This window comes from Falco rusticolus, chromosome 6, assembly GCF_015220075.1.
Source record: "Falco rusticolus isolate bFalRus1 chromosome 6, bFalRus1.pri, whole genome shotgun sequence".
Classification (NCBI taxonomy): Eukaryota; Metazoa; Chordata; class Aves; order Falconiformes; family Falconidae; genus Falco; species Falco rusticolus.
In genome coordinates, this window is record NC_051192.1 from 30,902,597 (window position 1) to 31,046,775 (window position 144,179).

The 144,179-nt window shown below is 37.1% G+C and overlaps 1 protein-coding gene across 2 annotated transcripts; it reads right to left on the reverse strand.

The window, feature by feature from the left end:
- Positions 1-26,964: 26,964 nt before the first annotated feature.
- On the reverse strand, positions 26,965-111,222 carry TBC1D32 (TBC1 domain family member 32). Of its 2 annotated transcripts, none has more exons than XM_037392409.1 (34): positions 111,150-111,222; positions 108,692-108,846; positions 104,489-104,650; positions 101,492-101,669; positions 100,777-100,848; positions 99,466-99,591; positions 98,497-98,575; positions 98,252-98,352; positions 98,103-98,164; positions 97,440-97,584; positions 96,652-96,711; positions 95,122-95,221; positions 94,715-94,852; positions 93,403-93,495; positions 93,011-93,153; positions 90,419-90,546; positions 89,065-89,266; positions 86,039-86,121; positions 83,467-83,605; positions 82,696-82,783; positions 81,070-81,188; positions 80,310-80,426; positions 76,855-76,943; positions 64,627-64,749; positions 63,267-63,375; positions 62,332-62,425; positions 56,453-56,578; positions 46,518-46,601; positions 37,383-37,452; positions 36,459-36,574; positions 35,366-35,520; positions 33,520-33,660; positions 31,463-31,651; positions 26,965-28,187 (listed from the first exon to the last, which is right to left on the reverse strand). In XM_037392409.1, exons 2-34 carry the CDS (start codon positions 108,844-108,846, stop codon positions 28,068-28,070), a joined length of 3,906 nt encoding a protein of 1,301 aa, XP_037248306.1. In that variant the 5' UTR covers positions 111,150-111,222; the 3' UTR covers positions 26,965-28,067. The 2 variants fall into 2 exon arrangements, with proteins under 2 accessions (XP_037248306.1, XP_037248307.1); XM_037392410.1 differs by lacking the exon at positions 111,150-111,222 and adding an exon at positions 110,740-110,968.
- Between the last annotated feature and the right edge of the window lie 32,957 nt (positions 111,223-144,179).

The window sequence follows — 144,179 nt, forward strand, 5'->3', positions numbered from 1 at the left end:
GCTTTCTAATACCTCATTTTTCTCTAGAAACAATACCTTTGCAGTTATCTGAAAGGCCTTTACATTAATTTAGACTCGTAACTCTCTTACAAAACAGAAAAGTATTAGCCTTCTGTCATGGATAGGACAAATGGGATACAATGTGTTTTAGGTAACTTCTATCAGGTCATCATGGAGTCACTGAGAAGATGCCATGATGCAAGATTTCTGAATGTATTCTTTTCTCTTCATCTATTGTTCCTATTCTCACATAGAGACCATATTGCCCCCAGGAGCATGGAGACAGATAAATCAGTAGGAAGCTTTGTTTTCTAAGTGGCAAGTAAAATTTTGGAAGATATGTATTAAAATGGGGATTTTGTGTCGCTGTGAAGGATGTAAGGAGGAAGATGATATTTCTGCTCTTTAGAGCAACCAAACAAAATATTTGGCACAGCAGGAATCTTATGACTAATTAAAATCTGTGATCATTCATGTAAGACAGCTTTCTTTTCAAGAAAGAAAATTTGCCAAGGCCAACAGCATCCTAGCTTGTGTCTGAAGAACTGTGGCCAGCAGGACTAAGGAATGATTGTCCCCTTATACTTGGCACCGGTGAGGCTGCACCTTGAATACTGTGTTCAGTTTCGGGCCCCTCACTGCAAGATGGATGCAGAGGTGCTGGAGCTTTTCCAGAGAAGGGCAAAGAAGCTGGGGAAGGGTCTGGAGCACAAGTGTTATGAGGAGCAGCTGAGGGAACTGGGGTTGTTTAGCCTGCAAGAGACTCGGAAGAACTTACTGCTCTCTATAACTACCTGGAAGGAGGCTGTAAGCAGGTGGGGGTCTGTCTCTTCTCCCAGATAACAAGTGACAGGACACTAGGGAAGGTTTAGTTTGTGTATTAGAAAAAATTTCTTCACAGAAAGGGTGGTCAAGCATTGGAACAGGCTGCCCAGGGAGGTGGTGGAATCACCATCCCTGGGTGGTTTAAAAAATGTATAGGTGTGGGGCTTAGTGGCATGGTTTAGTGATAGACTTGGCAGTCCTGGGTTAATAGTTGGGCTTGATGATCTCAAAGGTCTTTTCCAGCCTAAATGATTCTGTGATTCTATGAAAATAATAAAAGAATAGAAGAGTAAAAGACCAAACTTAGCAGCGTAGTCTGACCTTTCTGATACATGAGTAGGAACAAGAATAAGATATGCATAAAATGAGTGCTCTTCTCATGGAGAATTCCTGTTCGTGTTTGGGTTAAAAAAAGGGTTGCAGTGTGGGCACTTATTTCAAATTTATGCTATTACATTTAACAGTTACATGTTGAAGCTTTTTTCTTGCAAGTTCATGTATCTATAAATAAATTAAAAAACAAACAAACAAACAAACAGGTTACACCTGCAAAATGCACCTGGGGATGAGAATGAGTGATGGCAGATTATCATTTCACTGCAAACTAGTGGTTCCCTCCTGTGCTAGAACAGGTATGATCCATGGATGCAAGAGCAAGAATCTATCAATGAATATAGTGAGATGTCCACAACTAAGCACACTGAAAACTTGGAAAGGGTTTAATAAAAAAATCAGGCAGTTTTAGTTCTTGAAGAAATTAAAAAAAAAAAAAAAAGGAAGAAAAGGAAAAAAAACCAGCAATAACAAAAAAACCACTGGAGAATCCACCTTAGTGAGAGATCTAAGAAACCCAGTCAACTTTGTGCTTAGTTTAAAGTAACTTAAAATGTGAATTGATTACAGTACAGAAGTGCCTAGCTATTGGGATGTCTGAAAGTGAGGATCTTATTAAAGTAGCAGAAAAATGCAAACCACTAAAGACTGGGTTCAACCAGATATGTTTCCATAACAAGGAACATAACTGCTATTTTCACTTTCCTTAAAGATGGCAATTAAATATGGCCATCAAGCAGCATGACAATCCTTTAATATTTTAACCTTTTGTCAGGATTTAGATATAGATCAAATGGAAATTATTGGTTGGGTGAGGTGTGTCCTATGTTATGGAGGATGTCAGTACTTGATCATAAATTATTTGTTTGGCCTGAAGACTTTTAACTTTTCTGTAAAAGCCGGGGGGGGGGGGGGGGGGGGGGGGGCGGGGGGGGGGAGGGTATTAGTGATTAAATTCATATTTCCAAGGGAAACAGTTTTCCCCTTTAATCCTCAGTTTACCTACAGCTATGTTTGTTTACAGCATTTATATTTTCCTTTTTGGAATGCTCCCAACTGAACACTTACATCCTAATTCCCTCAAAATTACCTGGCTACCTCATCAGCACTGAAGGTAGAAGTGTATTCTGTGTATCACTAGATGGATCTAGGATGGAACGGGGATCAAGTTGCATGGCTCTTTGACTATGCAGAAGTTAGGTTTTTGGGGCAGACATGAAGAAAGGCCCCCACAGAGCAGTAACAAGACAAACAGCTGCCTGAATCTCCAGAACCAGTGTATTTTCCCTGACCAAATGTTTGCAGTCAGATATGTGGTGTCACATCTACAACTTTGATCTTGGGTAGCAGTAAGCAGATCTTTTCTTACTGTGCATATTAACTTTTTTAGCCAAACGTGGAAGAAAATATATCATAGTCCAGCTCTTTAATATCACTATGGAACAGAATAAGAACATTGTGGATGTTGGGACTGTGTAATCACTGTGCAGAACAATCCAAGCAATTATAGCACAGGAGCTGCTGTCCTTTTATTCTACATTTCATCCATACAGATGCACACACACAGATACAGATACGGATCTGTTTGTCAGTGACTAAACAGGACAAGACCGTATGCTTTGATTGATGTATTTATTATTCAACTTTGACAATAAAAATGGAGACCAGGTAACTGCAGACAGAAAGGTTTCTGTGGGTTTGCGTCATACCCAGTATCTAGGGGTTTGTCTTATCAAGGACATTGCCACTTTTCTATATGCAGCCAGTATGCGTCTGTCCATCAGTGGAGTCAATGGGGGCCTGGCAGTTCACAGATTAAGTGACAGCCAAAAGACGTGGTCTCTGTTATCATTTAATTTAGTTCCTTCCTGATTGATGAGATTTGGACAGTTTTGTTTTCATTCCAAGATGAAAATCTTTTAATGGCACTTCAAATAGAAGAAATCTACTCACTTTGTTTCTGACAGAAAACCCAGCAGGGAAGAGTAATTTTTGAAGTGGTAAGAGCAAAACAAACTGTGCCATTTTAACTCACCCTAGTAAGATTAATTTCTTGCAGATCAACGCATTATATATCCAGAGGCAGAGTATTGTTTCCGAAGGAAACCAGAATCAATGAGTAAGTCAGCTTCACTTCTTTACAATGGTAGCAACATTTGGGTTTATAGTGCCCTCATTAGCTAAATCAGAAATGCCACTTAAGTCTAAAGTTATAACAACTATCCTTTAAAAACAGGAGGAAATCACTTGCTGTTATAATGAAATATCATTTGCCGCATGGGCTGTGATTTCTAGGTGTGGCCTGAAACAATCTCCATAGAGGTTAAAATCTCCTGTATTTACTGAGTGTAAAGGAATTAGAGGCCAAATGCACTACATCTTTTCATCTGAATTCAATTTGTGATTCTAGAATGGAGACTAAGCTTTTACTAAGAAAGCTTGCAGTGAGGCTGAGAACAGACGAGATAAACTCTTTGCTCTTTTTGCTACTCATTTCTAGGACTGAAATATGAAGTCTGAACTTTTGCAAAGGTTCAGAACTGCACTTTAGGACTTCTTGAATAGCCTATTCTTCTTAATGGGCTTTAAAAAATCCTGTTCTGAGTATTTTTCAAATTGTAGCCTATTTCAGCTTTTATCTAGCACTTCTCCCTTTACTTCACATTAACTCTCATTGTGATAGCCAAAGACTGTCTGCATTATATATCTGTGTTTCAGGGGAAAGCAGATGGAATTTTGGTTTTGCTTTGTTTTTCACCTAAAGCTTCATATCTCTCATTAGAATACCAAGGCACTTGCTTCTGTATGTTCACTCTGCTTACTGCTAAAAAAAGCATTCAAGTTTAACCCTCATTGCAGTCCTAGGAGCAGATTCTGATATGGGTTAATTTTTGTAGTTAGAAATTTTCATAAAGCACTGATTACTTTATGTCAACAGAGCATTTTCTCTGCTCAGATTTAATGTTCCATCCATCTTGCTGAGAGTTTTGTCATCCCTTCTTGAAGGAAAAATGTAGTAACAGGAATGAGACAATATCCTCCATAACTGTAAATCATTGTAGGATTGATTTTAGAGGGAGGAGGAGATGTGGAGACAAAGATATAATGGTTTATAAGAGCTGAGATATCTGGCCATGGTAGGCAGACGATATAGGAATACATTACAGGGCATTACCGTATATTCTTTCTTTCAGAAAAAAACTTTTTCTCATGAAGATGGCATTTACATGAGTTGGTAATGTGCCCAGCCTGCATGTACTGCAATGGGTGAGGAAACTGAGGAGGAACTGCACTTAGCCCTACCTGCCACCTCTATCCTGCTTACAAATTTAGCGCTGTGAGGACAGTGAGAGTTCAGTGCACTAGAAAATGTCAGTCAGCTCAATTAAAGTCAGGAAAAGGTGATTTCTCATCAAAGTGTGCTAGCCTGAACAGAAAGGCATCAGTATTCATTGTGAGCTAACAGGTTAAAAAGATAGAGTATAACCACCAATGCCAGGAGGCAGCATAGGCAAATCATTCCTTGTCTGCTGCTGTAGAAGAGAAATTACATTGTCCCAAAAGGCTATATTGAAATAGAACTTGGTATCTGTGCTTTGTGCTTTTTGAAAAGTTGTGATAGTTGGAGACTGCTGAACCAAAAGTTTCTTTTTGTTTCTTTTTTTTTTTTTTTTAATATCTATCTGAGGAAGTGGGAGAAGTTTTAGTACCGCAATATTTGCTAACAGGAGTTGTTGAAGGTGTCAGCATACTGTAATGCCTAGAGCAGGAAGCAACAACTTAAACAGCCACAGGGAAGGCTTTTAAATGGGCTCCAGGATTCCCAATAGACTGCTTTGATGATTGTTCTTGATTTTACTGCAGTTAAAGAAAGAAGAGAATGAAAGGAAATATATCCCCAGTGAAGGTCTTTCTGAGTTGACTTTATAAATGTCTCACTCTCCAGTCTCTGCTGAATGAACAGTGAGGGGATCAACACTGTCAGCTGTGATGCATGCAGAAATCAATACTAAAATGTGAAAGAGAAACAGTTTTCTATAGTTTAGTTGAGAATCATGAAAAGCACAAAATTATGTGAGGCGTGTAGAAATCTGCTTAGTTTCTTGGAACGAGAAGCATAGACTGGGAGCCTATTTCATTAGGTTCATTTCTACCTCTGACTAGCTTTTAAGAGTACAACAACATAGTATTCAAAACCCACAGTCACCTCATAATGCTGTGCTACTATGGAATGTCACTTTTACATAGGCAATGTAAACTGAGCCAAGTATTGCTCACAGGCAAAAGTCAGGAAAGGTCTCAGCTATGTAATTTGGATCCTGAAATGGTGATTCATAAAGATTTTTAAATGTCTGGGAGTCTTTCTAGGTTTGCATAGAATCCGGTCTTATAATGAGATAAACATGGAGTGGTAATTTAGCTTCAATTTTATTAGAAAAATAAATCAGAAATTACTTTAAAATAATGTAAAAAGTCATGGTTTCTTACTCTTTCTAAGATGCTAAAAATGTATAGATTTTCACTTTAAACTTGTTAATATTGAGGAGTAGGGGGATTTTTAAAATCTTTGAGATTGCATCCATGTATTGTAAAGGTTTCCACATGCACTGATGATGTTCAGAATCATAACTTTTATGTACACAAATGTAATCTTTCTATCTATTTGGTAAAGACCAGTTTGATTCTGCATGAGGATAAGGAGGGTTGATCTAATGAGAGTCAGTAATATTCACAGCAAATAACTGACAACTTGTAAATGAAAGCTCCCTGAAGAGTGGTATCAGTTCTTACAGGGACCAGGAAAACAATATGAACAGTTCCTCATTTTCCTCATCTGCTTTTTTAGCTGTTTGTGTTAGTTTTGCAATACTAAATCAATTCATTAGTAGTGACAGTCTGTAAGAAGAGTTTCATTGCCTATCAGTCATGCACTAAAAAAAAATATTGTTCAAGACCATGGTAAAATGGACATATTCTATTTTACTCCTATCTCAAAGGCTGAGCTTCTGATGATGACTGTTACTTTGTTAAAGGGGATTGTTTCAGATATTTCTGAGAACACAGAGGATCATCCTATGTACCTCGCAGAGACTAAGGCACCAAGTCACTATTACTTGAAGAATGATCAATTCTTGTAAACAACAAAAATGAAATGTCAGTTTTCCCTGACATACAGCACATCCAACATTGATTTATTGCTCATGAAGTCCCTCTTGTTTCTCCCTGCTGCTATTAGATTCCCAGGCATCCTCACAGAAAAGTGAACCATTTTACTCCAGACCATGGTGTGCAGTAAAGTCAGGTAGGATGACATTAAAAAGCCTGGGATGAACTAACCATCTGGGACCTTCAAAAATCCAACCCTTGGCAGAACTGACCTTGGTCTGGGTACAGGTATGGCATGCTAATATTTGATTCAGAGCATAGGACTGAATTAGAGATAATCATCGCAGGCAACATTGTAAGGCAGAGAGAACAAACAACATTTAAATAAAGTGAAAGAAATTCATGCTAAATAAGGAAAGACTGAATGACTAGCTCTTCCTTTTATTATTTGGTAATGAAAAATTTGAGTTTGTTACTGACCTATTGCTAAAGCCAGTACCATTAAAGTGGAACTGGAATGTTAATAACCTAAGTATTTCTTTCTGATGATTTAGGCTTAATGCACCTTTAATTAAATTCGTTGAAACAAGTGCTTTGCTTTTCTTGGAAAGGTGAAAAAATGTTGATAATGATCCATTGCTAATTTAGGGATTGCATTTTTGTAACAATCAATGCAATTAGTGAAGGTTGCTTGTGAAGGTTGCTTGGGTAGTCTGAAGCTTTGAAATGTTTTCTGTAATCTTTTTACATGTGTAACTCTTAGCAGGCTACTAAAATACGATGGTGATAACAGTAAGATAGTTATCCTTTTTTGTTAATTTTCTAAGTGCTTTCCCTACCGCAAGTTCTGCCAGGAGTATTTAAAGGGGGCGGGGGAAGGGGAAGAGTTGACAAAGGGAAACCAAAAGCATCTTTATTCTTTCCACTTTATAGCTCAGCATGTGAATGATGTGCCACTAAATCTTGCCTTTTACATACATATAAAGGTGGAAAAATAAAAAGTGAATTATCAGTGCTGTTGAAGTTGATGGGAAAACTACCGTGACTTTCTCAGAGGCCAGTGTGAACCCAGAATGAACTCTAAATGAAAGTTCAGTTCTGGCAGTAGATGCTGAAAGCACGGCTGGCTGCCTGATATACCTCAGCATCTCACTAGCACCTATTCACTTGCCTGTAACTTGCAATCATGCTTAGATAACAACGGTCTAGGGTAATGAGCTTAGGTAGGATCTGCTCCAGAGGTGGTATATGCCCTTTATTTGCTACTTCCATGAGGAAGCAGAATAAAAGAGGGAGGAATTGAAATTTTCTTTTGAATTTCTTTTTTCTAAGGGGGAAGAAGGTGTATAGTGCTTAATGGGTGATGGTAGACTCCTTATGAGATCTAACAGAAGAGTCTGTTTCTATTCAAGAATATAATTGGGAAGTTCTTCTATTGCTCTGGTATCTGTGGGAGAAAAGAAAAAAAATGCTATGAATATTGCTAACACAAAGGACTTATAATTGAAGTCCCCCCCATGCTGGCATGTAGTGCAGTTTGCTGCTACTCAGTGTTACATACCTGACACGATGCACCAGCAGGGAATGAATCCTCCTGAATCATAATCACTGGACTATGGCAATGGATGGCGGCAAGAGAGGAAGTCTGGAGAAAAGGAAGACTTTCCCCTGGTAGAAGGATAACATTAGAGATCATTTAGTAAATCTTGCACACACAAATCCATAGGCCCCAATGAGATTCACCCCTGAGTGCTAAGGGAGCTGGCAGATGTCAATGCTAAGGCACTCTCCATCATCTTTCAAAAGTCATGGAAAACGGAAGAGGTGTTTGAGGACTGGAGGGAAGCCAATGTCACTCCAGTCTTCAAAAGGACAAGAAGCAGGACCCAGGAAACTACAGGCCAGTCAGTCTCACCTTCATCCCCAGAAAAGGTGATGAAACAGTTCATCCTGGAGGTCATCTCTAAGTATGTAGAGGAAAAGGTTTCTGGGAATAGACAACATGGATTCACCAAGGGGAAATCATGTTTGACCAACCTGATAGCCTGATGGAATGACTGGCTGGATAGATGAGGGGGGAGTGGTGGATGTTGTCTACCTTAACCTCAGCAAGGCTTTTGATACTGTCTCCTATAACATCCTCATAGCTAATGTGGGTTAGATGAGGGGAGAGTGAGATGGGTTGAGAACTGGCTGAATGGCAGAGCTCAGGGGGCTGTGATCAATGATGCAGAGTCCAGCTGGAGTCCTGTAGCTAGTGGTGTTCCCAGGGGTCAGCACTGGTTCCAGTCCTGCTTTTTTTATTCATCCATGACCTGGATGAAGGGACAGGGTGTACTCTCAGCAAGGTTGCTGATAACACAAAACTGGGAGGAGTGGCTGACACCCCAGAAGGCTGCGCTGCCATTCAGTGAGACCTGGACAGGCTGGAGAGCTGGGCAGAGAGGAACCTCATGAAGTTCAACAAATGCAAGTGTAGGGTCCTGCACCTGGGGAAGAATAACCCCACACACCAGTACAGGCTGGGGCTGACCTACTGGAAGGCAGCTCTGTGGAGAAGGACCTGGGAGTCCTAGTGGACAGCAAGTTACCCTTGAGCCAGCAGTGTGCCCGCATGGCCAAGAAGGACAATGGGATCCTGGGGTGCATTAAGAGGACCATGGCCAGCAGGCCAAGGGGGATTTTTCTCCCCCTCTCCTCTGCCCTGGTGAGGCCACATCTGGAGTACTGTGTCCAGTCCTAGGCTCCCCAGTTCAAGAGAGAGTCTACCCTCAAATAAGAGGGTCCAGCAGAGGTCTATGAAGATGGTGAGAGGACTTCCCTATGAGGAAAGGCTGAGAGAGCTAGGCCTGTTTAGCCTGGGGAAGCCTGGAAGGGGATCTTATCAATGTCTACAAATATCTTAAGGGTAAGTGTCAAGAAGATGGTGTTGGGCTCTTTTCAGTAGTGCCCAGCGACAGGACAAGGGGCATTGGGCACAAACTGCAGCACAGGAAGCTCCACCTGAATAGGACAAAAACCTCCTTTACTCTGAGGGTGGCAAAGCCCTGGCACAGGCTGCCCAGAGAGGTGGTGGATTTTCCCTCTTTGGAGACATTCAAAACCCACCTGGACGTGATCCTGTGCAACCTGCTGCAGGTTAACCTGCTTTAGCAGGGGGTTGGACTAGATGATCTCCAGAGGTGCCTTCCAACCCTGACTATTCTGTAACTCTTAGATTCTGTAATGACGTCCCTGGGTCTGTGTTTCTAGACTGCATTAAAGTCTGTTGTGGTGTACCCAGTACTGCTTGACTTAAGACAGAAGAGTTTTTACCTCTAAGATACCTTTGAAACAGAAGAATTGGTATCCAATGAGATACCATTTGTAAGATACTTCTGTTTTTTTCCAGACAAGTGTGGTGGGTTGGCTTTGACTGGAAATAGGTGCTCCCTAAAGATGCTTTATCACTCCCCCTCCTCAACTGGACAGTGAAGAGAAAATATAACGAAAGGCTTATGGGTCAAAATCAGGACAGGGGGAGATCACCAATTACCATCATAGGCAAAACAGATTCAACTTGGGTAAACTAGTTTCATTTATTACCAAGTAAATCAGAGTAGGTTAATAAGAAATAAAACCAAATCTTAAAACCTTCCCCCCACCCCTCCCTTTTTCCCAGGTTTAGTTTGCTTCTAATTTTCTGTACCTCCTCCCCTCAAGCAGCATACTGGGGAGGGGAATGAAGGTTGCCATCAGTTCATTGCATGTTATCTCTGCTGCTCCTTCTTCCACAGAGGGAGGACTCCTCACACTCTTCTGCTCCAGCGTGAGTTCCCTCCCATGGGATACAGTCCTCCACAAGCTTCTCCAACATGAGTTCTTCTTATGGGCTACAGTTCTTCATGAACTGCTCCAGATTGGATCCCTTCCACAGCATGCAGTCCTTCAGGCACAGACTGCTCCATTGCGGGTCCCCTGTGGGGTCACAAGTCCTGCCAGCAAACCTGCTCCGGTGTGGGTTTCCCACAGGATCCACAGCCTCCTTGGGGCATCCACCTGTCTTGGCATGGGGTCCTCCACAGGCTGCAGGTGGGTACCTGCTCCACTGTTAACCTTCATGGGCTGCGGGGGGACAGCCTGCCTCACCATGGGCTTCACCATGGGCTGCAGGGGAGTCTCTGCTCTGGCTTCTAGAGCACCTCCTCCTTTTCCTTTTTCACTGACCTTGGTGTCTGCAGAGTTGTTGCTCTCACATATTCTTACTTATCTCTCTGGCTGTAGTTGTGCAGGTGTTTTTTCCCGTCTTTATATACATTATCCCAGCAGTGCTACCACCACTGCTGATGAGCACCTTGACCAGTGGTGGGTCTGTCTTGGAGATGGCTGGTGTTGGCTCCATCGGACACAGGGAAAGCTTCTAGCAGCTCCTCACAGAAGCAACACCTTTAGCACACTCATACCTCCCCACCCCACCCCCAACCCCTCAACTCACCACCCTTCCAAGCTACCAAAACCTTGCCATGCAAAACCAATACAACCACATATTAGTGCCAACCAACCTCAGTGACAGGGTGGACCCACCTCTGAAATACCTGCTTGGATAAGATTAAACTTTGTTGCTTGCTGGGTGTTTTGTGAAACAGAAATATCAATGGCACATCTGCTATTAAGGTACTTTTTGGTCGGGGAAATCAAATGTTTCTGAATATCGTTAACAGCTCATGGGCTGGTAAAGTTTTTAGCTTTGGGAATATACATTCTTCCATGACAATATAAATGATAGTAAATACATGCTTAGTACTGATAGATGTTACAGTGAACTATTAATTTGTTTTTAAAAATGCATAAAGGAAAGCAACATCCAGAATGTGTGAAGAAACCATGTTAGTTCCCATTTACAGCCATGCATGGTGAGGAGAGGGCTTGGGCTGGAGGCAAAAGCACACTTAAATGTGTACTACTGATGTAACAACAAACATTGCTATCCAAAAAATCCCGAGCCTAGTTTTACTTGTTCAAACAGCGTAGTACACATATATGGATGGGTGTTTCAGGAAGAGAAGAATGTTATAACCCAAAAAGAACCAAATTCAAACACATACTAATAAAGTTGACATAGATATTTATAATGAGTAGTCAAGGAAATATTATGTATATAGATTCTTTTAATGAATCACTGCTATACAGAATGAATTTTCAGCTGCCCTGTAACAAGTGTATGTACCAGTCATCAATAATGTGTGTTGAAGTTGTCAGAAACCACCTCAGAAGAAACATAATTTAGAATCATTAAGGATGTCAAATAACCCTGGGGTGATAACAAAAGCCTTGAAAGTATAGGCACAGAACCACAAAGAGGCCCTCAGACTATAAACACAGATGACTACTTATTGATCAGCCTGGATGCAACCTGGAGAGAAACTGGTTTTAGATCATAACTTATTGTTTGGCTTACCTGTGCTGATTGAAGGCACTAGTGAGGCCAAGGTCTGTATCCTGAAGTGTTGAAAACAAGAATCTCCAGCTGGAAGAAACTGTATATTGTGGAAAATGGTGAGGCAAAACAGCACATTTCTGTTAAATCTTTTGCCAAGCACTGTATGCAATGTTCAGGTAGTTTAATCGTGAATAGAATTGTCTATCAGCCTGTGAATATTGTCTATGACTCATTATATAGGTGAAGGTCTCTTTAGCTTGTTTTTGCAAGTCTGCAAGACAAATCGCTGGGTTCACTGTTACCATACTTCAGAAATGAACATGCAGAAATGATCAGTCTGATATACTCTACTGTACTAATACACACACAAGTATCATCACCAAAGAAAAATCTGTCTGGGTATTTTTTTAAGGTTTGGTTGATTACATTTTGACCAATTAACTAGGTTATATGCTTTTGAGGACTGGGTATTAAATCTGAGTGCAACTGAACTTCGAGAAGGGCTTCAGGGTGCAAAATTTCAGTCTGTATGCACTGTCATAAGCATTCTTTTTTTCTACATTTGGAAATAATACCCTCTTAATATAGCCACTATGGCAAATCCTGACAGTTCAGCTGATCAAATATTACAATTTGGTTTTATCCTGTCAAGTTGGATAGAAAAGATGAGATTTTCCACAGCTGAATTCTTAAATTGTTGTAAGCTGAACATGGCTATAGCTTGCCCATTGATGGTGCCACAAAAATGGTGGAAGTTGCATCACACCATTCATCAGTATCCTGGGAAAGAAACCATTTGAAGAGATGGGAACGAGGTAGATGACGTCCATTTTTAAAAAACAGTTACATCATTTACTCCAGTGTTACAAAAATGGGGAACATATGAGAAATCATTGTTCATTTTCCTGGATGGAAGAAAAGCAAAGAAGCTGTAACAATTAAAGACAAACTTAGTATTTGATTTCCTCCTAACTTACAGGGAAACGGTGATTAGCAATATTGGGAAAAAACCACATTATAGTGGGTTGACCTTGGCCAGCTGCCAGACACTCCGCCAGCTGCTTTTTCACTTCCCCTCCTCAACAGGGCAGGGGGGAGAAAACGCAATGAAAAAGCTCATGAGTGGAGATAAAGGCAGGGAGAACACTCACCAATTACTGCCATGGGCAAAGCAGACTTGACTTGAGGAAAATTATTTTAATTTATTGCCAGTTAAAAACAGAGTAGGATGGTGAGAAACTAAAACACAACTAAAACACGTTTCCCTCTGCCCCCCTTCTTCCCCAGCTCAACTTCACACCTTCATTACTGGCTCCTCTGTCTCCTCACACCATGAGTGATGAGTTTTAACTCACTTCTCACTGCTGGGCAGTGTTTTGCCCTTCCTTACACCCTTCCAGAGACGCCACCATCTTGTCTGAGGGACTCAGCCATGCCCGGCGGGGCCGTTGGAGCTGGCTGGAACTGGCTGTGCCCAGCACAGGGTGGCCCCAGCCGCCCCTCACAGAGGCTGCCCTGCAGGCCCCAGTCAGTATCTATGCACCTGCCACAGGTACACACACAAAGGGGATGTTGGAAGGAACAAAAAAAAATGAAAACAAGGACTTTTAGCACATGCTGTAGAAGAGGGGAGGAAAAAGCAGGCAGAAAGGGGCTGGAAGGGGCAGCCAAAATGTTCTCATGGCTTTGTTCTTGGTGTGGTTTCCATGGCAGGCTGCTGGAGTGCCTTCCCTGCTGCTTTCCAATTTTTAAAATACTAGCTTTGAATGCAAAATGCTGAGTTCAGTTTTGGAAAAGGTTCAGAAAGACATTTTATAAAAAAAAAAAAAAGGACTTTCATGTTTCAAATGATCTGCTGGAAGCTCAGCAGGGTTGAAACCACACTGGAAGCGGCATATGCCGTCATGGTGACCTTTGCGAACGGGGCCTCACAGAGCCTGCAGCCCTGCGCGCTCCCGCCTGGCTCCAGCGGGTTAGGCAGAAAAAGAATGAGTAAAAATGCTACTCAAATAAGTGCTTATCTAAGCGCTAATATAATTTTAAGTGGGTCATTAGTTATAAAGCTTACGTCAGAGAACTCCGGCCTGTAATGTATTAATAATCTCTACCACTTTAAAGTACAGGTATTCATGAACCTGCTGCTCCCCTGGCATTACGGGCAAATTGCACTTGAGGGAAATTGAAGCGATACAAACAAGGATCAGTGTCGTGCACAAGCAGTATGGAAAAAGAGGTAAAGTTGGAAAAGCAATCACAGCAAACGCAGGAAGAGTACTATCAGTGGCCTTAGGTAGTGAAAAAACCAGGTCCTTAGAGTTTCTTTAGAAATGTTATACATGTAATGGTAGTAGATGGTATAAATTTCTTTTTTTGACTTCTTTTGTGCATGCAGGCAAGCTGAGATTACACCTAAGAGTTAGGTATTATATGGTACAGATTTGAATTATGGAAGAGCCAGGTGTAAATTTTAGAGTTTTAGTAAATCTAAAAGGGTTGGATTTGGTTTGGAGATCTTCCTGTCTGAAATTTTACAGGCTGAAGTGTCTACAGGGTTAGATCAGAGATCAGGAGTGATTTTTACAATATCAAAGGCAAATTAACAAAAGATTCATAGGTGGCTGGTATTGTGGGAAATGGCATGTATTTTAATATCATCACAATCATAAAATATAAATATCTTTCTCCTATTGACACTAGACCGAGGTGCAGAACAAACTTGAAGTCGTATCAAAAGAGATTGAGAAAAAAATCACTATCACCATTTTTATTTATTCTTGATGGTTTAAGGGCCTTTTTGTTTATTTGTTTTCTTTCATTCCTTCTTTCTCTAATTAACTTTTGGTGTTTACTAGGAAATTTGAGAAACCAAGACAATTTATAATTAATTCCTCTTAAATTCCTTTTTTGCAAACATCTCATCTATATCAGGTTCTAAGACTGGTGTTTTGTTTTCAGTCTCATATACAGCAAGGAAAACGTTCCCTAACACATTGGGGCATGGGATTAATCCTTACTTTTCTGTGGGTGAGGTGGGTTAATTTTTTTCCAAGTCTGAAATCTTTCTTTTTGATGAATAGCTTATGCTGCTTAAGAGCTTTTGTACCTTTCATCTCTAGACCAGGTGGAATGCTGCATTGTTGCATTTCAGAACAGATTTTCTCTGACAGTGTCCCCTATTCACAAAGAAATAAATGGATATTGCAGAATCACAGCAAGGCAGAGTGGGGAGATAGGGTTAGTCACAATTTGAAAATAGAAAGAAATCAGTCTCCTGAATGAATGTTTTCCTACTGTATGTGACTAATTAAAATCCATTACTGCTTTCTGCTTTGGAAAAAGCAGTTGAGATAGATTCTTGGTAGCTTGTGGATCAAGCCTGAAGAAGATCGTATTGAAAAGCATTGAACTATGTGCAGCTAGATACTGAACAGTAATGTAACAAAATATGTATCAGGACTGAGTATGAATGATCAAAAGATCATATTTTAAAGAAAATGAGAAAATTCTTAGGAGATGTACCCATAGTTGGCAGTGGAACATCTATACATTGGTTTTAAAGCCTTAGACCCTTCTAAAAATGTGAAAAAACATCTTTAGAAGGTTCTAAGTACATATGGGACTTTGGATGCATATACAAAGAATTGGATGCGAAGTATTAAGTGCCCCAAACTTTGAAACAAGTATGTTTCTTTAAGCTAGTTTCCAGCATTTGTTATCTGTTGTAGTGCTGTTGGAATACTTTTATCTAAACAAATGCATAGAGCTGGGACTTCCAGTTGATTTTTTTTAATTGCTTTTTGATTAAAACCCCTGGAACTATTTAAGCACTTCAATATAATAAGATGTTTAGAGCTTGCAGTTTCTCAGTGAGATTGGAACAGGCTAGGCTGACATGGAGATGTGCAATTATGTGCTAACTCAAAGTGATCACTTGCCTGGAAGTTGTATGGACGTTAAGATGGGCACATGTGCATTCATGTCTCTAAAAGGCTTCCCAACCTGGACTGGGCTGTGCCTTACTAGCTTACAGCCTGGGCAAATTGTCTGGTGTTACGAGTACTTTCTTCTGTGCTCTGATAAGGTTACCAGCAACTTCCAGAGCAGCCAGGTTCGGAGGGTGGGAAAAGCTGATCTCAGGTAAGGCAAGCAGGGCTTTTTAAATACCTGCCATGGGTTTATGGAAAATTCTTCACTGCAAGATGTTTCAAAAGAGCTGCCTGAGGCCAATACACTGGCCATTTTAACAAAAAGGTTCTGTTGAGGAATTGTCAGCCGCGTAAACTTTGGACAGCATTACAGACAGCATTACACAGAAAACACCATTCTACAGTAGGGTGAGAGCTCTGTTGCTTTCATATACTTCTTGGGGCTGATTTTTGTTACAAGCAGATGATCCTTTCTTATCCATTGGAACTGCATTTTTAAATTCAGATGGTCTCTGTTGTGCTCTGATTATTTTATGAAGGGCCTTCTTTCCAACTCCATGCTGGCATACTAATTTGATAGTTATTTCTTTTCTAATTTCTTAGTCTCAAACCTAATGTTTACACTCCTTCTAATGGTTTTTTATTATTACATTTACTGTTTTAAATTCTGGTTTCTCTCTGTACCTTAAGTAGCTTGCTGCCAGTGGAGCATCTTTGCCACACCACTGTGCACACAGTGTTCACTGTCTGCATTTGCATAATGAGCTAATCTTTGTTGGCTGGTTACTTTGTGGAAAAAATTGAACATTTACCTGTACTAATTGCAATCTATCAAACTGCACAGTCACCTCACAAATGAGCACAGTATGTTTGCTGAAAGTACTGCTGAATTTTATAAGCTTTCACTCTCCATACTGACACCTGACTAGAAACTTTACCTAACATTCAGCTCTGTCAGAAGAAGCCTGGGATCTTACAGGTCTGTTGCTCTGGAATTAATAAAAGCAAGAGATTTTAAAACAAAAAAAACAAAACAACCACCAAAAAAAAACCACCCCAAACCCACCTGTTCTTTGTTAAAGGTAATGATGTGTCTTAATATAATGCTAGTTTGAGGTAAACAGAGAAAAGTAGGTACTTTCCCAAGCTACTGTTTTAAATTGACTGCCTTGCCTTATTGTTCACTGAGTTTATACTCCTAAGATTTTCTTTGCAAGTAGAACACATAAACCATTAATATCTTTAGACAGATTAAATAACTCTACAGATAAATATTTAATTTAACCATCACATCTAGCCTAATTCCTCAATCTACCTTTTTGCAGCAAAAAATTAGCAAGTCTTAGCATGGTTTTCAGTAGTTACACATGAAACTTTTACAGGTGAATTTACAAATAGCTTAATTAATCTCAGTGGAATTATCACTGGGATTAAATAAAGATGTGTCAACATTGGCCTCTCATGTGGCAGAGTGGCATGTTTTTCAAAAGTGATAAAGTGCATCTAGGTCCCTTAGCCTTTGTGAGCAGCACATTTTTTGTGAGTTTGACTTTTTTATAAACATAAACCACAAGAATGTTACTGTAATTCAAGGAATTCTTCACACCTGTCCTGAAATGTTTGAAATTGCAATAGAAACTGCTAGTACAATATTAAGGGCTAAGAAGGAGGCTCTTTCCTGAAGATCTTGCAGGAGCTAAGGTGGGGATGGACCAAGTATTATTCCTCATGTTGTACAGTTGTTTATCTGCAGCATGGAAAATGTGTGACTTGCATACCATTGCCCATGACAAAGGATGCAGAGTCAGGAAACTAATGTGACTCTATCTTGTGTGTCTTCTGACAAAAGACCTTTGAAGACATATATGTGGGCTTTCCCGTATTGCTCATACTTTTAAGTAAATAACACTCAGAGACTGTATTTAGAGCATCTACTTCAGCACAAGCTTCCAGAAAGATTTCTGTTAGGATCTATGACAACTTTTAAACAGTAGCAGGCTGAGCAATGCCTTGTGCAAGGAACCTGTGGCTGCAGTCAGGGAAACTGGAGAAAGGCTAAATCTGGCTGATCCACAACACACATGGTCAGAACCCAAAACCATCATGAGTTGACTGTATTGTCATTAACCTGGAACTTGCAAGTAATACTTCAAGCATCCCTTTACAGTTACTGGTTTAAGTGCACCCTTCCATTTGAAGATCACAAGCCCTTTAAAATGAATTCCTGAACTTACACTATTGCAGTCATTGTATAATTTTGCTATATTTAAAAAAAAAAACAACCTGTAAGTGGTGGGTATACAAGGACCTTAGGGATAGATGCTGGCAACTGTGGTAGATACCAGAGGAAAAGGACAGTTCAATCAGCAAGCTGAGGTAAAAGCTATGTGCCAAAGAAAAATTACTGTGGGTCTCAGCCGGGATTTACCCAAAGGAAAACATTTGCTATGCTGTTGGTGCCAAGCTTGTTTTCTTGGTTAGAATAGGAGAGAACATTTGGCTTTTTCTAGTTTATTGCCCATTCGTATCTTCTGAAAGGCTCATTTGGAAGACCAGGTTCTGACATTTATCTTCTCTGCTCTTTAAAGTCAAGTCAAACTGGCTGCTTATAATCCAGACCATGCTATACCATAGAGTATGATAACATATTTCTTTAAATCTTTCAAGCTTCTTCTTCAGTAGCTGAAATTTATAGTAAGAATACGTTCATGTGGGGGGGAAAACAAACTATTCTTACATTGGAGTTTTGACAGTTTCATCTTCTCTGCTGTAACAAATGACAGTTTAACTGTTTGTGACGCAAGCGGAGGAGAGATTTTTCCATCTGTGCACTATTACTCACATTACAGGTTCAGCTTGCAACCCTGATGGGGCTTCCACTACCCATCCAAGCATCCAGAAAACAACCTGCACAAAATAAGATGTCCTTCTGCCGTTCTAATTGTACAAACCAGCTAGTGGAAGGATCTGGTAAGAATCAGAGTGGTGCAAGCAGTGGGAGTATTTAACATAGGGGCGAGGATTATAGAAGACAGCAGGTTATTAGGTTGTTTTAGCTGCATGTAAGAGAATGTCCTGGGAGTTCTTTATTACACTCTCCAAGGAGTATTCTATTTTAAATAATTCCTTGTTATTTTGGGGGACAGTTCTGAGAGAGGGGGGCTATTTTCATGGGAGACTCTTAAGAGAGTTTCCCTCTCTGAAAAGAATCACTGTGCTTTTGGAAAATATTTTGGAACTCTGGAAGTTCCAGAAAGCATTTGGAAATGCTTTTGGAACTGATGTCAAATTTTGTCTGCAGCAAACAATTCCATTATTATTCATAATAGAGAAAGAGCTGGCAGCTTGCAGGTGGAAGATCATACCTTTTTCCTCAGTATAGCATGTTAGTATTGTGTGATGCTGTCAATAGCTGTTGAAACTGGCCTCACAATGAAAAGCAGCTGGCACTAAGAATAGCCATAGCACTAGTCTGCAGGAGCATACAGAATAAACCCAGAACAGTGGTTGTTGAGCATTGCATTGAGATTCTCCACTTCTGCAGTTCAGGCTGCTTTGGAAGCTTCAAGCCTACTGTATGTTGAAGGTGAAGTCAAATATTTTGGGATGTAAAATTAGTTTCTCTAAGGGAGAAAGCTATTTGGCTCCAAATGATTTGGCTGAAATTGATTAAATTTACTTTTCATGGGAGTCTGAAAGGGTTGGGGTATCTAGAGGCCAATCGTTTTCTCCTCACCTCCAAGCTCTGTACAAAATTAATTTCCTACAGATCTGAATGACTCCAAAGTGATTTAGACAGATGGTGCTAACTGGCTTCGTGGTCTATAATTTCCCTCAGAAGAAATTCCTTTGCCAAAACTGTATTTGTTCCAAACCTTGGTTTCATATTTTCTAGCAGGAGGCCTTTCTTTTGTTGATTCAGAGCTGGAGAAAAATAACATTATAACTAAACACCATCTTGAATCAAAATCGGGAATAAGTTCTTTTGGACCTGAAAGCTTTACTTAGAAAGTCCATGACACAAATTGTGGACAGTATATGGCATTGTTCACAACAATACTTGCAATTGAAAAAATACTTGCAATTTGCTTCTAAGTGAAAATTGTGCTGCAGGAGGTAAGTCTTGATAACTCCAAAAATGTACCTTATCTAACCATCAACCCATGACTCAATTTTTTTTAAAATGTTGCGTCCATTTTAAAAGCAGCTAATTCCCACATAATGGATGAATTTTATTCCATGACAGGCTTTGACTTAGGGTACAGGAAATACCAAGAGCAAATGAAATCCTTTGAGAGACTAAACATTGATTTCTTTCAAATGGTTAATTTCCCTTAGGGTTTTTATTTGTGTTGTGTTGTTTCTTTAAAAACTACCACAAAAAAGCCTGCTCTCACCATTCATCATTCTAAGTGAATTTCATGTGTTCTCCTTGTCTTATTCTATTTCTGAGCAGGAACAGACCTGATGAAATATAGTCAAGTGTCAATTCCCAATTTAACCCCATCTAAACTAATTTTTCAAACCATGTTGATACCTCCCTATACCTCACTGCATTTGTATGTTAAGCTTTAAGACTTTTTTTTTTTCTTTTTTGTTTTTTTGTGATTAAACGGAATCAAACAGCTTTATGCTCTGGAGCTTTGAGGTTTTTTTAATTTGCTGGCAGTTTGGTATCAGAGGAAAGGAACAGGGAATGTGTTTTTTACAAATATTCTGCTGAGTATACAAAACTTTGAACCAGTTCTTGTTAGGTGAAGTAATAAAGCTGGTACGTCATTCCTGATCTGAAATTAAAAGGTACATTCTGAACAAAAGTGAAATCTGAAAGGACATGGTCTGTGTATCTGGAAATAGCATTTTAAATGATCGGAAACCAGGCAGAATACTTTGAAGTAGAAGTCATACCTCTGTCTACTTACATGTGATCAGTTAGTAAACAAAATGCCAGAAGAGGCGTCATGAATACACTCCACTGATTTGCCAGAACAGTACAAACACTGCAGCTCTCCAAATGACTTCCTTACAGGAAATAAATGCTAGTTACTTTTTGTCACATAACTATAATGTAATGATTCAAATATTTTTTTATTTTCTATCTGCTCAAACTAATAAAAATTGTGTCTTCAGTTTTAGTCCTATGTGATATATAGGTATATATTATAATTTGAAAGGGAAAATGTGTGCTGTCATTACCATCTATTCTTAAATTCTTATATACATTTTTTCCTGTTCTACCTCAGATTTGTCCATCTCTAAGGCCTTGTGCTGTTTTAGGGGGGATTTTTTTGTTACAATTTGCCTAGAAAGCATCAGAGAACTGGGGAAGATCATATCCCATTGATACTAATGAGATTTATTTTTTGTTAGATATATTTTAAGGACAGAAAGGTCAGATATCACAATTAAATCACTGTGTAGCTTGGGCTGTGGAACTTGGAATAGATTGCATGTTTTAGAATGGCATGTGTTCTACGATAGCTTGTATCTCAAAAAATAGATCATGACTAAAAATATCGATCTGATGATTTTTTATCTTAAAAGTAACTTTGTTCTACTGGATAATTATCTTCACTGTGACAACCTCTTCCGTCTGTTTCCATAGCTCCTCATGCCTAGATCTCACACACTCTTGTTGGCAATGTGCTTTTCTTGTTTGTGGGGTGGGGGCTGGGGAAAGACATTTGGCTAAGTTAAGAAGACGTTACCCGAAATCTATGCTCCATATAGACCATCACAGACAGTGAGAGAATAATCTAATACTCTAGCCTAACAGTCTTCTCTTGAATGGACTAATTACACTATGCCTCATAGGTCCTTAACTGTGTGACAATTATTTAGTATGACACTTACTGTAGCTTTTATCACAGCCTTCTAATTTTTGCACGATTCCTGGAAGTGCTGGGAATGGAATAGGATGTTATTTCTTTAATAGTCCCTGATGCTGCAAACAGAGGAAAATAGTATTTTCATTTACAAATTAGGATTTCTTTCTTAGCCACAACTCATAAATGTCTCTGTTGCAAAATGTCATGGTTTAACTCTATCCCTGACGAAACCAAAACACAACAGTCCTTGCCCTGGTGTGGGTAAGTGATGAACCTGCTCATTTCCTTAGGAAATGCAACCTGAAGTAATTGCTTTCAGTGGCTGGTTTTCAGTAACGCTGCCCAATAATGTACCTCTTTTCTCAAATGTTGAGACAGACTGCCAGTTTCCTTCTCTGGAAACCTGCTGCTGTAACTCACTAGTGAGGGACCTGCTGTATCCTGAAACTCCACTGGTGCTGACTCCATTCCTCTTGCCAAATCTCTTGCCATCCTTGAAGCATTATCCCTGTATCAAACAAAAATGCAAATGATCGAACCGAGTACATGTTCACTGGACAAGCAATAGAGGATGATTCCCATGCTGGAGGTGATGAAATGCAAAGAGGCTGGCAACGAAGCATTGTGTCACTACTGTGCATTATATGACACAACAACTTTGCCTATAGTCTCATATTTTCTAACTTCCTTCTGAATGTCAATTCACCAGTGCTGCTGCTTTCATTCTGTATTGTGATCCCTTGTCATTCAAGACACCATGTCAGCCTGTTTACTGGGATCTTTTAATGTTACTCAAACTTAGGTCCCTTTGAAATCTGTGGAATACTGCTACGGATTAGCTAGCAGTTACTTTGAGAAAACACAAAAAAAAAAAAGTTTAAAGAAGCTGAGACTGTTTACCTGTTGACCTAGTGATTGTTTGAGCTGGACATCTTAGAACAGTGGAAAACAGAGTTTAAAGTGTAACTATTTAACTTTGATCTAATTTTTCCTACTGGATCTAAAAGTTGGGGTTTTTTAACTTTTTAGTTGCTTCCACTGCCAGGATTTCTCTTGTTGCATGAACACTATATGGTAATGAAGAATCTGTTTCCACTTGCAGAACTGTCATTTTTTACAAAGCAAGTAAGCGCTACTTGTATTTTTTTAGACAGGTACCCAAAGTTTCCAGAAGTAAAATAACTTGGCTAAAGGCAACACGGCAGACATGAACAGGTGACAAATATTTTTGTGTATTACTCATTTTATCCCCAAAGGCTGAGTCATGCTGCATAGGCTGCTGAAGGAGATGGCCTGGAAACTGCATGTCTTTTAGGGATAACACAGACATTTCTATCCAGCATGGCATCCCAGCTGATGCTTAGGAGGGTGTGACAGCAGAGGCAGCAGTGCTTAGCTTCCTCCAGTAGGAGACTGGGTCAGGACTGCTGACAGCTTATGTGGGCAGTTATGTCGTCCTACAACTGGCTTCTCAGTTTTTCCAAACTGGGGTTTTATATAGTGGTTTGGGTTTGGTTTGGATGCTTTTGCCCCACTTTGACCCATGTTTAATTAAAATCATGTTTAGTTACACATTTTAGGTACAAGCAAGGAAGCACTTCTTACCCTTTAGTGCTTGGGCTGTCACTGGGGATTGGGAAGAATGAGACAGCTGAAAATAAGAGAGATAAAGACTGAGGGAGGTAAATACAATCAAGGTGGAAAGCAGGGAAAAGAAGCTGGAAGAGGCAACCATAAAAATACAAATACATTTAGAAATAGAAAATGTCTACATCTCAGTAGACTTTAGTTCCCTGAAAAAAAATGGGGACCTGTGCGAAGGAAGAAATTTACCTATAAGCCAGCAAAGCCAGATGAGGGAGTTTTCAAACTAGAGATAATACAGCATGTGGGTAGGTCTTCAGGTATCTGTTGCTAAAATGGTCATTTGTTTTCAGAATGGCTTTGATCCAAAGACCCCACTGTTTTCCCTGACTACCATCCCTTTAAGTTCTGTTTCAGTCTACTTGTAGCTTGTCATAAGGCACAATGGAAAATTATATTATTATCAGGTATCAAGATTTAGCATTTGCATAGCATTTTCACGCAGTAAATGTTTTACAAATATTATTAATTAATCATCTCAGCACCTACATGGACTGTATAAAATTGTAACTGTTTTGCAGATGGGGAAACTGCAGCTGATTGAATTGCTGGAGGCAATGCAAAAAGTGCTTTTGTCAGTAGCAGCAGTTTGCTTTGTGTTTGTACTTACCTTCCCGATTATTGCATGCTGCACCTCTTTGCACTGATTTGATGCAGTATTGATGAAAGTTGTTGATATTAAGGGTCAGCTCTGCAGTCCCTCTCTCTTCTTTGTTGGGGGATAAGGAATACAAAGTGGCAGCTATTTAGATGGCAAGAGTCCCTCAAATGTCTAGCACAAGAGCTAATTTTCCTGACAAATATCTGCTGCTGATACAGGAACTGACAACTTCCTAATTGGTAGCCTAATCAGCCACAGCCTCTTTAAAATGTTATAGAATTTCTAGAAACACATATATATTAGTGTTCTAGTGTTATTATCTGGATGTTTGTAATTTGGTTTCTTTGAAATATATGCCAAAAAAATACTTTTTAAAAAAGAGACTGTTATTAAAAAAACAGGTTTTATGGGAGTCTTGAGATTCTTTGGCCGTGTTGTCAGGCAAATACTTGGTTCCATCAGCTGTCATAATTTTTTCCTCATACTTGTCAGCCTCTTTTATTAAGTAGGTGAGCAAACGCAGTTCATGGAAGTCTAAAAATATTTAATTTTTTTTTTCTAGACAGGAAAAAAACTAAATACATGAATTTATGAAATGCATAGTCAGGAAAACAGAAATTAGTGGCAAAACCTCCATCAGTGTTCACTCCTAGATTGTACATAATTACAGAAATACAGAAATTTTACTGTGGGTTCTAATGTATTTTATAATTTGAATTTGTGTATGCGCTCACACATTCATTTTATCTAGTGAATTTGTTTTTCAAGAACTTTACGGTAACCTTTAGTCTGTCTCACAGGAATGTGGCAATGATACTGGATAAATCTAAATTCAACATTCGTGGTTTCTGTTGGACTTCTAAAACTTTTATTATATCACAAATTCTAATAAAAAACATTTTGAGATTCCAGACATTCTGTAAAAAAAAAAAAAAAAGTTATTGCAGGTGTTGATAAAACATAATATTTTCCCTGCTTCTTTAACCAAACCAAGAACTACCTAATGCTTAACTTCCACTACCTAACATTATCTAGTAACGCTGCCTACATAACCAGGATGCATTTGGGGAAATTATGCTGCTTAGTTACTAAACTAACTACGGCAGGGACTTGACCAATTGTGCTGGCTACTTACAATTCACAGTATAAAGACTTCTTATAAGAGTACAGATGATAAGTAACTTTTTGCTGGAGAAACTGAATCTTGTTTTAATTGATAAAGATCAATGTCATTGGAAACACCAAGGTACTAAGGGTCTGATATTACAAGATACAAGGCAGTTTACCAACTTTCTATGCAATTTAATTACCAAGACCAAAAATCTCTTTAAAGGTAACTGCAGGAATAGGGTATTTCACTCTAAACTGAACTAGTGCAACTATTACTTTGGCTAAAACAAAACTGAAATCCTAAGAAAGGACAGATCTCCCAATAAAAAGATACACTCAGTATTTGCCTTTTAAAAACTGTGGGCAGTTTAAGGAGGAAGCACAAATTTCAAGGAACTTCATAATTATTGCTTCAAATTTACTCAGGGAAAATAAGTATCTCAGTGTTAGAATAGGTTTATAGTCCAAGACTAAGCCAAAAATAATCTTGTTTTCGAAAAGTTGTTTAGAAAACTTGATACTGATACCAGAGTACTTGATACTTGACACTAGAGAATCTTCTATACTCTCAAAGTAATAAACTAGTATTTGCTGTTTTCTGTGTAGCAGAACTTTTACTTCATCCAGTTGCAAAGCCTATTTAGACGCCATCACTGAGCATGCCAGTAGTGAGTGACACAGGATCTTAACACCTTAAATGAAAGTTAAGGCAGTTTTGTGGTAAGACTTCATAAATCCAAGTGCTGGATCAAGGCTTGGCTAGATAACAGCATGGTTGTGTTGTCTGAGTTTTTGAAAGTGTTTTTTTCAAAGAACATGGTTTGAAAATATGCATTAATAAAGGGCATGAGTAGGGAACAGAATGTCTGGAGATGAACCCTTCTAAGTAAAATCTGCACTAAAGCTATTACTTCCTTTCTTCCATTGTCAATTTTCACCTAAGAGTTGCTTACTGACTTCTGAAAACGGTCTGCTTCCCACCTCCTAAGACAGCAAGATGAAATGACAGTCACTGCCTGAGCTAGTAAGACAGCTCACAACACATGAGTAGGATTCCTTGGTGAGTTTCTTCATAGCACCCAAACAGACCTATGCGTCAGTTTTAGAACCTATCCAGAGGTCTCTGAGGCCTTTTAATGTAAATACTTTATCATGCACCATAAAATTCTTAATAATCTATAAATGACATCTGCGAAATAATTACAAAAAGACAAACCCAGCTTTCAGACCAAAGTCAGAGATCACCAGTCAAAAATACCTGTATGGATGAATATTAGAAAACAGTACTGTTACTCTGAGGGGAAGGCTGTGGGCCAGCAGGCAACAAATGCCAGTTCTGCACAGAAGAAAAAGCAGGCAAGTGTGTTTTACTTCATGGATGAATGCTACTGCTCTGAAATGCTCCCAAAAGTTTTGCTTCAAGCCAGTCTCTAAACCCTGTAGGCTGAGCTAATCCCACTGTCTGAACTCTTTCAACCTTCCCAATACTCAGTGAACTTGGGCATCCCATGAGACAGCTTCAAATCACAGAGATCTATGGTGAGGTAGTGTATAAGAAACACTGTAATGTGTCTTGTAGCAGAGAACATAAAAACAGGGATAGAATAGAGATTGTGAGAAATGGAAATTAGTGCATCTACTGAGAAAATACCTTTAAGCAAAGATGAAAAGCCCTGAATAGAAGAGGCCAACAAAATACAGAAATGAGGGGAGAAAAAAAATCTTGCAAAATGAAAAGAACAAGCAATCTACAAATACGGGGGTGGGGGTGTGTTGTGTGAGTGGTAAGAGTGAGGGAGGCTGGAGAAGCAGCTTTGCTGGTGATGGGTAGAATGCACCAGACAAACCACACTTCTCCTTTTTCGTTTCAAAACATCTGTTACAAATTTGAGAATAAATTTTAATAACTTTCTAATTTTAGATTTTATTTCCATTTTATTTCTGCAGTTAGCCTGAAATGTCTAAGTAGACATCTTAAATATCTGAATGTCTACTTTTCATCTAGCCTCACGCAGGCATTGTAAAGATTACTTTTCTACTGGATTCTTTTTTTTTTTTTCCAATTTTGATGCAGATCTGATTGTATGAAAAATATTAACTGGCCACAGGACAATATGTTGTATTCATCCATTTACATACTTCGATTACTTGCAAATATTGAAGGAGACCTCCTACTTGACAATAACTATTATTTTATTAGCCATAATTTTGATCAAATACAAAGGCATTTATTAATTCTTGACAAACCAACTCTATTATTCATTTTAGGAATATGCCATCTAAACGACATTTATTGACCCAACATCATGCCTAGTGCTTTGAAATTTGGATTTAAAAAAACAACTATTAATTGGTGCACAAATATGTATTTATTTCTTAACAGAGAACAGTGATATAATAGAATATGGAAAAGAAAGCTGCTAGAATGTTTCCTCTGCTGTCCACTGACTGTTACCTAAAATCTATCCTTAAAGCAAATGGGATGCAGCACTCCTCAATAAAACCATGTTTCTTCTGAAATTAGGAATTTTAATCAACAACGTTGAAATTTTAGCTACACTGCACTGGTGTTAGAAAATATTTAGCAGCTTTCATTCTTGCTTTTCATTGATGATAAAAAGCAAGCACAGATGAAGCTGCTTCTTAGTTTCCTGCCTGAATGAAACCAGAATCTTTAAAAGCAATGATTTTCCAGAAATACAAAGAGCAGACGAAGAATGTATGTTACAAATGCATGTTTTATGACATGAAATTATTTACTTTATTAAAAAAAAAAAAGGGGGGACAGGAATATCATTCTTTTCATTGCATGTATTGGAACACCCCATTTTCTGAACCTTATCCACAAACTCAGAACAGCTGTGTATAGGGAATTTGTTTTTGATTTGTTGACTTTTCATGCACATTTTCTAAGAAAAATCACTTTGTCAGGCCCTATCAAAATACAAAAGTTTTAGGACTGTGCTACAAGATGACAATAATGCAACGAATTGCAAACAGGTTCAAGGCTTTATGAGGAAGACACTTCGGTACCCTACCAGTGAGTTCTGAAGCTGCCTTCTGTTAACTGAAAATGTGGCTGCACATACAGTCTGTCTGGAAAAATGTGGTATTTTAGGTCATGAAAATTAGATTAAGACCTTTTCCAAAAACTGGATTCTGATTTACAATATGTACAGCCTGACTTATCTTAGGTGAGTTTAATTTACCAATCAATCAGCATCCTTTTAAAGGATCTATCCACAACTGGAAATTAAAGTGCTTGTTTGCTTCATCTATGGATTCTGCACTCTGATGTTCCTCATGTCTTTCAGCAACATAGGTCTGTAGATTGCCTCCAAGCTTTCCATGTATTCTAAGTAATCACTCACTCGAAATCCATGGAGTGCTTCTTCCTGCAGAAATACACACAGAAAACATTTATTAGGTAGGAAAAAAAAGATGCACAACTTCAATTTAATGAACTCCAAGCTTCTAAAGATAGCTCATTTTGTTTTGCTTGTCACAGCCTGGGTGTTTAGAACACACACATTTTATTATCTTTCATTTAGAAATAAAGAATTGGTAATATCTGCTTCCAGACAGTTCTTTCTAATTACAGTCTTCGTAACAAATAGTTCTTTTCAGGTGGACATTGTTCATCTCATTTTTGGAGAACATGCCATATGAAGATTTTTAAGGAAAACAAAGTAAGCTATAAGAAGGCAAAGCCAGGTACTAAAATACTCCTCAAAAAAAAGACTTCTACACCAGCACATGACATGCTAGATGTTTATTAATATGGCTTTTATATCCAACTAGATTCTCAATAAAACCAGGAGAGTAACAGTAGATACTTATTTTTAAAATCAGCAATAAAGAAAGGTCTTTATGAAGTGATTAAATAAAAACATAATAAACGCTTCTGCATGACCACAATTAATTCTTACTAATTCCAAAACACAGAAGTAAAAGAAGGTGCCCTCAGGAAAAAGAAATGAACAGGCCATGTTCCTTCTCGTGGCTACCATATTAGAGGGAACGGGAGGATGCATGGCAGAGAGCAGGATCCTGAAGAACAGTGTAGATAAAATGGGTGAATTTGTTGCTGCTTTGAACTGGAACAACTTGCATGCGCACCATCTACTAAGCCGTATTACCACTGTTGGCAGCATGTGCTGCAAAAAGCTCTCTGGAGCCAGACAGTCCTTGTGGACATATGTTGTATCTGCTGGTGTACTGACTGTGCACCTTGGCTAAGCAAAATTCTCCTGAGATCATCTATTCAGGCTTGGAAGGCACTTTGGCACCTGAACAGGAATTTAAGATGGTCTTTATATTTCTTCTTCCCTACTCACAAGTGAAAGCAAAGGCACGATTTTACCTTCCAAGTCGCTCTTCATGCACTGCGAGAAAGTTAACTACAGCACAACAGAAAACTGACTCCAATAAAGAACTGCAGTAGGTATTTAACTCTTTATTTTAAGCAGTCAAATCCTATATTGATTAAATATGCACATGTATTAAAGCATTGGTCAGCAACTTAGTTGTCAGTAATATGGCCTATACTCACAGAAAATAAAGTGAGGAGTAGCTAAATTACTCATAAGAGACTGACATACTGGCCTGCATGTGCTATTACCAGTCACAAACCCTGTAGCCTCAGTTTCTCTATTTTATCCAAATGAAACCGACAAAACCAAGATAGTCAAGATGATGAGGTGGCAGTTTACAGTATTCTTACTTCACATATGGAAATAGTAAAGCTATGCATCTTTATCCTTTGATGAAGAGATTAATAAAATACCAAGCAATAAATTTAAAGTTTAGTTAATGCTGAAACTTCAAGACACCTTGAAGGGATCATGTTAGTAACCCACCTCAACCAACAGAAACACTCAGAAAAAGGAAAAAAAATTTCATGGGTAACTTGTTTCTTCTACTTCCCTCTTGGCACAGAGGAAAGGCTAATTATAGAGTAATAGAAGATGATCTTTTTCACAGGTGGTCACCTGGTTTTTATCACTAGAAGGACGTAATGAAAGGCTGAACGTTTTACATATTTTAAGTGCTAGGCATAATGTCATCTGAATTGATAGCAAAGTTTTCTCCAATTTCTTCTTCAGCATGCAAATGAAAGTATATTTATATTTTAAGAAGAAAATATTTGCTTTAAATTTAATAGCTAGCTGGAACTATTTATTAGATAATACCAACAAAGGTGTATTGCTGTCAAATCATCTTTTCATTACCGATATAAAGCATGGTAGAAACTTGAAAACAGAAAGTACTATCGGTTCTTGGAAGGAAAATAGGCAGGCGGGACTTGTTTGTACAGCAAATGACCACTGCTAGTATGAAGCTCAAGATGTGACATTGCATTAAAAAAGAAATATAAAATGAATATTCAAAGTTGTAGGTGTGTTGGGTTTTTTCTTAATTGGATTATGTTCTCAGACTAGTTTACACTTCCACTTTTAAGATCATTGCTCCACTACAGTAATCCAAATCTGTGAATATTGTGCTGAGAAATAGGCTAAAAATTGAAATTGAATGTGATTATTTCAATGAAAGGGCAGCTGACTTATGCCTTTGCAAGTATTAAATACAAGTAACCTCACAAGAAGCCCATAATATATCTGAAATCAAATTAATAGAATGACAGAATCTTTTTTTCTTTAGATTAATTAAGATTTATCAAAAGCAAGAGTACAGTTTAAATATGCTATTAACTCCTCCTTTTCCTGCAGTAGTCACTCAATGAATTGTAAATACTCTGGCAGTGCATTAACACACACAATTTCTCATTAATTTAACAGTACCGTGTCAAATCTTTGGCCTGTTTATACTGTAGGTGACAACATACAAATTTTCTCTTCTAAAATTTACATAAACTATCCCAATAATGCCATCAGGATTAAGTTGTTTTTAAGCCGCATTGACCAAGACCAGGTCAAACAAAACAATTCACCCATTAGAGAGTGTACCAAACATTTTCAAGGAAAACAACTGAGCTGACATATTCTTATTTAAGAATATGTAAGTTGGATGCAAACTAGTCTAGAAAACTATTGTTGTTAGGACAGACTAAGATGAAGATTAAAAAAAAAAGTCTTGCAAAAGACTTTTGACTGGAGAAAAAAAAAAGAGCAGATAAAAAAGCAAGAATGTCTCTGGGAACAAGGGTCAAATATTTTATCTATTCATAACTGCATTTATAGCTAAGCAGTACTCTGCAAAAAGAATCTGATAACCAAATGTAATTTATAATATGGCAAAGAATATCCAGTTTTGAGGCTGGTTGTATAGCAATTGGCACCTGTTCAAATTCACAGCTCACTGAGCTTTGTGGCACATCCCTTCAAGCTTTAGTAGGAGACCACCGCATAAACCCACCTTTCTGGAGAACGTTTAGTTTAATGACATTGAGGCCATGTAGAGAGAACTGAATCAAATGCCCTCATGACTTCATGTGGCTATTTACTTGCTTACAAATGGAACTGATCGGGACAAAATGCAGGACAACTATACCCCACTTTCCTGCCAGAAGTAAAGTGTTATTTCACTCACTTAAAAAAAAAAAAATAAAAGGTCAATGTTAGTAACAGTTTCAGAGTCAGTAACACATATTTTCAGTATAGACAGCTTTGCTTCCCTTCAGCAATTGAAAAATTAAGAAAGAAATCCTTACTTTAAGAAAAACCTGGAGATCTTGGGCTTCAGTGTGCTTCAGGATGTCTTGCTGTAGGTGTCTGAAGACAGAAACACACATATATACTTGATAATCAGGACCAAGGAAAATACATACAGCAATGTAGTGACAGATCTCACTCCAGTCCATGTAATTCCAGAAACACTGAGTTATCCATTGCAGACAAATCTAGATGAGAATGAAATTAATATATAATTAAATTGCTGCAGACATTCAGTCATAACTGATCAGATTTATCTCTTTTCTATACTACAGACCCTTTGTCCTGTAACATTACACTATTTATGAAAATAAAAGGGATAAAGTACAAAAGCCAAGAAACATAATTTTTTATATCACAGCCTATGAACACACTTCCAGAGGGTTCTGCTAACGTAACACCCTGCATCTGTATATCTTGCTTATCTGAGTATATTCCAGCAACTCCTGAGTTTGAAACATAAAGTCTAGTGAAAGCAAAGGTGATTTTTTACAAGGTTTTTTTTATGTGGCCTGAAGTGTAATGAGGGTGAAGGTGTGTTTAATGTGGATTTTCCTTTAAATTGAAGTAGTTCTTTGCCTTATAAATGAATGTTAGGCCCATCCCTAGGACATGTTTATTTAATGAAGTGGGTATGGAACACACTTAGCGAATCCTTTTTCCAGCTCTAAATCACAACGTATTAAGATGTGTACAGCACATTTCATTTAGTTCTAGGCCACAAATCTTCTGCTAATCAGTCCTCAAAGTGTTTAAAAATATGCAGCAGCAGAAGCACCAAGATTCTAATTAGATGACAGCAGCCATACTCTGGCATTAAATCTGTTTTCATGTATTTATTGATGCACACAAGCACTTAAATACATCAGAGTTGTTTTCACAGTTCAGAGCTTGTTTGTTTTTAATCCTGCAGCAGAACTGCAAAATCACATAGAAAATACAGTGGCACCCACCAGTGGCATTTCAGTAAGATGGTAAATAAATAAAAAAAAAATAATTCCCAAAGAAAAAACCTTGTCAGCAGCTTAGAACAATTAGTCTACTATTAATTGAGTACAAACAATTTAAAAAAGCACACAATGTTTTTAAAAAATTAAGTTTAAAAAACTTACATAAGAATAGTTGAAGGAGTGACTTTCCCCGTGTGTTTTTCCAGCCCAAAATAGGAAACTTATCATAAGCACCTCATTCCTATGCTGAGATAAAGTCCCTCATCTGCCAATCTTTTCTCCTCAAAGGCCAAATACCAAGCTGACTATTTTAAGCAGTATCTGTACCATACTGGCATCTGCCCCCATTAAGAAGCGTCTTAAGCTGCAAATCTTTTGGCAACAGGGAATTTTGAAGGCACAAGATGAAACATATTTTTCTTGCCTTGGAACACCAATAAACTTTCTTATTGTGGTGACAGATCCTTGCATTGGCAATCAAACTCATTATTGCATGAAGCTGTTTACATTTCATCATGACTGTAGTCTACAAGTAATGCTCTATACGTAGCATTCCAGGTTACCAAAGAATTGTAGTAAGTAGGTATAAATGGAAGCTAACATCATGGATAAATATTCTTCTTTAGTAACATCTCTTTAATATAGAATAATAGTGTGTTACCCAATTGTAATAGTTATGGTAGCTCAAACAAAATTAATTTTGCTCTAATACCACCTGAACTGCTTCCTATTATATGCCTATCCTAAACTACTCATTTCCCTCCTATGGAAAGTTTAGAAAATCATTCCAGGAAATAAGATATTCTATTTATTTTAATGATAAATCTGATGGTTTAGATGATGTAGTAGGTTTTTATCAAGTTTTTTGCCCAGATATGTAATGGAAGCTCATCAGCTGCAGTACACTGTCATTATTCTACCAAAGTCAGTTCCTTTCTGTTTTCAGGCATTCTAAGTCATTACGTATTCAGTATAGCTCTTACCCCCAGATCCATAGCCACCACTCAAGTGCAGTATAGAAAAACCACAGTAGTTCCCGAACATCCTTGATTTTGTGGATTTGAGTCAAAAAGTTGATGATACTTTGATATGCTTTCATTACTTACCTGGGACGGAGTGAAACCAGACATGTGGAACGCTGAAAAGACAAGTGGCAATTCGGCTTTCAGCAACATTTCAATGTGGTGAGCACTGCAAAAATAGACTGGATGGATGCCAGATTCCACTGTGGTAATAGGCAGGTGCATCTGATTAACAACAACAACATCATCAACAAAATTGAGGAAAAAAGATTACAGACTACAAAAAGGTGTTATTTTAAAATACCTTGCTGAGAACAATACATAAAAATACATAAGTTCACTTGTAAGTCATCCCAGCTATTTTAAGAGACAGGAAATAGAACAAACAAAAAAGCTGGCACTACCATCAGGAAAAATATGTAGTTAAACTAAAGAAAATTAAAAGTTAGAAACTGTTATTAAATATATCCTGACTATTCCTTTGCATTAGCAATCTAGCTCTTTGTTGCATGCAAGCTCTAATTGCCAAAGCAGAGATGGAGAAACTGATGTTATGTTTTAAACAAAAGAACAGAAAGAAAAAAAAGACTACTTTCTGTTGGATTTTTTTTTCTCTCCCATTTACTGGCAGATACAGTGGAACTTCTATGGTGTTTGAAGTTGGTTTCTGTGTGCATGTTCTTTTGCAGTATGTGTGGCTGGTATGAGTGAAATTCTATTTTGTGCAGCAAAAGAAACAGAGGTTTTATCAGTATGGAAAGCTCTGAACACCAGTGCATGGTTTCTAGGTAGTGGAATCCTTGGCTTAGTGCTAGGTCAAGGTACATCCTTTGGAATCTTCCTCCTTCCTGAGGTAGGCAGCATCACAATCTAATGGCTGGATAATCCCTCATTCATGTTTTGACATTTTATTTTAGTTTACATTAAGGTAGTTATACAATAGGTTAATACTGAATTTTCTCGTTGTGTTTTCAAGATATATTATGAAAAATAATTCTTTTAAGTACTGAGAATGAACATTAGCACTGCAGCAACCTGCCTGCAGTGCTGGCTAGTTATTGTATGCAAGACGACACTGAAGTTCTGAGCACTGACAGTGTTCAGCACCACTATACTCATACAATGGAGCAAAATTTCATAGTGCTGGAACAACCTCAGGGTGAGACACTGCTGTGAGCGTACAAATACAGTCACTTCTGGTGACAAGACAGACTAATTCATATTAATACAGAAGCCTGCATGCAGAAGAGGTACAGAATCTAACCCGTGCTTCTTATTCCCCAGTTTTCTCATAAAGACTACAGTTATTTCATAGTTTATGTTCAAAACGTTCAAGACAATGTGACAATGTATAAAGTCAAACTGGAAGTTTTAAATAGTTAGAATAACCTCTAATGAAAGATGGAAATGATGTTTGCTACACTACAAACTTGATCCAAAATACTAATAATTTTAAGTTGTCAAGCATTCAGTATTTGGGCAGTAATAATTTTTAAAATTTACTAAATATATTCTAGTGTATTTAGTACATTTTAAACCTGATAAGTTTTACTAAAAAATAATCAAAAGGATGGACTTGCACACTGTAATAATAAAAAGAAGGTCATTCAACATTCAACAGTATTGCAGCCTTCAACACAGAATTTAATGCCATGAATAAAGTTTATTTTACTGCGAGCTTTAAAATTCAATAACACTGCCTTTACTATCAGTCCACCTGTTATTTCACTACTTTCAAATAGCCATTTACACAAATGTCAAATCTATATTTTTTCCAGGAGACTTTTTTGGTGTCACATATTCAGTTAGAGGGCTGTAATAAAAACTTAATGCACTAAAAAAATCCACCCAAAACTGAGAGAATTAACAAAGTCTTCTTTAGAAACTTCTAGAGTTGCTTTTCAGAAAGAAACAGCTTTTCAGTTCTTACAGATACATGCAGTCTTGGCAGCCAGAGAAATGCTGAAACAAGAAGATGTGAAAATTGCTGAAGAAACTTCAGTGTCTTTTCCCCATCCCCTGACATTATGAGGAACACAGAAGATGCAAACCAGTCGTATCCAGCATAGCGCTCCTGCAAGCAGCCTGTGGAGAAGGTTAAGGAACTCAGGCAGAGATCTCTGCTTCACCGTCCTGCAGGAACTCCAGCCCTCCTCCTCCCCAGGCCCTCGCACACAGAGGCAAAAGCTGGTTTGTTGGAGGTGGGACAAGGGGAATGCAGCTGCACAGAATGCAGCTTTTTGAGGCACTGCTGCCTCTCAAACTGAATTAAGAGAAACGATTTAAGCTACATTTTTTCCAGTCCATAAGTAGTCAAGCCCAATCAACAAAAGCAAACAAAACCCAAGTAAATGCAATAAACCCTGCACCAAAACAAATGTGCTTATAGTACAAGAAAGGAAAACAGTGGAGGAAGAGAACAGGAGTTGTGAAGATTATGGGGGGGGGAAAAAACAAAGTAAAAGAAAAGCTTTAAAGCAGAGATTAAACATATTCTGACTAATATAGCTGAAGTGTATTTTAATAGTGATACGTTAAGTCCAATACCTGAAGAATATAGCAAAGCTTGTTGGAAAGGGGTATCTGTTTTTTTAAAAATAAGTTCCACAGTAGATCTAAAAGAGTCAGAAGTCAAAACATTCCTATTGATCAGATTACAGCCACACATTACATGGGCTATATCATTAACTGTTTGTATTGTTGGAGTATCACAAATACTCATTAATGCTCAAAAGTGCATTGCCGCAGACTCTATTACACACAGATAGATGCGAACCTACTCTAAAATGGTTTATTACAAAATTAATGAAACACAATATAAACAAAGTATGGGAACAAAAGGGTGAAGATTTTCTTGACTACATTGGGTGTACAGTTTAACTTAATAAAAAAGTGCTGTCTTATTTTTTGTTTTTATTTCAGTACATATTACGCATCTACACCACCATCAAAAGCCCGCAGCAAGAGGTCAAATTCCACTGCCATTTTTAGGCAATATAATTTATGCCATCAAGAAAGGATACAAAGTGAGGATATCACAGTCCTTTGCTGCTGTTTCAGAAATTTCTCACAATTCATTAACACGAAGTACAGCCCATTTTCAGCATGTTCTTTTAGCAAGTTTAGGTATTTTCCATATCTAGCACAAAAAAATTAAATCCAAAACTATGGTTAAATATTTTGGGTTTAATTCTTAAAAAGCAAGAACTCACTTTTAACAGGCCTGTGAAAGTTAAGTTGTCATGGTGTTGTTCATCACAAACACTATATTGTAGATATACACATAAACGGTTTACTAAACGCTGTTATGCTTTAACCTAGGAAGGATACTCACCAAACATCTGCTACTCAGTATTACAATTCCTCATCTAAATTCCTTTTACTTCAGTGTTAGAGACTGTGGTGGGAAGGAGCAAGTACTCTAACACACATGACTCATTTTCTTCACATACATTACTCAATTCCATCTAAGTATATTGTATGTGTAATTATTAACATTAGAGTTCAAATATTAATGCTGAAGATAACAATCTGTGGAAGTACAGGCATTAGCTTTTTCCTCATCACGGCTCCGCAAATTATAAGCCAAATAAACTGTTTAAATGGCAGATAACTAAGCCTAGCTAAACAGAACCATTTAGAGAAGTAATATGAGGAAAAAAGACACATAACTCAGGATAATGTAACTTTATGGTAAACATTACTAACAAGTTGCAATTAGCCTTTACAACAATAAAGGATAATAATTAAATTATCTTTACAGATTATATAGGTTATGCACTAATGCCTTTTACATTTTCAAAGTTAGAACTCATTTTCTTAAAGATGATTTTTAGATTTAAACAGTATAAAGCACTGAGCTGATGGATTAAGTATCATTAAAGTCATCCCATGAAAATCAAACAAATCGCAGAAATACACTAGGGAAATACTTTAATACCAGGTACCTGACTGTCATTTCAACACCAAGCTGCTGCACAGATGAAAGGCTTTCTTTCTTCACAGCAGCATCCACGGCTAAAACAAAACAAAAAATGTAATAAGGTATTACGATAAAAAATATTTTACCTGAATACTAATGTAAAGCTTCTTTCATGTATGAACACCAATTCTGAACAACTGTTTCTTATTTGAAATGAGTTTAGTAGTGTTGGCAAAGGATGTATCAAGAACCTGCATTCTTCATATACTTTTTTTTTTATTAAAATCACCTTTATAAGGAAATCTTCACTGTTAGTATGGTTATCGTTATCTTTACAGCACGATGTAAACAAACAACATCTTTTTCAGTCTCATTTCTTAGTAGAGCTTTATCCTTTCTGGACAAGGAATCAGACGAAGAAGCATTTTCTCATCTACTTTCTTCCATTCCAGTGGTCTTAAAAGTCTCCAAGCTAGAAAACCAACTTTATTAACAAAATTTCTATTTTGATACGAATCACAGAAAACTGTATAACTGATGGATTTTTAAAAATCCTGTGTTTCTATGCATTGTTCTTTAAAACAGTAATATACATTTTATTTTCTGCATTTGTTTAAATTAGAAATCCGTTAGACAAAATAATAAATTATGTATTAAAGCAATCTCTGTTGTAATATTTCCTCAAAATTTTAAATTCTAAATACAATTAAAAATAGGCATTGTTTCTCTCATGTACATATACCATCTAAGATAACTATACCTCAACAAAAAACTACAGTCCAATAACGAGTTACAAAGCTGAGGGCTTAAACCTTTAATATGCTTCTTTCAGACTGATACTTAAAAACAAAAAAGAAATTAAACAAATAAATAATTTTAAAAAACCCAAACCCTAACAACTGACTTATTTTGGTAAAAATGTAAAGAACATGGTAACAGAAATTAAAATACATTAATGTGATAAATGCAGAAATCTAAGCAGATCACACAGCAACTTGCTATGCATTTTTTCTATATCCACCTCAGACAGAGAAATCAAACTGAAAGATTCCCTGGCTACCAATTCAAGTAAACCCTCTACATTCCTGGTAAACAAACTAGGCTGTTAAAGTTAAAAAAAAAAAAAAAAAAAAAGCAGCAATCTGCTCAGGTTGACATGAGGTTGGCTGAAATTTTCAAGAAGAAAACAATACAGTGAAATTACACTTGACAATGAAGCAATACAATTCAGCAGAGGAAATACGGTAAGACAAAACCCACACTGTATTATAACTTTAATAGAGGACAATGATCTAAGTGTAGTGTCCTGAGAAATTAACTCTGTACTTTTGACAAATACATTTATACGTAAGAAAAATCAACTGGTCTTTCAGCAAAATGAATTTATTCAATAATCTGATGAGACTCAAGTAGCAAACCCACATCAGAGAGGTTTTTCTTACCCAAAAAACAGAAGTTCAAATATCTTTTGCATAGCACAGCCGCAACACAGTATTTGGAAGAATACATATAAAATCACAGGGCATTTGAGATGAACCAACCATGGAGATGAACGAAACAGTTCATATATTTTTACGGCTCCTGTTCCAAGTTACCTGTTTACTCAGGCTGCAATTACCACACTAGAGCCAACTACTTTTCAGGTTCCTGTGTGCAACTGTGAAGGCAAGAGGCGTATGTATGTCCTAGAAACCACGGGGAACTGGAATGTGTTGGTTATGACTAAAGGCTAATTCAGTCCTAACATGACCGTATTCAATGGCAGGAGAGAGGCAAGCAGTATAACACCCTCTAAGCCAGAAAGAAGCCCTGTCTCCGTTTTGAGGTGGATTCTCCTGCGGGCAGCAACGCAGGAGCTGGTATCCCAGTCCAGCAAGGGTATAATGAGGAACAGCTGTATCACAACCCACAATCTGAGCCCAGTTTCCATTCTGTAACTGTTCACAGCAAGTACTGTATGCTTATTTCCCATTAATGTTACAAGAATGCAATTGCATTGATTTTCATTGCCTTTTCTTCTCTGTTGTAGTGATTTCTTAGTCACTGAAAAGAGTTTTCTCCCTATCAGCTTTCCTTTTGATATATTGCCCAGCATTGTGAACAAAGATAAAATTAACATAGAGTTTGGAACTAAAAATAATTATATATTACATAGCACCTCATCAAGGCAAAAATTCTTGCTTTTGTACACCACTGTGTTTGATATAATCATAGCTCCATACACTAGGCAGTCAAGTTGCTGTCAATCCACAAGTCACAATGGGAACATGAAAACTGTCACTCTTTTTTCCTGGGTCAAAAGTTTTGATTTTCCATTTCATTTAGCAATTAGGAGACTGGGAAGACTATGCTTTAGAAAACTATAAAGTCATTTAGAATACACAAAGGACCACTTCCCACTGATTAAAAACTGGACCTGGAAACTTTAAATGGTTCATTAAGCTTAGAAAATTGTTATTAACAATAAGGGGAATATTGAAACACTGCATATTGCAATCCATGGATAAAAATTTGACTAGTAAGATTACAGGAGTATGTTGTGGCTGCACTGTTGTAATGATACTCATACCCCTGATTTAATACACTGAATGTAATTTTCTGTAGAACTCATTTGACAGATACTTATCAATACACCTGATATAACCGCCTTGAAATACAATGGGTTTCATAACAAAGGCATTGACAGACCAATTCTCTAAAGAATGAAACAAAGGACAGAACACCTCTCTGAATTGTGAATTGTGAATTACATAACACATGGTACAGCACTGTGGCTAATGGAATGAACAACAGGCTTTGGCAGCTTCCTTTTTATTTATCTAATTTAAAAAAAATACAGTGTTGAACAGGCATTTTACATGCCTTTCTTTAAAAATGTAAACCATTGTAAAATAGAAATTAAGTCACTTGAAGGATATTAGAATTCTCCAGGAGTTGATTTACAATTTAAAAGAAAAAAATATTCTAATAGAAAGTTGAGTTTATCTCTCATTCCAAAATGCATTTAAAATGCCACAGCAGTAACTATGGACCATTTTTAAGTGTAAATGATTTTTTTTTTTTTGCCATTTTTAGTCATGCAACTGGTCTTTATATTAGCAACCTACTGCACACACTTCAGATATGCTAATCATAAGAAATATTGGTATCCCTGCTCTAAAGTCTGCTTTTAAATCTACTATCTAACATATTCTTGTTCATTCAAAAGAGAAACTGCTTCCTTTGAAACACCAAAGACCGCAAACTATTAATTGTCAGTGATAACTTTAAACAAAGAACAGAACATTACATGTGAAAAATTGTAGAGCATTATCTTTTTCTATAACAAAGAAATGTTTTGTTTTATGACTTGGCTATCTTCCTTTTGTTTCCAACCTTTCTACCTCTACATCAATTCCAGTGTTCCACAGAGAACCAAACCAAGAGAATTAGGACCTCTGCTGCTTGAGTGGGGGGAGCAGTGAGGGTAGGGGGCAAGGCAAAAAAAGGTGGAGGGGGCTCAGTGAGCAACTTGTCCCACCTGGTTCAGTCAGCCTACATCTGGGACTCCTAGCTAAGGCATGCTTCACTGCCCTTGCCTATCTAGTCCTCATCTTTAAAGAGAAGAGATCCTGTGCATCCTGCATAGTTCCAGATGCAAATCAGGTGGATCCTGAGGACAGGCAGGGACCTTATTTATTTATTTATTTATTTATTGCAGAACAAAACCTAGTGATGGAAAGGAATGTGAAGGTTTTCATCTTGTGTCAACAGGAACAAATGGGCTGATTGTCTTCTATGGTTTTATCTTTCAAGTCTTCCTGCAAAACTCTGAGCAAAGGGTAAATGTCAAAAGGGATTAGGGAGAATGGGAAGAACAGCGTGAAGGGAAGATGGGGAGAATTCTTCAATCAATCTCAGTGTCTCCTTGCTTAGAGGTCATGACTGATCATTTGTACTAACTCTGATCATGCCCATTTCAAGCACTTAGTAGGCAGTACGTCTCCAAATGTTTTGTAGCATTCACAAAAACGAATAACCCATAAGGCATGTTTTGCAGACATTTACATATTATTATTAAACTCAATCTATAGCTACAAACACTTCAGAGTAAGTTAACTGGCACACACAGACTTCAATCAACTTTACAACTCACATAAAAGATGACTTTTTTATTAATTTTCCCTCTTACCATGAAGAAACTTTTATGTGTTTAAGTCAGAAAATGGGCTACATTGTATTCATACTGAAATGACATGCTGCCAAGCTGAAACAGCTTTACAGTGTATTTCATACAACTTAAATGGTCTTTAGGTAATAATTTTATTTCCCTGTTTAACTACCATTACCCCAAAGAAACTACTGGCTTCCCTTTTGTGTTAAGTGAAGAAAATTACTAAAGCTGTCCCTCACATTATTAATTTAGCTTTTTCACTTCCTGCTGCCCAGGCAAAACTTTTTTTAGCTATATAACCTCTACAAAATGTTAATGAATGTTAAATTTTAACTCTGGTGATAGTAAGAAAGACTAGGTTTACTTGTATGGATTGAAAATACTTTTGATTCAAAGTAACCACATAAGTAACACTGTAAACAGTTGAAAATTCCATAATGGCCAGAGCCGTCTGCATAATTTCTGCAGACGTTTTGAAATGAAGCATGTAATTATGTTCGCTATCAGATCTCTAGTCTTTGGCTTTCCCCATACAAACTGAAATTGTGGAACTTCATGCATTGGACATCACAAATACTCAAGCTATTTTTGGCAGCAACATTATTAAGAATGAACAACATTTGCAGTCCAATTACATGCAAATTGGCAAAAGGCAAAAAGCTTTTTGCTAACAGCATCTTTAAAGCGGGCACCCGTATTTCAAGAAGTCCATTCATCAAATGATGCAGAAAGAAGAGAAGACTGCCCTTCCTTCTCCTTCCCTTTCAGTCCAGTTTGCGGTTATAGTCCTGTATTTCCCCTTTGCTACTCCTTCTGATCAGCTCTACACTGATAGCTTCCCATTGGTGTTTTTAAAATTTCTCAGTTCATTACCCAATCCACCTGACCCTTAGAAGATTAAGAACTCATTAAATGGTAGAAAGTTCCTATGAGATTTTGTTCAGCTGGAGAACTAAGCCTCATCCAGAGAAAGAACACACCACGACATTTGAGTTTTATGGCCAAAACCTGAGATCCCTGCAGATCTATCCATTTGGCAGCACATGGCAGAGCTGTTTCAGAGACAGAGTCTAGTGGAAATAGAGAACTGAACTGCAAGGTCATCTGCACAACCAGAGCTACCAGAAAAAAACAGTTGATCCTGAAAGGTCGTAGCATTCCCAAGTTTGGGTAGTCTGCAGCACATTGCAGAGATTAGTTAAGAAGTTTAGACACCAACCTATTAGATGACTCTGCAAGTGGAATTCTTTGAGAAATGGGTTTGTTGGAATCTTGAGAAAATTAATACATTTCTACAAAGCATTTATGTTGCAATTAACTGGAATTCGCTAACAGGAAGAGCAAGCGACTATTCTAGAAACTCCATAACCCTAATGCATAATGCCTATTTTACTACCATACCAAATTTCAGTTTCTTGCCATGCTGTTGATGTTACAGCTAGACATCAATGATTTGGTTTTCAATGTTTTGGGGTTTTTTTAAGAAGAAAGAAAAATAAAAGCAAACTAGAAAGTATTAATTCCAGGAAAGAGGATAGAGTTCATTAACATTTAATGTACACATTGTACATTATTTTACTCATCTGAATCCAAATCACAGCTGTATCATTGCTGCCAGCAGAAAGTAAACTTCAAGTAAAATTTGTGTCACTGTTTATAATTAAACACTGTAACTGCATAGTGGTTTATCAGATATTTTCCTTCTCTCTTATCTTGAAAATGATAAAAACTCAAACTAATTTGATTTTTCCATATTTGCAAATTTTATAATGGACTGAAATCCTGAGGGATTCCACAGCAGATGGATGACAGTGTTATTCTAATTACAACCACCTACAGGTTTAGAAAGCTGTCATTTTTTAAGATAATCGATTTCTCATTTCAAGAAACATGATAAACATTGAATATCTATGCACTGTACTGAATCCACTTTCATGAAAATTGTGGCTTCCCTTCATTAAAATTAAACAACTATTAGAAATTGTTTTTCAGTTTCTCAGACCCAAATTTATTCAACAGAATGGTGGACACACACAAATGCCAAGTGCACATTTGGCTTGCTTAGATGTGCAGCTAGAAAGATGCATCTGGAATATAGTTTACCTTGTAACAAGTCATTAGCTTTACCTAATTCAGAAAAATGTCTCTACTGTTAGAGCAGTTTTAGGATTTAGCTTAAATAGTGTTTACACATACATACATGGAAAAGACACCGTGAAATAACATGGCATTCAATAATTAATTGTTCTCCTTGGAGAAATTCCAACCCTTCATACGCATTAGCATAAAACCCTGGTAAATGTACACAAATCTGATCAATCATTATTCAGCCAGTGAGAAACCTAAATTTAAGTAAATAAGGTTTGATAAAGATTCAACCATGTTGTGTTTGTCCCTTCTGTAACAAACACAGGAAGCATAATACTGACTTGGGTTCTCAAAGTACCTTCCCTGTCTCCACAGGAAGACCACACTGTACGTTTTATTATGCATAAAAGAACATGAAGTGAGTGTAAGTTTAGCCACATCACACACCTAATTCTTACAACCAAACCCTTTTACTATTCCAGAGTGGAGTATGATCATATATTCAATTTTAGAGCCAGATTTTTCTTTCACTTTCATGTTAATCAGTATGAATTTATTGGTCTAAACTAGTTTCCCTGGACAACACTCACTGCTACACTTGTCTGAAAAATGTACCGACATTTTAGTAGCTATCTTCCTGAAAAACTTAGAAGAAATCCTTGATGAAACATACACTGTTTGCCTGAGCAACACTCCTTCCTGAACTGGAGAACTCAGCACAAAAAAAGTCTGTGATAATGGTGTTGCTGATATGGAAAGAAACCATTAAGGCAACAACAGCCCTTTGTCTACATTTTACATCAGTTTCTTACCACCAGACCACTGACTGTCCTTGAGAAGGCTTCTCATTCTCCCATTTCTAAGCTCCTCTTCATTAAAGCACATGGAACGCCATCAGACAACCCTTTACATTTTGGAGCTTTTATTTGAGAACTGAACGGGCAAACTTATCCAGAATTAATGTTCAATAGTGTCTGTATAAGACTAAATGAAAAAAAATATTCAGAAGATAAAAATGGATAGAAAATCTGTCAGGCTCAAGAAAATCAAGACTTGAGGCTTTTACTATGTTATCTTTGTTTTGTTTCTGTGCCTATTCTTTGGGACTTCCTGTTCTAAAAATAACTAATTTAAAGAGTGCAATTGCACAGGATTTTCAAACCTGGTGTTTCTAGAAAGTTTAATTTTAGATAAATAATGTAGTCTCGTTGCCACTGGCACCTAATCAATGGTTCATGGTGAAATCAATGAAGTAGAAGATCCAGGATAAACCTCCCTGCATGTGTTTTAAATCCTAGCTTTGAACAAGAAGTTGAAAAGAGTGGATTGAAACTAAGGTACTCAACATCTAAGTGAACAGAGTATGGACTACTGCTTCCCTTCATTAGAGTTCTTCCACAACAGATGGAAGTACTTAGCTGTACGAGTAAGAAACAGCAGGATGCTGTCTTCGCTGGGCAAGGCATCCACTTGGAGGTTGCACAGTTAGATGTCTGCTCCTTCTCTAGTTAGCTTTTGCCTTATTCAAACAATGTGCATCTTCCTGTTTTTCGAACAGGGAACGCTAAGATAACCTTCAAAAGTTAGGTCTCTGGGCTATACTGTTGTCCAAAGAAATGTGAGATAGGCATTCCCCAAGACAGAAAACTACACCTGGGCCTTCCATATCGTTGGAGATTGTGTGATACTTTGAACTGCAACCTAAAAAGAGATGTGCAGAAAGGAGCAAGAGGGGCAGTCTAGGTGTCAAATAAATCATTTACCTCATGAACACATTATGTGGACTTTTAAAGTAACAATCAAAATCATAACTTGAACTGGTAAGTGTCAGAAATATGTATATAGCAAGTCTTATGACTCCATGAAAAGATTTTTATTGCTTATTATGCCTCCTGAGAAGTTGAAAAGTAAATGACAAACTAATGCAGGACAACAAAAAATCCTTTATGGATCTTTCAAGGAAAAATAAAATAGTGACAAGAAGAACTGTCACTTCAGCAACTCTCTTCATTAAGCAAAGACAGACATTCTCAAATAAAATTAAAAGTATTTCATTAGCAAGCTCTCAGAAGGTAAAGGCCACTACATAAAAGAATAAGATCTTCTAAATTACTAAAGGGGTTTTATTTTGAAACTTCAAAGTCGAATCTGAAGTCTCCAAGGACACTATATTTGCATCCTATGTATGTGAGGATAAAATATCAGTATAAATAACAGGCTCTCCCCAAAGCAGACTTGGTTCTCCAGAGTCAGTGGCAGAGTAAGTACTCAAAATGACTGAACTACAACCTAAGAGAAATGTCCTGGACAGATAGAAAAGAATGAAAGTGCATTTTCCAGCAGGTATTAACAACGCTTCTAAATCTTCTAATTTTGCTAGTCCTTCAAAACATTAAAATGTATTGCTTTATACTCAGAATAAATTAACTTTATCGTTCATCCTTTATTTTTGGCTGTAAAGATAACACCTGCAAAAAACTAATACTCAAGATTACTCTGCCAACAATAGCAGTTCTTTAATAAATTGCATATACCTTTGAGTAATTATATATTATGGGGCTTTCGAAAGGTAAGCCAGATTGCTTATACCATCTTAAACATTTATGCCACCAGCTTTGCAAATGATGCTATAATAATGTCAACAAATACTTTGAATCATTCCCTCACCTGTCCTGCATCTCCATCTTTCCATTACACATACAGAAATGTGAAAGCCCATTGCAAATTATCATCTGTACTGTTTACTTAAGCACATCATCTTTTGCTTCCAAAGTGAGGAAATATCCCACCAGTTAAGTGATGACTTCCTGAGCTGTTAAAGAACATTTTAAACAACTCTCAAAATGCTATAGATACATTTAGAAGGAAAATAATTTAAATATGAAGAGCTGCATGGCAATAAATGATTAGGAAACTGACCTTCATGGTTGCCTGTGCTGAAATAACAATCCAATTGGCTTTCAGAAAGATGTGACACGAACTTTTCAATTAATTCAGCCAAAACTGCAAAAAGTAAAAGCCCATTAAAACATTAGAGGCAACAAACAAAACGTGGAACTACATTACCTAACAAAATGACAATATGTGAGAAAGTAAAGGTATTTGAATACCTGCATGTTTATTCATGATTTTCTGGGGGAACAATTCAAAGCATGCATTGTGCTTCTGCATTCCTAACACCATTCCTACCTTAAATTAATTTTTAATAGTTTTGCTGAAAACATATTCAGTGTAAACGGAAAGAGAATCACATATTGTCTTAATGTTCTCCAAAGATTACTGCAGAATTTGTTACATGGTTTCAACATGAAATGAAAATCAACTACAATTAAACTACAGTATCTTAGCACGTTTGTCTGTGTATGTAAACAGGAAAGAATGTAAAAACAAACAAACAAAAATGCAGCAACCTATATACAACAAGAAACACACGCCAGCCCAAAATGATGCTAACAAAAGTAAATGAAGGGTGGTTACAAATAAAAATTATGTACCACCATGTATGCCATCACAAGATAGAAATTATTCACTTGGAATTAAGCAACAGGAACAGGTACTTTGGGAAATTCTGTATTTTACAATGACTATAATGTTCTTACTCAATTCTTGACATGGAACTTTGAGTGTGCAGACACTGCATAGGTAAGTCAGATGCTGACATCTGGTCACTGTGCAGGTAATCATATCTCTCAGCTTATCAGGATGTTAGTCAGGAAGTCAGTGAGAAATCTCCATGACAAATCATTAGCAAAACCCATTCCTGATTCCTAAATTCTGCAGATTTCAGGATACTGCAACTGAGCAGATCCCACCTTAGAGGTTTAAAGAAAGGATGCAAGGAAGCTGTTACATATACTGCATAGAGGAAGCCTATATTGAGATAAGCCATATTAAGAATTCACAGTAGGAACAATTAACATTTTTAAGAAGCAATGCTGCTATCCCAAAACAGCTGCTGTTGTCATGATAAACAGGATTTAAAGAATTGTAGTATAACTTTTTCACAATAATGCAAAGTAAGGAACTGTATTTAGAGTAATGACTGCTGTTACCCATGAGATTTCTTGTTTTAAGACTGCATGTTACCATTTCCTTGGTAGCACCACAGTTTAATAGCACTGAAGCTTTAGCCCTGGTCCTCCATTCCTGCACATGATTCCATGCACCCACAGGTAGGTTTGCTGGTTTTAGACTGAATGATTCCTCTAACCATTTTCATGGCGAGCTGCACAAACAAGTAAGGCATAACAATCTGTGGTGGAGATGGCAATGGAGGAACCTTTGAACTGGTTTGAACTTTCGTGGAGAAAACTCTTAAACTAGCCTCGCTGACAGGAAAACTAACACAGCACACTGCAGTGCAAGCTCTTCATGCGTGAGGAGGAAGACAGAACCTCCACCCACAGTCCGATGCTTGTTAGTCAGAAAAATAATAAAGAAAAAGATATCATAAAGACAATTAACTCCTTCCAACCGTTAAGTTAATATTTATTAAGTTAATACTGACATTAAATCATGATTATTTTTTTCTTATTAGTTGTCTAAAATATTTACAGAAATTTATTTATATTGAATGCGTCTAGGAAAAGTTTTCAAAAGTTTGAGTTTTGGTATTACTATGTGTTCAGGTTTCAGCTGGGATGGAGTTAATTTTCTTCTCAGTAGCTGGTGCAGTGCTGTGAGTTGGATTTGCGGTGAGAACAATGCTGCCAGCACTGATGGCTTTGGTTGGTGCTGGGTGATGTTTATACTGAGTCAAGGACTTTTCAGTTTCTCAGGCCCTGCCAGCAAGAGGGCTGGAGGGGGACGGGAAACTGGGAGGGGACACAGCCAGGACAGCTGACCTGAACCACCTAAGGAGGTATTCCATACCACGGGATGTCGTGCTGAGTATATAAGCTGGGGGAAGAACAAGTAAGGGGGGGATATCTGGTATTATGGCATTTGTCTTCCCGAGTAACCATTACACACAGTGGAGCCCTGCTCTCCTGGGGATGGCTGAACACCTGCCTGACCATGGGAAGTGCTGAATGAATTCCTTGGTTTGCTTTGCTTTGTGCATGGCTTTTGCTTTACCTATTAAATTGTTCTTATCTCAATCTTCAAGTTTTACATTCCTTTCCGATTCTCCTCCCAACCCCTCTGGGCAAGTGGCATTGAGCGAGCAGCTGCGTGGTGCAGCCAGGGTTAAACCATGACACTGTGTTGATGGGTGAGGCAAAGGGGAAAAAAGTTTCACTACAACAGCTAAACTTGGATTTATAGTTAGAGTAGCCAACTTCAGCAATCACAAAATTAATTTTGCATTGCAAAGGACTACTAAATCAAAGAAAACATTACATGTGTAATTTATATTCTTATGAATTTTTATGGAGAGAAGAAACGGCTAATTAAACATAATATAGCTATTTTTAAACCTAGTTAATAAACCACACGGGACTAGCAAAAGGCAGTTTCATAGAAGAGTAACAGTTTATTCATTTTGTGAGAATAAAGAAAATAAATAATCTCACTAATCTTCACTAATATGCTTAGTGGAATTTGGTCAACAAACAATATCACAACTATTTGTGTAAAATGAGCAAATATGTCTATACCTGGATCAGTAGATAGCAAAACCAAGAAATTAAAATTTGTAACTAGCTAGATGTTTACTGTATGACTATTAGTACTGTCACTCCATTGTAGAATCGTAGAATCATTTAGGTTGGAAAAGACCTTTGAGATCATCAAGCCCAACCATTAACCCAGGACTGCCATCACTACAAGTCCATCTAACATCTAACTAACCCAAGACCATCACTACACCATGCCACTAAGCACCACATCTATGCATTTTTTAAACACCTCCACAGACAGTGATTCCACCACTTCCCTGGGCAGCCTGTTCCAATGCTTCACCACACTTCCAGTTAAAAATATTTTTCCTGATATCTAGTCTAAACCTCCCCTAGCATAAACTAAGTCCATTTCTTCTTGTCCTGTCACTTGTTATCTGAGAGAAGACCTACCCCCACCTGCCTACCACCTCCTTCCAGATAGTTGTAGAGAGTTATAAGGTCTCCTTGAATCTCCTCCAGGCTAAACAACCCCAGCTCCCTCAGCCACTCCTCATAACACTTGTGCTCCAGACCCCTCACCAGCTTCATTGCCCTTCTCTGGAAAAGCTCCAGCACCTCTGCATCCATCTTGCAGTGAGGGGCCCGAAACTGAACACAGTATCCGAGGAGCAGCCTCACCGGTGCCAAGTACAGCGGGACGATCACTGCTCTACTCCTGCTGGACACACTCTTTCTCATACAAGCCAGGATGCTGTTGGCCTTCTTGGCCACCTGGGCACACTGCTGGCTCATACTCAGTCAGTCGACCAACACCCCCAGGTCCTTTTCTTCTGGGCAGCTTTCCAGCCACTCTGCCCCAGGCCTGTAGTGTTACATGGGGTTGTTGTGACCCAGGTGCAGGGCCCAGCACTTCTCCATGTTGAACCTCATAAAATTGGCCTCAGCCCATCAGTCCAGCCTGCCCAGATCCCCCCGCAGAGCCTTCCTGCCATGAAGCAGATCAACACTTCCCCCCAGCTTGAGCAAGTGCAAGCTTACTGAGGGTGCACTCAATCCCCTTGTCCAGATCACTGATAAAGACATTAAAAAGAACTGGCCCCGTATGCCATACTATAATAAGAAACAGCAACTAAAAAGACTAAAATAGCACATAATTCAGAAAATTTAAAACCAAATCAGAACATTGTACACCTCTTCCCTTTTTGTTGGAAGGCATCCACATGCTTGACTTAGCAGTCAAATATTACAGTTCAGTGCTTGAGTTAACAGAAGTGACAGCTCAAGTGCTAAGCAGTTTTTTGAAACCAAAGCATTAACTTTACTTCCACCATTTGAAAGTATTCATCTAAGTGCCTTTGATCTTTGAAAAGCTTTTAATCAAGTCTTAAGAGAGGAAGAAACATGCGTAAGAATTTATCAAAAAAAATGTGGTTAATACATAAATAGAGGGTTTTCACAGCATGCTATCCCTTTCAAAAGAATGTCCAGGTGAAATGACAAGTAGTTACTTTAATTTTTGTCTTTCAATACTAAATCATTTAGCTGCCTTTGGACACTCCCTGAAAATCTTTATAAGGGAACTGGCTCAGTGATTTTTCCTTTAACTGGAAAAGTAGACAAAAGCAATTTAGGAAAGTTCATTGTATAGTATAGTCAGTATTGTTGTAAAAGCCCACATTCTCCTGCAGAGGTTATGTTCAGAGGTAGACCAACTCAGTGAAAATGTTGATTTTCTTAAATTATGGTAGCTTGGCTGTATTAACATTGAAGTTTTTAAGAGACTGGCAATTACCTCATGCAAATTTAATCCACACATCCAAAATAAAGGGGATTTTAATGTAGGAGTGTGTAATCATATACAAAATAAATGAAAGGGCTTTAAAATTCCCTAAATGATTGCAGTATGCTCATAAAACAGCTGAATTCCTGCAGGATTATTTTTTTCCCCTTGAAGAACTAATGTACAAAAGGAAGGTATTGAAAATGGCTTCTGAACTGCATAAGAACACTAATTAAAAAAATTCATGTGATTAAAACTGTTTGAATAGGTAACCACCATGAGAGGTTATCTAATTTCTACTCTGAAAGGTTTAAGCCAGAAAGGTCAAAAACTGTGAAAACCATCAGATTTTTCTAGGTCCTCTAATGTCAGTATTATTGGATCATATTCTACACCAACTCACAGATGCTTCAGAGGAGTTTAAAAGAAAAAAACACTTTCTTAAGAGTTAAAAGTAGTCCTGCTTGACTTGTGTTAATGGTTAAAAATTCAAGAGTGAAAACCTTGGACAGCTGACTTATTTGTAAGAGTACTGTCAGAAATTTTCAACTCCATTGACCATACTTCAGTTCAATAAATCTATGAAAAACATAGCTGGCAATTCCATTCTTAATGGCAACAATAAGGAGGAAATTTTTGAATTCCTAAGATAATAGGAGAGACTTTCAATTACTGCATATTGTAATGGCAAAGGAACAACCTGTGTTTTCTTTGAAAAGAAGAAAACAAGAAAATAAAGATTCTAACAGTGCTTCCATTAGAGATGAAGGTTGCATATCTTACAACAAGATACTTATATCTTCTTTACTAATGGAAAAAACAGCCTTTCAAATCCTAATCAAATGTTATAATCATCACACACACGCATGCACGTTCACGTGCATTTACGCTGCTTACAGGATATTCCTATGAAGTTGCTCCAAACTGGTCTGGGGACAGAAGAAAGAAGTTTTGATCTGCAATTGTTCTTCCTGCGTAACGTGTAAAAACCCACTGTTCCACCCTAATTCTGAAACAAGCTTCCTGGAAAAATCAAGGACATAAAAAGGTAAACATCTTTTTTTGTATTATTCTAAAAACCTCTTCTGTGAACGCAGTATTTTTACATTGGTCATACTAAAGAATGAGAGCAGACCACAGACCACAGACAAAGATCTGAGTGATCTTTGAGGTAGAAAATTTAGTCCATATTTTAGAAGAGTAAATGGAGCTTAGAGAATCTATATTCTTCTTAAAGAGAAGAATAGGCGCCTCTGAGAGTCAAGTCAGAATGGCGATCTAATGCAGTTACCCCATTTGTCTTTTTGAAACTACAGCCTAGATAATCCTCTGTCACAAGCTGTATATCTTGATATAAGCTACATTTACAATGCCTGATTAGGCTATTCTGATAAACTGCCAAAGTTTAGCATTTTGTTATCCCGAATAAAAAAAACCACAACCACACACAACAGTCATACCTACTGAAAATACTCCTCTTTTTGGTTCTTCATTGCATGGGGCAAGTTCTGCAGTTACTTTCAACATTTTGCAGCAATTGCTAAAGTATGCAGCACAAAAACACCAGAAACAAGACACTGCCTCTTGAGTATTCATTGTCAGCAGGTTTGGACAGAGCTACCTCAGACGATGCAGAGCTCACAAAGAATTAATGGATTCCAGAACACTATGTTGATCATAACGACTCTGCTTTCATCAACCATTTCACTTGTAAAAACTGAAGAAAAATCCTGTGTTTGCCAGTAAGTTCTCATATGCAATTTCAAGAGCTGCTATGCTTTTCATATCTTTGAAGTCATCAATAGCTGCTGACACTAAAAGAATAACGGCCTAAAGATTAGAATTATCTATATGCCTCCCACATGTATTTTTTGTGTTTGTTTTTTAAGTGAGAACCATTTGGAGGTAAATTAATAGGCCCTAAAGAATACTGGTGATCTAAGTCCAGATTTCTGATGGAGATGTGCCATGGAAACGGGATAACTCCAGGTAGCAAGTAATTTTAGCTGAGTTTACTACCCCTATCCATATCCACATATGGATATAAAGCTCAAGGAGAATGATTAGAATTTGAGGACTGAGTATCTGTCATTATGAAGGGAAGAATGTTAGCATATTATATGATCTCTGCAACACCCTTAATTTCTCTTACTTAGGGTTTAAAGTCTCCTAAGAGGGAAGATTAAGGATGTTGAATCTGCCCAGACAGGAAAGAGGTCAGCTGCTGATATAACATTGACGTCAGCTGCTGATACAACATTAACTGGGAACACATAAAAAAGAAGTTGCTGAGGTTGAAAACAACAGAAATGCCTTCTGCCATACCTGAAGGACAGGAAGAGTGAGACAACTGAAAAAGGCATGGATAAAATAGTCAAGTAGAGACATGGTTCAAAAAAACCAAAAACCACCTCCCAATCACATGAACAATTTGAACATGCAATATACTAAGCCTAGATTCACACGGACTAATTTTCTAGTCAAATCCAAGCTATTTCTCACAGGAGTTGATTTGTCTCTTTCTCTTCCTGCCAAAGCTCAGATGCCAATACACAGAAAGCTCCTACCTAGATGTACTGAAGATGCTTCAGGGAGGACACAAGTATTGCAAAGAGTAGTTCGAAAGGGGCCAAGACTTAACCTGACCAAGGGCTTTATCCATAGTTCTCTAGCTGACCTAAGTGACCCAAAGATATATGCAAAGCCACTCAACAACAAGTAGCTGTAACTCTAGCATCGACAAAGAACCCCTTTGTCTTAGCTTATTGCACTTAGAACAACAGAATTTAGAAGGTGGCTGTCTACAGGATGTTCTCCTTTCAGATGGCCAGTCCTACCACACTAAAAGACATACAATCCTGAGAAGTTTTGCATCTTCTGTTAGCAGTTCAATAAAGGCATTTAAAACTGGATCTTGATGTTTGACCACAGAAAGTACTTAAAAACTATAGTCAGAGGTCATGCTTTAGCAGAGAAAATGCCAATCTAGGGATGAAGAAGGACATTCTCAAAAGCAATGTGATACGACAGCGTTTAGCACAAAAACATTGACCAAGTCAATGTCATGGTAATCAACACCAGAGGAGTGAATTCAAGATATTGATACTATACAGTTTGCTCAAGGATTTTCTGATGGAGTTCAAGCAGGTTCTACAGATTCAGCATCTGGTAATCCTGACACTAAATCACAAAATATTTTAAAAATCAATACACACTACACTATACAGTCATTGGATCCAGTTCATCTTTGCTGATTTTGTTCTGGTTCAACTGCTGTCAATGTTAATCTCCCTTACAAAGGGCACAGTACAGGAAGTGTATGTATGCATCTTTGTTCTCTAATCCTTGGAGTTTGCTCCATCTGTAACTACAGAGAAAGTTTTGATTTCTTGGAATCTGGACGGAAGCTTCTTAGTGCTCTAAAATCGGGGAGGGCTTCACATGCTACAAAAGATACATAGCAGCACAGCTGGCCCTCATAAAATAGTTTCAGTGAACATGATGTTGCCTCAAACCACACAGCAGATATTTTGCTGCTTCTGAAATATCTTGAAGCAGATATGCACCATTTGAACAGCTTTGCATCCACCTTAAATTACCAAGTACTTACACTGAGTTTATCATATTACTATCCTTTTGCAGGATGATTTTATTTATTTGGTATTTCATTATGATATTCTGTGTCTATCTTCATATTTGCTTTTTTGTATGGTTTGTGAAATCACTTGCATAAGTTCCTGTGAGGCTTAACATTTCCACAGACACATTCTTGCTGATTTTTACTACCAGTTCCATCTCAGCTGGAAACAGTTATCCAGAACCAAGCATAATTTTTTGCTTTGGGTTAACAAATCTTAATGACTCTCTTTAATTCCTCATTATAGCTTCTGGTACCTCCACAGTTGCAGAAAACAACCCTAATGTGTTTTGAGACTGTGTAAGGATAGCTACAAAGCACAAAAGGAAATACTTTTTCTTTGGAAGCCACCTACTTTAAATGTATGTTCTGTTTTTTTGTAAAAGTGTGTTTTTTCAACAAACAATTCCTTTTAGATGCAGGAAGACAGACTAACAATTTTCAATGAAAAATTCATATAATCCAAGAAGAGATCAGTCTAGAAAATACTAAATTATTTGTGCTTCACAACATATAACATCAAAAAATCTTTCACTGATCTACTAGATCAGTCATACAAGAGAAGTAAACACACAATTTTGCTAGAAAAATCTAGGGTTTTCTTAATGGCTACTCTTCAACTTATTTTTCTTATACTGGCAGAAGCTCATATAAAATACATTCAGTTATTTCTGAATGGTTATGAATCTCTGTTTACCTGTTTCACAAAGCTGCCTGAATATATGCATTTGTGGACATGTACAATATAGTGTATAAGTGGATATATGCCCTCTATACCAATATATATGTATTCTGTCTACACACATGTTCTTCCAAACAGAAGGGGAAAGCTCTGACTAATTTACAATCAGCTAAGATTATACACTCAAGGTTGTTTCAAAAAATAATAAGAACAGAAAGCTCAGAATTTAGAAACATTCAATAATTACTGACTTTAACTACGTTATACAAATGTCAAATTTCTTATTAACTATTTTAATACTAAATTAGTTCCTGTATAAATGACTCCATTAAGGCTTCTGAAACCATTTTATACTTTTGTGTTGCTATGTAATTTATCATAGAATTCAGGTCTCATGTAAACCATAAATGCTGGGTTACTTTGATCCCATAGTTCATCTGCCTTCACTGCCAGTTGTGTTTATTCCTTACCTGAAGAATTTAAAGGGAAACCTTTGGCACCTGTGAACAAAAAGTCAGACTACAACTGACCATCTGACCATAACCAGAATTCTTACAGAAATGGAAGCCAACAGTTTCTGAAAACACCTAACTTCTTTATTGCTACATAAGTTTATATATTACAAGTGAGTTACCACATCTGATTTCTGATGATTTATGTCACATGGGTGATCACTTGCTTTTGTTTTGGCAATGCTCCTGCATGAGCATGCTCTTCACTAGGATGAAGAAAAATCTTGAGTGTGTTCTTTGATGTTTAGAATGGCTTAATTCTGTAAAGTTTTACTGAATTTGGCCATTAATACAATTTCTCAACCCTACAATTTCTCAACCCATCTTAAAGTCATTCACTGATCTCTGGGAAATGTGTTTTCTCTCAGGCTCTCTTTTCCATTTTCTCAGCATCTCAACAATGGACCCTTTAGAGAACTGAAACACTTATATTTGAGCCCTGTTTCTGCATCAAATTTCAGAGCCAACACAGAGAGATGACAGACATAAGAGAGAAAAATAGGACATCAGGCATAAATCTTTTTTTCTCAGGAAAATCCCATTGAAATAGTTTTCATATTCAACACAAAATTATTGACTAATTGTATAGATAATGTAATCCTCAATGAAACTTTAAAGAACAGTTGCTTGCCAGTGGCCTTCTGTTTTGCTTGCTCTGTCAAACTCAGTACGTCCTACTCACCCGTTCCACTGATGATATCTGGTCTGGCTTTCATAACTTTGCAGAACTCTTGCCTACAAATTTCTGTCCCTCCAGTTTGCTTCTCTGGACTTTTCAAGAGTGATAGAAGCTTGTCAAGATCTTTATCTAGAAGAAATTAAAAATAAGTGTTATTCTGTAATTATAATCCTGGCTCTTTTTTTATTATTTTTCTTTCTGTTTTTTTTAAACTTACTATATAAATCATAAGAAGCTATTAGTAACAGTGTATCATAGAAACAAGTAGATGCATTCAGAAAGAACCTAGAAAGCATTTCAATGAAAAACAGGAAAGTCAGATGCAGCTGAAAGCCCTGTCATTGCATAGTAATTTTGGCAGACTTCATACCTTAGAAAGAAAAGACTAAATAAATATCCCTTATCTTATGACAATTAAACTGGAGAAGCAGTCCTAAAGCTGATGGCATTCTGCTTTATACAGAACAGAAATATTCATTCTATTTACTGCTGGGTTTTGAACATTTAAGACATTACTGAGTTACATTTTATAACTCCCCTAAAGGTATTACTCCTGTGTCCTGAAGTGATATAAACTGGAAAGACATTTTAAAGAAAGTAGTTTTGTATTTCCATGTAATTTCACCACTTTGACAATCTAAAATAGAAAACAGGCAAAGATCTTCCACCAAATATCATTGGTTTAACAATAAAACTGTGAAGTGGCAGTACTGATTTGTGCAAAATTAAATGGAGCATGATAAGACAGCAACGTAACAGTGTTCGATAGAAAATCTCTGCTTCCTTCTGCAAGTAGGTTTCCTTCAGATGCTTCTACTTTGGACAGATATTATGGCATGTATGTGTATACTTTCAGGTTGCTAGACATACCTATTGAATAAATGTTGTTAAAATATATTGGGCTGCCCATACTAAAAGAATTCTTGTAATAGCTTTGCTGCTGATCTCCAGCATTTCCTAACTTCAGCTGAAGGACTTAAAATTGGACCAAAAGGTTACTAAAGTATACTTTTGCACCCCCCCAACATTTTCCAGCCCAGGGCCACAGGCTCCTTGTTGGTGCTGTCAGAGGCTGCAACAATATAATTCAGACATTTTCTAACTTCTGAACACTTGACTTTTTACCTGAGCACTATTAAAACAGTCTTTTGGTATAATTGTTATGTATGAGGCAAAAATGTATCAGATAACGTTTTTCATGATATGTTCAGCTTGCTTATAAAACAAATCTGTGGAACAGTTTACAAAAAAATCCTTATGAAAGGTTTCTTTTAAATGCAAAGAAAGTATTCCAAAGATTGCTCCTTACTGTTACTCTTACCTTCTTATTAAAGACACATTCTCTCTTTACAATAGGGAGACAAGACTTCAAAATTAAAATTGCCATTGATGCTATGACAAAAGGACAATAAATATGTTCTCTTCTCTTTTGGCTAAAAGTGATTTTCCCCCACCCTCTATTTTCTACTAACTTAAAGGAAATTACACATAATTTACCAATTTTCTAGAATAAAATATTACAGGCTGAGGCAGTAAATTTCCCAGCTAGCTGGATCTCACAGAGGCTGGAAAACGTTACCATGAACCATAGTAACAAATGTAGAATGATCATGTGTAATCATACACAAAAATGTTAAGTTGGCTTTCAACAATATGATGTCTGTACTTAAAGCCTTAAGAATTTTTTACTTAAACACCTTCTGCAACCAAAATGTCTGTCTTCAAATTCACACTGAACAATGAATATCAGCAAGCTATCATGACATATGATGACAGAGCACACTGAATAATATATGCAGGGTAGCAATTAAAATAATGCATACATATGCTTTGGCAGATCACAGAGAAAATAATTTCTTCCTATATGCAACATTTGTTTAAAATATGCTAATATATTGGGAAGGGCTGACTATTCAAATTCTGTTTTTCTGAAGGCAGAGCAAATTTCAAGTTCAAATGCCAAGTCATTTCATAAAGTAATTATATGCAAGATAAAACAGATCAAACTCAGTTTTCTAACAGAGAATACTGACTCCTACAAACTGGAAACAATCAATTGGACTGCCTCTCCTCAAGCAACTTGGTTGCTAGAGTACTTGATGCTAGTATGAAATGTTTTCTCATCAACTTGGGGGGAAACATAAAGGCATTATCTGTGATAAGGTAAAAACATATGCATTCACTCCAGCTGTGCGCAATCCCTTTGCTATGAGACCATGCAGTTCCCATCATTGCAAAAGGATCATAGTCTACACTGCTACTAACTATCCACTAATGTGATAAAGGTTCTTTACACCTTGCAAGCTCTTCTTTGTTCTGTTTCTACATTTTGGACACTATAGAAATGAATTCTGTCACAAAAGTTGACTTGATTAAAGATTCAACAACTGTTTTAGTCAGTTTATTTATGGCTATTTAGAATATTTGCTGTTACTTTTACTTCTTCATAGTATTTTTTTTTTCATCAAAACTTAATTGTTTCCACAAACAAAATATTATTTTCAAATTGTCTTATTCCTTTAAGATGATTAGAATCTTTTCAACAGAATTACAATATTGCATATAATTTATTGTAAGCTGATCTAAAGACCTTAATGATTTATAATCAGTAAATTGTCTCCCTGACATTGTAATTTATTATACAAGACACAGTATTTCCAAAGAAGCTTATTATAGTAACTTATTTATCATTAATAATTATTTCAAATTATTTAACCTGAAATCCTTTGTTACCCTCAATATCTTTCCAAATAACAAGCACTGATGCTTAGAACAGTTCATGTGAGTATGAAAATTTAATGTGAAGGATTTACTCTTAAAGTATTATTAGTAAGATTTCTAGTTCTTTCGCTGCCCTTTTCTACTATTTATATAACAGATGAAGACTGGGGAAAATCTTAGAACTGCAGAGCAACACTCCTCTACAAGTTAAGTGGTTATTTTACTTCCTAAAGGATTGTATTAATTCAGTTTGGCAGACAAGGATCAGAGACTACAAGCTGAGATTTAATCAGTCAATTTACCAAACAGGGCCCAGGGTGAAACTGATTCCCCTGAAGGAAACAAAACTACTAAAAAAAAAATTCCCCCAATAATTTCAAGAACAAAGGATTTCAAGATCATGGCCCACCCATCTATGCTGTGTCCTTTGGGCTTCTTGATTTGACCCCTACTTTCTTTGCAGTTTGTCTCTAACATTCTTCCTCTCCTACAGGTTTTACAAAATTAAATCTTCATTTTATGATTGTTGAAATGCACACAATGCTAGTGTGTAGCAGCGTCAACGCATCCATAATTGCACTGTTTAAATGTGTAACCTTTCACAATGTTACCTTATAACAATAGGATAAGGAAATAAAGATTGTAGTATTACAGTCTTTTCTGAAACTTTGCTAAAGACCATGGACTTTTCTGCCTAAGGTTCCCCTGGGAAGGTAGTATTTAATAAAAAAGGAACTTAAGCAACTTCAAATACATATCAACTAGAACTAATGCAGATACATGTTTTGCCATCAAAACAGGGACAGGCAAGCAATCTGCTGAGAATAAGAACTTGTTTTTATTTAACCAGTGGATTTTTTCCCATCCAGTCAAGGAAGATACAAGACAGCTCAGAGAATGCACAGGAATGTTCAAACTCAGAAAAACAGAAACAAGCTTACAATCCATGCAACAAGATACTAAAGCATAACCATGCACTTAATACATCTATCATATACTGTAACTGCTATACTGTGGCAACTTCAGCATCTTATTTTCTTCCAGCTAAACTATTTGCTTTTCTTAACAGCTTGTCATTAAACATGGATATCACTTCTACCAGCAGGTCATCACAGTACAAAAGTGAACCTTGGGGTTTTTTTGAATGAATACTGCTTCCAAAAAACTCACGATACCAAATAAATGCCAGCTCACTTTCACAAGTTAGCAGGCAACTGTAACTTGCCCAACAGTATTACCACGTAGCTGGAACTACAACTACAACACAGTCCTGGGCTATGCATACTGCTTGTTACTGAGGGTGGGCTTTCACACTGTTGCTAGAGGTTTTCTAACTACATGCCAATGCCAAAACAGAGAAGTCCTGCTCTTCTCTTTTCTTGTATGTCACTAAACAGGTTCACTAGTTATCCTACACTAATTACTTGCCTTTTTTTTTCCTGAAAGAAATACAAGAAGGTACTTCTAGAGGTACTCCACCCAAGGACTCACCACCTTCAGCTAACAAAGATCATCTTCTGCCTTATATAAATGTAACTCACAGACTTTTCTCATAATCACATTTTTAATCTCTCTTGTGAAACAGCAATTCTGTCACTGCCTATCACTACCATACTGTCATGCTGAAGGATACAGTTCAGATATTCCCCATCTTCTACTCATGCTCTTGATTTCTTATTTTCCAAGCACTGGAAATAGCAATTTTTTAATTTCTTTCTTTTCAATTTTGATCTATTTATTCTGATACTGTCTTTCAAAATAACTTCACATCCTGAAAGCTTCAGTCTGGCAAATCAGATATTCACAGTTCAGCGGAAGAATCCTTTTTTGTTGTTTGTTTTTTTAAAATGAAAACTGAAATAGAACACTTCAAATGTTGGGGTTTTTTTTCCTTTTTTTCCAAACAGCAAACACAAAATGTATTGCTTAACTATGGAACTAGATGTTCTGTTCATTTTTCAGTGGTACAGTCTTCAGCTACCTTTAATATCAAAAACACCATTACAAATTAATGTATCTCAGTAGTTCATCAAACACATTTGCAAACCTTTGAAATTTCATTTTTGGAAATTCACTGTTAGTCGTAAAGTTTTACTCAACCTTTCCTAGCTGGTTCCCATCCATGAAAGTGGCAACTACAATCTCTATTCCATTATCCCGCTGATTAATGATGAGCAACAGAATTGCTCTGAACATGAAAACAGAGAGGTTCTGTGGGATACAATAAAATATGCTTTTCCAATCCAAGAGCTATACTACCTGCCTCCTTGAAGATATATTTAAAACTTTACAGTGATTTGGTTGTTGTCTTACGAAAATTGTCTTGAGAAGCCTGGAACAGTATTACTAAAGTTTAGATGCAGAAAACTCCCTTCTTTTATAACTACATGGCCTTTCCTCTTGTCAGAGAAAGAAATCACCATTTATTTTTTCTAGATTTTTATAAACAGACTATTTTGTATTCTACAGTTAATGTGGAATTTTTATCACTTCTGAAAATCTGTATCTGCTAAGGAAATTCACAAGTAATTTCTCGTAAGTGCATCTCAAGGATACAGTAAACATGAACAAACACAAAGAATGATTTATTTACTATAAACCATTCAGATTCTTTTGCATTGTCTATGCAAATTAAAACCTTAAAATAGTTTCTCTGTATGAATTAAACTTCTGTGCCTAGACAGTTCTTCAAAGGATTCTTCGGTCCACCCACATTCCAAATTGATGTTCAATGTAGAAACCAACTATCCTAAACGCTGTCTATTTCACACATCGTCAAGCTTTGTAAACACAGGGATCTGAATCACAAAAACAGTGTAGAAAAAATTTGTAGCTTAGCCATACTGTCTTGCTTCAGTTACTAGAAATATGATATAAATGTCTCATGAGTCACCCACCTGAGACGAGCCAAAAGGTTAATCTTGAAGTTTGCATAAGAATTAGATTACTAAACAGAGCTTTGCAGATTGACAGTTTCACAAAGCCAGACAAGCAAAACCAAACCAACTTATTTAGCTACAAATTCAGCCGACAATAAACAACCCTTAAGCATTTATGGGATTATAATCTGAGGGATGGGGTGGGGCAGGGAGGAAGGAAAAATTTAATAAATCTAGAGATGCTTGTTTGACATCTACACTGCTTGCAGGCTTTTGATGTACCTTGTCTGTATTCAGCTTTCCTTGAAACTTCTGCAAGATAGCACTTTGGCAATGGGAAGGATGAAAACATTGGCCAAGGATATGGATCACTGCCCTAAAAACAGAACCAGAAAGAAATTAATTTAGGAGAAGAATTAATAGCATTTGCTCAATCAACACAAGGTAAAGTTCCCTGAATTATTGACTATGCACCAAAATTATGCTTAATACTACAATTTGCAATGAGCTATTCCATAAATAAAAGAAAAAGAAAAAAAAAAGTTGAAGGGATACAAAATTCAAAAAGCATTTGAGCCAGAATTTTGTCTGGTATCTACCACTGACAGTTTTGATTTTACAGTTCTTCTTTTCAACCAAAAAGGAAATAGCAATTTTTATAAAAATAAAATAAAAAAACCATAAAACTGTATTTCCAATTGTATACACTGATCTAGCTGTCTTTGCAGTGCTGACAGCAATTTGCATTTCATCTTTATAAGACTGACAGCCTGTGAGAAGCAGAACATTTAAAGCAGCTGCTCAAGAAACACTATATTAGACACCGCAGATGAAAACCCAAGCATGGAAAAAATATCAAATAAAAGGAAGATATAACACATGGAAAAATAATAAAGAAAACACAGAAATAAAAAAGGGAAAAAAACCACAAAGTGCATTCACTTTTATACTAGGAAAAGTAACATTCAAATGGAGCAATACAAACATTTCATCTGAATGAGCGATGTCCTTGGCACATGCCCAATCCCCAGAAAGTGGGAACAACGTATTTCTTCAGTGTATCGCTTTTAAAAAATTTTAGCCCTTTATAAAGCTAAAGGTGGACTGGTATTTTTTAATGTTAAATAATTTTCCGCATGCTGAATTATCAGCAAAAATGTTCAATTGATGAAGGCAGGAGTTATGGAAAGAGAAACTGTTAAACTTTAGATTCTAACCTTATCTAGTTCTCTCAAAGGCAAAATCCTTTCCTGTGGTCCTCCAATCACATTTATCCTTACAAGAACATGGTTTCTCTCCACTGATAGACCATCAATTATAAAATCTCTGGGGGAAAAAAAAACATGTAAAACCGCAAAAACAAAAAATCAGAACCACTTTGATTTACCAGCTGTTCAATTCAAAAAACATTAATGAGCAAGAAGATCTTGAGAGACATACTGGAGTTAAAACACGACCTGGAAAACACATAGGCATAAAGAAATAAACAGAAACATTAAGTATTTTGAGATGTTGGCAAGCATTAGCCTAGCTCTGTACCTCCCTACCTACTGCTGAATGGAAACATCTGAGCAGTTATTGGTCACAAAAGAGTAGAAAACTGCACAAGCTTTTTTTATGCCCACATGCTCAGTAATTAGGGCAGAGACAGTTTATGGACCATCAAAATTTGTGCCTTATTTGGCCTACTAGCAAATTTTGGCTGTCAAAAACAGTTATTCTTAACTTAACACACAGCTAACCTGCTGTCTGAAGGCACTGTGTAGCCCAAGGTACAACATTTTTTAAAAGGACTAAAAATCAGGTTTTATACACCAAGTTTCTTCCAACCTTTTCCTTAGTAAGGGAATAGTAGGTCTCATCCTGAAATGGTAAATAACAATCACCTATATCTGCTGAGACTTCACCCGTACTGGTTGATTTAAACTCAGTACTGGTCCCATACAGCAAACAGTAAAAGGAAAGTTCTTAAAACTCAGCATGCCAAGGGAAAGGACAAAATATCTGTGACTAAATGACTGTCCACTTCTGTCCCAAAAATACACTTTTCCTTTTGAAAAGATACATTGTACAATTTTATATAGAAGTTAGCAATGGAAAGTCACAGAAGCGGGAGTCTCGACTATGGTATAAATAAATATTAAAAAAAAAAAAAAAAACAAAGTACTGATGATGCCTTTAATTCATAAGCATTAAAACAATACCCTAATTTTATATTATGTACATAACATAAAAGAATAATGTAAAATTAAAAGCCGCATTTACATCTACAAATTTTGCACTCTTTTTTAAAAAAAAAAAAACAAAACTTAATTTTAATTCAAATAAAAATGAGGAAAATATTTGCTGCTTTATTTCTTACACTTTTGAGGTGGACATGGGAGAATGAACAAAACTGTTGTATCTTTTCATAACTTAAGATTGATGACAAACCTGCGCATAAACAAACTTAAGCACATTAGAAGCCAACTTCAGTGAGAGCAGATGTATTGTTTAAAGCCACTAAGGTATTCATGCATTTGTTGTCAGGAAAAAAGTCTGATAGTTAAAATAACATTTACATCAGTCACTTCTTACCCTGGTCCTTCTGAAGTTTCTGTGACATTTTCCTCCTGAGCAGTTAGTAAAACTTGTGACACTTTATACTGAGATTCCAAGAGTAATAGGGTATTGAGCTCACAGCACAGCACATTTAACAGCCTGCAGGATACATTGAAATGATAGCACATCACTCAGGAATCCAGTAATGCACAGTAAGGCAAAGGTGAACGTGTTTATGAGATGTCAAAAAAAAAAAAAAAAAAAGAAAAAAAGAAAAAAAGGCAACCCAAAAACCTTGAAGTATCTGGAAATACCCAGACAGAACTGGGTCAGGAACACTCTTTTATATCCCTTTTAGCCACTCAAGTGGCACAGCCTTGAGCAAACAGGGAATAGTTCCCAGCAGATTTTCATGTGCACTGAACAACCAGAGAAAATATTCACTGGTCAGCTCAGTCTGCTTTTGAGCTTATATCACACAATAACAAAAGTGACACAGACTTAATCAGACATTCCATGTGAAATGTGAATAAATTATACAATAATAGGCTGGTAAGGCAACTCAGAATCAGGTTGGCTGAAGAATGGAAAGGGAAGGAGATAAAAATACATCTTTCCTTTAGAAAACAGCCTTTTAAACACTTTTGTATAATCAAATTTAACACAGTTCAAAAGCAATAGATTTACCTTGTAATAAAAACAACAAATCTTCCATGTTTTCCCTTTATTTCAGAAAAACACAAAACAACGGTAAATTAAATTAATAATCACAAGAGAACATAACAGCACATTATATACAATTTTCTTTCATAACTTCAGGGCAAATTAACAGTGAAAGTACTCCAATATATTTCACGTAAATTTGATGTAGGGCAATCCAAATCATATTACTTCCTTTTTTCTTTCCTTTTTTTTTTTTTAATCTATTCATTCTAACACAGCAACAATTTCATTTAAGGCTTCCTGTTCATGGAAAATAATATGACTAAACATTCTTGTTGTTATTTTTCTTTTCTGTTTTATCACAGTAATAAAACACAATATAAATAAACTCTGATCAGCATTATATTTTGCATTCACATAAGACTTGATATCAGCTAAAGAATACGTATTGTCTGAAATTTGTAGTCCGTTAGTCAATGCCTATTTTCTTCCATGGAATTCCCAATATGCTTCTACTGACAATAGCAAAAGTTCACAAGCTATTCTCTGCATAATTTAACACCTGCAAATTCACACAATTATGGCCAAGGATTAAATGGTCAAGATGATAATATGTCTTTTTTTTTTTTTCTTGTTGCTTTTTTAATATAACTTGTTCTGTTCGGTTTCAGTCCTCTTCAAGTTTTATTTAATTTTACATTAACTATATCCTGACAGTGATTTGTTCTCAGTACTTTTCTAAATCACAGAAGAAATGCCAGTTCGAGTACAATTTTTTTTCTTATTGTATAGAAGAAAAATCCACAAAAAGAGCACTGAAACCATTATGAAGATGGACCATTTCTTCTGTTAAGTATGATGACTTTAAATGGCACAGAACCAGTTTCCAGCAGTTAAAAACCACTTGGGGGAAGACTGATGGCTGAGAACACTTATAACATCTCCACTGGCAGAGCAAAAAAAAAAATAAACCATAAGCAAATAAAATTAGGTAGAGGGATTCTGATAGGATAAATGACACAATTTATGAGATCTAAGAGGAGCAGCCTCTGCTGTGGCATTCAAATGAAATTTTCATTTACATGGAAAAATCCATGTAAAAATGCCATCACTGAAGTACAGATATTTGGTTAAAGGTAATATTCCATTGCTTTACCTTCCAAAGTCATAAATGTAGAGACTAAAGTTTGAAACTAAAAAAAAAAAAGTGTCACATTTTCTAGCACGTATATTTGCAAACATGCTTGAATATAGCAGTGAAGGTTTTCTTTTTTATTTGTTTTTAATGGCATCTGGAATATAAGAATTGGATTAGACCACCCAGCTCAATATCCTGTCTATAAGGAGCGCATACTTATGAAAAGGTATAAAACCTTGACAGATACAATAAAATCGAAGCATATCTTTCTGAGATACATTAAGTATGATTAAGGGCTTGGGCCATCTGACATGGGGAAAGAGGCTGAGAGAGCTGGAACTGCTCAGCCTGGGGAAGGCTCTGGGGAGATCTTGTCAATGTGTATAATTACCTGACAGGAGAGTTTGGAGATGGAGCCAGATTCCTCTCAGTGATACCCAGCGAAAGAACAAGAGGCAAAGGGCATGAATTGAAACACAGGAAATTCCATTTTAACATACTGTGACAGTGGTGAAACAGTGGAACAAGTTGCCCAGAGATACGGCAGGATCACCACCTTTGGAGATACCCTAAACGAGACTTGACACAGCCCTTAGTAATGCTCTCAAATCGAACCCACTTTGAGCAGAGCAGCTGGACTACACAATCTTCAATCTCCCTTTCAATCCTGATTCTATTGATATGGAGAAATAGTGTGAAATGGGGATAATGGACATCGATTGTGATTGTATGTGTCTGCTTAAGGAATGTGGGTATGGTGACTAGTCATGGGTGCGGTGACAACTACAGTTTTGAGGAGACGCCTGCCCCTCTTCCTCTAACAAAGGGGAGACGCCTGCCCTTCTTTCTCTAACAAAGGGGCTATCTAAAAGAGAATGAGAAAAGATGAGAGACATTCAAATGCTATCTAGAGGGAGGGAGTGCTAAGTCTCCTTGCTGGAAAAGATTGGGTGGTCACAATCACCTGAAGAAGATCGGGTGGTCACAAGGACATGAATCACCTGAAGAAGATCGGATGGTCACAAGAACATGAATCACCTACAAACCTGCAAGACCACCACATTCCAGGAAATGGACTGATAAGCTAATTAACATACGAAGCGGGGGGTTTAGGTAACGAATATGTATAGGCGTTAATTGAATATTCATTTGTTCATTGTATAAATGTGAGATGGTTCCTCACTTCGGGTATGCACGCTTGTGGAGGAGCGATCCCCCGTGCATCTGCGCGCAATAAACATGCCTACTTTATAACTTTCGAGTTATAGAGTCCAATTCCGCACGTCACTATAATTCTGTGAAAACTACTAATACGATTTACCATATTCCCAGGAACAAACTGCAACACAGATAAAACAAAAGGTTATCTGAAGGCAGTCTTTTATAAAACAGTAGTTTTAAAGAAATTCAGAAAAATCAAAATACGTATCATATTTGTGAAAATATGGTAGCAGTAAGTAGCTTGGTTTCTGAATTCTGCATTCCCTGTCCTATGTCACTCCTGTCTTTCTTAGAGGGTGCTCTCTGGATTCTCCCCCTTCAATTACAATTACACAACTAGTACTTTATTGTAAAAATCTCTAGTCTGAAAGAAGGCATGGTAACTAGTACTTGTGTACCGATGTAAACCAACTATCTCTTTGGTTTTGGTAGGTGGAATCATAATGACTTCTTTAATTATGGCAGAATAGAAGGTCCTTCATGGGAATAAACCAGCTAGTAAAAAAATTCTAGCTGAAAAAAACCCCAAACAAACCCAACACCTTGTTATTTTTTATGTTGCCTTTCTAATTTTTTTAATTGAAAATAATGTAATTAAACCACCTATTAATTTCTCTGAGTTGCTACCCATTATGATGATAGCTTAGTATCATATTTCTTAATATTTTTTATATTAGTGTCTTTTAAGACTACAAAATAAGACTACAAAATAATATGATGTTCCCTGTACTCCCATTTTCTAAGTTGCCTTTTTTTTTTTTTTTCTTTCCCAGCTTCAAATCACAGCTCTTTCAAACACCACTTTCGTTATGGTAAACCCAGGTCTAGCCTTCTGCAGTTCCCACTACACTCCCATAGACTATTCTTCCTTACTTTCATAACATGTTCTTTCCGAAGCCAATCTGACACTCTGCCTGTACCTCAGGGATGCCTGCAAATGCTCAGCTGGCAGTGAAAGCTGAAATAGTCTGTGATGGGCTGGCATCAGCCATCAACTGAGCACCCACCCAGTAGCTTGCTCACTCCCCACCTCCCACAAGCAGACCAACACCCAGCCAGCCTCCGAGCAATTGCCACCTGAAAGACCCCCCACCCTCCACAGTTTTTATTGCCGAGTGCAATGTTAGATGTTACGTGGCATGGAAGATCGCTCTGGTCAATTCAGGTCAGTTGTCCCAGCCGAGTTCATTCCCAAGCTCTTGCACACCCCGAGGCTACTTGCTGCAGAGGAAAAAAACAGAGCCCTGCTGCTGAGCAGTGCTCACGGTGTCAGCCAAAACACCGGTGTGTTATCAATACTGGTTTAGTCACAAATCCAAAACACAGCACTATGTGGGCTTGTACGAAGAAAATCAACACCATCCCAACCAGTACACATTCCCAGCAAAAAAAGATAAAATTTCATGCTAGAAGCAGAAGTCCATCCACCATAGGGAAAAAAGAAACCGCCACATCTAAAGTAAACTATACTGCAATCTCCATAATATACGTGTGCAGGCAGTGTGCAATGGCTAACCAAACCTGAAATGCGTTCCAGTGATGTGACCCCAAAATGGAGGGTTATACTAGTCTTTAGTAAAAGGTTTTCTTTTGGCTTACAGTTACTGCCTTCTATAGATACAGGCCAGTGCAATACAGTGTGACATCTGTAAAGAGCTCAGCTATGGGACAATGTAAGGTCTTTGTTTTTCTCCCAGGAATCAATACTAAAAACATAAGTGGAAAAAATCCAAGAAGTGGAACCACTTTGCAGTAGCAGGACATCCTTCTTGCTAAATGAATATGGATACCAACAGAGAAACCCAGAGCAAAATTTTCATTAAATAATTCCAGTGTTATCATCATCATGGAGAACAGACTCAAAACATTTAATGTCAGAGCCTACACTACCAATTTGAATTATTCTTTATTATGCTTTGAGTATGACCTGAGTTCCAATGAGAACACTGATCCAAACAGCAAGTGGCAATTACTATCAAGCATGCCTGACCAGTAGACAAATGCAAACGGCTAGCAAAAAAAACCAAACCCAAAACAACCACGAAGCCAAAAGCTACCTAGTCAGTATTACAGAACAAAGGGCACTTGGAAGCTTCAGCCACCAAAAGCTTTGCATGCTGCCTTTGCAGGCTGAACAAAGCGCATAAGTAATGAGCAGAGAGAACGTGCCTTTGCATGTGGTCTTCTAAAGCGTCAACGCTTTTAATTGTCCCACTGAAGGCAATGCTCATAGTGGTTCTGAAAAATATAAGATCTTGTGGATACAGAATATTTTTCAATACCCTGCGTTACAGCTCCAGTGCCTGAGACACTGGAAGCCACTGCCTCAGGGCAGTGATGTTTCTCCCAGTAAGAAAACTCGGGGACTGATGTACTCTGTATAGTATTTTCCACATGAAAAGATTTTCAGAAGAGTACCTACAGTACTTTATCTACCCAATGTACTTACAAATCACATGTAACGTGATTGCTAATGGCAAGAGTTTCCCTAGCTAAACAAAAATGCTTTTCATAAGCATCGCCTGCCAGCCTAGAAGACTCAAAAGTGAGACAGATTTTAAACTGCAGGAAGTGAAGCGTTTTAATTTCCCTTAGTGAAGTGAAGAAAAATAACCACCAACAAATAAGTGATATAATCCTACCACAAAATCTGCTATTCCTGTTTTATTAATTATAAATTGTCTTACATTAATAAACTTAGCAGAATTCTATTAACATACAAGTTAACAAAAAACTGAATTAACTCTGTAACTACACAATGCGGAAGCATGCCAGCATAATCCTGTTACAAATCCCCACCACTATTAATACAGACTCTGTCCTCTTTTACCTTTGGATTGATAAACAGGGGTCAAAGATTCACAGGACATGTGCCCTCTCCAGTGATCACTACTGCAGAAGTCTTTTCCCTCACACACATCCAGCATGCACACTTGGAAGGAAGAGATTCATTTCCAGAGAACTGTGTATCACTTACTAAAAAGATAACACAATTAATAACCCAATTTCTATTATTAACTCAATCAATTCTCCTTATTTAATTGGAAAAAGTTTGGTAGAAAATAATTGGAGGACTATATAGCCTTTCATGCCTCCAAAATAAGATAATTCAAATCTGCCAGAGTCAGAGGAAGAAGGAAATACTGTTAGGCTTAATTCCTCCCTCTCTCACCATACTCCTCCCTTCCTTCGAGAGGAGGAACTCTATCAACATGGCTTTCTTCCATTCACGAAGAGACAAAAGGATGCTGAATGCCACAGGATGTGGCATGAGAAAGGTTTCTTCAGTACATCGAGCCAACAGTACCATAAATGCTGTTGCAAGAGTGAATGTACCAGCCAGTCACTCAAATGTTAGCAATCAACAAGATTCATCAGTGACATTAGACAGTGTTCATGGGTTATGCCAGTATATTTAGAATAAAGATGTGTGAAAAGCAAGAGATACAGCCTTGTTTCTGGCTCTGCAAGTGAAGTAGAAAGAAAACATGAAACTAGCAAAAAAGTGACATGTTTTCTAAAGGGGAAACTGGATTTGTTTAAAGTATTTTTTAAATAAAAGGTCTTGCTCCAATGTATAATGAATGAGACTTTAAAGAATTATATAAGAATATTTTCAAAAAGCTGCTATTCATAATGCTTTTTAATAAAGAAAGAGAGAGGATAAATCTAAACATCATGTTGACCTGAGGAAAATGAATGCTCAGCATTTGTATCTTCTACCTTTAGAAAACAAGGCAATTAATGCTCCTCCCATTGTGTTGCAATTATTAGAAATCACACATTCTCTTAATTAACAATACATATAATGTAAGTACAATTAAGGGAACAAATTACTTCATGTGCTGAAGCTACCTCATTATTAAAATGCAATTATATATAAGAGGGTGTGTTTACAATGCAGATGAAAACATAACGGAAAAGAATGCAGGGTGTTTATTATCTGTATTTCCTCAACCCACAAAGCTACCTCTTGCCTATTACAAGCTTGTTCATCTCCCAGCTCCTGTAGCATTTAATTAATTCACTTGAATTTCACTGGAGTGTACTTGATGAAATTTTGACAAATACATACTGCTTTCAGGCAAATTTCAAAACGCCAATTGCTTTTCATGTCAGTAAGCCACTGAAATTCTCTTTCCTAAAACTTTCTCTTAATAGTTTTGTTGGCCAACAGAAATAAATACAATGCAATTTTTATCATCTTCTGCACCATTCAGCAAGCTAGAAGATCAGTATTATAAGAAAAATATATTCACCATGATATTTTATATGACCAAAAAAAAGTGACTTAACAATGTGTATTGGGTCTGGCTGAGCCCCACGGCAGCCCTCACAGTGCTGTACTTTTTATTGGCAGCTGGAAAGGTGGTGATAACACACCAGGGTCTTGGCTCCTGCTGAGCAGAGCTCACAGCATCACGGCTGTCTGTAAACCCTTCCCCATCCCAGGAGGCTGGGAGTGGGCAAGATCTTGGGAGGAGACACAGCCAGGACAGCTGACTCGAAGTGACCAGTGGGATATTCTATACTATATGACGTCTGCTCTGATATGCAAGCTAAGAGAAAGGAGGAGGAAGGGGGGGACAGTCGATTTACGACATTTGTCTTTGGAAGCAACTGCTATGCGTACTGAAGCCCTGCCTCCCGGGAAGTAGATGAATACTGCCTGCTGATGGGAAGTAGAGAATAACATCTTTTCCTTCACTTCCGCACACAGTACTTTTGCTGTTGCCTCATTAAACTGCCTTTATCTTGACTCACATTTTTTTTTTTCCATCTTATTTTCTCCCCACCTGTTCTGCTGAAGAGGCGAGTGACAGAGCATCTTGGTGGGCACAGGGCACCCAGTCCAGGTCAAGCCACCCAGCCCAGGTCAAGCCACCACACAATGTTAGAATTTTTATTATACAAATCTGAAAATAACTAGCCAATATTCTTTTTCTATCTGCAGAAAGCTCCACACAATCCTGGGGCTGATATTGATGAGCATGTAACTCATTAATATTTACTATCTTCTATAATTCCACAGAAACATAAATGCATTTAGATGATTCACACAAGCACTGTAACAAATACTTCTTTTCAGTCTTACCTTACAGAGGCCTAAAATAAATCTATTTTTCATTGCAGTTCAAATTATGATTCTACAAAATAGGTTGTCTTCAGATATCTCTAATGCTAAGCAAGCACGTTGTGTCTTTAAAATTAAACAGTCCCAATTTGCATATCTGAAGGAAAAGGATTTATTCTCAGAGTTATTCAGGCATTTTCCTGCAGAAAGCCAAACTCTTGAACAGAGTGCTGTCTTTGTTGCTTGATGACCACTAGCATGAGGCATTTAAGTGAACAAGTGCCATATTATTAGAGAGCGATTAAAAAAAAATAATAATTCCAGGACCAGTGTATGTTACAAAAGTACTCTGTTAAATGAGGGGAATTTTTGCAAAGCTGCCTGTAGTCCAACTCTGATCCCCTCCCACTGTCCACAGTCTACTCTTCCCAGTAATGCTGTTTCTCCTAATTGTTATGCATGCCAACACTGACAAAGTCTCTTTAATTAATTTTGGAGTATTGATACTTTTTAGGGATGGGAGTTTGGTTATCAAAAGTACAAAACTGGTACTTTGCCACACTAATTGACCTAACAACACAGTGCCACTAACATTCACAGAAAACTCAGTTTCTGAACACAGGGAATGTAACATGTAAATGCCTGAATAATGTTTTAGGCAGAGGCTTTGAAAATATATATTGCTCATCTATTTTCTTGCAGGCTGTAAAAGCTCAACTTGTAGATGTATTCACTGTACTGAAATACTAGATGAGCTGCCTTGATACCATATAATTCATCAATCTGAAAGAAAAAGTATGTTACTCCTGTTTACTTAATTTCTTTTGTAATGTAAGTTACAGAGACTCAAAGAGCTTAACTCCAACTTCTTGCCTAGAGTTTTCCTTTAATAATTAATAATATTTTTTAAAAATAGTTTAAAAGGATCTTCAAGTGAATAAATCTTGTCCTAGAATTGTGCAATAGCTGCAATTAAAGAAATACCAGATCAGTGTTTGTGAAACTACTGAAGAATCCTAGGCCAAGATACCTCAAGGTTAAGAATGATAAAAATATATACTCACATTAGGCTATAGAGTGTGTGGAACCGAGTATTTTACCTTGATCACACAGGACCCAATCTATATGAATGCACTCTAGGGAGCATTCTTTATAGACAGATACTGGCTATGCAAAACCCTATCTAGCTTCCCTACATTCTCCCTTCAATTTCTACTGCGAGCACATCACTTCTCAGAGCAGGCAAGCTTGGAAAGGAAAGCTCTTCAAAATAATAACCCAGAATTCATACTTATTCAAAATGAAAACAATCACCCACCAGAAAATTCAATATTTACATTATAAACATAAATAGATACACCTATGTGTTTTGGATTAAACAGACTGTGGAAATACCTATATATTTTAAGTTTTATATGTAGTTACACAGCTAGTAACCAAAATAATTTTAAGTCACTGAAGCACGGTATTCACATGAAGAAAACTGCAGCTCTAAATTGCAGAAGTTGTTTAAGGTTCAAGTATGTAGATTTGTAACTCATTTGAACAATAAAAGCGAGTTACAGGACCTCCAAGTATAACCTGCAAATTGAACAGAACTGAAGTTCAGCGCTCAGCTCTGGGTGGGCCACGTGTACAAGTAACGAAGTATATCGCTGTGTAGATCCATGAACGATTACAAGAATGCAGGTATGGCTGTACTATTGGTACTAAGCCTAGAAGAAACAAACATTTCTAGACAAACGTTTCACCAAAATCATTCAGTTACAAAACCATTCAGTTTTTCAATGTCACCGTTATCACAAACATTTAAATATTTTATTTCTACATAGCGGCAAAGAAAAATGTAGATCTTTTGCCCTTTCTAACTAACTTTCTAAAATTTCAGACCTGTTAAGCATCTGAGAGCATTTGATCTAACTGCTGCTAAATTTCATCAAGGAGCAAACCAACCACACAAGGCAAGAACACAGATATTTGCAGTCAGCAGCATTTACAGAAAAGCTCATGGAACTTGGTTTCAAAACGTATTTTAAATTAACTGTACACTGCATATTCAGGTAACATAGCCTATCTTACAATATTAAACAATACAATAAGCATGATAAATTCCACAGCCATCCAGAATTCTGGTATCATTTTAATAGGGAACTTTGAAAACTATGTAATAATAAAAATTCTCTTTGTTCAGGGAGTTGACTTAGTCATATTAAAAGGGTCATGTGTCAATTCTCTATTATTTACAAAAAACATTTGTACAGCAAGCCCAACATGCTTTTGAAAAGCCATTTAATCAGTAAGTCGAGTCTTACATTATCTGTGGTATGCACAGGTCCATATTAAAAATCCTAACATTGTATCTTTCCTTGTTTTACAGGAAAGGAAAAGAAAGGCAAGGAGGAAGGGAACAGGGCTTCTGAACAAAAAAAAAAAAAAGAAAAAAAAAAAAAGAAAAAAGGCTTAATCTGTTAAAAATGAAGGTACCTATGAGGTCCTAGATATCACTGAGATTCCAAAGTCCATGCAGAACATGAAGCCTCTATTGGAAATCATATTTAAATGTTTTTAAAAAAATCTTTCCTTTACTTGATTGCTACTAAATTATGGCAATATCTACCACTTTTATGAGTAAGTTTGTACAATGAAAATACTACTTTCCTGTAATCTGGCAGTTTGACTGGATTTTTGCTTGTTTTTTGACTTTGTCAGTGTCCAGCAGAAAATGTCAGTACCACAGTGGACTCTAAAGCTCATCTTACCTGTGTAACAATATAGCTTCTTTTACATGATTACAGATGAGCTTGTTACATTGCTCATATGCAGGCTTATGTATAGTTCTGTTGCTCCACAGGTTATAGGCCTTGTTAAAAACGTTGTAAGCATTCAACAGAACTTCAACATACGATCCATGAATTTGTGTACCAGTCTGTCTTAGAGCATGGACGTCAACCGCTTATGCAATCATATTGTATAACTCAGTTTTGTCTATACCTTACACAGATTCCTAATACCGTTGTAGGAGTAATCTGCTCTTTTACTTTATACACATAAAACACAATCTAAAAGCAAACTATTATTCTAAACTGTAAAACATCTCACTTTCCCTTATCCTGAATTAAGTCAATGGGAGTTTTGTTAAGCTTTTTAAGGAAGTCAGTATAATCCTACATGAAGAGTAGTATCTTTAAAATTTCATCTTAGGACTGCTAATTCCTAGCTAACCAGTGATTTCCTCCAAAGCAGCATTTATAACTTTTAATTTATACAACAAATTCATGTATCTCCCAACTCCGAAGTCTGCCATGTTCACCCTTATCAGGAAATTATACTGTATGTTATGGTTATTCATACATAGTATGAAATAATTTTACTGTGATATCAAAGTCCAAATACAGCTGCAGGAAGCTAATGTTGCAATACTTAATCAATTGAGCTAGATCTTGCTCAAGCAAGGTTATCAAAGTTTTCCATATTATTGTAAAGTACAATCCAGTAGATCTTTTATTTCAATTGCACAAAATATGTTAGTAATAAAAATGTGAATTCAAGGATTTACATATCCAACTTTGGAAAACAGAAAAAAATGCAGGAACTAATTACTATGTAAAAATATTATAAAGCACTTCATATTACAAAACATGAGGTTGATAGTGTGAGCATATATGAAGTGTTCCTTCAGGTTCTAGAAATATTTGGGATCAAATGGTACTCTCATTCTCAAAGTAAGTTTTGTTGAAATTGGTGATACTTAAAACAACACTTTAAAAAGTAATTTTAAGTACAGGGAGACTAAATAAATGAACTCTGGTATAAACATGCTAAAAAAATACTTTATTTTAGTATTTTGATACGATTTTTGTTTTATGCACTACAATGGATATGTCACATGTTCATTGCAATCAACTGAACAAAATAACAACATGCAATTTCTATTACTGCTTATTGTATTATCCATATATCCATTTACAGGTAATAACATTAGTTTCACTGCTATTCTCATTGTGTAGGTCATTTTTCATTTAATCATCTTATGTTAAAAAAAGGGGGGGATTACACCTTCATGCACAATAAAAACCAAACAATGTTATCTCATCAGAAGCAACACATCCAAGCATGTTATATCCTATTTAGTTAATGTGACCAGAGAATAAAAAACTGAGCATCTTACCTCAGACCAAAGATATGTGATTGTTCATAATTGAATAAGGAATGAATTTTAGCTTCTGAATTCAAAATTACAAGCCTGTCAATGATATCCTGCCAAAGGAAGACAAATGTAAAAATCTCATGTATTATTTTATTTTTAATGCATATAATAGTTTCAAAGGGATGTTTACTACAAAATGAAACCTATTATTAAAAGACACATTGAAATTTTTTCTGTAAGGATAAGTGCTTTCCACCATAAAAGTTAATGGCAAAAAAAAAAAAACATACAGAAGGTTAGGGGGGAAAAAAATCCAGTTAAAAAAACCTAAACGTACAAAATGATCCTGGCATACCAAGTATCCTAGTTCTTATTTAGCAATAAACCACACAAAAATGTTACACTGTTTTGTGTGTTTGAAATAAGTAGACATCTATTTTAATGAAAAGAACAGCAAATCTTTTTGTATAATGCCCTTTCTCACAACAGTTAGTATACATGCTTCAAAACATGGCCATTTATTCTCAGCATAGCAAGGCTTGGCTTGGATGTTGAGGCTTACATCTTTCATCCTACAGCAGCTCATGTAATAGACAATGACCTGCGGCTGCTTCAACTTATTCCAGAAATCCAGCCTAGTTATATTCCCCTCTGGTTCACTGTGTACCCAAACTGCTTCAGAAGAAAAAATTTCATTAGAAGACTAAGAGATGCATAAAAACATTCACTGATGTTATCATCTCAGAGACTGCTTGCTGTGCTATGGTCAGAAGAAACAAACTACAAAATCCTTATGGGCTTCATTTAGTCTGGATTAAATCCAAACTTTTATTTTCTCCAAATTTAAGTATAGTTTTAGAGACAGTAGGGGGAGTTATTATTCAACTGGTTAGATCAATAAGTCATTTTAATGTGATATGAGAAAAAAGTTAGGATCCATACTTTCACAAAATCAGCCAAAGCTATGATCTTCAACAGAGAAAAGTAAACACCACTTCCCAGTAGTAGAAAAAATAGAATTTTTCAAAGTAAAGTGTTTTCATAAAAGGTATTCTTATTAAAAATACAGTGAAAACACATTTTCCCTATTGGATTTTAGTGGGTGGTAGGGGAGACAGCTGTGAAGAATGCACTTTTTCCACATAGTATGTTCACAAAAAAATTCTCAATAAAACCACTCAACTCAGACCTCAAGACTGTTCATAAAATAGGTAGTGCAAGCAATTGATTTGTTTGGGGTTGAAGCCATTTAGATATTTGCACATACAGAGTTAAATGCCAAAGGGCATTTCTCTGACAACAGCCTCTTTCTCTCACCTGTACATCAGAGCTTGGAGCCTGCAAAAGAGTAGAAAGAGCAAGCACAGAGACAGGACTATTGAGAAAGCAGACCAAGTCTGATTTGGGATATTAGGAAGGAAGATAATGAGCAAGGTCTGATCAGAAAAATGTGGAGATACATCTGCAATGCTCAGATACATTGTGTGAGCAGAGTGAAATATTACAGGTAGGATGTCATCTACTTTGAATAGCTAAGAAACACCATCCAAATATAAGAGTCTCCATAATCACTGAAAAAAAAAACCTCCCAAACATTTGCCTTAACATGTCTTTCAAAGCTACAGTTCTGGAGGGTACTTTCCAAGCTAGAGTCCCGAGGTAGGTAGAAGGACCCTGATTTATCTGCTCCGTTTTCTAAAATATTTTTATAATCTAAACAGAATTTTAAAAAATCTTGCATGTATTAAGAAAAAATTTCCTAAGGGCACAAAATAAAAACCTGACTAGTCAACCATTAAAAGTAGTAAAAAGTCTGACTGATAATCTGTTCAGTCAATGTCACAACTAGTTAGCCAAAAATACTAAGGAGGAAAAAAATGTTCAAATCCTGCATATTAAGAAATAAAGGGCATACAAACATGATTAAGTTCTGTGCACTATCAAATATAGTTCAGCATAAATATTACAAGTCTGATCCTGTGGCAATGTGACATGATTCAGAAATGTAGAAAAAACAAAGCATACAAAGCAATTAGGTCTTCTAGTTGCAGTGAAATTGCTTTTACTTTGCTTTCTAACCATACTTACATTTGGCCAAAACTTTTACCTTTAGCTTTCTGCAGTCACTGCCCAAAAACAAGGTTATAACCAATCCGTATGTCTGCTTAATCCCAGGCGTTTTCTGACTACTCAAACTTAGTCATCATATGTTAAACTGACATTAAACAAACTGACCAATTCCCTTCTTTTAACTACATAACCTTGGATGTCTCACTTAGGCTTACAAACCCCCCTGTTGCACAGTAGTTAAGAGAGACAAATCCCATCCAAAACATCTGTAACTCCTCAGGGAACTTTGAACAACTGTATCAGTATTGCTATTTCTGGAAACGTAGAGAAATCCATCAGAAGACTGAAGTGCCTCAAAAGCCAAATAACATAGGCTTTCAAAAGTCACAAAAATCATTACTTAATATCTACCCTAATCTGAAAGCTCTCAAATATGTATCACCTTCAACATACATTTATCTCCCCTGCTCCCAGTGCCTCAGAAAACTTGACTGAACAGAACTATCCACCAGTGGACATACCAACTTTGACCGAATTGGAAAAAATGGAATTTATCACCCCACTTCCTCCTGAAATCATCAAAACAGTATTACAAAAAAGAACTACAAAATATCCCTTCCAAACGTAACATACATTATTATGATATACTCTGTCTAAACAACTGAACTGTCACCAATACAGAGTTTGCGCTAAATAAAAACTTTAATACAACAGGAATTCAATAGATAACTCAATAGATTAAAAAATCTCATTTTAACTGCCACCTAAGGTCACAGATGAAATTTGCCTGTGCTTTGTAGATGAGAAAAAAACCTTATGGATTGCAGTTGGATGAACTAGCACAAACCAATACTAAATACAGAAATAGAGATACTGATTTTCTTAGAATTGAAATATGCCTAAATGAGTAGCTTCACAAATAGTGATTTTTTCTGTGTGTGAATCATGTATGTTATTAAGAAAGCTTGACTGTTTTTTCTGGTTTTGTTTTTTTTTTTTAATTTTTGCTTAAATCCACAGACAGTGGGATAAAGCAGTATTATATGAAATGCAAGTATAGATATTCCAGCAATTTCCTGTATGTAACTGCATGCACATACAGAGGTGTTTATGTATACCACTTTTTTTTCTATGGAAAAACACAGTTCTAACACAAGCCAGGAATGATGATCTTAATATTAGGCATCAAATTTTATATTATCTTTAGGATTTAAAAATTAAAATTTAGGTTAACATGAAGTGATATGTGCATATACTGCCCTCATGCTGTATGTAATACAAAATGCAGAAAAATTCAAAATCCTTTAGGAAAAAGAAAAACTTACTCTGTTATTGCAGTAAAATTTTCTCAGAAAAAGTTTTTCACAGATGTATTTATTTTTCCTTCAGAATAAATGTGTACTTACAATAATATCTGCAGGTACTTCGCGGAGTGAATACTTTGGTTTATTTGGTATATCTCGTTCACTCAGGAGCTCAAAAACTGCAGGGTAAGTGAGCATGTTTATCAGAGACAGAAAAGACTAGAGAAAAAAAAAAGTGGGGGAAGGGGGGGGCAAAAGGGAACCAGGGAACGTTGATCAGTTAAGTATAACCAAGTAAACATAAACAATTATTTGCCATTTACTTTAAGTTTGTTCTTATCCTTCTTTGTAGGCTGAACTTGACATATGTATATCTGCCCAGGATAAGACTGCAAACCCTGACAGGTGTCTGTATAATCTAAAAGGGCAGTAGTGTCTATGAAATATATATTATCTATAAAATTGTATAAAATTTTTTGAAAATTACAATATTTTCTTTAGCACGTAATTCTAAAATACAAAGACACTGCATACTCTACAACATGTCAATCTCCATGATCTTACTACAGTAATCAGACATATGAACTGATGGCCAGTATTTTAAGATTTTCAGTTGTGACCATGATTGTTATTTATTATTTTGTATTGATTTTAATGGATCCTTGGCACTGCAACCTGCCATGCAGCACCAGAATCCTTTCAATCAGTCATCGTTTGACTAGTGTACTATATTAATTTTGCCTACATGGCAAAAAAAACAGGTATAGTTGCAATAAAAGCTTACAGAAAGGTAGGTATCATCCTACCTGAAATACAGCACTGGTTTTGCTATGCCAGTACAGAAGATTAAGTAATTTCTCACCTTCTGACAGCTTTGGTCAATAGGGTCAACTGGAGTAGATTTGGGTTGAGTTATCCTCAAATCATCTTTTCCACACTCCAAAAGAGCCCATAATTCAGTTACAAGTGCCTTTATAAAGCCTAAAACAAATTTTTCTTCTAATCATGAGAATGGCAAGAATATCAGAAAAATATTTTCATATTTAAAACGTTTTACATAACAATTCTAACTCATATTTTCAAAATTCTCTAAATTGTCAACTATAATTTCACAAGACACACTGCCTGAGGGTTACTCTGCTATTCTCAGTCCTTTAGTCAAATTGCCTTTCTCCAGTGGTCTGCTTATATCTAATCTAAAATATACAGCAAGAGTTTGCAAAGACTGTTATACTAGAGTGGGATGATATTTATATATCGTCCATGTAAATGAGCTGCTGACCTCCTCGAACGAGTTAACTGCTACAGATCAAGGCTTAGCTAGTATTGGCTCTGTGGTTCTAAAAATACACATTTATTATAACTCATTAATAAATGAAAACATACCACAGTGAAAAGTTAAGGACTGCAAAAATCTTTTTAAGAGAAGCATTATTAGCTGAATTTAACATGTTAAATTAAAGTAGAGGAGGAAGGACAGCCATCTAACTCTGAAACCTCCAAATGTATGTTACAAGCCTGCTACAAACTTCATCTACATTAAACAACCTCTACGCAGGTTTGAAAATCAATGCTGACTATTTTTGGCCTATCATTTGTTTTTAACACCAAGGGACGTAAGAAACAACTTGGCTGAGAACCTTAACCAAGAGATGGGTTGCTCCTCAAGTAGATCTGCTCCCTGCTTTCTGAAAGATCCCAGAGGCCTAAATAATGAGCAACTAACAATCAGTTTCCTTGACCAGCAGAACTGGCCTGCCTTTCTGGCAGTTTTTCAGTCAAGTCATTTTAATTTCACAGCAGCCAATTCTAGATACTCGGAGAGAATATCTGCAACTTTTGTACCTCATTGATTTCCTTAGCAACTTAAGAAGTAGCTTTACTTTATTGCTAAGATTCTAGTTTTAACATGACTACCTAGACCACTGCATGGTATGACAACAGTTGAGTTATTTAAGAGTGAATCTGAAGGACCTTTGTCATATGGGTTGACATACAAGAATTGCCAATTCAGACAATGTCAGTTCCATTTCACTGTTGTATAGGAGCACCAACGACATTCAGGCCTTTGCAGTTTCTCACTCTCTGAGCAGTCAGTAACCATGGAAAAGTACATACAACTTACAGCAATCAACAGTTATTAGTTCTGATCTGTAGGTCAATAAAAATCACTTGCAAATTTTTAGCAACTTCTTTTTTAACAGATATAAATGTCTTCATGCACATACAGGAAAATTCTGGAAATATAAACCAATGAAGTAAAAAATTTGCATAATTCAATTTAAAAAAAAAAAAACAAAAAAAAAACCAACATCTAAACTCTGCATCAAGTGAATGACTTAAAAGTTGGGGGGAAAAAAATTCTATCAAGAAAAAAATCAACAGACATTTAAGCAGTCTTTGCTAATTCTGTGTGATTATTCCACTCCGCTGATCCTTTCCAGAATATAAGTGTAACTATTCATAATAGCATCATTCTTCAATTTACCTGAATTCTGTAGAGCTACTGCACCTGTTGGTGTTGTTGCCATTTGTGTAACAATCACTCTATTATCAAACTCTTCATATTCATTAGTCTGTTAGTAACAAATATAAAAGCACAGTGTTAGTTATTCAGAGGGCATAAAACCCTCAAATGATCTCTTAAATATTGATCTTTCCTACACTTATTTACAGAATTTAATCCAATGTATGGTTAAGATTTGAACAGTTCATCCTCTACAGACTTAGCAGGGTTAGATTCCAAACCAAACATCTTTATTGAGTATCTTATCAAAATTTAAATGCAAAATACTATGGTTGAGACATGATACATCAGGAAAGAATAAAAATGTATTATAATGTTTTTTGCACACATTCAGTAGGATGACTACAACATCATGGTTTTTCTCCCAAAATGCATATTATCCAAGTTTTTATTACATTTTGAGTGCCTAGCATATCTAGATTTCAACACTACCTACCAACATAGTATAGAAAAATTGGCACTTAGGTGAAAACAAGAAAAAAAATTTTTCCTAGCATTTCAAACTTTACAGTAAAAAGTCAGAAAAACTAAATATATGCTTGACATTCTGAAGATAAGCAACATCCAACAAACTTAAATCAGTGTGGCACCAATCTCAAAGATAAGATACATTTTAAATTCATTTTTGCAAAAATTAAGTGACAAAACTGTTTCTGGACTTATTTTCTTTCTTCTTTATTTTCTTATAATCATTAAAAGAAAGAAAAACTGTACAGACTCTGTAATGCTTACCTGGAGTTTTTTTGATAAACTGCTGAATATAAAGTTCACACAGTCATTTATGGCACCTGTACTATGAAGCAGAAACAGTCCTTTGGGTGTGGCAGAAAAATTCAGCAAGGCATCTAACAAAGTCTCTTCCCATAACAAACTGCAAGAGTAGCAATAAAATAATTTAAAAAGTTATGTAAAAAAGCATGTGAAAAAAGAAAAACTAAACTTCTAACTTTGAAAACCAACACCCCTTCATTCACTAGACTCTGTGCTTATTCTAAATGTTTACACTATGATAGTTTAAAAAAAGTGTTTGGAAAAGTTGTAATATGTATTAGACTCTATTTTGTACAAATATTCACACTCATCCTGGCAAAACTAAGGTTAGGTAGGATCACAGAACAGAAAGACAATGTAACAGGGAACCCAAAAGACTATGCCAACCTTAAACATACTTATGACTTACTAACACAAGCCAATTCTTAAGGTATTAACAGGGCAGCTGCAAACTGGCAAAGCAGACACAGACTTTCCCACCAATGTAAAAACACTATAAGGAACTAATAAAAACTCATGTTTAAGGAGATAAAGGCTCCTGCCAGAAATTAGTAGAGTTAAGAAAACAACGTGCAATATATACAGAATAGCTTCACATACTAACTACAGTAAATGGAAAATATTTTCTACAGACACGGCAAGAACAGCAATTGCAAGTATGAAGTATGATGATACCCTCCTGCCCTGCAAAATATTCTATGCCCAAAAAATAAAAAGGAAGCAATTACACTACCTTTGAATGGGTACCATCCCTGCAGGTATCACGAGACTCGTGGTTCTGCTTCTCCAAAAGCATTTGCTTACTAGATTCTCATCTCTAGTTCTCATTTCCCATTTTTTACTCGTATCACCAGCAAGCAGCATACAGCTTTTCTCGTAGCAGTCAACCACTACCCAAAATTTTAATCACTTCTGCAGAATCCCTGCCAAGTCATGTTCAGAAGCAAAAAAATTCACCCAGAAATGTATCAGCATGTCTTGTTCCAGAGTTAGCGAACAATCTAGATGCCAGGAGGAAACTGCAGTTTATGTGAACCTCAACAAGTTCAACAAGGCCAAGTGCAAGGAACTTGTGCAAGGACAAGCACAAGCACAGGCTGGGCATAAAATGGGTTGAGAGCAGCCCTGAGAAGAAAGACTTGGGGGTGTTGGTAGGTGAGAAGCTCAGCATGGCCCAGCGATGTGCGCCTACAGCCCAGAAAGCCAACTGTATCCTGGGCTGCATCAAAAGAATGATGACCAGCAGGTCAAGGGAGGTGATTCTCCCCTTCTACTCTGCTCTCATGAGACACCACCTGGAGCGCTGCATTCAGCTCTGGCACCCCTAATATAAAAGAGGACATGGACCTGTGGAAGTGAATCCAGAGGAGGACCATAGAGATGATCAGAGGGCTGCAGCACCTCTCCTGTTAAGACAGGCTGACAGAGTTGGGGTTGTTCATCCTGGAGAAGAGAAAGCTCTGGGGAGACCTTATAGCAGCCTTCCAGTACTTAAAAATCCTACAAGAAAGCTGGAGGGGGAGTTTTTAAAAGGGACAAGGGGGAATGGCTTTAAACTGAAAGAGGGAAGATTTAGATTAGGTATTAGGATTAAATTCTTCACTGTGAGGGTGGCGAGATACTAGAACTGGTTGCCCAGAGAACTTTTGGGTGCCCCATCCCTGGAGTGTTCCAGGCCAGGCTGGATGGGGCTTCGAGCAACCTGGTCTGGTGGAAAGTGTCCCTGCCCATGGCAGGGGGGTTGGAACTAGATGATCTTTAAGGTCCCTTCCAGCCCAAACCTTTCTATGAACCCACAAATCTATGTCGATGGTAGTTATTAGTAGCAGCCACCTCAGTCAGAGCTCTGCATCCCTAGATTTCTTTTTGCCACTAGACTGGAATTCATATAACCAGTTCACATGCCGCCACCACCACAGACTGGAGTAATAACTGTTGAGTTATCTCTGCAAATTTTACATGAAATCTACTTAATTAACTAGGTTCTGCACTAACACGAACATCACCCTGAATTTTCAGGCTCACAAGTATTTGTATATTTCCCATCTTAATGCATACAAACTTCTATAAAGGGACATTAAGTTTTAGTATAAAAGGAAGGATGCCTTTCATTTAATATGTATCAGACTTTCAGCCAGAATGCTGCCAATCTTCCTGCATATTTTGAAGGTTTAGATACCATCCAGCTGAACATCTTAAATTAGCACTATGTCAAAGCCATAAGATAAACTCTAACAGCTATTTTGTTTTATGCTTTCTAATTCACATCTTCCTCAAACTAATTCCTGTAGACAGAGTCAACTATAGATCAAGTTTCACATAATTAGACACAAGTCTGTAAGCCACAGAAGTTCTAAGAGGTCAAGAACAATTTTGTAACTCTACAAACACCTACACTAGGACAACATCATTCCCTCTACCTACCACTATGCTTTTGGAAAAAAGACACAGGGTTATAAGATGCCTCAGTTGTCAATAAACTAGCAGTATGTCTTCATACTTATGCATGTGCATAAATTAAGCATCAACTTACACGTTTTTTGACTCTAGACTTATCGATGAAGTCAGGTCTGCACCAGTTACAGGAGTAGGTACTCTTTCTGAAAGTAAACTCATCTGAAATAAAAAATAAATAAATACCTCCTTACCGTTTATTTACACCATTTTTAAACTCCAGATCTTGCTTGTTCTCTTGTTATATATCAAAAAACCCACGATGATCAGGCTGTAGTCTAGACTTTGGTATAGAATAAATTATTCCACTACATCTTTTATTCCAGAAAAGCTTATTTTTTATTTCTTCCTTGGGTATAAACCATTTTAAAGTTAGTACATTTTTAAAAAAATCATTAGAATTCTTAAAACAAAAAATTCTTTTCTTTATACTTTTTAACTGGAGACTGTCAAAGCAAAGATCATCATTAAAATAAATAAATGTTAAAAAATAAGAAGGCAACTCTTTACTCCACTTCTGTCACAGGTAATGGAAATAACAGCCTCTGGAGTCAACAACTCAATACAAAATGTATTATGTAATATTGCAAATTTTATTGTATTTATTGACAAATTATATAAATTTATCTAAATTAGTATGCATACAATTGGAGCTACAGGCATATATAAAAATATATACATACCTACATATATTTGATGAGTTTCTAATTTAAATTTTAAATCAGACATTTTAAAATAATTGGTGTGAGAAGCACTGTATATTGCAGATGAATGATTTAAGCTGTTTTATGTTTCTAGGGATAAAAAGCAAATTGCATCATTCAAGTGAAAGTGAGCAGTCATGAATTTATGCTCTTAGAAACACAACCTAATAAATCCATAAAAGATTCCTCTATCAAATTAGTCAGTTTCAGTGGATCTGTTAAGTTCCCCTTTTATTATCATTTGTGTAAATTTTGTCCCAGAATTCCAGCAGAATCTGTCAAGAAAAAAGTTGTTTCTTCATCAGCCTTAAAACTCCAGGAGACATGCAAAAAAGGAGTAAACAAATTACCAGTCTATCCATTAAAAAATTGTCACTACTGCTTGGAGAGTCTGAATTCCACCATTTTTGCTACACTATAAATGGCAGAATATTTTATAAACTGTCGATGTCTTAAAATTGAACAGTGACAGGAAATAATTTAAAAACTAATCAAGACAGTAGAGTTGAAAATGTGTTTTTCCTGTACTAACTCGTTGATTCCTGAAGTCCTGAATAGGTAGATTCCACTTCAGTCTCAATTTGACCTCCAAAGCAATGTGAAGAAATGGCGTTTTGTCAGTTAAATGTTTCATTATTTTTTTTAAATTCAACACATTCATCCTACTTATCCTGTATGCATCAAAACAATTTGTCTAAATGATGTACCATACCACAGTAAAGGATTTTAATGTGCAAAGAATTCTCTTGCGCATGTGTAAATGCTGTGGTGCTTTAGAGCAAATAACTGGATATGTCCCCTCAAAGCACACAACAGTCTGCTTGTGATAAATATTAGAATAACAGGTTAGCTCAAGACCGCCCAGTTACACAACAAAAATGCACAGAAATACAGTTATGTAAATCACAGCATGATTCAAGTGAACTAAACTCCTTAATTCAATAAAATCCTAAAATTCTCAATGCAAAGAAAAATGTAAGTTTCAAAAGCAACATTCTTTGATGAGATTTTAGTGTGACATCATTAGGATAAGTAATAATATATTTTATTTTCAGTCAAAATGTATTATTTCATGACCATATTCATATATGAAAGCAGAGAGAAATATCCACTAGCTGCTGATTTAAGTCTCTCATGTTCTATCCTTCTGATATTTTCTGCCTCAGTTTACATTGTGACTGTTTTTGAAATTTCTAATCATAATAAAAGCATACACCATTTGACAGGAAGAATAGCTGTTCCATTCTCTTTCCCTTGCATGCAATCTCTTTCCCACTTCCTTGACTCAAAAAAAAGAAAAAAAAAATCTTTTAGCCATTTTTTTTCTTCCATCTTGGTCTGCTCCTTTTCTAAGAAAATATTTTACAATCACTGGAGAAGGAAAAAAAAAATGAGAACGTTCCATTTTTCAGTATAAAGTGAAACAACACAGGTAAATTTTGGTTTTCCATTAGGAGTTCCAATAACTATAGTTTAAATACGCATTCAGTTTAGCTGGAAGCCAAAGCTGAAGCTTTGCATGCTACCCTTACCTAAATGCTGCCAATGTTATTTTAATGGTTCAAATGTTTGACTTTTACTTCAGTGTAAACTTTTTGAAAAATGGTCTTGCAGCACCTATTGTCATTTTTCCATCTTAACTAATTTTTTATAATAGATAAGAATTTTCACACTGCATATGATTAGCAGAACAATGAAAACAGAAAAGTTTAATGAATAAAGCGGTGATCCATATACCTTGTTCAGTAAATTTATAACAGAAAATAGAATAGACAGAATTATTGGACCCAAGCTCTTTCAAGCAGAAAAAATATTAGACTAGCAGTCAAAGTGAAGCTCGAGTGCACATCCTACATTTCATACGATATCCAAGTACATCGGTAAGACAACCACTCCTGCCTGGCACTTCTCATTATGGTCTCTTGAGAATATTTCAGTGGCATCTAACTATTTAAGTCAAGTATTTGGAACCTCCTTTTGTCCTCCCTATCTCCCATCAAAATAAATTAGTTTAACCTAAAAATTACTGAGACCATAGCTTAGGAGTTTATCTTTTCAAAATATCCCAAACCAAGAGTGAAGAGAAGATCTGTGGTGGACACTGGCTATCATGACATCAAGTGACACCTAGCATCAAGGGCAATGAATGATAAATCTCATTGGTGCAACTTGAGAACTCCTGGTTTAATCTTAAGGCACAGAAGTCTCAAACTAAGCTTCTGCTGGGTTCACATAGAGAAGGAAAACTTGAAAAGTAGAGCTTCATTCTAACAATTCCAAGCATTATCTCACTACTTATCTATAATATAAGCAACTTGAAGCAAAGACCAACTATTACATAAGCTGAATCTCTTACAGTTAGATTTTTTTTTCAGTCTCCCTAATCCAAAACACGATTTACCTTTTTCCAGGCCTCTGCTATAGACTCATGCAAGCCATAAGGAAGTAATATCTGCAGACCTTCACAAGTTCTATACATCTGACGACACACGAAAATGAAAGCTCCTTTAACAGCTGGCAAAAGCTCGGCTCCAGATAAAAGAGAAATATCATCACGGAGAAGCTTCTTTGTAAATGGAACAATTACATGAACAGCTGTAGGACTAGAAATAAAAGAACACTTTTAAAATGTTGGGGTTTAGTCATAAATAAGCCTCAAAACAAATCCTATGACTAAACTTATTTACATTTTTCTAGAGGAAAAGAAATTATGGAAAGAAACAATGACCCACTATGGCAGGGGCCAATTATGTAACAATTTGTTAACATCTGTCAGAAGAAAAGAAATACACAGCAAGTGATTTTATTTTGCCTACAGGTCTACATAAGCAAAAATGCATCTATTGTCTTCCATCCAGCCCACATAGCCATGAACTACACAGACTGTTTTATAGGAGTCCAGCTGGGAAGTATAACAAGAAAATCATTTTGGTTTCTGCTTGACCAGTGTTAAGGATATGTTAAGGCAAAATTTGTCCTTGTTCTTCCTTTTTCCTACCTGAGATCTCCTTCTGAAGTCTTCTAGGTTTGCAATGCAAAGCACAACTCCCTCCAAAATACTATCTTTTACTTCCAACCCCCCTTAAAAACATACGCAGCTTCTGAGAATCCTCCACTTGGAAGACACATATTCCAAACATTTTCATGACCTGCAGCTTAGATATTTTTAAAGGCTAGCTTCAATTTTACTGCCCTATTTCAAGTTTTAGCATCACCTAACAATATACTACCCACAGGATCACAGAGATCCTAAGTTAGGTACAGTGTTACAAATGCCAGCTACTGATAGAAGATCTGTCTCTACTAGATGTATTGAAAAGTGAATGGTACATTAAATCTATTATTTCAATAACTTAAGTTGATTTGTAATATTTAGTCTAAAAAAAAAACAACAAAAAAAAAACCACCAATAAACCAAACAAAAAACTGAGAAGAGAGGCCTTTGGCCTGAACAGTAGCACAATGACTACAATGGAACCACATTCAGAGAAAGGAAAGCTCTCGCATGAATAAGTAAAAGAACAGAAATCTTCCCTAATAAAATTATTTCTTTGAAATGTCATTTCACCTGGTATACACCTCTCTAATACATTCTCTGAAACACTTACTAGTTTGCTTGATAATCAGATGTTGTACTCCAAACATAAACAAAACATATGACATTATAGATAAATGAAAAACAAGAAAATTAGTCTCATAAGACTAAAGTAACTCATTAAAGTACTCACTAATGCCATTTGTTAATGCACTCTTACCTATCATCTTTGGCAGTTTTTTCATTTTCTCCATAAAGAAGAAGAGAAAGACCATCTTCTACAGCAGCAATCCTTGCCAAAATATCAGCTACATCAATTAAAGTGGTTTCAAGACAATTTATATACATCTATTTGGAAGAGAAAAATAAAAAGGTTTAAATTCAAGGATTTCGTGAAAGCTGTTTATTGATGTCTGGCTTATGTATGCAGAACCTGAAGATCTCCTTTCCAATGATTGCTTAACGGCTTAAAGTAAGTAAACAGCCTATGTTCAAACACCATCACACAGACATCTTCATCACAAACGACAATAACTGTCATTTTTAATGATATGGTAGAATCCAATTACTGCACAGAAGTAGAGAACAGACTTTTGTAAACTCCTTTTTCTCTTTTTCCACCATGAATGCCAGCCAGAGGTATAAGAACAATGCCCAAATCAAGGTGCAAAATTTGCTAAGTCCCTCGTTGCTGCATGTGCGTTGGCAACTTTGCCCAGAAATGCAATTCCAGTTCCCAAGATTTTCTGTATCCACCTCACTTCTAGGCTGCAGTAGACCCAAACAGCCATTTGCTTTGGAATCATGAGGAAAGTCTTCCCCACTGGAGCAAAGCAAAAGTCCTCTACCAATTTCTTATTTACATCAGAGCACTGTATAGCCACAACTCGGCTGTAATCAAGCAGAGTTGAACATCTAATTCAGCGATTCAGACTGTTCAGTATGGTATCATGACTAATGAATGCGAAATTAATGTTAAATTGGCCATTTCTTATTAATAAGTGAAGTTAATATTCCAATGGTAGACAAGCAGAACATGGGTGCTTCATAAAGAACCTGTGAGGAAGCAGCAAGGGCAGGATGGACTGCAAGGGATGAGAAGCCAGGAGCTGAGCATGATAACAAGGTGGGCAGAGGCAATGGCTTGCCATCGGATGGGCAGGCAGTCCCACCATACCCAAGCAAGGTGAGCAGACAAGGTCCAGTGATAGTAACCAGTTTACCCAACAGTCTAGATCCCCTCCATTTTGTGCAATACAAAAAGTTTGCACCTTTGTTAGAACAAATACAACAAATTCCAGATTCACAAAACATAAGGAACCCACTACAGCTACCGTGCATTAAATATTTCTGAACATGGTATTTTTTTAAATAGACAGTTACTAAGTCACAGGAGGGCTAACAATTTGGTAAGAGTTCAGCCACATACAAGAGACAGCTGAGCACAGCAGAAACAAAAAGAAGAAAGGGAAAAACTGTTGAAAGTTGAGGTAATTTCTTTTTAACTACTAATTTATAATAAAGAGAGACAGCTGTATATGCTTTAGAATACCACATGACCACAGAGACTGCCTGGGGGATTACACAGGCCTCCATCACAGAAAATCAATGAAGTATTGCCTTAGTACTGCTTTTAAATTTGACTATCAGTGTTCAAAGCATATGCAGGTTCGGTCATTTTTTGTACTTGAAAAACTTGGCACTGAATTTTTGCAAGGTATAGTAAAAACAAGACAATTTAAAGTGTTAATCTTGCAAAAGCATCCATAGATAGCCTTGTAATAAAATGTCTAAGTAATGCTACTGTATTCAGTACAGACACCCACAGAAGAACTAAATTATTGATATGACCAAGTTTTTGCAGACTATTGTTTTAAGCTTTACAGAAATAAATACTTTAAAATATTTACTTTGAAACTGATTTTTTTATATCTTTGAATACCATTTTTGTATAGGTAAACATATTTTCAGGAATGAATAGAGTCTTTTCTGAAGAATAAACAAATTGCGCTGAACAAATAATCAGAAGGATATTGACTAAATTCAGTTTTAAGAACCTAGATGAGGTATTTAAGTTAGGGACCCAGACATCTTTGCAAGCATGAGTCTCGGGAATTAAATTTGGAATTTCTCAGCCATTAAATACTCTCAAAATCTCTTTATGTAAGACAGCTCAGGCTCCTCCATGGGCATTTCAGACTCATAGCCTCTCTGTCTTGAGACTTACAGTCACCTAGATCAATTAAATCATCTTGGCCAAAACAAAGTAAGACAGGCTGAAATTATAACTAGACTTTTAACAACCTCATTAACGTTGCCCAAGATTTTTACCATTTTGATAGAAATGTTAAAAAAAAACCACAACAAAAGAAAACAACCCACACTCTTCCTTTTACCAATTGAGAAAATAATAATTTTTCACAAAGAATTACCTATTTTACCTATACTAACTATTGAGAACACTTAACTTCATGTTGCCAGTTGAATTTAAAAATTTAAAAAGGAATAAAAGTAGGTTGCCTTTTAAATAGAAGGTAGAGCAAATAAACGTCCAAGAAATATCCAAAAGACATCAGAAGGAAAAAAAAAAAGCTATGTGCTTCTCTCAAGTGATTTTTGCTACCATTCACAAGATTTCAAGAAAACCAAGTCTGTCAATCAATCATAACCTACAGTACTTAAGGCATACTATGACAGCTAATGTAGAACATACTACAGAAGTTGCTATTTGTCTAAATAAATCTACATAGAAAACACAGAAAAATGATAACATTCTATAGATTTCAGAATTATTTGGAAGATTACTACAAACCTGTGTGCCACTCAGTAAACTTTGAACAGGATGAAGTAGGGCATCTATCACTGCATCCATATATAAACATTCAGCAGCACATCCTGTTTGATCACAAAAAGCTTGCAGAATCTCCATAACAAGACTTGCTGGAGAATAATTGTCTGGTGAACACAAGAAGTATTTATTAGTATTTTAACTTAAACAAACACATCTTTATGTTTTATTAGATGTTTCTGAATTATAATTTTGCTAAGCATTGATTTAACACAATTACAGGGAAGAAGGAAAGGTAAGGAAGGGAAGAAAAAAAGCTGCACAAATAACAGACTCAAATCAAAAACTGCAAAAGAAGTTACAACATGCCTCATAACAATGATATGTATTAGCATCTATTAAACACAAACATTTACCTGTATGTGCTGCCAAAGCTGTCTTTGGGTAACTTGGGGAGTAATAAATAAGCTGAGTAAACAATACCAACAGATCGGTTATGGATACACGATCTATTAAAAAAAAAATAAAAAGAGGAAAGTACTCTGCAAATTAATATGCAACTTTCATTTTACAAATGAAATGGATCTTGCAAACATATCTAAACAGTGCTTTGCTTTACTGAGAAAAACAACATGTGTACACCTGATAAAATAAAGGACACGTGCATCCATGGGACTCTACCGAGGTATTTCATGATCAACTAATAAGCCTTGACCTTGCTCCCAACAACAAACTTATAGCTAAATGCAGATTGGAAGCTATTGCTCCAAGTTGAATGTAATTATGTTAATAAATCAGACAATTTGTAAGGGAAAAGTTGCTATCTGTGAAGCCAAGGACACTATTACGAAGACAGATGGTGAGACTGTTACTTTTCTAAGGGAGAGAAAAAAGCAACCATCACCAACGGACCACTGCTTGAATGGTGTTACACAGATAATCCATAATTGAGAAAAGCACTCCATTACTAGATGTTTCTTCCTCAAAACTGCTCTACAGTGGATCTACTAAGTCTTGATTCTGAAACTAGAGGGACAAAATACCTTCAAAAGACAAGTCTCAGAATTAGTGGTCAGTAATGTTTTCAATTCTACACTGAATTCATAGAGATATTAATGTAACAGAACACTAAAATTTCTCTCACATACTTGCATTTGCCAACTCTGCACAGTGTATCACCATATGCACATCTCCCTGGATATCAAAGGGCTTTTCCATTCCACATCTTTTGTCCTTACCAACATTTCTGTTCACATGTACCAACTTTTTCCTCTAGCATTGTTTTTACCTTAATTATATGAATAGGCTAAGCTCAGAGCAATTGTTTTCAATTTGCAATTAGCTTGCAATACTGATTTTGTTTCACACCTGAAAAACAGTTTTGGTCCCTGGACATGTCTTTCTTCCAACCAATTATATCAATACGTTTGACAGAAGATATTACTCATACCTAGAAAGACTGAATTACTTACACACTGACCCAACTATCCTTCAACATGAAATTCATGTATTAAACATAAAGACAAAAATGATCTATTCAACCACATCCATCAAAGATTAAAAAACTATGTTGCTGCCCAGAATTGCCTATACTATCTTTTAAGAAAGGTTTCCAGGCACAAAATTATATTCTGTTCAGCAATGTCCACAACATTGCAGTGGAGACATATATTAAGTATGGATAAAGAGTTTCTCAACAGGTTCCATTTTCCTCAGCCCTCCCCTTACCTTTTTTATTATTCAGCTGTACTGGAAAGAGATTTCGGCCTTGCTTATAGATCAACAATCTTCCTAAAAGGCACAGTGAATGAACAAAATAGACGTACTGCAATTCTGGTCCAGTGTAAGAAAAGTTCTGCTTATCACCTTTAACAATAAAACCAAACAAATATAATTTGACTTTCAGTTTACTTTACAGTACCTAGCTACTACCTGCAACATACATGTATCATTTTAGATATAAAGACAGACAGCCCAAGTAACTAACGACTGCAATCAGTGTTCTCTCAGAAGACAGACACAATATTTTGGGAAGAAAAAGAACAGATAGAATGTCTTCCTCTTGAGGTAGCATGCAAAGACCTACAGAATGTGGATGTATGGGTACATAATCCAAGACATGCAAATATACTCACTACGATGCTGCTGCGAGAAGTCATCGACTCCCGAATTTTTATTAACTGATGCCTTGCAAAATTGAAAATAATCAACACATTGCTGAACAGCTGCACTAATCTGGGGGAAAAAAGCAGAAAATAATAAAATACCTGGCATTTTACAATAAAGTCATCCTCTCTTGAATCCAAGTACTGTCCTTTAACACAAGAACCTGAGTATCCACTTCACTGCAATTACCTCATGTTTCATTGCTTTGGATGGGTTACCCAACAGGAGGCAAAATTTTACAGAGCTATTAAAATACATCACTATTATTATTACATTATCACACTACCAGCTCCATAAGCATTAAGACAATCTATGAAAAAAAGAGTACAGAGAACATGCAAGTATTTAGACACATTAATGGCAATGATTGCCATATTGTCATTACTATGGAAGACTTTCATTTTCCACACATGATACAGTTTAGTAAATATATTCAAGACAAAGTTTAAGTTTGGTTGTTGGGTGCTGTCAGTGCTATTCCTGTTCTTTGCAGAAGTGTATCATTATCATAGCATTATCTTCTAATCAACGTATAGAAAAGTTTAAAAATTATCAACATAGATTTAGAAAGGAATCGCAAGTATTGTTCATATGAACAAAGAACGACCTTTAGCTTTATTACAGTTTGGAGCTGGTAAGATTTATTCACAAGTGTAAGTAAAATATACAGACATACATAATAAAAAAATAATCTGATGTTTACTCTATGCTTATAAATTAGACTATGCTGCTCATAGACTTCCTATTATAAACTTTTTGTTCCATGGAACGTGCTTTATTCTATGCACACAGATAAATGAGACAAACATCTCTTAATAGCTGTCTGTATCTTTGTCTCCCATCTTGAGGTTTTATCTTAAGGTTTTACATTGTATTTCACTTGTATAACAAGATTTTACAAAATAGTCAGTCCTGTGTATATGAATGGATCACACATCTATATTGGTCTTACTGAAATCAATGAAACTTCCACCCCAGTGAAGAGATCTGCCCATACAGAATATGTGATAGGATTAACACCTACGTTACTAAAGATGTTTTCCCAGTTTGATTTATCTTGCTGACACTATGAATCCTTAATGCTTCATATCACAACTTAAAGAACACAGTGGTGGCTTTTTCATCTCTTTCCATCAAAAATCTAAATTCAGCATAGAGTTTCTGGTGTTTTTCATACACTATTTGCTATTTTTATACATTGTCAGAAATAATGCTAAATATGAATACAACATAAGGAAACAATAAATAATAATCCTAATTAAACACCTGCTGTAAAACTTCCAAATTTCCCGTTACTCAGATCTATCTGGTCACATACCTTTGTATTTAACAATGACTTATCTAAGCAAAGAGAAACTAAAAAGTTAAAAAGCAAAAGGCTCATCTAGCTAAACAACATGGAACAGCTCTGACAAAAGGAAAAAAGGGAAAAAATGTTCAAATTACAATGTGCAAAGCAAGAACAATCTCCAAGTAAATTTGCCTTTGGAAATACTTACCAAAGATTTATATTTCTTTTCCAAAAGCCTAAGTACCACTGTTCTGCTGTAATATGCATGCTAAAATGAAAAAGAAGACCTAATGTCAACTTCAAACATATAAGTTTTATTTTTTAATTAAAAAGCAGGAATTATCTCCAATTATGTTCTGTTATTAGGAATCTTGTGCACAGTACATATTCAATGTATCAAACCTCAGCTTGTGTAAAAAGGTATTATACTTAACTGAGCCTTCTGTTTGCAGTACACTTAACATAAGAAAAAAAAGTAATTAGAAAAATGTTAGCAGAACATGCAGTAAAACAGAAAAACAATAACTACGCTGAAATGTTAAGACTAAGTGTTTTGACATAGCCATGTAATCCTAAATTAGAGGTGTCTACATGGTAGGCTGCAAAAACCTCTAATGTCCACTGGAGGTTAGCAAGTTGTGTGTAGCGTATCATATATATAACTGTACTTTCATGCTTATCACTTCTTCCAGAATATGTGCATCTTTTAATGGCTATCAGTCAATTATGACAAAAGGACTGAAGTCACAAAGTGCAGTATGTTCTCAGAAATTCTATGAAAACTAGTAACTGAATAGAAATGGAGGGAGAGAGTAGTTTTAAAGGGTAAAGGGCATAAATGCCTAAAAAAACCCCCAAACTTCCTTAATTACAGTGCTCATTATAGGTTGTTATCAGGACACAACAGGTCTGTGATAATAACACTCATAAATAAAAGTTTTTAAAACATGAAAAAGTTATGGGGTTTTGGGTTGTTTTGGTTTTTTTTTTACTTACCGTCCACTTTTTAAACCATATTGCTTTGATATCTAGCAGAGCTAAGAAGTAGATTGGACTCAAAAAATCTGGAGAGGCAGGATGATTAGGTTCATCTTTTACTGACAAAAGTGACAAGGTACTCTCCACTACTTCTTCCATGTACCTTGTGACACAAATACAAAAAAACAAACAGAAAACAAATTAACTTAAATTATTCCACCAGTAACATTCAGGAACAAATTTATTGTAAAACCTTAAACCTTGTTTAGGTAAATCATAAATATGAACAACATTACCTTTAATTTCATCTTCTAAGCATATTAATTCTTTGTATTACCATGAATAAAACTGATACTAACATCCATGTGTATTGTCCCAAATTATTACATGTTTTGTAAGTCCTAAATATTACACGTTACTTTGTAAAACATCCAAACTATATTTGTTAAAAAGCACTTAGGATACTTCAAAAGATAAGCAAGCAGCTTAACATGACTCATGACTATTCCTATGCAACCTCCTTATTCAACTTTTCCCACACACTATTTTTATTTCACCCCTTATCACTGACCAGTCATCTTTGCATCGTGCATCAACTCTCTGCTAAAATTATATGTATCTAATTACATGCCAAAAATCATTAAATTAAGAAACAGTGACAGGTTTTTGAAGGTGACATACTTTTCTGGATGACGAATCCAGGAGGATGGAGCTTCCTTTTGGTACTCATTTAAAAGGCGGACCTGAAAAAATAATTACTAAAATTAAAAAAATAAATAATGCATAAAATTTCAGTAATGGTAAAAAACGTACACAATGTTCATTTATACCTTTTTAAGTAAATAATTTATATCTTTGTTAGATACATCCAGACCAGCTGAAATACGAAGAGAGTATTCTCCAGAAAGGAAGTACAACTCTAAGTGTCTTGCTAAAACAGAAGAAAAGAAAAAAAAAAATCACCAGCATGAAAATAGTGACAAAACAGGCTATTATACAGCTTAATTATAAAAGTTAATCTATTTTCAGGATGTACATAATTCATCAAGTCTTAAATGTAATCAAATGCACATACCTAAACTTGTATAGACATCTTTTGTCATATTAAATGGAGAAGAAGAAAAGGCTTTTGCATAGAACCTAAGAATTTTCTCCTAAGAGAGAAAAAGCAAGCAAATTATTAAATAGTCACGTTACTGTGTATTATTATTGCACAATGATCAATATGTAGTGGCATTATTCTTAGTATTATATATTTATAGGTGTTGAGCATATTCTATAAAAATGTACAGTTTGGGAGCGCAGAAACCTACAGTCCAAGGAAATTTTACTCAAATACTTTAACTGACAGTACCAATGCAAACCATCACTGAAATACAAAGAAGTAGATCAGGGAATATTACTGTACTTTTCCATTAACGTTAATGGTTTTATGTTACTAAACATACCCGTGACTTTAACTAGCACTGGTTTAAAAGAAACCGTAGCTCTTCTAAGCTGAAAGAGAAATAAATGACAGCAGGTGGGGCAACTCTCCTATTTATTTGGTAATCACTTTAAAATTCAAAGAAAAAGAAAACAAGGCTTAACTGGGATAATAAATAACCTAAAAGAAGTTTAAGCAGCTGCCTCATCAGTGCCTGTGTAATACTACTATGTAACATTTTCTCATCGACATGGAGCATATATATGACTTAAATAGGAAATATTAACATGACATGTTTTACAGAATAATTTTGTCTTTTTTTTTTTTTTTTTTACATCTGTTTGCTAGAAGACATTCAAACATCTTTATTCCCATTAAAAGATATGCTCCAGTCTCTAAAAACCCTACTGAAATCCTGTTGTAATCCTTTAAATCAAGACCTACTGGAATCATATAGTTCTTTTACTTCAAGAAGAGTTTGTGTGATACATACACTCATAATAAAATGTCTTGGGAATCTGCTGAATTACTCATAGTAGGTAAGTAACTCCTTACTCCTCTTCAGTACTCTTTACTATGGCTACACATCTGATAACTAAACACAGAATATTAGCTTACACTGAATGTTGCATCAGGATCTGACAGAGACATCGTCAGATGCTTACGCAGATTTGGCCAACTCTCAAAGTTCAGTACATCAGAGGGAGGGGCAAAGCACAGTGTCTGCAATGCTTCTTGGCGAACCTGAAGTAGTCAGAAAGATAAACATCACAAACCCATTCACAGCAACCTCTCAAATATGTAATTTAAAATATAATTTGGAGGCAGGAAGGCACAGCATCTGGCTGTAGCACAGATAAGGAATTTCAGAATATTTCTCTTTACTATACTTTTATGGTAGTTTAGACAAAACACTACACCACTGAGGAAAAAAAGAAAACCAAACATATATTTAAAGAAGCAACAAAACCATTTTATATGCGTTTTCAATACTAGATAGAAGACTTATATTCTATTTTCTGCTTGTAATCAAATACTTTGTTATCAGGGAATATAAGAAACTATGGCCAAGTGATACAAACATGCCTAGCAGCTCTCTAAAATGTCAGTAAAGTGGAAACAGAGTTATTAGACACTGTATTTTACTGCTGAATTTTCATCAGCATTATAATCTAAATAATCTCAAATAACTTTTTTTGTTCTATTGGTAGACAACTGATTTCTAGTAATAGATTTCATATTCCTGAAAGAAACTCTAGGAAATTTTAACAATATTTAATAGCATCAGACTTTTTACCTGGTTTTCTAATAGAACTTGAACACAATATTTATACCAGTTCCTACCTACCATGCCTTTTTCAACTGCCAGACAATCCCAAATAAATCTAAGACAACACTCTCAAAATGATGTTTCTCCAAGCTTCAAAAATATCAGCAGCTGATGCTGATTGGTGGTTAGAGACCCAAATTAGTACTGCCACTGATAGAAAAAAAACTAACTTGGACTTTATACATTCCACCTGGCAGCAGCTTACTGGCAAATCAACAGGCAATTCTCTCTTCTGATAGGGATAACACAAAGGACAACACCGAAGTTACCGAGAAGGGTAAGAGACACATATACAGGAAAATAAGTGTCAATAACTTTATTTCTCACAGAACAACTTTTTCTAAATTAAAAATACACATCTGTAGCATACAGAGTCCTAACAAAACAAAAAAGATACTTCCTGCAACACTAATTTTTGAACCAGATAGTTATGAATGATGAAATACTGCACTGCAGAGCAGCAGCTGCACTGAAGCCAAGATATATCAACCAACAAAGACACTTCAGTACATGTGAACTCTGATGTATATACAGTCTGTTTTCCAATATGCCATAAATATTCATTTGTATTAACCTTTTTTTTCTGTTTTTAAACTTACTTCCTTAGGCTGAATAGGGTCAAGCCTTTCTACAAGCAGCTGTAATTGTTCTTGACTCATGAACGTGTAACTCTGTAACACACATTATAGAATGATCATTAGTATATTTTATTAAACTGAATAGCAGACAATTAAAATCATCAGTCTTTCTGATATCTAATTTTCTTTTAATAATTAGGACTTCAACATTTATACTGATTTAATATTAAAGTCAACATTCTAAATGTTTTCTGCTGTTTGCCCCAAGTTAAATTTATAGCAACAAAATTGGCACTACATATTGTGCTCTGCTGTACTTGAGTTTCCTGTATCTTCATAGAATTCCTTATAATAATTCATTCAGTAGGTACTATGGCATGGTGCAGTAGTCTAGAAATGAACTGCACATTACTTGGCTCCTGAAGTAAAATCACAAAATGTTAGATGATGTATTGTTTTTACCATTATTTAATCTTTTTCTTTGCAGTACTGGAATAGGTACTTTAGAGCATATGGGCATCACATTAATCTCATCTAGCATACGCTGTCTAAAGGTTAGATAGCTAGTATAAGCTTAGTACTTCAAAGTGAAAGAAAGGTAATTAATTTGGTTTAAGATATATCAGATGGAAAGGATGAACTTTTTCTAGGGCTGTTCTCAATCTCCACTGACAGAAACTTAACAATTTTGCAGTGCCACACTTATTTCGTAACATAGAGAGAAAACACACTGTACTTGGTTGAATGAGGAGTCACTGTCAGAACAGTTGTCTGTGTAATAGCCACTCTGACGTTCTTTCTTTGGTTTACTATCCAGCTCCTTATTACGCATCCGATCTTCTTCAAACTTGTTAATCAAAGATTCTATCACAACCATCATGACATTCTTCAAGGCATGCATCATTTCTCTGTATCTTCAAAGCAAAGATGATTTTAATATTAAAAAGCATAAAAAATCACTAATTAAAAAAAATCACTGAATTGTGAATAACTGAATATTGCATAATGCTACTTCGACCCAAACTCACAGAATTTACACATATGAATGAAAAACAAATGCAAATCCAAAATGAGCAACAAAACATGTATGTACCTTAAATGTTTCAGATAACTATAGTTTAAAATTACAGTAAAATTCCTTTTTGCCCTTCTGAAACTATTCAATAAAATACCACTAACATAATCCTGTTTTGGGAGGTCCTTAAGAACAAAGTGAATCCTCCAAAAGGGAGAATCTGTCCCTGAGAAAACAGCCTAGTTCTCATCCTTGTTACTGTTTGTTTCTTCAAGTGGAACATCTAGTTTTTCTTCTGCTATAAACCTTGAGCAGAACCGAGAGAAAAGAACACATCATCCTGACTCAAGATCTTGAGTACAGGTCATGTACAAAAAATAATTTTCTTTCAACAAAACCAGGGTTTTTCTAAGTTACATATATTGAATAATAATATCCAGAAGGAAGCAATTCAAAATATAAGCTGCTTCAGAAAAACACCCTATTGTAAAATGTTGATATTTTATTTCAAACTATTTCTACTTTAAGACCACTATTACTTATTTTACAGTCACCAAAGATATAAATTACCATATTGTGCTTTAATATCCTCCTACCTCTCAAATGAAAAATATAATATACAGTCATATTTAGTTCATTGGAGCTTCTTCTACCAACTTTAACAAGCACAAGAACCCTAGGGTCCTAATCCTCGAAACAAGAAGACACAAACTGCATAATTTGAAAACAGTCATCCTAACATCTATTTCCTGCGTGGAAATACAAGCCAAGTGTAGTTGATTTCTAACATAAATGACTGTACTATGAAAATACAGAATGGAACATTAAGGAGTTAAATTGCTTAATACGTTTTTCTCCATAAGTACCTTTAAACATACTACCTACCACAGAAAATGAGTAACTGTTATGAACAAAACTGGAACCTTGAATGATCCCGAAATGTTATCAAGACCATCACAGTGAGACCCAATAATGCTCGATCAGAGTTCAGAATGCTTGCAGACGGGTGACAAAAAATGACCCTATGAAAGCATGGTTCATAAAACATATTTCTGTGTACTTCTAGAAAAGAAACCATCTGAAAATAAATAGAAAATAAAATCTTCCAGAACAGAAACACATGTCATTTTTTAATTCCTTTCTTACTGATGACACATACTAAACAATAAGCATCAAAGTAAATACTAGTTCCACCAAAAAAACACATGAAGTTAAAATTGTGCAGTAAGAATGAGTGAAAAAAAACAGTTCAGCTAAAGTAATGTATAAAATAATTTTAGTGGCTAAAATACATGACAGTCAAAAATTGTCTTTTTTGGGTTTGTCCTCTGCAACACATAAAAATGACCACTGATGCTAAAATAGTTGGGAGTTAGTTGATTTTTATTTGCCTACATTCACCATTGCTCACTTTAATTTCATTGTTTTCACACTGTAATGTTTCAGCCTTAGTAAAGCCCTCAAAGCCCTCATCATTGGCTCTCTATAACAAAAACAGAGAGGCAAGGACCTCATTCACTATGACAACGAAAGTATATTGTTTGCTTTAATTAAAGAAAAAATATTTTTAGAACTGCTTTAAGCATTATGATATAGTTGGATTTTGTACAGGAATTCCAAAAAACAATGTGATGCACAGATTAAACTTCTGAAGTTTTACCTATTTTCTGGAAGTAACAGCTGTATATACGAAAATCATTTTCGTAAGTACTAGTGACCACTGCTTTAAAGAATCATGGCGATTATCTGCCCATGCAAATCTGAAATCCAAAGCATGAAAATTCAGTAACAGAGCTACCAGCCTCTATTCCACGGACAAGTTATTTTAATGTCCATAGGAAGGTGAATAAAGTTAGTAGGGAAGACATGACTAAGAAAAGAATTTAACTGGTACTCACAGAGGTTTTTCTATTGAAGGCTGCTTTACTAAATACGGTGTTCAAAGCCAATTAATCTGGACCATAGACCCTGTAATATGCTGACATGTGCATACCTACTGATTTCTGGCCATCTGACAGTCTGAGTCAAAAAATCTTAGACAATTATACACAGCTGGTCCACATACCAATTCCACATTATACAGATAGCCCTGCAGAAGTATCTTTGCATGTACAATAAAATACAAAGCAAGATAACTCAAACTTTAATTTTTAAACTAGTCAAGTTTAAAAGCAGATCTGACTAAACACACTACTCTCACAGGACACCTGGTTAGACAGCAAGGAAGAAATCCTTAAAAAAACCAAAAATACACATGTATTCTCATTTATTTTTTTTAAAAAAACCCACCTTGTCATGCACTCTCCATTTATATCTACAGAAATCATCAAACCTTAATACCTGATAAAACAAATTGTTCCTTTAGGCCAGCTTCCATATTACAACTGAATTTAATTTGCAGCAGTAAAACAGTATGAAGTAGTGATTCTTCTCTCAAATCTTACACCTACTGAACTCCAGTCCTAGATACCTCAAAAAATTCATAGACTTGCTACCGATCTTTTTATGCAATACTTCATAATCTTAATTCCAGAGTGAGAAGAAATACGACAAAAGCATTGTAGGGTGGGAATACCTGAATTGCTTAGCACTGATTTTTTGGAAACAAAGAATCACTTTTGTTACCAGTTGGTTCAGAATTTGTTCAAAACAAGTTCTGGAAAGGAGAAAGGAAGACATAAGAAGAAAAAAAAATGTGAATTACATGTATATACTCACTCTTTTGATTCACGGGTCTTCTTAGTAACATGTTGGACAAGCGTGTCATAGCCAGATACTTCACCCTGATTTTGAGCAGAAGTACATTTTTCTGTTTCTTCTTCAATCACAGATCCCACTGTATTATTTATATATTGTCTAAGGTATTTCACAAACTCATAGCTGCAACAAAATACACAAAATTAACAGATTCCTTGAGCTCACCGTCAAACATACTCAACATTATATTAGCATTCATTATCTTCTATCCCAGAAGACCCCGTTACTTTAAGGTAAGGGTTTATGACTTGCAGAGAAATAAACTTCAATGGTGTAAAACACCACAGTAAAGTCTGATTTTTTCCAATATGGTCATTAACAGCACGTTCCAGGAAGAAACAATACCAAATAGTTTCTAATTTCCTTTTCTGCTTCTTCTAAATGTAAAAATCTACTCAGACAAAAGGTTAAGGTTTTGTAGACAAAAATAATAGAATATCAAGAAGTCTCGAATTCCAAAAGAAACATTACTTGGAACATCCTGAACATAGCACTGTCTTATGGTATATCCATCTGGTATTATTATTTATGCAGTATACATACAAAATGAGAACAAACCGAAAACACAATTCATAAATTCTACCGTATGAGCACATCTAAGGTTTAAGAAAGTCAGTGTGTCATGATAGCGTGCAGAAGCCCTCAGTCAAACTAACAAACTAACGGTCTGTAATTACATGTACATATTAAAAACTAGGAAATTGGCACTTTGCACTCATTATTAGATACTCACAGAAACTCGTTTAAACAAAAGAATAATCAAAGGAGGATTTCAAGTGAAAGACTCTCAGTGGGTCCTCAAACACTGTGTTAGCTACAGGAACTGCTAAAAAGTAGTGCTCAGAATATATTTTTTTTAGTTAGTTTTCTGATTTGTATAAAGGACAAGGCAAACAGAAACACACAAAAAAGTAATCATACATAAACAGTAGATGCACATCATTATATTTTCATTATATCAAATGTAGATGTGCAACTTTCTGTTCATTTGGATAATACAGAGTGAGAAAAATTCAAATGAAAGTCAGTTCACCATGTAGGTACTGAGTCCAAAGCTATAAAATGCAAATGTAAGTAAAAGCAACTGTTACAAAAAGTTACAACTTTTGCCTTTCTCAGATACTATAAACTAAAAGAAAATAAAATCATATTACGTTCATGGTACGTTAAAAAAATAAGCACAGAAATTGCATCTTGTGTCATGATTTTTTATGTACGTACATGGATTGCCTACCTCAAGTTCCATCAACTATAAGGGCGCGGGGGGGGGGGGGCGCACCCTCCTTTTTTTTTTTAACCCCTTCATTTCCCACTTTAATTCCTACATCACTTTTGTTCTCAATGAAAGTAACAAAGAAATACATTTCAAGAAAGGTGCAAACAAGTTTATTTGCATTTTCATTTGTCTTTAAGGCTAGCTTTTTACTTCTGCCATAATAAAATGGCACATGACTCCACTGAATGAAAGCTTTCATAAAACTTTCTCCCATTTGTTTTCCAACAGTAACATTTCCAGGGTATACATTTTTGCAGTGGCTGCTTCGCTCTGAAATACACAGCAATCACATCATTATTCATGCCACTAAGTTTATGTCTGCTTCATGTCCTTGCCTTGATCTTCTGTATCATTTTGCCACCTTAAAAATGTTCTGCAACACAGAAGTATTTCAGCAATGATAGAACTACTTCCTCATATGTAGAATCAAGTCAGACTGAACTGGACGGGCTTACAAACGAAACACCAGGAAAAAAAAAAAAAAAAAGAAAAACAGGGTTAAAAAAACTCTAGGACTTAAAGAAAAAAATACAACAGAAAACATGCTAATTATCTAGTTTACAATACTGTTCTCTACCACTGCACATAATTTTTTAACTTGATTCCATTTTCCTTTTTATTAGCTTTCTGAGGATCCTGTGTTTCTGTCTTTTGTACATCAAGGTGGGAACAAACCACAAAGCAGCATCTCAAAATCTGATAAAAATTCTGAGGCAAAATAACCATAAGTTAACAGTGCCGATCAAAAAACTGAGCTAAACAAGTGCACTGTGATGCCAAAACGGCACAGAGTAACTGCTCAGAGACGAATTTTGTCTTTAAGCAGCAAAGGTATTTCTTTCGTGCAACGCTGGGGAGCTAGCCGATTTGCACCGGACAAACTAGCTCCAAAGTTTTCAGTGAAAAGTTAGATATTTTATACAGTTTTCATGAGAGGTTACACAACATCTTTACATACATACTCATTTGATTTTGACACCTAATCATTCCATCCACAATAGGGGGGATCTGTCTAGGTGGAGTAGATCTTTCGATTTTCTTTGTTCCTGACTTGATGGTCTCCTTATCTCCTTCAGGTGCCCACCTTATCTTTTCTAATTATTCAGAGTACATTCCTTTCTCAACACAAACAGAGCATCACCCAGAGCTTTGTACCAAACTCATCCTGACTAATCTTTTTATTTTAAGACCTTGTTCTGTTTCAGTTGGACAACCCAAAAGCACACACTACTAATAAAGGAGCTTGTAGTCTGGATGGATGAGGTAAGGCTCAAGGAAAAAGCTTCTTAATTTTCTCACTAAAAAATTGCCATATGACTGCTCTGAGCTTCCATGGAAACCAGCCTATATCGCTGTGGGTCATGAACAAGACTACAATACCTCCAGAAATATTCCAGGACCAGAGTAATGCTCACATTCAATCACTTTATTTTCCATTAAATGTAAGTTAAAACTTTTTCTCATTAAAAGAAAGTACCTTTAGGACCACCGATTCTTTAACATACCGGAAAGAGTAATGGATGCCATGGTTTCACTGTTTTAAAGAGGAAAGCTATGTGTGCATTGTTTCCACAGCTGTAGACTTTACTCCCTTACCCTGGGTATTCTCCTAGTAAGCCCTCAGAAGAAATATCTTACAGAAGTAATTTCAAGGTTTTGGTTGTTCGGGCTTTATTTACTGTATGTATCTTTCTTTAATATATCTTTCTTTAAATAAAAATTGTTTTATTTCAAAATTACATGCAATTTTCAACTTTGATATGTTTATAACCATCGTTTTTACTCTCATGCTTGTCACCCAGTAACCTGGTACTCAAAATTCGCAAGATGCCAACAAAAATGTTATCCGACACAATTTGTAATACAAATTAAAATTAAGCTAAAATACATTTTAAAGCATTTAGCACCTTCAGAAGATACAAAAGCACAAAAGTTTTTAAATTATAGTGAAATTTTAGATAAACCCTAGTTCTATTTCACTTATTTACTTTTACCTAACTTCTACCACTCACAAAGCAATGCTAAAAACTAGACAAATTTAAAAGAGTGTAGATAGTCCTGCTTCTGAAAAAACTGGCAGGGAACCAGCTTTCTCAGAAAGAGTCAGGTCACAAACCCGGTCCTTATTAAAATGTCTTCAAGGTCATTTCAGCATGATATTCTGTTGATTTACCATAAACACATACTAAAAATCTCCCATGGAGTAAAAAAATAAGCAAGTTAGAATACCATGGAAAGGCAAGAGGAGTGTAGGCTCCAGAAATCTACATTGCATGTAAGCAATGCTGCACTGTCAAGTCTAGTTTAACAGAAACATGATGGGGATACATTTCTGCTTTATTCAAAACATAAATTAAATAACTACCTCATAAGACATACAAGGGTTCAGTAACATAAGCCAAACAGAACAATCAAATACAGAAGCCAGCTAGCCTTCTTAAAATTTACCTTATTTTGGAAAACAAAATTAGATTGTCTAGCAGGTGTAAAAACACTGCCTGACAGCCTTCAGTGAGGATTCCTTCTAGCTTCTGTTCATGTGTGCATTTAGTACGTTACATGTACATATTCATGAGAGTTGGCCAAGTTAGGTAGTTTTCTAAGTCACTCTCTCACAAACAGCTCATCAATTACCATTACAGTAAAAATACAATCACCAAAAGTGGAAAAAAGAAAAAAAAAAACAACTCAGAAAAATGGCAAAATTAATTTTATTCTCTAAATTAGCAGGTTTTGAGAATTGATCAGTGACAGGAATATCTATCTATATATAAAAATACATACACATTCACATAGAAATATAACTTGTAAATATTTCCCAGGAACAATATAGTTCAGCACATTTCACCTCCTTCAAAAGATTAAAAAAAAAGCAAAAATATTTTTACTTGTGAAAATTTTCATCTGTTTCCTCCAAATGCAAGAGAATCTCTTCTGCACATTCTACTGATGGGGCTCCAGTGATTTTTTCCTTCACACTCCGCAGCAGCTGCCTAAGCATAGACTGTAACAGAGCTTCATCTTCACTTGTAAAGTGCGACATCTGTATAAAGCAAATATAAGAAGAAAAAGCTCTCATAGTGTTGGGTTTTTTCCTCCCCTCAAGATGCTAAAATCATAAATCCCTTAAATTGTCACTTTTTTCCTGTTACCAACAACATGAGATTTTCTATCAAAAGACACAATCACAGACAAGAAATATTTGACAGAGCTTATCTTCAGATGAGCTGGAAACAAAATAATCATATCAGTTTTAATAAACCTCATGTTAGCTTAGTACAATATTCCTAAACAAGATACTGCATTAAGAAAAGCCTGAATATTCCTGTTCATAGTTGCTTGAGGACTTTCCCATCAAACAGGCACAAGACTACACCGTAGTTTGTTTTTTTTTTAAAAAAGGGGGCTTCTACAGATGTAATGACTGCATCTTGATGAGAACCCTCTACAAGTCTCTCAGCTGCTTCTCATCCACTACTACTACTCAGTTCTGATTTTTGGATCCCTCTGCTCAAAGCTCTTGCCATGCCCATGATCAAGGCTGCTGGCAGCTTTTGCAAGGGGTGGTGGAATTATCAGCACTATTTTAATTTCCCTGCAGCAATCAACTGCAGTGACATGACAGTCCAGTCAATCTAACCCTACAGCTACTGGGAGAAACTGGGAGGAGCAGCAGCAGCAGCGAGAAACTGGAAACAGTCCAGAAGACAGCATCTTATCAGTTTAATCTTGAAGGGTTGCAAAAAAAGCCTAAAAGCTCCCTTTCTATCTTAATTAATTAATTAATCTAAATTTATGGCTTAAACTTCTTTATATTCCAATCCCCAGTAGCAGGTCTAACATATATTTCTAGTTTATTTGAGGAAGAATGATTTAGAGACCTTTGAGGGGTTTTTATCAAAAAGGAAAACAAAAAAAAGTCAATCAAAGACTCTCCACGCATCTGTGAATAAACAATATGCACACTTGGAAGAGACAATACAATAAATCACTTCTTTGTACTTAAACACCATTAACTAATAAAACACAAATAAAAATCAAAGCCATATAGCACCAGCTGGAGGAGTTACTCTTTATGAAAGGTAACGTTTCCGAGTTAGCAGTTCTCTGTGGTAAGTAGCACAGTTGCTGAACATTTCACTTTCACTAAACATAATTCAACATTAACTCCATCATCTTACCAGAAATAGTGTTACAATTTAAAAAAAAAAAATCTTGTAATAATCTTAACTCCCTGATTTGCAGTCCTCTTTCTTATAGTCTCAAGGTATTTCCTCAAAGTCAATGTATTTTTTAAGTCTATGTAAACCACTCTCGTAAGTCTTATATTTTGATCTTATTGTATAGCACCCTAATCCCCTGCAAAAAAAACTTCATTATTTTGGTATAACTAGGCATTTTTAAAAGTACAACTAATCTGGTACTGGTTGGCAATCCCTGCAAAGCCCCACTCAAACTATCCATAAAGACAGATCCCTAGAATATTGCAGTTTCACCTCCAATTTGCTTTCAAAAGTCGTATTTGACTAACGTAAACACTAACAGATACTCATCTTAAAATTACTTTGTAAATGTTTGTGGTTCGTTGTGTTTGGGTTTGCTGGGGTTCTGTTTGTGTTAGTTCCCCCCCAGCAGCCGCACCTCCCATTCAGTTTCCGGGCAAGGTTTAAACCGTCGGTTTCTCCCCAAGAAGCCTGAGCACAAGCCCAGTTTGCGGAGCCTTTCCAATTTCTAATTCTGTTTCCCGGCACCGTCCCGCAACCGCAAATCCTGCCGCAAAACCCAGGGGACGATTCAGACGCGGCCTGTTGAGGCCAGCATTCATCCTTACAAAAGCCTTTGCTTGAGGCAAGGCTTGTAACAGAAAACCTGGCAATTTTAGCAACAAACCAACGACAGCAGTTCACAGAAATAGGAGTAGTGCGAGAATTCCTACCCCCTCCCGATTTTTATCGTCATTCCACTGCGTATCAGTTCTCGGCTGTTACCAGGTTGCTAGTGCCAACTCGTGTATGACAGCGGCTTGTCTTTTAACAAGCGTCAGGAGAGGAGGGTTCACCCTGCCCGGGTCCCGCTCGCACGCCACGGCTGAACGCACCGCGGGGCTCTGCCAGGGCACCGCTCCGGCACCGCCGCAGCCGCCCGCGCCGCTCTCCCCCCGCAGCCTCAAGGCGCCCCCCTTCCCTGGCCCGGCCCGACCCCGGCGCCCCGCACTCCCAGTTCCGCCCAGCGCCAGGCTCCGGGGGCCCGGGCCGGCCCCGCGGGTTGTGGCGAGGGGCGGCGCGGCCCGGGGCCCTCTCCAGCTCTGCGCCCCCGCCCCGAGGCCCCCGGGCCGGCGGGAATCACCTTGTAGGCGGCGGCTGCCCTCCCCGCCGCGGCGGCCGCGCGTCTCCCCGGGCGGCGGCCCTTAGCAACCGGCGGCGCCCGCTGCCGAGTCTCGCGGGGCCCTTAGCAACATCGCGAGAGGGGCCGGGCCGCCTCAGCCCGCCGGCCGCTCCCCGTGCGCGGCGGGGGAGCTGCTGCCGCTGTCCCCGCACGCCCCCTCGGCCCTCGCTGGCTCGGCGCCCCGACCCGCCGCCGGCGCTCGCCTTCTCGCAGGCTTCCCCGGCCAGCGGCGGCCGGCGGGGCGGGCGGCCGGCCACAGCCCCGCAGGCTCTCTTCGTAACGGGTCCGAGCATGTAACGGCCTCCGTTGCCGCGCCGAGGCTGTTTGGCTCCCGCGAGCGTTCTCTGCAGCGCGGCATGGTGGTCTCTGTGTTGTCGGCCAAATTCCTTAAAATGAAGGTGCGGAGGAACAGCACTGAGCTGGGAAATGATGGGTCCGCACTTGCCCCTCGTTCTCGCCTCCGTGGTGAAGCGCCCAGGCCACGGCAAGGGAGAACCCATGGCCTGGATAACAGACAGGGTTATCGATAAGCTGCCCCCTGCCACCCAGCAACACTCATTAACCATTCAGCTGCAGTTAACTCGGCTCTCCTTGTGTTCAGGCTGGTGTGTCGGGGCTCCCCTCCGTCAAGCCCATGGTGGCCGCCAGCCATCTGTGTGGCAAAAGTTTTCCGCTAAAATCAAAGGAATAAACTTATGACGATATTCCCAGTTTACATCAGCAGGGGAGCAGATTGTCTCGATAAATGAAAATATGAGTGGCAAGGTATTTTCCAGTGCTCTTTAACTCTCCAGAGGAAGTATTACTGAAAGAGTAGATAGTAGTATTTTCTATTCAAAGAAATGCATAACACAAAACAGCTAAAGCATTTGTATTTAAAATCATTTTCCATTAGCTCCATTAGCTTATTTGCAAGCCAGAAATGAGTTATAATAAACCCTCATAATGATGTTTGACAGTGCTTGCATGTAAGTTGACTCATTGTACATTTTTACCCTCTACTCCTACTTTTTTCTAATGATTTTGATAATGTCAGTAACGCTGCTCTTCCATGATGACATGTTCCTGTAAGTGGATCTGTAGCCCCTTCGCTCTATCTAAGTGTGGGGATCCTCCACTCTCTCACAGTAGAACTACTAGCACGTTGGGGCCAAGCATGTAAAATGCAATATTTCTATTGAAAAGTGATGATTCGGGAATTGAAACACAAACCTGTCTTACTGCTAGTTCCTCAGAAACAAGATTTTGATCAGTTGCAGTGGAGTGTCTGTGGTACCTTTAACACTGTTCTCTTCAGCACTTTGAAGCAGCCAGTGCCCTCAGGTGCCCACAAAACAAAAACTGAAACAATTGTCTGCTGACTGTTGCTTGCAGAGATTCTTCAGTAAACTCACCAGAGTTCTGTTGGCTCAGCCACACACTCTCCAAGTCTTCTAAGTGCGCTGTGTGGAATGGACTACAAGTGACAGCAGCTTATTCCTCATCTGTGCCAGGATCTTCTTTCACAGGCAACAGTCTGGTTTGCTTCTTTTCTGTCCCTATACCAACTGAGAAGTGCTGTGCTGTGGTACAACGCTTCTAATTCCTCTGTCATTTCACAAGCACTGACTCAAGTGACAGCACCTCAATTTCATGGCTGGTATGGAATAAAGAAACTCAATATATGTAACAGTCAGCATTCGGAGTCCTTACTGAGAAAGCCTCCATTTTAGCATACCTTTCCTATCTTATTAAACACATTAGAAGACAAATTGCAGTTGTAGTGGCATCACAGAAAGATGTTCTCATGGTACCTGTGGTATTTCTGAGATCCATTCCTTTCTACTCTCTTCCACCTGTATTTCATTCAGCTACTTCTGCCACATGTTTTACAGCAATTGGAACCTGGAGCCCTTTCTCCTGAGCCGAGCTGGCAGATCTCAAGTGTCATTGGGCATGATCATTAGGATGCATCCAAGCAGATACCTTCTGAGGGTAATACTCCAGAGTGAGCAACAGTAATCTGAAGTGCATTATGTTTACATGGATGGATATCAGTCACATGAAAGAGGCTGTAATCACTGTGAAACTGCTTATGTGGATCTCACACCGGTGATATTCCACTGTCTCTTAGACCAAGGCATCCTTCTCATTGGCAAAAATATTCCAGAAGTTCTCTCCTGGTTGTACAAATGAAAACCCCTGGCTCCTAACCCTACCTCAGGAAGACATGAGTTACAAACAAGTCTTCATCACAGTGCTGACCTCCAAAATTTTAGAAACTTAGAGAAAAGAGTAAATGCACCAGTTCTTAGAGCATATAAGGTAAGAAAAGTTTAAAGCTGTGAAACATAGGGATGTGAGTCATTTAAGTATTACAGAGAAGTTTAATTTCCATACCTGCTGATTAATAAGACTCTCCTCATACCTTGAACATATCCCAGAATTTGAATTACCAGGTTTTTTTCCAAATATCTGGAAATTTAAAATTATCCTGCAGTGTCCCAACACAGCCATCCAGAAAGGACGAAACTGTGGAGGAATCTTCTTTGCAGCTAATGGTAGTAGTAGGAACAGATGGTCTTAGTGCTAATGTCATTACACTAGGGACATAATTTCTCTCCTTTCCTTACTTTCTGCTCTGTTCTGCCCTGCCATCTTCTCTTTTCCTTCAATTGTAACTGTCCACAAGACCATCCTCTTATGGATGGCACACAAAAGTCTGGAGAGATTCTGATTTTATGTAGTTGATGCACAGCCATTAGTGTCTCCAAGAACATTTAACTAAGACTTTCAGCAACAGTAGGTAGGACCTTTGTTTTAGCGAACTGAAGGAACTGGTTTTTAGTATCTGGTAGAATAACTTACCATAACCAGTATGTATTGAAATCCGGCTTCATGCTTTTCCTTGACTGACACGGTTTTCAAAGGAGTATATACCAAAGAAGAACTAAAGGGGAAGGCAAACTAACTTGACCAAAACCAACTTTCTATACTCCATTCTAGAGCTAAATCAAGAATAGGAGGAGCAAGGATACCCCCAGTTTAGAGTTTCCCAAACTAGGACTAAGACAGATGTCAGGAAATGAGAAGTCAGTGTGAAATCTGGCTCTGGACGTAATGCAAGAAGCTTACTCCACCTTTCTGAGTATGCTGACATTACTTAAGTAGTTCTTGAGCCCCCAGATAAACCCTTTTATGAACACTGCGGCATTTGTTGCCCTCTCACGTCTCTATTCATGGGAATCTCCCAAATTTGGAGGAACTTTGAGCATGTTTTGAAACTTCATTAGATCGTAATCTAATCATAAATATCAAAAAGGAAACTGCTTAAAATATTACTGCTGATGAGAAAGTCTTTTTAAATAATCTCCAAAGGAAATTTTCTATTTCAGAGACCATCTGTCCTTTCCTCTCTGTGCACTCTGGGGAAATACTAACCTATTACTAGATATTTCCGTTAAACAATAAGGAAACGGTGGGTGAATGGGCATGAGGGCTGCAGGCTGGATCACTTCATACTGTCAGCTGCGCTGGGAAGGCTTGTTTTAAAGCACAGCCATACAGAATTTACACTGCCTCTATTGCAAAAAAAAAAATTAAAGTATCATGATTTTAGTCTAATGTTACATCAGATGAGTTTGTACCTTACTACAGAGAGCTCATCCAATATGAGACACACGTAAGCTCTTCCAGTAATAAAAATTAAATTGAGTCAGTTTACTTATTTGATAAATTTCAGTTATGCTGACATTTCAAAAAGACTGAAGGTCTTACATTGCTATGCCTGATTTTTTTTTTTGATTTTTTTTTTTGTCTGAGAAAAAGAAGTGGAAAACTGGCACGAAATCAATAGGACTCTTGCATAACATTGTATAGCACCAACTCAGAACTATCCTGCCCAATAACAATCAGGAATGTTATTGATTAAAAATTCAACTTAGTGAATATATAGACACTGATTTTTCCATCTGTATTCTATGACACAGTTGTCAATAGATACTCTTCATGTGGTTGTAAAAGTAACTACTGGAACTGAGGTTCAGTGCAGGCAATGAAATCTATATTGCAATGCTAAGTAACTGCCTCTGTGAATCAAAGACAAAATAAGCTTCAACGACAATATAAATATCCAAATGCCAATAAAATGATTTTCTGATCCACAAATCTTTCTTGGTGAAACTTCAAGGAGCTAAGGACATATGTGTTACTGGCTTTGATTGGCTTTAGGCAAATCTCTCAAGATTGGACTTACATCTTTGTTGGAAATTGAGGATAATAAAATTATCTTTATGTGCCATTATGAAAATTAATGTTGCAGAAGTACAATATGATAACAAAGTGACATCATAAATCTCTGATTTATTTGCCATTTCTTTTCTAATTAATATTTTGGTCTTTTTTTATCATGTATTTCCTGAAGGTGGCAGCAATATTCAGGAGTTGCATGGATGCCTGACTTTTGAACCTGTTGAACTGTAAAACAGCATTTCTTGAAATGTAAATGCATCTGTATCTATGGCTATTTATAATATACTACAATCAAACTTTTATGGCATAGATACTGTAGTTGTGGTCATATGATGAGCAATATCACCACAGAATATGAAGAAAATATGTTGACCTAGGGTGACAGGATTGCTTATTCTTTTGTCTGATAAGAATTCAGAAGCTAAAGGAATATTCCTACAGTACTATACATTTTTAATTTTTTTTATTTATTTATTTATTGCTTGCAGTTAAAGTTATCTATTTCATTGGCTTCAGTGAAGTCCGGATCACATATATTTTCTGAAGTGAACTGTTAGCTTATTTGTGGGCACTACATTAGCACTTCAAAACATTATACAAATATTATCTGTGATCACTGAAGGAAGATTAGAGCCTATCTATAAGGTTCCTTTCAGTTCCATTCCTTCACTTGATCTTAATCATTTATAATCACTGCTACAGTCACTCAGGCCAACTGTATCTCACACCAGCATCACAGGGTTTTAGTTCAAAAAGAATCTTTAACACTTCTCCTTTTGCCTTAGACTCAATACACTTTGCATTATCATGAAATGGTTTTGCTGCTGAGGCAAGGCAATTACATCCACATTAGAAACAGGAGACAATTTGGAGAACTCACTTCCATCACATTGCCAGCAATTGCCTGGTCAGGGACTTGCAGATCCCAGCCACAGCTTGAACGGAGCATCATGGAAGCTAGCAAAGACATTGCAGCAGTGCTGTCCTCCCGTTGGTCTTTCAATCCAGAACTGCATGTTAGGTAACCCTCATGCCTGCAAGTCTTTTGTGAGCTCCAGGGCTGCTCTCACAGTGCATCCAGGACAGGGGCCCAGGTCCTGGTGCTGCTGTTCCAGGAAGGCCACTTTTGAGGAAGGGAATTGCATAGCTGATGATGCCCCTGCTGCTTCCCTGTGAGTCTTCACGGGTTCAAATGGACCTCCCAAATTCACAGCTGAATGTCTCATCCTGAAATAAAAGTAAGAAAGAAACTGCATTTGTTTTAAATGTAATCTCCCCACCTAAATATGCATGAAATGCAAAAGCTACAATTTTGAACAGTTTGTTACACTGTTACACTGACCCCTAAGGAGTCTGCTGAGCAAACCTAGCGGCCTTTTCTGTTGTATGTGAATATTCCTGTGCCTTAGAATTGTCTGACTTTCTTCTTGTCCTCCCCAGTTACTGTTTCTTCTGCCTTACAAACCAGTACTTTGATATCCTGAAGTTGAATATTTTTATGATTGCTTGATTTTACGTTCATCTTTTGTACAGTATTGCTAGAAGTAACTTCCTTCAGATTTCCTTCCAAGATCAGCATTAATTCCTGCACTTGTTATCCTGACATTTCAGAATTCTGAGCTGCTGATGTGGTATTCTGTTGCAGACACAGACTGTTATTCCTTTTTGGATTTCTATTTGTCTTAGATTTCCCTAAAATGTATCATTGCTGTCACTTTATTATACCATACTACACTATAAAGCCTGCATAAGTGGTTTTCTGCTGAGCCACCACACCTTCTCATTCCTGTTTCCCATCTGTCTTCTGAAAATTGTATCCATCCAGATAAACTTCAGCTCTCCTTAGTCAATGGCTTGTTCTTCTATAGTTCTGAATCCCAGTATCAAACACAAAACAATTTCTTTCCTGTACCAGCACACCAAGTGCGTTCTGTAATCTTAATATTTGCAGGGAGTCAAATACTTTACATGTTTGCTATGTAAGCTGTTGGTTTATATTCTTTTGTTCATATAATTGTTTTTAAGAGTTTCTTCTAGAAGAACAGATTAATCTAGCCAGATGTGGTACACAGAAGACTTTGTTCTCTTCATACTTGGAATGCTGTAAAATGCTTGAAAAGTAAGAAAATCATGCTCTTTGCTGCTCATTTGAAGCTATACTCTTTTGTAAGAGTTGCCCAGGAGGGCAGAATATGGCCTGTACTTTGCCATGCTTTATTCCTCTGTGTACTTCGAGCAACGTGACCTGTGTGCTTTGTTTTTCAAATAGGTTTGTCCTAGCAAACTGTGACCTCCTCAAACATCAACATGATGTTTTAAAGAAATAGTAAAAGCATTGCTTGGTAACAACACTGTTTATTTACATTCCAGAAAGCATTTTTTTAACTTTTTATTTCACTTAGATAATGTCTGGGATCCTAACATAATTTTACATCTGAGAAAAGTTTTTGGACCCTCTCTGAACAAATACCATGTCTGAAATAAAGAAAGATGGATGAAGAAAAACAGCAGTTCTGAATGTCTTCACACAAAACAAAGGGTCTTTTAATGAAAATCGATTTTAAGATTGCTGTGTAACAGAATCTTTTGTGCAATGGAATCTCACTGGTAACACACAAACATCCCGTGGAATAATGAATTTCATTTCTTTGGAGAAGTAAAAGAATATTTGTTATAGTTTTGTATTATTAAAGTCAATATGCCACCCTTATCTCTGGTGTAATTCCAGTGAATTTTAGTGTTAAGGATGAATTTGATTCAGTAAGTCTGCAAATACATTTCTCTGACATGAATAATAATCTCTAAGTAACAAACAGAATACTTAATATTTTCATTTATATTTATTTTAGTGCTCTCATGGCATGAGTAAAATTCCAATAGAGACATGGGTTTATCAGCCAAACTCATTTCAGTGAGGAATAAGACAAATACTTCTGTATCTTGATACACCTCTGCAGTAACTGTTACAAAATTTGTAATGCATATTTTATTCCAGACTAAATCATTGTCCCGAAAGATACTGGTAAGTAAATAAAATATCAGCCATATATTACTTTATTTTAGTATTTTGAGAAAAAAAGTGATTTTCATGAAAACCATATGGCTTGCAGCAAAATGAAGAAATCTATTCACAGAGCAGGCATAACAGACATTATTAGGGCTCTCTGCCAGTACTTTGGGATGCAGAAGTGTAAAGCTACATTCAGTTAGACAGGACTTGCCTCCCGCTGATCAGGACATTGAATGTTACAGCCTGTTTGGCATGAAATGTCAAATTTTTTAAATCTTTATCTGTAAACTCGGAAGAAAATTGAACAGCCTGTAAAAAACATATCCCTCCTCTTCTTCAGTTCAGAAGACTCATATCTTCAATTCCTTTTCAAGGGAGCCACCTCCTCGATCCAGGCAATCGTACTTAGGCATACGTGTTTGGGGCAACTACCAGAAAAAAACATTCACCGAGCCCCTGTTCTCCTGAGTCAGAAGTTTATTAAAATCCACAAGGAGGGACTCGGGTCCCATGGTTCAGGAGGTGCCATTTTTCCAGACTTGTGAATGGTCTTGTTTACTGCACCAGACCTGCAGTGTACAGGTCAGTGCTGCTGAGGGTGGAAAGACCTGGGATTCTGGGGTGGAAGAAGTCAGCTAGTGATGGGGCTCGGAACTCCATAACCTGGCTTTACGGTCAAAGAAAATGCGAGCATGTCCTGTTTTGATAAGGCTGAGTGTAATCTTCAGTACTTTCATATAATGAATATCTCATCTATAAAATGGGTTTTGTGAACTTGTAATGACTTGATTGAAGACTGATTATTCTGCTTGGAATCCTTGGAGTGCTCCCACAGCAATGCAAAGTATGCTAATAATGGGATAATTACTATTTTAAAGTCTGTTTCCCTTTTGGCATGCTCTTCCTGCTTAACTCAGGTTCCTGGGCTTGCACTGGAAAATAATGTGATAGCTGAAGGGAAGATTCCCTGTGGATGTAGACTCTAAGCTGGTGTATGTTGATTAACTTGATTTATGCCGATGGATCTATCTTAAAATTACACCAGTGGAGGATTCAACACCAGTTTTAAGGAGGATATACTCAGCTGAGTAGTTCTTCGCAAAGTTCTCAAAAAACTTTAAAAAAACATTCCTGCTTAGTTTTCAGCATAATTTTGCTAGCTACTCCGATGCTTTATGGTGTTTATAGCACTAAATAACTGTAATGCCATTGTGTTTCATACTCTATTTTACTGTGTATGCACCGTATGGTATTGATGTGTATTATATTGCATATAACTCAATACAATAAACATAGCATTACAAAACAGAGTTGCTGCATTTTTTTTTATTACAGGTAGGTTACCTACTGTGATAAAAATAATGTAAAAATATAGGGAAATTATTATTCCGTTTCTTCCTACTTTTTATTCACGACATAACCCATAGTAAATTAGATGCAATTTTCATGAAATTTTATACAAACATAGATCTTGGTATAAAACAGTAAATAAGCTCTGCTAGAATTTTATGGGTTTTACACCTGATTTTTAAGATTAGTTTATGTTTGTAATGCTTTGCTTCAGAGGTTACTTGAAGATCAGTCCTGAGGGTTATTGCACATTCTCAGTAGTTTCTGAATGCAGTGCCTGCCAAGAGTCTCACTTTGCAGAACTGAACCATTTATTCTTTCTCTTATTTACCCATATGTAGAATATTTTGCATTTTAAACAGGAGACTCCAGTTCCTATCCATCAGAAACTGAAATACTTAGCTAAGCTTACTGAGATGAGCTGTCTTCTGTGGATGACTGTACTTCCAGAAATACACTGCATGGCTCTCATTTGGTGGACTTGATTCCAGAATGGGTCCTGATAGCCAAAAGGAACCACTGAAATAGCATTTTTTAGGCAGTGCATGGGAATGTTCAGTGGCCCTCAGCAAATTCTTACTCTACTCTCCCCAGACATACTAAACAAGGAAGATGCAGGTAGAAAATACAAACTGAGGACTGTCCCTCAAATCCTGCTCTGGAGCTTAGGTTCCTTATTCAGGGCTGCAGGTCCATGCCTCTCTCTTGGTATCAGGAGTCCACGTTCTCTCTGAGGGTAAGAGCCCATCAAGACTGTTTGAATAAACTAGGCAAAGCTCCTGGTGCCTTTTCAGAGTGTGCCCCTAGCTCGCTCTGAGAAGAGATTAGCAGTAGTAGACCTGCATAATTAGGCATCCTCCAGCCTGAGGGACCCCAGGCTCTCAGCAAGGTCCCTGGCAGCAGTCTACAATGTGAGTGCCACAGGGAGGGGAGGGAAGTTTCCCAAAGCAATGCTAAATTCCTGTAGCTGAAAAGTGGATGCAGAGATGGAGCTTGACTGTTGCATTGTGGTTAAGTACTGATGTGGGACTGGCAGTACTTTTCCTTTTATTACTCGTAAGTCCAGTAACTGTTTAATATAAAATGCATAATCAGTCCTGACAGTAGTGACAGTCCCATCATCTCACTCCTACCCAAGTGTCCTAGTGACTCTGCAGAGCCAAGCTCTTCCTTATCAACTTTCCTTCCCTCTTTGGCAGATCCTGACTGCCTTTGCAAATCCTCAGCAGGAAAACAGGAAAGTCCTGCTCAGCCTGCTCCTCACCAAGTATAAAATTCTCCTATTTTGTTCAGGTTTGTGTTCAATTCCCAATTTCTAGGGCTGAGCTAGGTAGTATCAGTGAGCACTGTGATATAGGAGGGGAGAAGGTGTGCAGGCATCTGGGATTTTCAGAGCCAAACAGGAGACTGCATCCTAATTTTCAGTTTGGGGTATAAAGTTTACCAAGTCCTGTTTATACCAGAGTTCCTTCTGAATCTGGTCCTAAATGGCTTCCATTTTTCACATGTGCCTCTTTCTCTACACAGTTCTCTCTATATCTATGACAGTTCTTATACCAATTTCTGATACCTAGGATAACAAAAGGGCAGAATATGGAAGATGTGTCATATCTATATAAGCATAATGCTCTTTTTCAAATTCTCACTTAATTTCTATAAATTAAAGGCTTTTTATCAGACATATTATAGCAAATTACAACCTATATAGGGTACAGAAGGGAGTGAAAGGCAATCTGGATCAAATGTGCAAGGAACTGGTTATATATGCTGTATTTTAAAAGTTTAATCTGAAAGCGAGGCAACACATAGGAAAATTTCAGCCAGCCTTCACATCTGTCTGTCAAAGATGATTTGGGTGTTATTTAGTAAGTTAGTAGAGCCTATCATCTCCCAATACCACACTATTACTTGTATCAGAGCACCAAAGCCTTGGCTTATAATACATTATGCAGATTAATTTGTCCTGCATAATTTCTCCAATTCCAGTAACACTGGCTTTGTTTTAACACTCATGATTTTACAGCAACACAAGACCAATGGAGCTACTTCACTTGAATCCTTTCTCTTCAGTTTTATGCTAGTGTAACTCAACCATCAGAAAGAAATCACATCTATCTGCCCTAGTGTTAGTGACCCACTCGTGCTTGGTACTATAAAAGCATGTGGTGCAGATCCTATGGAAGGAGGGCCAGGGCTAGGCTCAGGCTTCCTGCAATCATTACTATTCAGCCTGCTGCAACTGTGACCCCCCTGGAATTTTAAACAGACACTGCAGTGGCTCATTGGGAACAAGTGAAGCTGTTCAAGTGCTGATTATTCCAGCAGAGCCTGAGCAAGTTAATTAATAATTAGGTGTGAAATTAATGTACACCTTCTGTTTTCCCTAGTACTTTTCCCATGTCGCTAATTTGCTTCTGCACCACCAAGGGACAAAGTAGATTTAAAGAACAGATGGGGGAATGAGCTAAAAGTCTCTTCAGGTAAACCTTGTTACATTTGCTAGCTTTTTTTAGTGTCATATAGAACTTTGTCTTAACATTTTAAAATGTCTGATTCCTTAAATCCTGAATATTTTTAGTGCCTGTTTAAAGAACGCTTAATTTTCTGATGAGAAAGAAAAAATATTGCTTTTTCTTTGTTATATTGTACTATATAAATATATAGCATATTATTTCATTATGGTTTATCCTGTATGCTTGCATTTCAAACACATTGTTGAGGGTGTTTATATAGGATGTAATAGGTGAAATGGTGTGAGTTGATGTTAGGGCTGCAGTATTGCATATAGCATAGCTGTTGGAGGGATTTTTTCTTTCTTTATGTTCAGTAGATTTTTATTCAGAGGGAGTGTTTTGTGAATCTTTACAATGAGAAATACATAAACAAAGCTGAATGACTCTGATGGCCTCTGTATGAGCACTTAGTTGTAGGCTGCACCAAAATGCAGCATGAATATTACAGATACTTCACTGAAACTATAGCTTTGATTGTCACCTGCAATATAGGGTGTGGGAAAATCTCTTAGAAATCTGAGATTTGGAAATGAGATGAAGTCTGAACCTCTGTTCCTCTTAAAAGATGAGGTTAGGAACTTTTTTCTCTAACTGGCTATCTCTGGGCTCTTTACTATGCCTAATCTTTCTCTTGGTGCTCTTTCTGTCAACTCAGACTGTGACTTTTGTTTTCTGTGGTCTTACTTTTTTTACCACTCCAGGCTACTGGACAGGGATGAAGATGTCTGTAGTGCAAGGGAAATTATATAAATGTGGAAGTTTCCATGAAAGTAGGTAGAAGTCTCTTAAGAAGTTTAAGGAGTGTCCAGTACTGTGGGAGCAACACATGGCACACAAGAAGGTGAAAGGCTTTTTCCCTTTTTGTAGAACGGAAGAGAATAGGAAATCCTTCTTTCCTAAGCAGAAGGATGTCTGCAGTCCCCATCCCAGTCTTACCTCTTCCTGACCTGGTAGGGAAGCTTAGCAGATCTTTACAAGGTTGCTTTGTTGCTTGTTTTGAATTTGATGCTATTCAGATATCTCGCTTCTGTTCCAGCCAAGAGTACCATTTCTATCAAGAGATGAAATGACTTGACACACTAGCGATCTTTTAATTAGCTCATTTATAATGCAAATAATTTCCCAAACTGTCCTTATTGCATATGCTAAGTAAATAATCTGAACAAAATTGAGCTAACCCATCTTGTTCAGATTCACCATCTTGCCAGCATGTTAGCAGAGAGACTTTTGTGATCCTCAAGCCTGTTTATTTTAATGATGTACCAAAAGGTAGCACTTTCCTTTCTTTGGATGCTATTTACCACCAAAAGATCTAGGAATAATATGAAAGGTAAATAGTTAGGCTACTTATAAACTGAGGGAGGCATATATGCCAGCATTTAGGTTTACAAATCGTAGTTTTTGCATATAAATCCAAGGAACAGTTTATGTAAAGACTTTTAAAAAGCTGATTCATCAAAAAAACAGTTACAAAAATACATTAGGATTAAATAGAATCTAAATGTTATGGCTGGACCTAAGTGGCTTGATTATATACTTTTACATGTCTGGCACTGTGTTTCCGCAGTCCTAATAAACTGAATTTCTATTTCTTCCAAAACGTGTTTCTACTGCTTATCCCATTTGAATAAATATTTTTGCTTCAACTGGCTGGCAGGGGAAGGGAGGCAAAACCCTTCCACTGAAGTCACTGCTGGTGACAGCCATGAGCAGCACCTGTCACACAGAACATGGCACATGCGCGGGTGAGGGACTGTCCCTGCAGCAGTAGCTACAAAGTTGATCTGTGACTGGCGAGACTCACCACCTCCCAGGAAGACACATTTTAAACCAGTCTCTGTACAGTCTTAGGTTAAAACATTGTTAGTGCAAGCTTATTATTATTATGGATGTCACCAGTTTTCTGATGTGGATGTTCTGTTTCTTTCCACCTCTTCTCCTAATCCCTTCCTAAGACTGCCCACTCTGCTTCATCCATGCAGGTGGAATCTCCTGGGTAAAACAGGACCATTTATTCCATGCCCGTGTTTAATCGTATTTCTGGTTAAAGTGAAGGATCCATAATAAGAAACATTTTTTTTCCTGAGCAAAAACCTTCTTTTCAGTGTTAACTTATCAATATATATAGATATAGCTATTCATCATTATAGCAATATTTCCTGATTTAATCAAATTAACAAAATTTGCCTTCATTAATAAGTCGGGTCACTTTTTGCTTTTCACTTTGATTTATTTGCTTTGTTAGGAACGTCCCTCCGTTTAGCTGTGTCTCTCATCTAATGTAATAGGTAGATAGATACTTTTGGGAAAAAGATATTTAACTTAAAACTCTGTATCCCGCTGGGGAGGAAGAATAAATTTTATTGAACTAACTGGAAGTGCTTGTAGTCTGTGGTTTCTCTGTGCCTCCAACAGTACAACACGTGTGAGGGACTGTCACATGTCATGCTATTTTTTCAGTGGCAGAATCAGTTGCAGGCTTGTATCTCCACCTCTGTGAAGCACAAGCCCCATGACAGGGAACAACATTAAAATCCCTAAAACTGAATTGGAGGACAGAATGTGTGACATGCTCCAAATTTTCATTTTCACCACGTGAAGTCGGTCGCATCTGTTGGGGGCAAACAAAGTGGCTAGGCTGAGGTGGGACCCTTCTGGGTGGCTGGTTGTGTGCTGCTGAGTGTGTGTCACTGGAGACAGTGGCGGAGGGAGGGAGGGGACTGTCCTGCTTTGGACTGCCCACCAGGTGCACACCACTTGCTGCCACACCATTTCTCACTCTCCATGTTCTGGTTCAGTACGACATCTGATTATATCAGATTCAGGAATACATCTCTCTGACACCTAGTGGTTATTGCTTTTGGTGCTTGGATGAGAAACAACCAAATGTCGTTGTCTCTTGAAAAAGATCAAACACAAGAACATATTTTTCTTTCCCCTCACTTATTATGTCATATACATTTCACAATATTTCCAGTCTCTTTCTCACAATATTTACAGTAGTTCAGAGAAGCTTTGGGTTCCTAACAGCCTTGAAGTTCACAGTATTACAGCATATGCTACTACAGTAGCAAAATATAGGAGAGTGCATTTTATGCCTGTCGTTTGCATTATTGTTTTTGTTCCACTCTTAATCGGCCTACTGACTTCCTCTTGCCACCAAAAAAAAGCCTTTCCTCTTTGTCTTCTCTGCTTTTTTGATTTCTGGTTTGCTTGAATTTGTAATTGAAATAGAAAAGTGGGAGAGATTCATAAGATACTTGGAGGATCTTAAATCCCTGTAGCTCTTATCAGAACTCTGTGGAAGGGCTGCCACCTGCGTTCTTCATTTCCTTCCACTGTGCCAGGCTTTCCTTCCTGCCTCCTCCTCGGCCCAGCCTCCTGCAATCCCTCTTCCCTTCCCTAGCAGTTTGGAGCAGCGCCCCAGCGTGCATCATTACTTTAGGCATGCCTCAGGGGAGAAAGCCCCTAAGTTGCTATTCTTTACAAGGTCTCCCTGGCCACTGCCCTTACTATTTTTTTTTCCCTTTTGTTAGACAGAAATGTCAGGACCTTCTCCTCTGAGCTTTCCTGAACTTTGGGTGCTAGCCATAAGTTCATTTCGCTATGAGAGAACATCTGAGTCTAAGCCAGTGGCCAGACTCCTGATGATTTTGGAGAGGTTTGGATAATGGCCATACGAACGTAGGACGGATTCTGTTAGTCAGAATTTCTTTCTGTACCATCTCTGTCCAGCAAGTCAGAGAAATGCCATGGCTCGCCCTAATTCCCCAGAACACTTGTTTGCTGTTATGGTCAGTGGTAACTACAGCAACAGTGAGGAGCTCTTTCTTGACTCATGTCTTGAGCTATTTAAAATGTAATTAACTTTTCAGCGATGGTAATATTCAGAATTTTCCATTTTTTGGAAATCCACCACTTTTTTTTTTCTTTTTTTTTTAATGCCTCATGTACCAAATATTCCCAGGCCAGGCAACTTCCTTTATCTGTGATCAGGAAAACCAGAAAATGCTCATTCTCACTTTTTACTGATATTTAGCCAAATTTTCCCAGCATGACTTTATCCATATCATATTGAGGTTCACATTTTAAAAATAATATCAATAACTGGTTACATTACCCCTCAGTCAACCGTTTGCTAAATTTGATGTAATTAGCACTTTTGTAGCTTATAATTGGTCCCAGCCTTCTGACCATTTCGGTTACCCTTCACTGGATCTCTTCTTCATTTAGTAATATTTTTCAGCATACTGAAATTAATTTTAAAACTCTCGACCTATTAGCCACGTTGTCCTGTCCAAATTTCAACATTTGACTGGTGATTTGGTGTAACAAGGTGAGCATCTTACACTAATGTTTTTAATGAACTATTGAAGAAATTACTTTGCAAAACTTGGAGCTCCTAAATTTCTTCTTGGCATATATCTCCTAACTGTGCACACCCAAGTATTCATGAGTTCTTGGCTTAACTCTCACAAGATCTTTCCTCTGTAAATGTTTTTTGCCAGTCACTTCTGACCTTGAGATGCAATTTTGCAATGTTTCCAGCTTTTGAAACTATATCAGAATATCCTCTGGGGTCTTTTACTTCTTCCTAATAACTAGAATCTCATATGGTTTTAAATCCTTGTGTGTCATGTGCTGGATCTATGCTTTAAACTATGTGTCAAATTAAGATAGTATACAAAATCTGTGCAAGTTGATCCACAAATTATGTTTTGTTGGTTGATATTTATAATCCTTTTCTCTTGTTTTATTATAATTTCTCAACTGTGGAAATTTTCTTTCTCTGTATCTCTGACAACTTACACGTTCAAAATAATTTAGTTTCAAAAACATATCAGTATGATCCTTCATCAAGGAGAAAAGGGGTGGCTGCAGCAATGATAATTTTGCTGGTTTAGACAGCCAGAAGTCACACAGTCTAAGAATGGTAATATGTAGCAGATAAGCCATTTGTTCAGCATTGACTGAATTGGAGCCAGCACAGAAGACACAAGCAACTTCACTTACTAAATTTGTTGGAGAATAAGGAGCCTACTTAGCAGTCTCCCTTTATTTCAGTGAGGTGTTTTTTTTGTTTGTTTAACCTGCTTATCAAGATCCGTGTTGGATATCTTTTCAGTAGTAGCCTGGATATGGCTCTGAGAACCAACATTTGGAGAAAAGATCCCTACTAAATGTAAGGCTTTAAAGCTGGAAAGCTAAAATTACCAACTTTCTTGGAGTCTAAATGTTCTGACACTATGTGGATAGTGGCCTGCAGCAGTTTATATAAGGGAGAAAAGGAGACACCACTGAAATACGCAAGAGAGGTGATAAAAATTGTTTCAAGTCTAAGAAAATCAGGAGGTAGTCAAAAGCTAAACAACCTGAATGATCAGACTGGGTTGTTTAGCCATAGACAGAAGGTAAAGGGATATGCAGGATTTTTTTTTCCTGTGTCTTGTTTAAAACCATCTTCTTAAAAAATTATTAACAGATTACATGGGGGTGGGGGGAGGAATGGAAGGATGGAGATGTGAACTGAATGGAAAATAAAGTTATTTTCTGGAGTTAAATATTTTCTGCTGAGACATTTGCTGATAATACTTGGTGCTCAAGAGGTTGTTGATATTTGTAGAAGTCACTATTGATTTTAAATGAAATGCTGTAAACCAGCTTCTTTTGCACTTTTGTCCATTTTGTTTTAAAAATTGTTGAACAAATGCACCTTTGGAGACCACACCATTGAATTTGATTCAATAAGATTATTCTAGGCATTGACTTTTACCTGTCGGCTCATAAACTATGCTTTATCAAATTCTAGTTGTAATTTAAGCCAAATAAAGCCTGTTCTTTAATGAATACAACGGTGAATATTGCTGAACCACATCCTTATTTGTGTTGGCTAATGGCACAGTTGCAGATAGACTTCAGAAATGTATTTAAGAGTTGCTCCCCTTTTACTGTATTGAAACTCAGCTAAATCTTCCTAACTACAAGGTATTAGGATGCTGTCTGCCCTTATTATTAGGGGACTTGGGGAAATAGGGATGCTATATCCTGGCTTTTCAACACTTTCCATTATTAACATTCTTACAGCTTTTTCTATAAGACTTTAGTGGTTTTTTTCCCCATAGTATTTACAGGAGGATTTTGAGGAGTGCTTAACAGTTAATGAAATATTTCTTCTTTCTCTTGTTAAATCCTGGTGAGCTTCTGCTGAGATTGTAAGTGCCTGATATTGCAGTTTTCCTTCTTTCACACATGCACCACAAGAACAAACTATGATAGCAAGCTGAAATATTCACAAACCATGAAGCTCTGTGGCTGGGCTGATTCAGAAGTCAAAGCAGAAAACAGTTTTTCTTTCTAATACAATCCATGTATGATGCCAAAATACACTGTTAAAACAGTGGAATGAGATCTATCTCCAAATCTGCTGCAGGATCCCCCCAAAATCCTTGTATTTCCCTGCAGTATGATATAGAGAGAGAGAGACAAAGGGAGAAGGAAATCTGAGTTCTTGTTGACTATCTCCCAGGCCCGGGGGCAAACCAGATAATTGCAGTCCCCATTGCATCAGAGGAAACTATATGGGTATGGAGAAAGGAAGGAAGGAAGTTATGGCAAAATCAGTTTGGGCAGTGACACATAACCTAGAAACATCTCAAAACCTAGCAGCTAGGTATGTCTATCTGTTACGTAGCCTTCCCTTTCACTATTGCTAGGAGCCTCAGCCATTCACGAGGGCTATGTTGCCTCAGATGCTGTCTAAACACAGAATAGGAAGACAGTCCCAGTCACATTTTACAATCACAGCCTAAAAAGAACAGGAACAAACAAGAAGCCATATGCTGTAAGAAATCTGTATTTTCTGAGTTGGCATTTGGAAATTTCAAGCAAATTTTTCCTGCAAAACTAGCTTTCAGACAACTCAGTAGGCACTCTTGCGTACTAGGATTGGGCATATACCCCAACACAGGTTTAATACACAAAGCAGTGTTAAAGGTAATACTTCCTAACTTTTTCACATTTAACATTTCAAACTATAACTCAAGTTTCTTTAACATAGACAGTTAAACATATGCAAATAAATGTATGTTTACAATTCTAATAATATATGAAATGAAAGTAGTTGTTTTGATAATGAATTCAAATGAATGAATTATGGTCACCACTTGTCTTCTGGAAAAAAAAATCTTCCCTCAGCTACATTCACAGATTTAAGCAGCTTCAGTGGGGTCTTTTAGCTCAAGCCTTAAATTCCATTGTTAAGCAATGGACAAAAGTTCTTATGAAAAAAGTGGAATTTAATTAATGGGATTCCTGAAGACACCAACTTAAAATGAAGTTGAGTGATTAACCAAATGTTGTATCCACTCTGAAGATTTGAAATATTAAAATTTAAAATAGTAGCATAGAAGGAAATGCAGTACATTTTCTTTTAAGTGGAAGTCAGAAAAATTTCTACCAATAGAGTAGTCTCCAGAACACTAATTCCTGGGAAAACAATGGAGCAAGTCCTTTTGAAAGACATTTCTAGGCATGTGAAGGAGAAGGAAGTGATTGGCAACAGTCATCATAGATTTTCCAGGGAATAATCATACCTGACCAGCCTGATTGACTTCTGTGTTAAAATGCTAATTTTGTGGACCAGGGAGAGCAGTGGATGTCATTTACCTGGACTTTAGCAAGGCTTCCAACAGTGTCTCCTACAATGTGCTTGTAACTAAACTGGGACATCACAGTGTGGATGGGTGGACAGCTAGTCATTTAAAAAGAAGTTGGATGGTTGGGTTCAAAGGACAGTGATTAATGGGTTGTGTGGAGTGCCACAGGGTTCTGCCTTGGGACCTGTTCTGTTTAATGTCACCAGAGCAGCCCAGTCTGACCTCAGTGCTCAGCGTGCTGCAGTGGGGCTGGACCAGGGACCTGCCAGGCATTTTTATGATACAGCTTTATACAGCTGTCAATGTCTGCATTCTGGAAAGGATATGTTTAGAAATGATTTTGCTTTTGAAAACCTATTATGTAAGTAACTTTAAAACTACTTAAAGGAGGAACCGGGCATCACTGAGAGCTATTAAGGCTGAACAATATGTTACTTACAGCTGAAAATTTAATCTGGTGTCAACTCTAAACAGTTCTGAGTAATACAGTTTTTATTTTAAATTTAAGAAAACATAAAATCAAATTAAAGTAGGAGTAGGTCTACTTACTAATAAAAAACCCATGCTAATTGGCAACTCTGCTTACTAAAAATTGAATTTATTTGCCCGAAAGAGCGCTGAGTCAGAAAGAGTCATTGTGAAACCAGCTGAACACAAAAAGCCAAATTCAACACTCAAATGCATTCACACAGCTATCACTGACTGGGAACAGGATTGGCTCAGAACATGGAAATGAGTAAGCCTTTGCCAAGTGAGGGAAAACTGAGCCAAATTTCAGAAACCACATCACAGGAACATTTCCCCACTGTGCCTGTGGTTGTGGTCTGGTGGTCTGCTGAAGTGAGGGAGAAGAGGGAAGCATGAAATCAGCCAGACAGATGTGTCTGCAGGCACTGAGCAGCCAGAGTTGCAGCACAGCGGCAAGGTGCCTCACTGACTGTAACTCTTAAAAAGCCGAAACAGCACTGAAAACAAAGTTTATTAATTCTTTTACAGACATTTAAAGAAAGATGACTGGGTGTGCTTTGTAAAAGCAATACCCTGCTTGCTGAACCATAGGTGTACTCCTCCTGAACAGGCATTTTGCTTCACTGCGTTGTTCTTTCCTCTCTGCATGTGTGACAACAGATAACTTGTGTTAAGGGAAGGATCACTCTATAGACTGTTTTCACTGTGTTACTGAAGGATGCTTTAAATGGCTTCATTAACAGTAAGGAAAAAGAAACTAATTTTACATGAAAATATAACTTACTGTGCGGTGGTTTAACAGTGATTTCATATATTTTGAAGATAGGGTTGGTGGTATTAATGTCCCCATATGAACTGAATCTGGCTGTACAAAGTAGGGTGGCGCAGGAATGAAAACCAGCAAAGCCTAAATTTGCCTAGGCCTTCAGGATAAAACAGTAAATCTAAACTAGTTATTTAGCTAATGAATATTTGCTTAAGACTTTGGAGGACACTGAAGGAGAATCCTGAGAGAAATTCTTATTCTTAAAAATGACTAAATGATTACTAGACAAGATGGAGTTAATTTCATTCATATTCCTACAGGTTTTTTTCTAGGCTGCAACATCTATTTCTGTTACTTTCAGTGGGACCAGATAGTAACAAAAGCTTCTACTCTCAGTGCTCCTGAGCAGACCTGCAGATAGCACTTAGCAAGTCTAATGGGCCTGGGGAGATGATGCTGCAGTGATAGGTGAGATGCATTTCAGTATAGCCCACAGCCCTGAGAACAGCGGCTTCCTTTCCTTGCTGATTTTCTTTTCTGTGGGGAAAACTCCAAAGTGTCAGCAATGTGAGTCTTATCTTAAGCTGCTAAACTTTATTATTTACCCAAAGGATAAAGAAGGTTATTCACAGAAATGAAGCCATTCACAATCTAAATCCTGTCGGTGTTCTTTAGATGCAAGGTGCCTGCAATGGAAAGCTGGTCCCAAGAACCCAGGACAGGATCCCTGCCTACCCAGCAGGTCTGGAGGGTTTCTCCCTTGGTAATGATGAACTCTGCCTAACGATGTGCATAGTACAGCAAATATTATACAGTTATCTATACTGATGCCAATGCCTGTGGCCACTGATGTGGGTGCAAACAGCTGTCATTAGACCACGCTGACTGTGCATGTACTAACTAGGAGATTACCAGTGAGAGCAACAGCAGCTCCTCTATCTGGTAGTGTAATGATGTCATGGTGTCAGAAATACATAGGAAGAAATCGGCGTTTCCATTGCTTTAGGCTTTTCCTTCAGCACATCACCATACTGCCCCATGCTCCTAATCACACACTATGCAAGTGTACTGCAAACATTTTAATTTTCCATTATGTGTACCAGAAAAAATGCTTACACCATTAATATATAACTTTCCCTGCCATGAAATATTCAGCTTGCACCTGACTGGTATGAAGAATAGAAAACCATGGCCCATTGAAGAAAACAAGCAGGCAGCTGTACAGGATGCAGTGAGCTATATGAAACTGCCAGATCAGAGGGACTGTGCATGTGAGCCGGCCATAAAGCTCCCACTTTTCCCACCAAGGAGGACAGTGCCTGGATGGGGCTGAATGCTGCTGCATGTTAAACACTGGCTGCACACTTTGCTATGTGTGCTGCATTTGTGTCGTTGATTTAGTAAAGTCACAGCATCATCTCCTCTGTCTGCTGAGGATGCTTCTCTGTCCCATATTACAGCTTCCATTGTCATGATATAAAAAAAAGGGAAGCATGAACAATTGATGAGGCTGTGTGTTCGCTTTTAAAAAACACTAGTGTTTTGCAGATATGCTGTGTGTAATAAAATGAAATGTAAGAAAATATTTTTTCTTTGCTAATTAAAAATAAAGCTATACAGTTACTTCAGTTACGGTTTGATCTTTGGCACAACTTCTTGATGGTCTTTTCCACACTTGCCTCATTTTTGCATGTTACTTCTAGCTAAGATTTCTTCTTAATTCTGAGGTTTTAGCATTGTGTAGTGCAATTGTAACCCTTAGGGAACAGCCAGCCCTCACTGCACCCTGAGAAAGTCTTTGGAGGGTAGGTAGAACAAAAAAATGAATTAGCAACACAGTGATCTCTCAATACGTTTTAATGGCAAGACTGGATACAAAGAAAGCACAGGCTATGGTATGAGCGTCAGAACAGCAGTGGTTGCACCGAGGACAGAGGAAAGGCAAGGAGGCTGGGCTTGTGCTTGAATGGTGATGTCATTTCTACAGTGTGGATTTTGCAGTGCTTGCTGGAGGAAAGCAGGGGCTTGAAATGAATCACCACCTGAAACTGGTTATTTAAAGTGATAGCGGTGGCTTCTTTAATGCAACAAGCCACACTGTAGTTCTGCTGTTCAATCTGATCGCCTTATACGTGCCTTGACTAATTGCAGTGAGGCCATGTATGGGAGAGGAATCCACTAGCAGGAGAAACAGGATGGTCCTTCAGAGCTCCCTCCGAGTGCTCCTTCCGCATGACAGTGTGAGGACAATAAAATGTTAAGACCAGGGCTTTCCCTAGCTGATTTTGGGGGCGTTTAAGTATTTTTCAGGAAGCTTTGGTGGGGCCTGCTTGTGCTGTGTATCCATGCCCTGCAGCTCCCTGTGCATCTCCATTGCACACATCTCTGCCACCCACTGCTGAAAATCTCAGGTTACCTCCTTGCATCAATTCTAGGTGATGAGACAAGTCTCCCAAAACTAGCTAATTAAAAGAGCCATTGCAGCATCACAAGAAAAAGCACGCTTTGTGATCAAAACACTCCAACTTCTGTTTGTACAACCTTCCTCTCCGACTAATGGCATCTGTTCCATGAGTGTGCCAGTATATCCTGTGGTGCTTGTCAATAACAGCAGGAAATTGAAAGCTGAAATTTCTATATAAGGAAACTGAATAAAGAGTTTGCATTCTTCCAGCTTAACTATTTTTGAAAATAAAGCCACAGTTTAAGGGTGCCAGAAAGCACAGTAAAACCTGCAGCCTCTTGCAGACTCAGAACAGATGCTTTCGGCTGGAGTAGGAGGGCAGAAAGAAAGACCAGCATGATAGACCAGGAGAAAAAGAGGAAAAGGTTTTGGGGAGCTACAAAGAAAAAGGTACGTTGAAGACAAGGCTGCAATGAAATTAAAGTTAGTATTATAAATAAATAATGGCATAATTTTCCTAGTAGTGCAGAACTGTGAGCCTGCTGACGGAGTAAACTCATTACTTAAGAGTTATCTGCACTTGCTGATGGAAACTGTCTTGCTGGATGTAGAGTGTGGAACATTCCTGAATATGTTAATGCTATAAACTGTTCAATGACCTGTCATACCAACTTTACAAGAGTCCTTAATGGCCTCTTGCAGATCTGCTGCATGCAAGTGACTGACCCAGCAGTGATCGGAGAACATTGCAAAACTTTGTCTGCAAGCATAGATCCTGTTTGTGCCTGCAGACATCATGCTCAATTTACAGCCAAAGCTGAAAGTCCTTTGGAAGTTGGCCCTTAAGGTCGTATCTTCTGTCCTCAAGTCTGTCAAGGATTTTTCCCCTACAAGATGTTCTTGAAAGTTTTTCTAGTGCATGCTTGTCTTATTTTGCTTTCTTTTTGATGTGGCAGAAACAACAACCTTTGGGAGAATTCAGATAATCAGATTTACATTTTGTTTAGCCAGTCTCACTGCTACTATCTTGAAAATAACTCCCAATATAGTTTTATACTCTATTATCATAGTATCTGATCATCTTTAATGCTAAACAATAACAACAAAGAAATTCCTAAAGGAATTCAAAGAGGGCCCAGGCATTTTCTTCTTTTTGGCATTTTTCTTTTTCAGTGTAGGTCTTTGCTTGGGCTGTGAGATTTTTAACTTTTGAGATACTAATAATTTGGTTTACTGATTTTTTTCTTCAGATTCCTGTAATTCAGGTTGAGGGGAATTAATGTTTCTCATTACAATGCGGCATAGTTCTTAGAGCAGAGAGTCTCTTTTGTTTAAGGTTTTTCTGTGTTTCCTAAAGAAAGTAATAACCTTTTTTAATTTCTTTTTCTTTTACCATAACTGGATCCCTTCTGTGGGAAATGCTTTGTCCCTATACTGTCCCAGGCTTTATCCTGTGCTTTTTACCCTGGCACTGCTATAAAGCAGCTTTCTACATAGCAGATATTTTACCCTTTAAATGTATGCATACACTTAGAACCTCTCTTCAAAAGTGTCACATCACCAGTATTGAGCTTTTTCAGTTTAATATTTTGCCATGACTTTCTCAACCTTCAAGGTTCTTTAATTTACCTGTTTTAACTCTGTTAACTCGCTGATTTGCATCCTTCTTGTATTACTATTAAGTATCCTGCTGGGTAAATCTGAAGGCATTTAGAACTGTAATTCTCAAACCTGATAAAGGCAGAATGCTTAATTTGTTTAAATTATTTACATTAATGAAAACTGCTCAGTGGAAGTGGATTGTCAACCAGCTAGTTTATAAAATACTGAAGTCAGGCTTTATAGATGATTCTAGGGATCTAAGAATAGCAGGGCAAAATTACATTCTTTAATTGAGAAGCTGCTAACTAGAAGATAAAACAGATTCGGAAGGGATTTAGTGGCATACTGGTAAATGGATAGAAGGCAAGTAGGCAATCTAAAATTATTTTATTTCTTCCCTTGGTTTTGCTTATTTTACACTAGTGAGTTAGTTCATTGAAAGTTATTCTTGATCTATAATATTGTAACTGATGGGAGAATCTGGCTGAAATAAACTTTCAAAATCTCCTAAAGTATGAGTCACATAACCAGGAGGCAAAACAAAACAAAACATGAATTACCTAGGGTGTAGTCCATGTTAAAACATGGATTCATAGACTTCATGTTAAATAGCTTTTCTGCTAGACCTCTTTTGGTACGTAACTGCTTAGCCCTTTCTCCTGACAAACGGTGGTAGAAGCACACAAGTGCTCAGAGGCTCTTGCAGCAGTCACCAGCCTTTGCTTCAGCTCTGTCTACATCGGGGTCATTCATTTCCACAGCATCAGTGCTGAGAATGGAAGCACAATTAACAATTAATGAAGACATTCTGTTTAGTGAACTCAAAGGAATCTCATAAAATTGTTTCCAGCCCTACCTGAGCTCTTAGTGGTGGCGTATGGGCGAGTGCTGATCTGTTGGCTATGTGAAACTCACTGCTGTGCAGAATCGGGCAATGCAAAACCCTCTTGCTTGCTGTTTGCGAGTTGTCATTGGCAATGAGGACTGTAAAGTACCCTGAATGTACTGAACATGCTTTGGAACAACATTAAGATAACAATGGGAAAATAATCCATCTGTTAACAAAATCCAGTTTTTATTTTGAAGTAATTCACATGAAAATTCCTTGGTTAAGTGTGCCCTTTTACTATATTACAATACATTATTGTGGCTAATGCTTTTGAAAGTTTTTTGGGGGCAATAAGCAGCAAATTCAGTTGTCTAAAAATGGAATTTACTGTCATTTGAGATGCCCTCAGGCACAGTGTGTAGCATCCAGCTGCTCCAGAACAGCATCCTGTTTGTCCTGTGTCACACCTGCCAGACACATGTGCACGTACCAAATGCCCTAGGGCATCTCAAATGGCACTAGGTGCCTGGTTTAGTCCATTGAATCAAGCCTTCTGTGTTTCTTTCAGGTGAGGTTAAATTGAAGGTGGGTTTAAGAGAAATTAACTTGAGGTGAACTTAAAGGCAAGTCTTGGCACAGAGCTGAGCATCTCCTATATTTCTGTGATTTTCTCCCAGTCCCATGGATATGCTAAGTACACCAGATGGCCCTGGCCACCTGTAAATATAGGCAGTTTCACCACGTGCAATTCATGCAACTAGATTTCATCCTTAACATCTACATCCTGTGTACGGAACAGTACCTGTCATTTAAGTCAAAGAAGTTATTTCAGTCTATTTGCTTTTCACTAATATGCTCATCCCCCTTAATTTCGGGGCACTTCATATAGAAACAAATTGCAATGTCAGATCAGAGCTGTGAACACAAATGAAAATTAAAGACAATCAACTCCTTTTCTTTCTGTTTCAAATAAAATACAAGGACTTGTAATTTCTGATGGGAGGATCAATTTAGCCTTATCAGTGTCTTATTTAATGTGCTTACAAGCACATCAAAAAAACCTGCTGTCATAGAAGTTTTTCCTCCAAGTTACATCTCTATTGGAGTCTGTTATTCTTAGCAATTCTGAATTTTCCCAGGTAAAGTGACAATTTATCATTTTGAAGTGATGTTATCACTCAAATTAGAACCCATAGTTTTGTTTTTCAGGGGAAAAAAAAAAAAAAAAAAAAGACAGCCGGTTTTCTATATCAAGAAAATACTCCTTCATAGATGACAGGAAAAAGAGGCATAGGTGTTTGGCATATTAGAATCTGACTGTAGTTATATTTCAAAAAATGAATGCACAAGGTAGGAATGTGATACTTGTCAAGTTCCTAATACAAAAACATATTTCAAAGCTACACAGTTCAACTCACCTTGAAGAACTCTTTACCCAGCTCTAGGAAGAGCTCTGGTTCAATGCACATCAAAACGGTGGGTCTTTCAGTGGAAACAGAATTTGGTTCAATCCTCTCAAGGACAAACCTGGGCAAGAGCTTTAGAACATGTCAATGGAAACAATTTTATAATATTCTAGCAACAAACTAGGAACAAATTTTGTCCTCTGTTGTATTTACATAAATTTGACTGTTACTATGGGCCAACGAGTGACTGGTGCTTGAAAATTGGGCACCATACTGCTTCTGCTGAGGTCCCCGAGCTGTGTCAAGGGTGCTCCACAAGAAACATTCCTTAAGAATAAACCTATGCCCTGCAACTGCCATCCTAGACGAAGTAGGTTCAGCAGGGAGAGTTAGTGGTGGCTGGATGGATCAGACAAGGAGATGGGAGTCTCCAATACGTGCTCAGGTGGCAAACTGCTTCAGTGCAGCTCCCACTTACTAAAATTCTTAGCACCTAGATAGAAATTTAAACTCCTGATAATGGCAGGTTATCAAAACCACAAAGAAACTGTTATTTGTAAAGAAAGATTATGTTATCCCTCAGTGTTTCCTCACCTTTTTGCTCCTGATTCATTCTCCATACCAAAGTCTGCCAACCTTTCTCAGCAGAGAATCCTCTTGTCCTGGAAGCCATCCCACTCAAACTCCGTAGGAATTCCTGGGCAGAAAGATGCTATTCATTTCACTAAAATCATCTAGAAGATGAAGGGTACTTGTGGAGCGGGCTATGCCTCCACAACTATCATTGAACAGCAGCGTATGCAGCAATTTGACTGCAGCATTAAAGCCATGCACCCCGCGTGCTCAGGCAGGTGACATCGTTAGACCAGTATTGCCCAGCTTCTGACAATTTTCCAGCTCATGCAGCTGTTGGGAACATATGGGTCTTAATGTTTCTGTACTTAGTGATTCTTCCTCTTGCTTTTTCTTATGTATACACACACATCCTACAGCCTGGCTCTGCTGCACACACTGAACATTAAAATAACAGATTTGCTTTCAGAACAAGATTGTAATGGATTCAGCTCACCTTAGTTATTGAATAGCTTCATTGCCTTGGAACAAATCTGAACGTATTGCCAGGTCTGTGATCTGCTTCTTTGATAGTGGTAAAGAGTTTATTTGTGAGTGCACTCAGTTAGGTATGTAAGTGAATCTGAAAACTCTGAGCTAAGGTACAACTTGCTTCTTCCCGATTATCTTAAGCATTTCACGTGTGGAAATGTATTGCATTTTAACTGGGTACAGTAATTTAGGTGGAAAGGCAGGAGCTGCAAATTTCAGTGCTAATTAAACAGAATTTTGACAGCAGGAGGAAGTGGTGTGCCTTGTCTTTCCAAATATGTGTTCAGTCCAATCTGTCTTTTTAATTGGACTGCAACAGATTATTAAATGCTTCAAATAAATAATGGAAGAAAACTTCAACTAAAATCCTGCTGAAGGGGAAACTGCCTTTTATTAAAATGGTTTTGTATTATTTTGTTCTGCATTCTGACAAATACACAGCCATGAATATTCTTGCTTCAGTTATGACAGAAATTGTTCAGATTGCCATATGAATATTTATTAAAAATGTTGATAAAATTGCCATCATATTTTCAAATGGGCAGACCATGAACAACTGCATTGCCCTGCAGCATTATTTAATAATTCAGCAAATTCAAATACATAGCTATCTTGAGAATTTTAGTAATTAAACTCCAAAGTGAAGCACATATGTAAGCCAGCTGTTTTCTCATGTCCCAGTTCAAGGTAGAAAGAAAATTCAACAGTCTTACCTTTTGGCAAATTACGCTTTGGAGGGAAGAACAGTAAGGAAGAGAAATTGAAGGTTAATCCTACAGTAGCAGAGTTATTTGAAAGATATCTGAGAGGAAATCATATGCCTCTAGTTGTGTTTACAGCTGGAGGAAAGGTTGGGAGTAAGGTAGCCAACTCTTAGAATCACACAGAGTCACTGCTAGAAAAATCCCTCTCTCCAAAAAAATGCAGTTTTACTTAAAATTGCTCTCAGAAAGTGAAAAAGTTTTCAGTTGAAACTATTTGGTACTAAGGTATGGGAATAAGATACAAACCTGTTGATCATTTGGCAAATCACATTAGTGCATTCACCTGTGCAAAAGCACTGCCTTGGAATAAGCAATTATTGGGTAACCATCTGGAGCACAGGAAAGACTAATCTACAGGAGAAATTAGATCAGAGGATAACTGGTAGACTGGTGGACCTCCAGCTTTGGGAAAGACTTTGAGACTGATACAGTCCCTACAGACTTGAATATACTTCCTTGTTTAGTTATCACAATCCCCAAATGGTTTTCTTATTCTCCTTTCGCCTCCAGATAAAACCTTGCACATGCTTACCAGACACGAAATATTCTGATTTTTTCTAGTTTTGAGTGTTTAAGCAGGCTATCTGTCCCAGATACAGTAGACACAGTCAGTGCCACAGAAATTTTATGTTGGAAAAAAGTTGAATCAGTCATTTAATTCAACTGCTCTACATGGCTATATCTTCCTTCTATATGTTGCCAGAGGTGGTACATGTAGAATATAACCCTGTGTGAAAAAGGAAGTTTCTAAAAGCTGGGGATAAAAGACAACCAAATAAGCAAGAGCAAGATCTACCCAAACTGTTAATGGCATAGCACTGCATATGTGTACTCCATGACTTTGATGAGCTACATTTCTTACTGATTATATCCAACCACTAAATCTTAGATTAATAAAATACTTCTAGGAATTATCTTTCAAAGTAAGTCCTTACAGCTGAGATAATTCCCATTTCCTACATTTATCCATTATTTGCTCCACCCCGAGCCATAATTCAAAGTCCAAGTTGTTTTGATACTCAATCTGATTTCGAAAACTATGTTAATTCAGCAAACTTCTTAATACTGAGCAGCAAACGCTGCTTGTTATGAAACCAAATAGAGAACTAAGTAAAAAGACAAACTAATAAAAAACCCAAACCAAAAAAGTGAACTGAAAATCTAAGTCAGTGTGATGATCACAATGAAAGAAAGACCTCAATCTGGTTGTTTCAAGAACAAACCAGATTATATTTACATAAATATAATCCATATTGAAGCATCTGTGATTGAAGAATCACTGTTTGTTGTGTATCCTTAATATTTCATACAGACCTACATGCATTTTTCTTCCATGAAAATCTCTCACACTCCTGTAGGATGCACCACTAATAAGTGCAATTCTGTGTTGACAGGTCTTTCCAGCTACTGAAAATTCTAAAATATCACAGCATCATTTCTAAGGAGATAATAGTTTACTAGAAATTGCCATGGCGAAGTGTGCTTTGAATAAGTTTGTGCACATCCATCACACAGTGCATGGCTTTCAATAAGAGGTTTTCATCTTTATGTGATACATTCCTTTTTCAGATTGTTTCATCTTCTTTGATTTGATGTTTAAAAATTACCCATGACTTCGGCAATATCTCTTTATACTGTTCACTTCATGGAGATTAATCTACACAGCATTCAAAGAGGACACAAGAAGTAGTCATCTCTGATTTTCCTATGACTATATTTCAACTCTCCCCACTACAACAAAGGGGTAGACCTCAATTGTTGAAATACAAAATGAGAAGATTTAGAGCTGAAAATAGCTTTCATTAGGTCCTTTCATCTATACAGTTTTGCCATTTCAGAATTTCTGTCTTTCAAGGGCATTTGTCCGAGTTAGCTATAAACAACTCAGGCCATACAAAGGCTGAAAACAAAAGCAATGAATTTTTAGTTTCAATTCTCTGATAGTTGGAAAAATATTTTCCTTTGTTCGAAAGAATTTTTAGTAGTCTACCTTCTATTTTCAATTCTTGATTTTCTCAACTGTCCAAATAATCAGGCAAACAGAAAAATCCCAAACTTTGCCATTATTCTTCATTTAAATTTGGATTACAGGCTTGGAGTGTAAATGACACTGTTCTGCCTACTGTCTCTATTTGTCTGTATGTAATTCAGCCAGCTTTTGCCATAGACAAAAAAAAACCTTTTGCAGGAGAAATTCTGTGAAAGTGTGGGTTTTAATTAAAATTCATATCTTTATCATTGTCATTGGTTGACAAGAAGCTCAACATGACCTGGCAACGTGTGCTTGCATCCCAGAAAGCCAACTGCATCCTGGGCTGCATCAGAAGTGGGACCAGCAGGTTGAGGGAGGTGATTCTCCCCTTCTACTCTGCTCTCATGAGACCCCACCTGGAGCGCTGCATTCAGCTCTGGCACCCCCAACATAAGGAGGACATGGACCTGTTGGAGTGAGTCCAGAGGAGGACCACAGAGATGATCCAAGGGCTGGAGCACCTCTCCTGTGAAGACAGGCTGACAGTGGCAGAGTTGGGGTTGTTCATCCTGGAGAAGAGAAGGCTCTGCGGAGACCTTATAGCAGCCTTCCAGTACAAGAAAGCTGGAGAGGGACTTTTTAGAATGGCCTTTAGCCATAGGACAAGCGGTAATGGCTTTAAGCTGAAAGAGGGCAGATTTAGATTAGCTATAAGAAAGAAATTCTTCACTGTGAGGGTGGTGAGGCACAGGCACAGGTTGCCCGGAGAAGCTGTGGATGCCCCATCCCTGGAAGTGTTCCAGGCCAGGCTGGATGGGGCTGTGAGCAACCTGGTCTGGTGGAAGGTGTCCCTGCCCATGGCAGGGGGGGTGGAACTAAATGATCTTTAAAGTCCCTTCCAGCCCAAACCATTCTATGATTCTGTGATCATCAACAGAATCATAAAACTTATGGCCAAGAGAGGAGATTACATTATTTTGACCACCTAAGTTTGGTACCTATTATGCTAGCTTTTTAATATTTTTTTTCCTATCCTCATAGCTTTTAACTGAGGCAAATAAGTCAAGATTTTACTACAATGCATGCACTGTATTCTACACTTTCTTAAGGACAGTCATACAGGATAAACCTTATTATCAGGGATTTTTGCTGAAAATCAAATATTAGAATGAAATGAATGTGGGTTTGTACATGTCTTTTTATTAGGAGTGAAGCAGAGGAAGACACATGATCTTCTGGAAGGTCCTCTGTGGGTTTAAGATTAAATCAATCAAGCAGTAGGGAAAAAAAAAAAAACCAACAACAAAAAAAACCCCAAACATAAACTGTAACATACAAATAACTCATGTTGGAAGCAATGGTTGGAATGATTCATATTGGGAGCATTCCTGATGCATTCCTGAAATCCTTTAACATAAACATTTCAATGGATAATTTTGCACAATAAGTTTATTTGTAATTATCAAACTGTGCCTGGAAATACCATGTAAAGATGGAAAATGTCCAAATTACATAGATATACTATTTACTACAGCTACTGCAGTCAACATTGTGTGACTGTTACCACAACTTAAGACTGATGGAAATGGTAAATATTCTTGACTTTTTGCTAATGTTTCCCTTAACATTAACTTGTATCTACAGTACAAGTGGAGGGATGCCTGTAGCTGGATTATACTATAAATACCAATAAGAAAGGGTTTTAATTCCTGCTGCTTGTATTTGCCAGTGACTCCACATGTTAGTTATGATTATTTACCTTACACAGTATTTATTTTTTTAATGTCCCAAACACATATGGTGCCTTTCCTGGAAGTGGCATCAAGTGTCAGCATCTCCTTAGGTATCATGATAAATTGATACTTTTTCTGTTAACATATTGTAAAAGAATGTCGATGTTTCTGGAGGTAATTGGATCTCAAGTGATCCAAGTACCTGGTTTTACTGCAGGTGAACACAATCTCCAAATGAAAGCATTAAAGCTTGACATACATTCTCTAAAATCAAAATTGTTGTTAAAACAATTGCTCTATCATATTGCCCTGAAGGAATTGATCAAATCAATTGTACGTAATCACTTACTCCAAGTAAAACTGAGTGACAACTTTAATGGAAAATGCCTGTCTTGTAGGTATATTGACAACAGGATACAACATATTGCTCCCAGAAGAGCCAGAACATTTTAATAGAGTAATATGAATGATAGTAAAGAACCTGGAAGACAATTAATGACAATTAATTAGTTGTACTAATAGACCTCAAAAACTCTGGGGTACTAGCCCAATCACTACACTATGTACATTTTGTATTTCATATGTAATGCAGAAATCCTGGTACAAGAGGAAAAATAGGGACTGGCCTTCTGAGTTGTGTTTGCCTTTGGTGAAAGTTGATTGATTTTGCAGATGTTCCAAACTGATAGATACAGAAACAAACATTCCCGCAACTTATCTTGGCTGTCATCAGAAAACTAAAACCAAACTGAAATTGCAGATCGGTTTGTCAAAGTCTGAAAATGTTATGGAAAGTATATATTACAGACCATGATATAAAAGACCTTGAAATACGTTTCAAGAAACGTTTCAGGCAGAAACCCTTCAGGTAGAAACTCTCTAGTTTCAAATTCTCAGATATTCATTCCTGAAAAGAGAAGAATGGCCGTAACAAACAAAAACTCTTGATGTCCCCGTGATGCTTTTTAACATTTATAGTAAATTCTTGTGTTCATTAACCCTTTTTCTTTTCTTTGTGTGTATGTGTGTATGTGTAGATTCACCAAAATGCCTATTGTTTTTTAATAGCTATTATATAAAAAGTGCTTATTTGTGCTGGTGTGTGTATACATGAGCATTTCATGTGTAGGCTGATGGATGTACAAGGCATCCACGGGGCAGAGGCTGCGGAACGCCTTCCTGCCC

Coding starts and splice junctions, on each gene's coding strand:
- TBC1D32 (XM_037392409.1), bottom strand. CDS start 108,846: ATGTCGCACTTTACAAGTGAAGATGAAGCTCTGTTACAGTCTATGCTT. Junction 93,496..94,714: donor ACAGCTGAATAATAAAAAAG/GTAAGGGGAGGG, acceptor TTTTTTTAATAG/ATCGTGTATCCATAACCGAT. Junction 63,376..64,626: donor GAAACTTCAGAAGGACCAGG/GTAAGAAGTGAC, acceptor TTTTTCCCCCAG/AGATTTTATAATTGATGGTC.